At 43.4% G+C, this 102,934-nt stretch overlaps 5 protein-coding genes across 14 annotated transcripts; 3 read left to right on the forward strand and 2 right to left on the reverse strand.

Moving 5' to 3' along the window:
- Nucleotides 1-3,671: 3,671 nt before the first annotated feature.
- On the forward strand, nucleotides 3,672-36,498 carry LOC115203866 (G protein-coupled receptor kinase 5). Of its 3 annotated transcripts, XM_029768923.1 has the most exons (15): nucleotides 3,672-4,049; nucleotides 19,085-19,174; nucleotides 21,650-21,762; nucleotides 22,215-22,292; nucleotides 22,383-22,480; nucleotides 22,648-22,740; nucleotides 22,836-22,899; nucleotides 23,088-23,228; nucleotides 23,349-23,539; nucleotides 23,808-23,845; nucleotides 25,920-26,009; nucleotides 34,299-34,507; nucleotides 35,079-35,216; nucleotides 35,331-35,468; nucleotides 35,638-36,498. In XM_029768923.1, the coding sequence occupies exons 1-15, from the start codon at nucleotides 3,998-4,000 to the stop codon at nucleotides 35,785-35,787; spliced, it is 1,683 nt and encodes a 560-aa protein (XP_029624783.1). In that variant the 5' UTR covers nucleotides 3,672-3,997; the 3' UTR covers nucleotides 35,788-36,498. The 3 variants fall into 3 exon arrangements, with proteins under 3 accessions (XP_029624783.1, XP_029624784.1, XP_029624785.1); XM_029768924.1 differs by lacking the exon at nucleotides 22,215-22,292; XM_029768925.1 differs by lacking the exon at nucleotides 35,638-36,498 and having other exon boundaries at nucleotides 34,299-34,481; nucleotides 35,331-35,387.
- A 1,037-nt stretch (nucleotides 36,499-37,535) lies between these two features.
- LOC115203867 (set1/Ash2 histone methyltransferase complex subunit ASH2) lies at nucleotides 37,536-51,835 on the reverse strand. Of its 4 annotated transcripts, XM_029768926.1 has the most exons (18): nucleotides 51,761-51,835; nucleotides 50,304-50,370; nucleotides 50,069-50,214; nucleotides 49,792-49,880; nucleotides 49,586-49,680; nucleotides 49,330-49,425; nucleotides 49,093-49,188; nucleotides 48,919-48,994; nucleotides 48,711-48,728; nucleotides 48,009-48,111; nucleotides 47,552-47,769; nucleotides 42,684-42,692; nucleotides 42,435-42,602; nucleotides 42,103-42,296; nucleotides 41,855-41,947; nucleotides 40,775-40,873; nucleotides 38,562-38,621; nucleotides 37,536-38,433 (listed from the first exon to the last, which is right to left on the reverse strand). In XM_029768926.1, exons 1-18 carry the CDS (start codon nucleotides 51,817-51,819, stop codon nucleotides 38,326-38,328), a joined length of 1,794 nt encoding a protein of 597 aa, XP_029624786.1. In that variant the 5' UTR covers nucleotides 51,820-51,835; the 3' UTR covers nucleotides 37,536-38,325. The 4 variants fall into 4 exon arrangements, with proteins under 4 accessions (XP_029624786.1, XP_029624788.1, XP_029624787.1 ...); XM_029768928.1 differs by lacking the exon at nucleotides 48,711-48,728; XM_029768927.1 differs by lacking the exon at nucleotides 42,684-42,692.
- Nucleotides 51,836-55,045: 3,210 nt separating this feature from the next.
- On the forward strand, nucleotides 55,046-56,717 carry pnx (posterior neuron-specific homeobox). Its single transcript, XM_029766788.1, has 2 exons — nucleotides 55,046-55,440; nucleotides 55,826-56,717. Exons 1-2 carry the CDS (start codon nucleotides 55,107-55,109, stop codon nucleotides 56,341-56,343), a joined length of 852 nt encoding a protein of 283 aa, XP_029622648.1. The 5' UTR covers nucleotides 55,046-55,106; the 3' UTR covers nucleotides 56,344-56,717.
- A 3,042-nt stretch (nucleotides 56,718-59,759) lies between these two features.
- On the forward strand, nucleotides 59,760-82,135 carry aebp1a (AE binding protein 1a). 4 transcript variants are annotated; one of them, XM_029768932.1, is made up of 22 exons: nucleotides 59,760-60,670; nucleotides 64,039-64,160; nucleotides 64,206-64,347; nucleotides 65,592-65,636; nucleotides 65,861-65,947; nucleotides 66,189-66,233; nucleotides 66,335-66,388; nucleotides 66,486-66,545; nucleotides 67,192-67,269; nucleotides 67,912-68,021; nucleotides 71,474-71,613; nucleotides 71,963-72,047; nucleotides 72,150-72,294; nucleotides 73,260-73,339; nucleotides 73,635-73,758; nucleotides 73,959-74,155; nucleotides 74,364-74,537; nucleotides 74,768-74,899; nucleotides 75,092-75,347; nucleotides 77,386-77,525; nucleotides 80,641-80,740; nucleotides 80,921-82,135. In XM_029768932.1, the coding sequence occupies exons 1-22, from the start codon at nucleotides 60,427-60,429 to the stop codon at nucleotides 81,514-81,516; spliced, it is 3,156 nt and encodes a 1,051-aa protein (XP_029624792.1). In that variant the 5' UTR covers nucleotides 59,760-60,426; the 3' UTR covers nucleotides 81,517-82,135. The 4 variants fall into 4 exon arrangements, with proteins under 4 accessions (XP_029624792.1, XP_029624790.1, XP_029624791.1 ...); XM_029768930.1 differs by having other exon boundaries at nucleotides 64,039-64,347; XM_029768931.1 differs by having other exon boundaries at nucleotides 64,039-64,347; nucleotides 65,864-65,947.
- Nucleotides 82,136-87,171: 5,036 nt separating this feature from the next.
- On the reverse strand, nucleotides 87,172-94,764 carry LOC115203870 (DEAD (Asp-Glu-Ala-Asp) box helicase 56). 2 transcript variants are annotated; one of them, XM_029768936.1, is made up of 14 exons: nucleotides 94,659-94,764; nucleotides 94,051-94,212; nucleotides 92,887-93,041; nucleotides 92,598-92,768; nucleotides 91,564-91,654; nucleotides 91,173-91,414; nucleotides 90,932-91,066; nucleotides 90,497-90,610; nucleotides 90,161-90,255; nucleotides 89,963-90,036; nucleotides 88,621-88,710; nucleotides 88,427-88,532; nucleotides 88,215-88,318; nucleotides 87,172-87,960 (listed from the first exon to the last, which is right to left on the reverse strand). In XM_029768936.1, the coding sequence occupies exons 1-14, from the start codon at nucleotides 94,713-94,715 to the stop codon at nucleotides 87,880-87,882; spliced, it is 1,677 nt and encodes a 558-aa protein (XP_029624796.1). In that variant the 5' UTR covers nucleotides 94,716-94,764; the 3' UTR covers nucleotides 87,172-87,879. The 2 variants fall into 2 exon arrangements, with proteins under 2 accessions (XP_029624796.1, XP_029624795.1); XM_029768935.1 differs by having other exon boundaries at nucleotides 87,172-87,963.
- Between the last annotated feature and the right edge of the window lie 8,170 nt (nucleotides 94,765-102,934).

Raw genomic sequence — 102,934 nt, forward strand, 5'->3', positions numbered from 1 at the left:
ACCCTACTGAGTATTTCCAACCTCACTTTTACTTTTTACACATAGAATTGTTTTTTTCTCTATGAGCCAATTTGAGTCAATTATGTAAATGATATACAGTGTAATGCATTGCAGTGAATGGAGTGGGTGGAGTACGTGGTCACCAGCACTCTATATTAAACTCATTGATCAGCACAAGAGACCAACTGAAGTTTTGCAGACTCTATTGAGTAATTCCAATTACATATACAGTACATGACCAAAAGCATGGGGACACCTGCTCGTCAAACATCTTATTCCAAAATCATGGGAATTAATATGGAGTTGGTCCCCCCTTTGCTGCCATAATGGCTGCGGGGACTTGCTTCCATTCAGCCACAAGAGCATTAGTGAAGTCAGGCACTGATGTTGGGCGATTAGGCCTGGCTCGCAGTTGGCCCTCCAATTCATCCCAAAGGTGTTGGATGGGGCAGAGGTCAGGGCTCTGCGCAGGCCAGTCAAGTTCTACCACACCGATCTTGACGAGCCATTGCTGCATGGAACTCGCTTTGTGCACAGGGGCATTGTCATGCTGAAACAGGGAAGGGCCTTCCCCAAACTGTTGCCACAAAGCTGGAAGCGCATAATCATTTATAATGGCATTGCATGCTGTAGCGTTAAGGTTTACCTTCACTGGAAGTAAGCGGCCTAGCCCCAACCATGAAAAACATCCCCATACCATTATTCCTCCTCCACCAAACTTTGCATTTGGCACTATGCATCCGGGCAGGTAGCATTCTCCTGGCTTCTGCCAAACCCAGATTTGTCCGTCAGATTACTGTTTCCACTGCTCCAGAGTCCAATGGCAGCGAGCTTTACCCCACTCCAGCCTACGCTTGGCATTGCGCATGGTGATCTTAGGTTTGTGTGCGGCTGCTCAGCCATGGAAACCCATTTCATGAAGCTCCAGATGAACAGTTATTGTGCTGATATTGCTTCCAGATAAAGTTTGGAACTCGGTAGTGAGTGTTGCAACCGAGAACAGATGATTTTTACGCGTTACCCGTTTCAGCACACTGCGGTCCCGTTCTGTGAGCTTGTGTGGCCTATTACTTCGTGGATGAGCCTTCATTGCTCCTAGATGTAATAACAGCATTTACAGTTGACCGGGGCAGCTCTAGAAGGGAAAGGTGGCATCCTATGACTGTGCCACATTGAAAGACAAGGAGCTCTTCAGTAAGGCCGTTCTACTGACAATGTTTGTCAGTGGAGATTTCATGGCTGTGTGCTCGATTTTATACACCTGTCAGCAACAGGTGTGGCTGAAATAGCCGAATCCACTCATTTGAATGGGTGTCCACATACTTTTGTACCTAATGTGTATTAGTGTTTTATTTAAATTGTATTTCTTTAAATATAGCCTACACAATAGCTTTTAACATACCAGTATTGGTGTGTAAACCTTCTAAAGAAATGCTGGTATAAATAATACAATATCCATTTATTTTTCCAAAGGTGGTTCCAAAGGTGACTCTTATTTTGAAAAGAAATGCACCATCGTGCTGCCAGCATGATATCCCGCTTCCAGGAGGAGAACAGTCATCTCATTTTGTTGTACGGTGGACAGCGCCTGTTTTTTGATCCCCTTGACAACGCAACTGACGGAAAAGTTTGAGGGACAAAACAGTTGACAAGCTGGCAGTGCTGTAGTTCTATTACCAACAGAGGACGTGCTTTCACTATTTTAGGTACATTTATGTACTGTTTCTCCGATATGCTGCCAATATGTTATTTCTAATAACACGCGGATTAGTGACGCGGAGGGTGTGGTGAAGTATTAGTGGTTATGAAGGTTGCACAAGTACCTGTATTGTGCCCACCCTTAAGAAAAAATATTGCAGTCAGACTACTGTGGTATTACTGTAGAAAACACCGTGTCCAAAATACGTTTTTTTTACTACAGTAATTTTGCAGTGTAACTTTTTTCAATTTTTGCCTAAAATGACATACCAAAATATAACTGCCTGTAGCTCTGGCCCTGAAGCAAGGATATGCATATTACTGATACCATTTGAAAGGAAACACTTTAAAGTTTGCGGAAATGAGAAATTAATGTAGGAGAATATAACACATTAGATGTGGTGGAAGATAATACAAAGAAAAAAAACATGCATTTGCTTTTTGTTGTTCCATCATCTTTGAAATGCAAGAGAAAGATCACAATGCATTATTCCAGGTTAGGCGCAATTTCGATTTTGGCCACTAGATGGCAGCAGTGTATTTGCAAAGTTTTAGACTGATCCAATGAACCATTACATATCTGTTCAAAATGTTGTATCAAGTCTGCCCAAATGTGCCTAATTGGTTTATTGATACATTTTCAAGTTCATAACTGTGCACACTCCTCAAACAATAGCATGGTATTCTTTCACTGTAATAGCTATTGTAAATTGGACAGTGCAGTTAGATTACCAATAACTTAAGCTTTCTGCACCTAACAGATATGTCTATGTACTGGGACATGTTCTTGTTACCTACAACCTCATGCATCCTGTAGAGGATAACTGCAGTTCAACTGCAGTACACTTTTATCATTTTTTCATGGCTTGCCTTTGGCAGCAACTTAGGGTACTAGGGGCTAACTAGCCCCCCTAAGAACAATGTCTAATTGCTGACAAAAAAAAAAAACATTTTGGAGAAAAAAATGTGGATGTTAATGAAGATCATGCTTAGGTGAATAAACTATAAAGGGAAATAAATGTTTTTCTTATTTCATGGGGGGTGCCAGTTACCTCGGTACAACGACAGAAGATTATGGCATGGGGTTTCACACAAGTGTGTTAACATCCATTCAGTCAGTTTTATTTAGAAAATATTTAGTAAGTAATACTTAAAAGCTAAATCTAGTTGTCTTATTTAAAATTATTTAAATAAAATATGGGGTATAAATGGTGTTGCACATGTCACCATTAAAATCCACACTATGAGGAGATTTGATGTAAAGTCCCTCTTTAACTCACATGCACATTCATTGTCTTTGTTCTTTCTTTGTTGTTCCTTTTCCATACAATCCATTATGTACAATTGCACTAAATCTCAGCCGTCTTAAAAAGGACATTCAGGAGCACAAGGTTTTCAATTGTTGTTTTCATGAATTAATGAAAAAATATTAATTGGAATATAATATTGGAATGGAATATAACTAATAACATTAAATAACATTGGAATATAACATTTAATAACAATAACTCATTAATTCAGTGTAACATTGATGTGGCAACTCTCTTATGCTCTGCTATTGCACGGTTCTAGGTGACAAATAAAGCTATCCCCAGTAAAATTGGAGCACAATTTATGAGCCCACCTGTCTGCACTGCTCACGCCTAATCCAGCCCCCACCTGTGACTGAAAACAGGGGGAGAGATGCCAATTGAAAAGTTCTCTCTTAAAAACATAGCTAGCTAATTTATATAACATAAAATGCTGTGTAAATTAGCTAAAAGTGGATTACTTATCTTAAGGCTTTAAAAAAAATAATGATATAAATATCTCCAAAAGTTGTGATGAAACAGAGGAAATGTTTTATTGAGCAAGAGCAGTGGCAACCAGGGAAATTGTTGGGGAAATAATTGGTGACATCTTGTGGTCTTAATGTGATTTACGGGGGGGCACTTACCTCACCCCTTGTACACTACCTGTGATGCCGTTGCCGATGCACCTGGGCGCACCTGTATTCGTGTGGTCGGTTACTGTAGGCCTAAACTCTGACAGATCGAACGCTTTAGCCTAGTCTACTTTATCCCACTTTTTAAACAAGTTTATGTTAGGGTAGGGTAGGCTACTGCGTTTTTAGATCGGTATTTGGTTAAGAAACACTTTCACAATTTATGGAATCTATCTCCGCATGAGAACGAGAACCAGGCTATGCGCGTCATCTGTAGAATGGATGGTGGTTAAATCTGTCACTGCAGACGGATTGTTTGAATAAGGAAAAGGAGAGAAAAACGAAAGTTGTTCCAGTCCGCATCCCTCTGCAACAATGGAAATAGATGGTATGGCTGCAAACAGCGCACTCCTCCGTGCCAGGGAAGGTAAGAAAGATATAGGAAAAACTACTTCTACCATTACCATACAGAAGCAAGAAAACATTTTCTTCAGGAAATTACATTTTTCTAGCTGTCACTTGTCGACATGTCTGTCTTTATGTATTCGTTTTATTTAACCATGGAAGTCAGTAATGATGCGTCTACAGTTAGTTGTACAGTATATTAGTTTAAGAAGTTTAGAAAAACATAGCCTATTTACACCTAACTCAAGCAGTACTGTTTTCAGAGCGCAACATTATTCCAGTTTGTGTTGCCCTCTGTTACAATGCTGTGTTGCCACATATGAGTAGGGGGGTTACAGTAGGCTACAGGCAGTGGCGATTTTAGCATGTACATCTTGGTGGGGCAAACTAAAAACATTTTTTTTATGCATGCCAGCAAAGCCACTACACAACACTAAACAATACATTAATTGCACTATAAAGGTGACCACAAACTGTTAGGGCCTGCATAAAGCTGTCCCAATAGCAGAGCTTTCTTTTCAACATGATGAAGTGAAGGAGCCTTGTCTGGCAGCGAAACAGTTCATTCAGACTCATTTACTGCCTTTTTAAAAAATATAGTTGATAAGGCTGACTTGTTTAAACAAATGTGGTTTCTACTGACAATTCAGATGTACAAACTATGGTATAAGGGAACGACGAGTGGAAAAGAGGCAATCCATAATTTCGAATTAAGCCATTATAATGAGCGAGCTAGGACGGATTTAGTCAATATACCTATTTGACCAGCACTTTTGAAATGTACAGTGACAGGACTCGGAATATACGCAGTCCTTACATTATTCTCCCTGTACACCAGGTCAAGACCGAAGGATAAATCAAATCAAACTTTGTCACATGCCCAAATACAAAAGGTGTAGACCTTACCGTGAAATTCTTACTTACAAGCCCTTAATCAACAATGCAGTTCAAGAAAGAGTTAAGAAAATGTTTACCAAATAAACTAAAGTAAAAAATTAGAAAAAGTAACACAATAAAATAACAATAATGAGGCTATATACAGGGGGTACCGGTACCGAGCCAGTGTGCGGGGGTACAGGTTAGTCAAGGTAATTTGTATATGTAGGTAGGGGTAAAGTGACCAGTGGCGACCCGTCATTCAGGGCAGGTGGGGCTTTTTGACCCACATTTTTAGCAAGCAATTTTAAAAAATACAATTAATATATATGGTCTCTTTTTTGTTTTCTTGACTAAGGCAGCTTCAAAATGCAAGTGTTTCAGCCTAGCTCAGTGCTTTCTGTGGTGGTGGGGCGGACCTAGCAGAAAATAAGAGCATTGCGCCGTGATTGGCTCAGTGTTCTGTCACTCATGGTGACCTTACACAATCGCCAAGCTTAAGTCCTGTGGGTACTGTCATAGAGTTATATTACAAGTGCCCTTTCAAGAATGCTCAAGGTCATTGACCACAGAAATGACATCAAATCACATTATATCTACAGTAGCTTTGATTGGACTGATCATGTCAACATCTTACTTTCACAATCTTAGCTAGCAGTCATCATGAATCAAGTCTACTAGCAAATCCTGTTTAATCCTTGTCATATGAAGAGAAATAATGAAGAGAAAATACAGATAAAATGTATCGGTGCTCATTTTTTTTTTTTTTTTTTTTTTTTTTTTTTAGTCATTTAGCAGACACTCTTATCCAGAGTGACTTACAGTAGTGAATGCATACATTTCATACATTTTATTTTTTTCTGTGCTGGCCCCCCGTGGGAATCGAACCCACAGCCCTGGTGTTGCAAACACCATGCTCTACCAACTGAGCTACAGGGAAGGCTCATAAACATACACAACAATTTAGAGATCGCAAATTCAACAATGAATGGTTTGTAAGGAATCGGGGACAGTGGCTAACTGCAAGCATTGCAACTGGGAAGTCGGGAATAAACAAGCTCAAACTGGGAAAATACGCTTTGAACAGTCATTCAACTCAGAATTGTAAATCTGGCATCTTTCTCTTTGGTGAGAAAATTTGCCCACAAAGGACCACCACTTTCCTGTTCAGGCACATCACAACAACGTGAGTCCAAAAATGTATTTTGCTTCGTCATTAAGATGCCAGGGAGATATGTACACTGTAGCTAAGAAAGTAATACTAAGTGTATGTTGTGTAGTAAGCTGTTAGTAGCCCATGTGCCTCACCCTAATAATTTGGTCTGTTTTCACCAACGCGGTATTGTAAAGACATCGTTCGTGGCTGGTGTGCTGCTTTGACAGTGCTACTGATAGTAGTGGTGTCGTTTGGCTTGCACGTGCAATTTCAGCACACACAACCTTCCATAATAGAATTGTGTTATTTGACCTGTCAAATTAAAAGCTTATTTAACGCGTCAAATTGTGTTATACGACGTGTATCCTTTTTGACACACAAAGGCCCAAACGGTGTTCAATGTGCCTCACCCAAATAATTTAGTCTATTTTCACCTCTTAATTTCACCTACTGTTCTAACTTGATGGTGCACATGTAGCCTATAATATGTTTTAGAGAAATGTAATCATTGAATATTGTAAGAGCTTTCATTGTCTGTTTATAGGCCCCCTTTATTTATCGTACGGTTCTGACCTGTTGTACAGGGAGTACACTGTAAGAATGGCCCATGTTCTGAATTCTCTCGCTGTACATTTCAAAAGTGCTGAACAAATAGTTATATTGACTACGTCAGTCGTCGCTCGCTCATTAATGTCTATATCGAAACTACGGATTGCCTCTTATCTGCTTGTCGTTCCCTTATGCCATAGTTTGTACATCTCAATTGTCAGTAGAAACCACATTTGTTTAAGCAAGTCAGCCATATCAGCTATGTTTTTTTAAAAGGCAGTAAATGAGGCTGAATGAACTGTTTCGCTGCCAGACAAGGCTCCGCTGATAGCCAGGTGTAGCAGTGGTAAGGTGCTGGGACTCTGCTGGGACAGCTTTATGTAGGCCCGAACAGTTTGTGGTCACCGTTTGTCATCGTTATAGTGCAATTAATGTATTGTTTAGTGTTGTGTAGTGGCTTTGTTGGCATGCATCCCACATTTTAGTTTGTTTTCCCCACCAAGCATAGATAATAAACAGCAAGTAGCAGCGGTGTAAAAACTAATGGGGGGGTGGGTCAATGTAAATACTCCAGGTGGTCATTTGATTAATTGTTCAGCAGTCTTATGGCTTGGGGGCATATACGCAGACAATGAAAGCTCTTACAATATTCAATGATTACATTTCTCTAAAACAGTCTATAGGCTACATGGGCACCAATCAAGTCAAATTAAATCAAACTTTATTTGCCACATGCGCCGAATACAACAAGTGTAGACTTTACTGTGAAATTCTTACTTACAAGCCCTTAACCAACAGTGCAGTTCAAGATGAAAATATTTACCAAGTAGGCTAAAATAAAATGTTATAATAAAAAGTAACACAATAAGAATAACAATAACGAGGCTACATACAGGGGTTACCGGTACCGAGTCAGTATGTAGGTGGGGGCGAAGTGACTATGCATAGATAACAAACAAACAGCGAGTAGCAGCAGTCTACAAAAGGGGGTGGATGGGGTCAATGTAAATTGTCCGGTGGCGATTTTTGTGATTTGTTCAGCAGTCTAATGGCTTGGGAGTAGAAGATGTTGAGGAGCCTTTTGGTCCTAGACTTGGTGCTCTGGTACCATTTGCAGTGCGGTAGCAGAGAAAACAGTCTATAACTTGGGTGATTGGAGTCTCTGACAATTTTATGGGCTTTCCTCTGGCCTATTATATAGGTCCTGGATGGCAGGATGCTTGGCCCCAGTGGTGTACTGGCCATTCACACTACCCTCTGTAGCGCCATACGGTCAGATGCCGAGCAGTTGCCATACCAGGTGGTGATGCAACCAGTCAGGATGCTCTCGATGGTGCAGCTGAAGAACCTTTTGAGGATCTGGGGACCCATGCCAAATCTTTTCAGTCTCCTGAGGGGGAAAAGGTTTTGTCGTGCCCTCTTCACGACTGTCTTGGTATATTTGGACCATGATAGTTCGTTGGTGATGTGGACATTCAGCCCGCCTTTTCCTGTAGTCCACGATCAGCTCCTTAGTCTTGCTCACATTGAGGGAGAGGTTGTTGTCCTGGCACCACACTGCCAGTTCTCTGACCTCCTCCCTATAGGCCATCTCATTGTTGTCGGTGATCAGGCCTATCATGCGACTGTTGTGTCGTCAGCAAACTTAATGATGGTGTTGGAGTCGTGTTTGGACACACAGTCGTGGGTGAACAGGGAATACAGGCGGGGACTAAGTACACACCCATGAGTGGCCCCAGTGTTAAGGATCAGTGTGGCAGACGTGTTATTGCCTACTCTTACCACCTGGGGGCAGCCCGTCAGGAAGTCCAGGATCCAGTTGCAGAAGGAGGTGTTTAGTCCCAGAGTCCTTAGCTTAGTGATGAGCTTCGTGGGCACTATGGTGTTGAACGCTGAGCTGTAGTCAATGAACAGCATTCTCACATAGGTGTTCCTTTTGTCCAGGTGAGAAAGGGCAGTGTGGAGTGCGATTGAGATTGTGTCATCTGTGGATCTGTTGGGGTGGTATGCAAATAGGAGTGGGTCTAGGGTGTCCGGGAGGATGCTGTTGTTGTGAGCCATGACCAGCCTTTCAAAGCACTTCATGGCTACCGACGTGAGTGCAACGGGGCAGTAATCATTTAGGCAGGTTACCTTCACTTCCTTGGGCACAGGGACTATGGTGGTCTGCTTGAAACATGTAGGTATTAGAAATCGGTCAGGGAGAGGTTGAAAATGTCAGTGAAGACACTTGACAGTTGGTCTGCGCATGCTTTGAGTACACGTCCTGATAATTCATCTGGCCCAGCAGCTTTGTGAATGTTGACCTGTTTAAAGGTTTTGTTCACATCGGCTACCGAGAGCATTATCACACAGTCATCCAGAACAGCTGGTGCTCTCATGCATGCTTCAGTGTTGCTTGCCTCGAAGCGAGCATAAAAGGCATTTAGCTCGTCTGGTAGGCTCGCATCACTGGGGAGCTCGCTTCTGGGTTTCCCTTTGTAGTCCGTAATAGTTTTCAAGCCTTGCCACATCCGACGAGAGTCAGAGCCGGTGTAGTAGGATTCAATCTTGATCCTGTATTGACGCTTTGCTTGTTTGATGGTTCATCTGAGGGCATAGCGGGATTTCTTATAAGCGTCCGGATTAGTCTCCCTGTCCCTTGAAAGTGGCAGCTCTAGCCTTTAGCTCGATGCGGATGTTGCCTGTAATCCATGGCTTCTGGTTGGGATATGTACGTACAGTCACTGTGGGGACAACGTCATCAATGCACATATTGATGAAGCCGATGACTGAGGTGGTGTATTCCTCAATGCCATTGGATGAATCCCGGAACATATTCCAGTCTGTGCTAGCAAAACTGTCCTGTAGTGTAGCATCCGCGTCATCTGACCACTTCCATATTGAGCGAGTCACTGGTACTTACTGCTTTAGTTTTTGCTTGTAAGCAAGAATCAGGAGGACAGAAAGAGGCCCGAAATCCCGACTTGGAATTCCGAGTTGGATGACTGTTCAAAATTATTTTCCGTATTTTCCCAGTCTGAGCTAGTTTTATCCGAGTTTCCAGTTGTTTTGAACGTGGCAGAAGTCATGCTGGATTGACAGCATGGCCAATATATTACAACTTTTCTGGCCCATGGCATTACCCCCCTTTTTTAAATATCCAATTGGTAGTTATGATCTTGTCTTATTGCTGCAACTCCCCTACGGATTTCTTCTTGACACACTGCTCACTTAACCCGGAAGCCAGCCGCACCAATGTGTCAGAGGAAACACTGTCGAATTGACGACCTAATTCAGCTTGCAGGCCCCTGGCCCGCCACAAGCAGTCGCTAGAGCATGATGAGACAAAGAAATCCCGGCCGGCCAAACCCTCTCCTAACCCGGACAATGCTGGGCCAATTGTGCGCCGCCTCATGGGTCTCCCGGTCACAGCCGGCTGAGACACACCCTGGGATCAAACCCGGGGCTGCGTTTGAACAAACTGGCATTGTTGAATTTGCGATTTCCAACTTTGTTTATGTCCAATGACCGATAGGCACCGATATGTTTTATCTATCATTTATTTTCATATGACAAGGATTGAAAAAGATTTGCCAGTAGATTGCCTACTTGATGCATGACTGCTTGTCAAGCTAGCTCGCTAAGATTTTGAAAGTATGATGGTCATGGTCATGGTCATGGTCAGTCCAATCAAAGCCACAGTAGATATAACGTGATTTGACATCATTTTATCTGTGGCCAATGACCTTGAGCCTTCTTGGATGGGCACTTCTAATGTAGGTTTATGGCAGCACCCAAGTGGCTTGAATTTTCTAGCTCTACCTGTAGATTTTGCGGTGAGGTGTCCCCATGAGTGACAGAACACTGAGCCAATTACGGCGCAACTAGAGAACATTACCAACCTCTACACACCATATTTTCCGCTGGCTGCCCCACCACCACAGAAGCACTGAGCTAGGCTGAAACACATGTATTTTGGAGCTGCCTTACTCAAGAAAGCTAAAAGAGACAAATGTTTGTATGCAGCTTTTGTAAACTGATATGTGACACATATTAATACCAAAATAACATGCAAAACAGGCAAAAACATCTATATATTTGTAGTTTTTAGTTAAATATGATCCTGAATAATACATCGCCACTGGCTACAGGCCATGCCCTGCTTTGTGGGAGATTGCGGTGCACCCTTGGTATTCTTAACCTGATATACAGTACTAGTCAAGTTTGGACACACCTGCTTATTCAAGGGTTTTCTTTTATTTTGACTATTATCTACATTGTAGAATAATAGTGAAGACATTAAAACTATGAAATAACACATATGGAGTCATGTAGTAATCAAAAAAATTGTTAAACATATCATGTTTAAGGGAAGATCCAGATGCAGACAGTGTCAAAGTAACAAAAGTTTATTACTAGAGCAGGGGGCAGGCAAAACAACAGGTCAAGGTATAGAACGGCAGGCAGTCTCAGGGTCAGGGCAGGCAGAGGTCAATAATCCAGTGTGGTGTGACAAGGTACAGAATGGCAGGAAGGCTCAGGGTCAGGGCAGGCAGAATGGTCAAACCGGGAAAACAGGAACTAGAAACAGACAAGAGCAAGGGTAAACATGCTGGTAGGCTAGACGAACAAAACAAACTGGCAACACACAAACAGAGAACACAGGTATAAATACACTGAGGATAATGGGGAAGATGGGCGACACCTGGAGGGGGGTGGAGACAAGTACAAAGACAGGTGTAACAGATCAGGGTGTGACAGTAACCCCCCTCTAGGGGCGCCACCTGGCGTTCTACCTGGGCACATGAGTGGTTGACCAGGGTGCCGGCGTTGGAAATCAGTGATGAGGCCTGGGTCCAGGATGTCCCTAGCGGGGACCCAGCACCTCTCCTCCGGCCATAACCCTCCCAGTCAACCAGGTTCTGGAAACCCCTGTCCCGAGGTCGAACCTTCAGGAGACGCCTCACTGTGTACACCGGTTGGCCGTCAATGAGACGGGGGAGAGGGGTGAGCCTGGAAACAGAAGACAAAGGGCTGTGAGACATGGGTTTGATTCTAGACACATGAAAAGGTGGATGTATAAGGAGGGTACGGGGCAACAGAAGACGAACAGCAGAGGGGCTAATGACCTTGGAGATGGGGAAAGGACCGATAAACCCGGGGGGAAAGTTTGCGGGACTCCACCCGCTCTTGCTCAGGGAAGAGCGGGGTTTGATAACCCAGGGAACACTCAAAGGGCGAGAGACCCGTTGCAGAGCAAGGAAAGGTGTTGCAGGCGTATTCGACCCACACTAGTTGCTGGCTCCAGGTGGTGGGGTTGGCGGAGACCAGGCAGTGAAGAGTCGTCTCCAAGTCTTGGTTGGCTCGCTCTGACTGGCCGTTGGACTAGGGGTGGAACCCGGAGGACATGCTGGCCGACGACCCAATGAGTGTGCCGAACGCCTTCCAGAACCGGGACGAGAATTATTATAATTTTTTTATTTAACCTTTATTTAACTAGGCAAGTCAGTTAAGAACAAATTCTTATTTACAATGATGGCCTACCCAGTCGGAGACCATGTCCAATGTGAGTCCATGGATCCGGAAGACGTGCTGCACCATGAGCTGGGCCGTCTCTTTGGCAGAGGGTAGCTTGGGGAGAGGAATGAAGTGGGCAGTTTTGGAAAACCGGTCCACCACTGTCAGAATGGCGATGTTGCCATCAGACGGGAGGAGACCCGTGACAAAGTCCAGGGATATGCGAGACCAGGGACGGTGAGGGACAGGCTAAGGTTGAAGGAAACCAGCCGGAGCTTGCCGAGGAGTCTTGTTCTGCGCACAGATCGTGCATGCGGCGACGAATGCAGAGACGTCAGGGCCACTAAAAGCATTGTCGCACAAAGGCCAGGGTTTGACGGGAGCCCGGGTGGCAGGCAAGCCTGGAGGAGTGGGCCCACTCCAGGACCGAGGAGCAGACCACGTCAGGAACAAACATTCGGTTATCTGGGCCTCCCCCAGGGTTCTGCTGGGAATGCTGAGCCTCACGAACCTGCTTCCCTATTCCCCAGCTGATTGCAATCGCCAGGCACGAGGTGGGAAGGATGTTCTCGGGTTCCGGGGTTGTAGCCGTGGGTCTATAGTGGCGTGACAGAGCATCCGGCTTGACATTCTTGGATCCCAGTCGGTATGAGAGGGAGAAGTTGAACCGGGAGAAAAGCAGGGCGCCACTAGCTTTCCTGGAATTGAGACGCTTGGCAGGGCGGAGATATTCAAGGTTCTTGTCCAGGTCCACACAATGAATGGATGTTCCATCCCCTTCCAGCCAGTGCCTCCACTCCTCCAACGCCATCTTCACCGTGAGGAGCTCACGATTCCCCACATCGTAGTTCCTCTCCATGGCGTAGAGGCGATGGGAGAAGGTGGTGCAGGGATGTAACTTGAGGTCCAGGGCAGAATACTGGGACAGGACAGCCCCCATTCCAACATCCGAAGCATTGTCTTCCACTATGAACTGGCGGGATGGGTCAGGATGAACCAAGATGGGAGCTGTGGTGAAACCGTGTTTGAGATCCCGAAACGCCCTGTTAGCAGCTGGGGACCACGTGAACGGAACCTTGGGAGCAGACCAGTCAATAAGGGGATTGTGTCGCTGGAGCCAAGAGAATCCTAACATCACGGGAACCTGAGGAGACTTAACTTCTCTAGGGTAGGGGGCAGTATTTTGATGTCCGGATGAAAGACGTGCCCGTAGTAAACTGCCTGCTACTCAGGCTCAGAAGGTAGGATATGCATATATTAGTAGATTTGGATAGAAAACACTCTGACGTTTCTAAAACTATTTGAATGATGTCTGCGTATAACAGAACTCATATGGCAGGCAAAAACCTGAGAAAAAATCCAACCAAGAAGTGTGGAAATCTGAGGTTTGTAGTTTTTCAAGTGACTGCCTATACAGTATACAGTGACTTAGGGTTCATTTTGCACTTCCTAAGGCTTCCACTAGATGTCAACAGTCTTTAGATCGTTGTTTCATGCTTCTACTGTGAATAGGGAGAGAATAAGAGCTCCTGGAAGTAGATGACAGAGAAAATGACATGAGCTCAGTGACGCGCACTCACATAAGACTTAGCTGTGTACCTTTCATTTCTGAAGACAAAGGAATCGTCGGGTTGGAATATTATGGAAGATTTATGATAAAAACATCCTAAAGATTGATTCTATACATCATTTGACATGTTTCTACGAACTGTAATATAACTTTTTAGACTTTTCGTCTGAACTTAATGCGCGAGCACAGCGCATTTGGAGTACTCGACCGAACGCGCAAACAAAAAGGAGGTATTTGGACATATATATGGACTTTATCTATAATTCTTTGAATAACAGTTTAATATTTTATCAAAGTTTATGATGAGTATTTCTGTAAATTGATGTGCTCATTCACCTGAAGTTTTGGGAGGCAAAACATTTCTGAACATAACACGCCAATGTAAAATGGGGGTTTTGGATATAAATATGAACTTTATTGAGCAAAACATACATGTATTGTGTAACATGAAGTCCTATGAGTGCCATCTGATGAAGATCATCAAAGGTTAGTGATTAATTTTAGCTGTACTTCTGGTTTTTGTGACGCCTCTCCTTGCTTGGAAAATGGCTGTGTGGTTTTTCTTGTATAGGTGCTGTCCTAACATAATCTAATGATTTGCTTTCGCCGTAAAGCCTTTTTGAAATCGGACAATGTGGTTGGATTAACGAGAAGTTTATCTTTAAAATGGTGTCAAATAGTTGTATGTTTGAGAAATTTGAATTATGAGATTTTTGTTGTTTTGAATTTGGCGCCCTGCTATTTCACTGGCTGTTGGCAGTGTGTCCCGCAGGTGGGACGGTAACGTCCCACATACCCCAGACAGGTTAATGAGCAGGAATTGGATTGTCTCACTGTTGTTCCCTGACACAGATAGGTTGATGGAGGTGGTATTGTGGGTGACCCGGCCTATAGAGCGTCTGTCCAGCACTCTAACGTCCATGGGAATGGAGAGGGGCTGAGTGGGGATGTTCAGCTCGGACGCCAGGGTAGTGTCCATAAAGCTCTCATCGGCCCCAGAGTCGGTAGTTCCCGAGTTGCAAGCTCATCCTTTGCTTCCTCCGATACTCCGTGCAGAAAAGTGTCGAAACAGTGCTTCCGGATTCCAGGCACTCTCAGCTGCCAACGTGCGGAAATCCACTGCATAGTTTGCCACACTGCGGGAGTAACTTCCAGGCAGCCTCCCTCCCGGACAATGGAGCATCGAAAACCGGTCCGAGGGGAAGCAGGAGGGCTGCAGCTCGATGATGAGGGAACACTGAGCGAGAAACACCGACAGGTGCCCGACCCTCCATCGAAGCGTTCCGGGGGAAGTAAGTAGGGTTCCCGGGAAACCGGGGTGGCGGCGCTGCTAACAGCAGGGTTACTGAGGGGCTGGGAGGTTACCGTCGTGGTAGGCTGTCTAACAGAAAACCCACGGAATTGCTCCAGCAATGTGTTCAACACTCGGTCATGGCGTTCAGTCCAATGTCTGGACCCTTCCATAAGACCACCAAGCAACACCTCGTGCCTTCCAATGGTGGCTCCTTGGGAGGAGAAGGTGTTGCGGAGCTGGTCCAAGTCTGCTTGGTCAGTCATGACCAGTTCGTACTATCAAGTTTGAGGGAAGACCCAGATGCAGACAGTGTCAAAGTAACCAAAGTTTATTACAAGCACAAAGACAGGTGAAATAGATCAGGGTGTGACAAAACAAATCAAAATATATTTTAGATTTGAGATTCTTCATAGTTGCCACCCTTGAATGAGTAGGTGTGTCCAAACTTTTGACTAGTACTACATTATTATGAATGTCCCGTACAGTGAGCTCCACAAGTATTGGGACAGTGACAGATTTGTTTTTTTTTTGGCTCTGTACTCCAGCACTTTGGATTTGAAAATATACAATGAATATGAGGTTAAAGTGCAGAATGTCGAATTTAATTCGAGGGGATTTTCATACATATCGGGTCAACCGTTTAGAAATTACAGCACTTTTTGTACATTTTAGGGGACCAAAAGTTAAGCATTTGGTCCCATATTCATAGCATGCAATGACTTCAAATTTGTTGGATACATTTGCTGTTTATTTTGGTTGTGTTTCAGATGATTTTGTGCCCAATAGAAATTCATAACCTGAGAGTACGGGTCCCAGAGAATGTTATTCCCTTCTGAGGAACAATGTATGTGGTGAAGGAATCTCTTAGAATTAACATGCAGGTATTTTCTACAGTACTACTTACTCGGCTTTCCTCAGCCCCCCCACACACACAGAAATAGGAATATAAAAGCCTGTTCTAATACTTAAGAAAAGCATCTCACCTTCCTCCATTCCTTGAAGGAGAAACGAGGAGGCACTTCAAAAAGCATTCATCAAATTCTTTAGAAACAGAATGTAATGAATGCACATTCTGTCATTGTTGTAAAAGCAGGTAGAAGACAGATGTTTCTATTAATAAATGACCTGTCTGTGGGTCATGGGTAAAACATATCTGTATACAGTGGTGTCCAGAATGATTGGATCCCTTGATAAAGATGAGGGGTGTGGTTCCTGGCCTTAAGGTCTATATGTTGGAGTTCAGGCTTTGAAAAAAGTTTTAGGCGTTTAAAAAAAGTTGAAGTTGGAAATTGCATCAATCAATTTCATGGCTTTGAGAAAGGGGTCACAAACCCTCCCACTTACAGCTATACCATAGTATTGGTAATGAAGATGAGAAGTACAGGCCAGAAGTAAAAGCCTCAACCAGTACAGGCCAAACTGAAGCGTCTTGAGTTTTGTTTGCGTGTTCTACAGCCGTGTAAAGATGGGGAGGGGGGGGACTGGGAGAGGCAATGGAACATCCATAACGTTTTTTAGGAAAGGCTTTTGTAAAACATGCATCTTACATCAGATCCTCTTGAAACTTTCTCTGTAAGCGAACTTTGATTCAGTTTTTATATGGTCTATCATTGGTTTCTCTCTCTTCTCATTGTCAGTATCCTTTTTCAGCGTGTTGATATCTGTAACATCCATAACGGTTCTGGATGTGATGGGTATTGTATGTATTATATCATAGTTTCAGAAGCATGTGAATTCACTACATGCTTTGTGCTTGTTCTGTGATATACGGTACATTCGGAAAGTATTCAGACCCCTTGACCTTTTCATGGCTTGGTTTTTCCTCTGACATGCACTGTTAACTGTGGGACCTTATATAGACAGGTGTGCGCCTTTCCAAATCATGTCCAATCAATTGAATTTACCACAGGTGGACTTCAATCACATTGTAGAAACATCTCAAGGATGATCAATGAAAACAGGATGCACCTGAGCTAAATTTTGAGTCTCATAGCAAAGGGTCTGAATACTTATGTAAATAAGGTATTTCTGTTTTTTACTGTTAATACATTTGCAAAAAAATCTAAAAACCTGTTTTTGCTTTGTCATTATTGGGTATTGTGTGTAGATTGATGAGGGAAAAAAAATATTTAATCAAATTTAGAATAATGTTGTGACGTAACAAAATTTGGAAAAAGTCAAGGGGTCTAAATACTTTCCGAATGCACTGTGTTCTTCAGACTTTTACTGAAGCAATTGTTGATATCTTGAAAATTATGGGTTCTAGCTAAGATTCTCTTGGAAAATATATGCTGAAATATATTTGTCATATATGGCAGTACTGTTTTTTAGATAGAAAGATAAGTGTCCTTTTCAAATGCAAGCCTCCCAAAATATACTGACTTCGTCCAGTGTCCAGAAAAGTGGATTGGCAGTATAGGCACGTCTATGGTCTTATTTGCATGCTTTGTGACAATATGTCCAGAAAAGTGGATTGGCAGTATAGGCACGTCTATGGTCTTATTTGCATGCTTTGTGACAATATTTCAGAAACATTTAAATATTTCAAAATGTTTTATTTAACTGGTAAAGGTACATTTATAAATACATCAAGAGAAAAAAATGACCTATTAGGGTGTGGTGCCTGGCCATATATTATCCAGGCTACATGTTAAGTATGCAATCCTAATATAATATGCCTTCTACAGGACTTTTTAAAAACAGCCTAAATGACAACAAATGTGTTGTGATAGATTTTGATCAAGACATTTTAAAGATTTGAATGTCTATTTCAGACTCTGTAACATCCAAAGCGGTTGTTTTTTTCCTCTATAAAGTACTAATGGAAATGACACATTTCTTTTAATTATTGTTTTTGTGTTTCACCAAGCCTTTCCTTCCAACTGACAATGCATATTTTGACCTAAGGTCTACAAACTCAGACTTTTGCTAATATGTTCAGTCTGCCCAAAAACATTTGCCCATTTCATGTAACATACATAACGCTTCTTATTGGCTTTTTTGGGTATACCCTCCCCAAGGGGTACTGTAGACACCAGTGGAGGCTGCTGAGGGGAGGATGGCTCATTACCACGAGCCTGTCCTCCCCAATTAAGGTGCCACCAACCTCCTGTGGTAGGCACACGCATCAAAAGTTGAATTTATATTTTGTTTGTCCATTCTGTGAGACGTTAATGTTGGGATTTTGCGTGAGTTCACAAAACAGGTTGGACTCCTCTCTAGATTCTATCTGTCATTGACATCATCAATAGGGGACAACTGTAGGGCAGGAAACAGCTATTTTTTTTGCACTGTGAGTGTGTGTGTGTTTTCTTTTGGTTTTACTATCCTTGTGGGGACCAGAAATTTCGGACAAGTTCAGACAAGTGGGGACATTTTGCTGGTCCCCACAAAGAAAAAGGCTATTTTAGGCTTAGGGGTTAAGTTTAGGGTTTGGTTTACAATTAGTGTTAGAATTAGGGTTAGGGGTTAAGGTTAGGGTTAGGAAAAATAGGATTTTGAATGGGAATCAATGATTTGGTCCCCACAAGAATTGTAAAACAAACGTGTGTGTGTGTGTGTGTGTGTGTGTGTGTGTGTGTGTGTGTGTGTGTGTGTGTGTGTGTGTGTGTGTGTGTGTGTGTGTGTGTAGGATGCAGTGCTACTGTATGTGGACCCATAGGCTTTGTTCCTGCTCCTAGACCTATTTATAGATCTCTCTTTCGGAGTGGATGGATGCCAGGGCTGGAACCTGATTGACAACGAACAACTATACACACACACACACTGGAACAAAGGCTGTTGTTGACAGACTGATAGTAATCTATTTCCAGTGTGTTGAGGTGAACGAAAAGGTAAACAGAGCAAAGACCTTCAGGTTAAGGTTGTAACTGCTCAACTAGAAGCCTGAATCCGTCCAGTTATCAAATGTGAGATGTTTTGGTCTTACTGCTGATATTGTTTATCTATTTATTTTATTTCTGAAGCCCCCTGCTAACATATCACACACAATACATAACCCAAAGAGTTGAATAAACACATGCTTTTGGGTAAGAAAAACAGTATACTATGACAGCTCAGCTGTAATATCAAATGTCTTCTCATTCTTCTCTACCCTATTGCATCTCTCTCCAGGTGGAGGAGGAAAAGGCAGGAGTCGGAAATGGAGAAAGATGCTGCGCTTCCCTCACATCAGCCAGTGTATGGAGCTGGGCAACACCATCGGTCAGTGTGTGTTTGTTTGTGTATATATATATATATATATATCAGGGCTGTGCTCCGTTCATCATTTTGGAATTGGCTCCCATTCAACTCATGAGTTGATATTTGAATTGAATTGACCACACCCAACAGGATGTAGAATTTGAATATGAATATCAGGAAGTAGAATTTAATTTGGTTCAATTCAAAGAAATTCCACTCAATCGTTGAACATGAGAGTTTCATTGAATCTGACAGGTCACACTTCCAGATAACAAAGAATATCTAACTTTTCTCTGGAAACAATGTTCATATGCTCTTTGAAACTTAATAATAGCCAATTATATTTCCACCAACCATTTCATTTGTTTGGAAAATAAATGTAAGGCCTCAGGGTCAACTTGAGGGTTAAACGAATGCATTCTGGGAAATGTATTATTTTTCCCATATTGAAGTGATTACTGAAAAAAAATAACTTAGAAAATTCACATACAGGTTTTGTTTTCCTTGATCATACATTTTAAGGTTTTGTCCTGAAAATCTACTGTTTCAACAATATTTCATACGCATGTACAGTTGAAGTCGGAAGTTTACATACACCTTAGCCAAATACATTTCAACTCAGTTTTTCACAATTACTGACATTTAATCCTATTAAAAAGTCCCTGTCTTAGGTCAGTTAGAATCACCACTTTATTTTAAGAATGTGAAATGTCAGAATAATAGTAGAGAGAATTATTTATTTCAGCTTTTATTTCTTTCATCACTTTCCCAGTGGGTCAGAAGTTTACTTAAACTCAATTAGTATTTGGTAGCATTGCCTTTAAATTGTTTAACTTGGGTCAAACGTTTTGAGTAGCCTTCCACAAGCTTCCCACAATAAGTTGGGTGAATTTTGGCCCATTCCTCCTGACAGAACTGGTGTAACAGAGTCAGGTTTGTAGGCCCCCTTGCTCGCACACGCTTTGTCAGTTCTGCCCACAAATTTTCTATGGGATTGAGGTCAGGGCTTTGTGATGGCCACTCCAATACCTTGACTTTGTTGTCCTTAAGCCATTTTGCCACAACTTTGGAAGTATTCTTGGGGTCATTGTCCATTTGGAAGACCCATTTGTGACCAAGCTTTAACTTCCTGACTGATGTCTTGAGATGTTGCTTCAATATATCCACATAATTGTCCTGCCTCATGATGCCGTCTATTTTGTGAAGTGTACCAGTCCCTCCTGCAGCAAAGCACCCCCACAACATGATGCTGCCACCCCCGTGCTTCACGGTGGGATGTTGTTCTTCGGCTTGCAAGCCTCCCCCTTTTTCCTCCAAACATAACGATTGTCATTATGGCCAAACAGTTCTATTTTTGTTTCATCAGACCAAAAAGTGTGATATTTGTCCCCATGTGCAGTTGCAAACCGTAGTCTGCCTTTTTTATGACGGTTTTGGAGCAGTGGCTTCTTCCTTGCTGAGCAGTCTTTCAGGTTATGTCGATATAGGACTCGTTTTAGTGTGGATATAGATACTTTTGTACCTGTTTCCTCCAGCATCTTCACAAGGTCCTTTGCTGTTGTTCTGGGATTGATTTGTACTTTTCACACCAAAGTAGATTCATCTCTAGGAGATAGAACGCATCTCCTTTCTGAGCGGTATGACGGCTCCATGGTCCCATGGTGTTTATACATGCGTACTATTGTTTGTACAGATGAACGTGGTACCTTCAGGCATTTGGAAATTGCTCCCAAGAATGAACCAGACTTGTGGAGGTCTACAATTTCTTTTCTGAGGTCTTGGCTGATTTCTTTTGATTTTCCCATGATGTAAAGCAAAGAGGCACTGAGTTTGAAGGTAGGCCTTGAAATACATCCACAGGTACACCTCCAATTGACTCAAATGATGTCAATTAGCCTTTCAGAAGCTTCTAAAGCCATAACATAATTTTCTGGAATTTTCCAAGCTGTTTAAAGGCACAGTCAACTTAGTGTATGTAAACTTCTGACCCACTGGAATTGTGATACAGTGATTTATAAGTGAAATAATCTGTCTGTAAAAATTGTTGGAAAAATTACTTGTGTCATGTACAAAGTAGATGTCCTAACCGACTTGCCAAAACTATAGTTTGTTAACAAGAAATTTGTGGATTGGTTGAAAAACGAGTTTTAATGACTCCAATCTAACTGTATGTAAACTTCCGACTTCAACTGTATATAACGACATGTTTGATGTTTTATGTACAATATGTATATTTGTACAGACTACACCTAATATACAATAGAAGAGGCATTTGAATTTCAATTAATTTCACTGAATTCAGTTCTATTGCCTTTAATACCAATTTCAATTGGAATTCTGTATCGTGTTCACTACTTCAATTCAAAATGATTTATGACGCATTCTCAATTCAATTCTGAATTGAGCACAACCCTGGTGTGTATGTGTGTCTATGTGCATGTGTGAGTGCAAGTTTTGTATTTGGAATACTGTATGTTTGTAATGTGTTTGTTTCAGCGAGAGACTACTCCAGTCTGTGTGTGAAGCAGCCTATTGGCAGACAACTATTCTGTCTCTTCTGTCAGAGCAAACCTGAGCTAATGCACTGCAACTCCCTACTGGACAAAATGGTATGATCCACTATATAGGCCTTATTCACTATGAAGGAGGTGGTATGGTCCATTTTGGGGGAGATGATCCGACTGTATGCTGCGAGCTGATGTTAAAGTACACTCTGCTGAAAGACCTGTGTCATAGCAAAGTGATGCCATAGTTCTGAAGGGTGTGTGTTTTGGGCGCACGGCCAGGAAAGAGTTCTAATATGATAACTTTGTTCGAAACGTAAAGTATGTTACAGTATGCAGATTACGAGTTAAGTCTACTGGGTTATAAATAACTCTGTTATTCATATCTCTAATGTATTTCCTTATTGGCCTGGACTCAATGGCATGCTGAGATTTAGTGACCTGGGTCGTTCATGAAGAACGATCAAGCGATCAGTGACAGATACTAGACAGGGATCTTCAAAATTCATGTTGACAAAACAGGAATCACAAGTGCAGATGTCTTTGAATTTTTCCAGGGGGAGTATGAGGTGCAGTCAGATGAAGATAGGAAGAGTTTTGGCATGCAAATCATTAACAGGTTCCTCAGTAGACAGGTACCGTCTTTACACACACACAAACATACTAAAGGTTGATTTCTCACTTTAGATTTGTGCTAAATAACTATGTGTATGTTCTCCTGCCAGTCGTCTGAGTGTGTACAGGTTGTGGAGAGCTATGGTAAGAGGTGCAGAGAGAGTCTGGAGGTGTGGCACGGTAGAGACATCTTCATTGACTGCACAGAGTGAGTCTGACCCTTATCCTAACCACAGATGTCTAAACCCTGACCTCCCTCTTACTCCAACCTTCCCCATGTTGCTCTCACCCTTCCCTCCACTATCTTACCCAACGCATGTGAGTAAATGTTTGTTCTGGGAATTAATTCACCCTTCTTTCACTGTGTGATTACAGTGACCTCCATGAGTACCTGAGCGGTGCCCCCTTCCTTCAGTACCTGCAGAGCATGTACTTTGAGCGTTTTCTGCAGTGGAAGATGGTAGAGAGGTCAGTGCATATGGACGGGTGTGTGTTTGACTGAGTAATCAAACTAAGTGAGATATGTCCCCCCAGCCACTAAATGTGTATTTCTCTCCCCCCAGACAGCCCGTTACCAAACACACCTTCAGACAGTACAGGATGCTGGGCAAGGGAGGCTTCGGGGAGGTTAGGCTTCTTTCACTACAAAACAAACATGTTTTCACAAAGTTTTGGAGCGAAATCAAAACTCTGAAAACATAGAGCCCAAATCCAACTTGAGATGCAAATTATTAACTACAATTTTGATAGTGAGGATTCAGCTCACACAATCTCCGCCTCCCCATCCTTTTCTCCCTTCCTCCCCTCTCCCCCAGGTGTGGGCATGCCAGGTGCGAGCCTCTGGGAAGATGTATGCGTGTAAGAAGCTGGAGAAGACTCACATGAAGAAGAGGAGAGGAGAGGCCATGGCCCTCAACGAGAAACAGATACTGGAAAAGCTCAACAGCAGATTTGTGGTAGGTGTCTCTCTCTCCATCCTCTTCTCTTTCTTTCCATCCTTTTCTCTCATCCCCTCTTTTCTTTTTGTCTCTCTATGTCCTCTCTTCCCCTCCATCCTCCTATAACTCTATCTCTAGGTGAGTCTGGCATATGCGTATGAGACCAAACGATCTCTTTGTCTGGTGCTAAGCATAATGAACGGAGGAGACCTGCGGTTCCACATCTATAACATTGGTCCTCCAGGCCTGGAGCCGGCCAGGGTCCAGTTCTACGCTGCTGAGGTCTGCTGTGGTCTCCACCACCTCCACCAGAGGAACATTGTCTACAGGTCAGTAGACACTGGCTCTGTCCTGATTCTACACTCTTTTCCAGAAGTGTGCACTTGGACACTCCCCTTCATGGATTTAAAAGCATAGGATTGGTGTAAGCATTGACTGGAAGGAGTTCCCCCGCTGTTAAATCTGTGCGAGAAATTGTTTGCACACTTCTTGCACACTTCTGGAAAAGGGTGGAGAATTGGAACACAACCAGATTAAAACAGATCGTGACATTGAAAAGGCACTGTACTGACTTCTGTCTTTTGTTTTTTGTTTCAGGGATCTAAAACCGGAGAACATACTTCTGGATGACAATGGTAGGCACACTTTAATAATATAATAATAATTCAGGAGCACAACTTTAGTTTTAGAAGTGGGGGGGGGGACATTATTATTATCCAGTCAGATAAACACCCCAAACAAAAGTTGAAAGTTGCGCCCCTGTCGCAACCTTATCTGTGCTTCACGCCCAGATCAGATCACTCTTCCATCAATGCAGAATCTAGTTTCTCCAAGCAGGATATCCTGGTGACGTCATTTCAGATTTTCTTTTCACACAAACGGTTGGTCTATCAGCAAGTAAGTTAAGTGTGTGATAAGCAGGTCTAGTATATATTTAGATCAACTTATTTGCACCTGTTCCAAGCTTGGCAGTGTGTTGGAGGCACCTGTAGATGATATCAACCATACCACTGTAATTAGTAACTACCTCACAGGATGCACACACACTGCCAGTGTCACCTGCCAGAAACATCCTACTCCTTTCCTCATATACAGTGCATTCGGAAAGTATTCAGACCCCTTCACTTTTTCCACATTTTGTTACGTTACAGCCTTATTCGACATTGGATTACATTGAATAGGGGGGAAAAAACTATATACACCCACTACCCCATAATGACAAAGCAAAAACTGGTTTAGTAACTTTTGCAATTTACTAAAAATAAAAACAGAAATCACATTTACATACCGTAAGTATTCAAACCCTTTACTTAGTACTTTGGCAGCGATAACAGCATTGAGTCTTCTTGGGTATGGTGCTATAAGCTTCGCACACCTGTATTTTGGGAGTTTCACCCATTCTTCTCTGCAGATCCTCTCAAGCTCTGTCAGGTTGGATGGGGAGCGTCGCTGCACAGCTATTTTCAGGTCTCTCCGGAGATGTTTGTTCGGGTTCAAGTCTGGGCTCTGGCTGGGCCACTCAAGGACATTCAGAGACTTTTCCCCAAAGCCACTCCTGCGTTGTCTTGGCTGTGTGCTTAGGGTTGTTGTCCTGTTGGAAGATGAACCTTTGCCCCAGTCTGAGGTCCTGAGCGATCTGGAGAAGATTTTCATCAAGGATCTCTCTGTACTTTGCTCCGTTCGTCTTTACCTCGATCCTGACTAGTCTCCCAGTCCCTGCCACTGAAAACATCTCCACAGATGTGACGCTTGGCATTCAGGCCAAAGACTTCAATCTTGGTTTCATCAGACCAGAGAATCTTGTTTCTCATAGTCAGAGTCCCATGGGTGTCTTTTAACTCCAAGAGGGCTGTCATGTGTCTTTTACTGAGGAGTGGCTTCCATCTGGCCACTACCATAAAGGGCTGATTGGTGGAGTCCTGCAGTGATGGTTTTCCTTCTGGAAGGTTCTTCCATCTCTATAGAGGAATTCTGGAGCTCTGTCAGAGTGAATAGCGGGTTCTTGTTCACCTCCCGGACCAAGGCCCTTCTCCCCCGATTGCTCAGTTTGGCCGGGTGGCCAGCTCTAGTAAGAGTCTTGGTGGTTCCAAACTTCTTCCATTTTAAGAATGATGGAGGCCACTGTGTTCTTGGGGACCTTCAATGCTGTAGAATTATTTTGGTATCCTTCACCAGATCTGTGCCTCGACACAATCCTGTCTCGGAGCTCTATGGACAGTTCCTTCGACCGCATGGTTTGATTTTTTGCTCCGACATACACCGTCAACTGTGGGACCTTACATAGACAGGTGTGTGCCTTTCCAAATCATGTACAATCAATTGAATCACGTTGCAGAAACATCTCAAGGATATTCAATGGAAACAGGATGCAACTAAGCTCAATTTCGAGTCTCATACCAAAAGGACTGAATACTTACGTAGATATGTTTTTTATTTTCAATACATTTGAAAAAAATCAAAAAACCTATTTTCGCTTTCTCATTATGGGGTATTGTGCGTAGATTGATGAGAAACATTTTTATTTAATCCATTTTAGAATAAGGCTGTAACGTAACAAAATGTGAAGGGCTTTGAACACTTCAAATGCACTGTACTTTGTGTTCCATGATTTTCCCTGCCAATGGGAAAACGATCTATTATGTGAAATCATCTGTGGCTACCATACTATATGAAATAATGCTCCACTTAACCCCTCCCCTCCTCTCTTAGGGCACATCCGTATCTCAGACCTGGGCCTGGCGGTGAAGCTATCTGAAGGGAATCTGGTACGAGGCAGGGTGGGGACCCTGGGGTACATGGGTACGTGGCTCTAACCTACTGTACACTTACAGGTTGTAGTGGTGATTCCCTGTGAAAAGCCGCTGGCACAGGAGAGAGCCGTCCATAACACGACCACAAGAATCAACTTTCCAAACGTTACTCTTGTTGGGTGAAGTTCCCATTTATTGCGCAAATAAAATATAAATAGCTCCAATACACATATTCCTATACAAAAGGTGCAGAGAGAAGCATTTTATGGCATATGGTTAAGAACTGTAAGCGCTCTCCTCTCAATTGTGATTACCCTTCCTGGTCACCTGTGCTACACACACACGACCAGTGACCCCATCATATAGTGTACAAAACAAGTTAAAATAGCCCTTGACAGACAACACATAAACAGGCCAAAATGGCTCCTACACACCGGCCCCTAATTGTTCTCTGACTTACGGAAGAAACAATTACACAAATTACACAATGTATGTGTGTGGATGAGTCTTCATGGAGGGATGATCTTTAGGACCAGAGGTTGCTAGCACTTTGCCCCTGTTCAGCATAACAAGTTAAGTTCTGTAGTAGCTTCTGAGTCTAAGACAATACATCTCAGTGCAAGAAGCATCACTGCAGTACCTGGTTTGAATCCAGGCCGCATCACATCCGGCCGTGATTGGGAGTCCCACAGGGTGGCGCACAATTGGCCCAGCATCGTCCGGGTTTGGCCGTCATTGTAAATAAGAATTTGTTCTTAACGGACTTGCCTAGTTACATTTTAAAAAAGTAGCTTCACCCCAGTGTGCCACTCCTGTGTGTAGATGGGCAGTAACAGCAGGGCAACCAATCTGTCCTGGGTTGCCGCCACCTTCTCCTAAGGTACCGCCAGAGACCCACACCAATCGGATCCATCTCCAACACGGTCGTCACCAGCAGGGTCAATGGCCTGTGGAGCATCGCTGCCAATCCACCATTTTGGAGTTTTTATCTGTCAATTTCTTCCATGTTATCAGAGCAGTGGTTCTCCACTTCTTCCTTTACAATCCATCTTCATCTCATGCAGTCCACTCACCAGAATGTTTGATTATTCAATGACATGACGCCACTCTTTGCCTTCTCACCAATGCGAAGATAATACAGAGCCCAATACTCTGTTCTAATGTTCATAAATGAAGCATCAACATACTGGATAGCATTTCCCTATGAAACACTGACTCCAATTCCTATTCCACAACGCTTCAATTTACAAAACAAAATGTTCAACTTGCATCGCGCAACACAAGAGTTTAGCACACATACCAATGTGCTTTGATGAGCAATGGCGCGGAAGATTTGGCTCCCGGATTCTTCTCGTTTCGCCGGGAAATGTTTGCCACAATCCTTGTTCGTTGTCACAGGCATAGCATGAGTGATTCCAATAACCAGACATTCTGCATGCAATGATCCATTAGTGCAATTTCCAATCAGAGTTAAATTCGTACTTTTTATTTTATTTTATTAACCCTGACAGGCACGATGACTAAGATGCAATCAGGATTCCCGGCCCGTGTGTGGCTCTCAGCATCTCCATCCAAATGTGGCTCTCCGTTTTCATTTATTTTGCAGCGGTTTACCTTTTTGTAGGTGATGTGCAACATGGTAGGATGTTTACGTGAACAAACTTTACGGGTAAGTCTGTGTGCATCCTTTGCTCATGTTTCCAGGGGTCAGACAACCGAAGCAGACTCCTATGGGTCTTCAACAAGTCCAACTTCTCTTGATGTGGCTTTTTGTTCAGTTCTGTGCATGTGCCTGGACTGTGTTCTCTTTGACAGAATGGACACTGCCAGAGTGCCGCACCAGAGGGATTGCCAACCCAGCTCTTCACTGTTTTCACAGCTGGTGTGACACTGATGGCAAAACCATCTTCCCTCTTTTTCAAAACACTTGGCCTATGTACAGGTCCTGAACCTCCCTTCACTGCTGAGGTGGGGGGTTTCCTTTAGGTTTCCAAACACAGGATGTTATGCTATCCTCGCTTGGCAATCAACAAAGGTAACCAGATCAGCAAACCTGGCTCTTCTTCCATTTCTCTTGTAGGTAGCCGACCCTCTTCAATTTTCTTTAAACTTTTATGGCAGCTTTGAGACTATAGCTCTCATTTGTTGGGCTGTCCATTTCCTCCCTATATTGAACATTATCCATAGTGTTGAGGCATCCAGTGAGAAAAACGTCGGAATCTTCAACCCTGATTGGCGACCAGCTTAGAACCTTCTCAATGTAAGCTGTGGCGATTCTATACTCATCTCCAGTGTTTTTTTTCAGAAGCCTTTTGGCATCTGCATAATCTCTGTCAGCCTCCACATGTTGGCAACTGCAGACTAGATGTCTGGGTTGGCCCATGGTGAATTGCTCCAAAAGGTACAGCCTGTCTTTGGTGTTCTCGGTACTGTCTTCAATAGCATGTTCAAAGGCACGAACAAATAACCTGTAGTCTAGTGGGTCACCCTTAAACACTGGTACACTAAGAGGTGATGAGGACAACCTTTGCTGCTTTACCAGTGTTTCCAATGCTCGTTTCCTTTTCGATGCTTCAACTTTAACTAGTAAGAAGGTTGTCTTTTCAGACAGGCGTTTGGGCCAGACCATTCAACCGGATCCTTTTCTGCCTCCTCGGCAGGTAACAAAGCCTTTATGGACTCATTGAGATCATGCAACTCAACCAACTTTGAGAAATCAGTGCACAACTTTGTCAACCAATTCAACATTTTCGTCACCCACCATAAGCTGTGTGATCTCATCTCTTTTTAGTAAGTGCACCGAACTTAGCACTTCCAGATCCTTTGAATTTTTGCAGTTTCCATTGTAACCATTTTAAAGGCACGTAACACTGAACATAAATCCCATTGATTTGCAACCATCAGCACAGCAGGAATACAGTTTAGCACGGCACAGCTTAATGAATGAGCCCAACACATAAGGTCATCACAACAGACAATCAGCAAAGAGTCCGCTTTTCTCTCCGCTGCACAGAGAGCTCTCAACTCAGAGTGCGTATCCAACAGAAGACACGCACCGCTAAAGTTCCACAATCTCAAAAGTTCCCGAATTCATCCAACACCTCGAGCAGATTGAATAATAGAAAGAGTAACCGCATTTCATAATCCTTCTCCACAGTGAGTAGCACGAAGCAAAAATCTAAATCAGTCAGAGCTATTACTAGCTTCAGTCAGTGTTGGATACATTTGTACTCGGCCTTGACTCGGTCTCGGACAGTGAGGACTCGTAATTTCTTCCCGAGACCAGCCGAGTAAAAAACTCAATTATCAGCATCTATTAAGTCAGCGCATAAAACCACTTCGCCAGATATATACACTCCTTTCTTGAAACATTAAGTGGTGTAGTGGAGGCTGGTATAACATGCTAACCACACCGCTCGCTCACGTAATGCGAGCGTTGCAAAATAAATGTACACAAGTTATTCAATCATTGCATCCAAACTGCTCACGAGCATCTGCGTAGCCAGGCCCTAAAATATAACTTGGTTCTATTTGTGACTCTTGACACGATACAAGTCCTGCCTCTCCCATCTCCTCGTTGGTTTATAGGAGCATATACCCAAGTGGGTGATTGAAGATGAACTGAGGTCCACACTCCAGTCCAGTTCGTGGTGGTAATGCACCTTAAAGTTGGTTGCCAATCGCCATATAAAGTCCAAAGAAGACAAAGACTGAAGGAGAGATTACTAGAAACTAACTCGGATTACTCTTTTATCTGTGGATTAATTGTCGGAGTAGAGGACCTTGTGCATTTCAGGTAAAATAACAACCCAATGTTTATATCCCAAGACAAATTAGATAGCTAAATCGCCATGAATGTTTATCCAGGCTGTATCACAACCGGCCGTGATTGGGAGTCCCATTGGGCGGCGCACAATTGGCCGAGCATCATCCAGTGTAGGCCGTCATTGTAAATAAGAATGTGTTCTTAACTGGCTTGCCTAGTTAAAGGTTAAATAAAATAAAAATATGCTCTGTGTGACTGCTGTCTTTCTATCGGCCCTATGCAGTGGAGGAGTGGGTATACTCACATTTTGCCAAAAAGTTCCCACACGGCCCACCCAGCAAAGGAAATGCACCCTGTGTGAAAAATCCTGTTTTGTTTGTTTTCCTATAGATTTTTCTGATTTTCACTGCCAGTAGTTTTATTTTTAAATATATATATTTTTTTACAATTTGATGGTCTAAGTCTACAACAACGCTTAAACCACATCAATCTGATTGGGTGGGCCAGTCAGGGCCTGGCTCACCAGTGTGTGGGCCTCTGTCCACCCAGGCCCCATCCATGTCTACGCCCCTGATGCAAATAGCACATGAAGACAATTGCACATCACAAATAACCTACTAACCAACACCTCAGACTAAACTAGTTCAATACCTGGTTTGCATACCCATTGTTGCCTTAGCATTTACTGGCAGATATAAGTTGAAACGTCTTTCCTACCCTACCGGCTACCGATGTCATTCTTCGGTGAGCTGCTCCATGCCAAAACCAGTTGAGCTGCACACACTTGCTGCCTGCAGATGATATTCCGTTGAAAGTAATCTATGTGTGCGGCGCATATGTGAATATATTTCATGTACCTTGCGATTGTGTAGGCAACTTTTTGCATGATTTCTCTATTGTACTACATAATAATAAGTCGTATACCTCCACTACACTACTTCGATACGCATCAGTAGGGAATAAGAAGCGAGTATACGTAATGCCCACTGAAATAAAAGTGGGTGTACGGCTTACATGCTGACTAGACCGGGCTCGAGCGCACGCCATTGCGAGCATATTGATTTTGTCCATCCACACCAGACGCGATCAGGACACGCAGGTTGAAATATCAAAACGAACCCTGAACCAACTATATTCATTTGGGGACAGGTCGAACATGACATTTATTTTACCTTTATTTAACTAGGAATCGAACCAGGGTCTGTAGTGACACCTCTAGCATTGAGATGTAGTGCCTTAGACTGCTGCGTCACACGGGAGCTCCCATGACGTTAAAGGATAAGCAGTCCATTCACTCAGACATAAGCCTGAAGGGGTCCCAATCATAAGAATACAAAAACACAGCTATTAAGCATTTCCCAAATCGAAATGTACAGCTATTACTTCCCAAAGAAACATCACATTTAGCACACAAAGTAACCAGTGACAAAGTTTAAAGTGGAACTGTCAGCATTTTAATATGAAACAGACAATCATATCAGTCAAAAATATAAAACTCCCAGTTAATGCTACAAAACCAACTTTATAAAGAGGTTTTAAAAATATGTTACAGTTGACTCAACTTTCCATGACGTACACTAAGGAATTGTTAGCAGAATAGATGGATGCAGTTCAATGCATGATTAATACAATTCACCAATACATTTATTGATAGTCCAAAAAATATTACTATCAGGTTGTAAATCACAGCTGTCCTGGTACATTGTTTGCTGCTTCCATTCGGGATGCACTGTTTCAGTTTCAATGTCTCAATATTCTGGACAAAAACAGACGAATGTAACTAAGTCTAGGAATGTCAATACAATATCAAACTAGCAAGAGCAATCATCACAAGTCAGTCATAACATGGCTAATAGGCTAGCATATCTATTTATGTAGCAAGATAAAAACACAGAGCTAACATTAGCTAGGTGCTAGGAGGATGTCATGTCATGGAAGGAGTGGGTGAGTGACTGACTTTTTCCCCTCATACTGTTTTTTTTTGGTGGATAAACACAGCTAGAGATAGAGGTTTCATTTGGTTAGCTAGCAATAACTTGAACAACTGTTATCCAGTTAGCATATCTCTTGCGTTCACACATTTACTCTGGCTATCTACTCCGATTTCAGAGCACTCTCATCTGAGTGTGCCAAAGCACAGAACAACTGATGAATTTACGAACTCTCAACACCCGCTGAATATGACCGGTGTCAGTAAACGTAGGCAAAAAAAGTAATAGTCAAGAACGCCCTAGATAACATGTAAACAGCCTAACCAGCCCTGCTACAGTGAGTAAAATGGTCAGCGTGAGGTGTTATCTCATTTGTGTCTGGAAGAAGCTAGCTACCCAACTTTAGCCAGTTAGCTTGGGTGCTTGGTTGGGACAAGCAAGAATTGGCAGGCGAGCTGCAGAAGGAGGAGGAGGCTACAATTCCCCATCGTTTTTCAGTGCAATTTTGATGGCCAAGTAGCTGAAAAAGTTTGAGAAGGTTTATCTAATGTTCCTTCGTTAGATTTTAGCTCATCTTGCTCTGGCTAGCGTTAGTTGTTGATTTCGTTGATGTGTGTGAGGGAGACTACCTTTTTCATAGTTTGATCAATAAGACGGTAAAGTTCCCAAATGTAAGAGGACTCCCGTGGTGTTTACATATTTACAGAAATCCATCCAGGTGTATTTGGTGGGTTTTGGTGAATGTGTTGTAATGATCTAAAGTCACGCTGTTGCAACTGACTGTAAAAACAGTTCATTTCAAAGTGAATGATGACAGGCCCGTGTGGCAAATACGGGGAATTTCCGGTGCATGTGTTGTGTGTCTCGGAGTGGTGAGCACAATCAGTGTGGGCTTGGGGGGAGGCCATTGTGTGTGTGTGTGTGTGTGTGTGTGTGTGTGTGTGTGTGTGTGTGTGTGTGTGTGTGTGTGTGTGTGTGTGTGTGTGTGTGTGTGTGTGTGTGTGTGTGTGTGACTGGGCCATTGTGGGCTTGGGGGAGGCCGTTGTCTAGTCCCGTGGGTGTCCTTGGACATGCACCTGCATTATGAATGCATGTCTGTATTATTTTCTGTATCATTGCTATGGTTACGCCATCAATATAATCTATGCCCTTAAAAGTATGTGTCAAGAAGGGGAGGAGAAACCAAGTAGATGGTCATAGACAGACTAGAAGTAAGATCAGGAAACAATAGTGGCAGAATACCAAAAGATGTGGATCATATACATAAAGAGGAGTGACTATGAATGTTGTGTCAAACTGAAACGGTATATAAAGTGATCTCAGTCTGGGACCGGCAGTTGCTCCGTGGACCAGTTCGGCTTGTTACTGTGTAATAAAATCAATATTGAATTCACAAGCTCCGGTGTCTAAGATATATTTTTAAGAAGTATTTCCGACACAAAGGGCTTGTTTGTAAAAAGGCCTACTGTAGCTCTGATTGGCTATAGTGCACCAGTCTGTGTAGACCGGTCCTGGACAACACAGATGTTTTTATTCAGGTTTATTTACTGCAGTGTATTAATTGTCCAAATGCACGGCCGCTTTCCCACTCTATATGGCTATAGAATTTTCAGAAATGCCTTAGTATATGTAATTCTCTAACATTCTAAGAATTTATGAAAACATTAAAATGACCATATCTAAGTAGTTGTCAGAAAATGTTTTTTTAAGTGTCATATTCTTCCTGGGGGTTTATATTAACTGATTTTAATAAGATTTCATGTTGCTAAAATGCTGTCAGTACCACTTTAAGTGCAACAATGATTACATTTAAGTCATTTAGCAGACGCTCTTATCCAGAGTGACTTACAGTAGTGAATGCATACATTTCATACATTTTTTCTCCGTACTGGTCCCCCGTGGGAATTTAACCCACAACCCTGGCGTTGCAAACACCATGCTCTACCAACTGAGCCACACACACAAGTTATTGGCTAACAGCAAACGAGATGGCTAACAGCAAACGAGCTGCAATAAAAAAAAATTAAAAAAACAGTTCCACTCACCAGATGGTGATCATTTGAAACTGAATTAATTGTTGAAAGTTATTCCTGAAAAGGGAGAAGCTAACAAATTAGGAACAACATCCTCTTTGATAACACCTGCTGCAGCCGCTGCAAACTAGCCAACAACAAAAGCTAGCTAGCCCGTCCATGGGAACACTACTGCTCGCTATTGCGTAGTAAGCTGTTGACCTTCAAGAAATTATTGTAAAAATGGTCACATCGATTAAGTCAATGTGATTAGTAGATTCCACTTCAACATTTTGCCCTAATACAGTTGAAATAGTGGACATTTTTAACTTTTGTGATGGCGATTTGACAAAATTACAATCATGGTCTTGAAGTTGGCTCCAAAACAGGCTGTGTATTCATATCTTGTGGACTTCAAAAGGTGCAAGGTATATGAAATATCATTACAATACTTGCACACTGTTTAGATGCCAAATACCCACAGTGGTCAAAATGAATATATATATATTTTTTACATTCACATTTTCCTTCCAGATGTTGTATTATCACTAAGTCTCATTAAAGATCTAATTTAGGCGCAACAACAAACAGGGAGTGGACATTTCCAAACCCATCCCTCTTTCCCTCAGCTCCAGAGGTGATTGGCCATGAGTACTACGGGATAAGCCCTGATTGGTGGGGCCTGGGCTGCCTTGTGTACGAGATGACGGCCGGACGATCCCCGTTCAAGAGACAAGGAGAGCAATTGACGGAAAAGGAGATGGAGAGAAGGATACAGGAGACGGAAGAGAAGTACAGGAAGACATTTAGCAGTGAGACAGAAGACTTCTGCCGCTCTGTGAGACTAGATTTTTGCTCAGCTTTGACCTGAAGCTTGTCAACTAAATGTAGTTCAAATGTAAATGTAACTGCCAACATAAAGGAAACGCCAACAATATGTCTTAATAGGGCATTGTGCCAGAACAGATTCAATGCACCTTGGCATAGATTCTACAAGTGTCTGAAACTCTGATGGAAGGATGCAACATCATTTTCCCCCTAAGAAATTCCCTAATTTGGTATTTTGTGGATGGTGGTGGAAAACACTGTCTTAGGCACCACTCCAGAATCTCCCATAAGTGTTATTGGGTTAAGATCTGGTGACAGAGACAACCTTTAAACACCCTATGTTCTTTTGACACCCCTCTTTGAAAGTCACTAAGATCTCTTATAATGGACAACTGTGCATTTTTATACATGACCCGAAGCCTGGGTCAGGAACCACGTGTGGAAGCACCTGCTTTCAATATACTCAAGTGTTTCCTTTATTTTAGCAGTTACCTATAGTTCTATATTATAACTGCATCGATGCTTTTCTCACTCTCTCGCTCGCACTAATCCTTCTCTTTCACTCCCCACCGCTCTCTCAGCTGTTGACCAAAGACCCGAGACAGAGGTTGGGGTGTCGAAGGTGTGGGGTGGAAGGGGTCAAGTCCCATCCCTTCTTCAGCACCGTCAACTTCAGGAGGCTGGAGGCCGGAGTCATTGAGCCACCCTTCAAACCAAATGTACATACCCTATCTGTAACCACTAACCTCTCTACTTGTTAACCCCCAACTATAGCCTTAACCCTAATGGAAGGCATGTCGTCATCATCCCCATCCTTCCCTCCCTCTGTCCAGCCCAGGGCGGTGTATTGCAAGGATGTTCAGGACATTGATGAGTTCTCCACAGTAAAAGGAGTCATTTTGGAGAGGACAGACGACGACTTCTACACTAAGTTTAACACAGGCTGCGTGGCCATACCCTGGCAGACAGAGGTAAAGTAAACTGCAGCAAATGACCTTTGATTTAGTTACGTTTTGTTCAATCCAATCACAAGGTTAGGTATGGTTAGGTATAGTTACACAAGGTTAGGTATGGTTATGTCATAGGCTAATAGAGATCACTCCCTTCTCTCTCCCCCCCGTCCCCCGTCTCTCTCTATAGATGATAGAGATGGGTTGTTTCAAGGAGCTGAATGTGTTTGGCCCTCAGGGTTCTAGACCCCCTGACCTGGACTGGGACCAGAATCCTGCCCCACAGAAACCTAAAAGTAGCCTGCTGGACCGCATCTTCCACAAGACACACACCCGTTGATGGATGGGCTTCCTCAAACCCTCTCACCACTGCAACTTTTGTTGTAAATGAGAATATTCCCTCAAATCAGCTTAGAGTAAAATGAATATATATGAATGATTTGTTGGTGTTGATGATCAACCAGTTAGTACTGTAGGCCTTTTTTTCTTTAACCTTTATTTAACTAGGCAAGTCAGTTAAGAACAAATTCTTATTTTCAATGATGGCCTAGAAACAGTGGGTTAACTGCCGTGTTCAGGGACAGAAAGACAGATTTGTAACTTATCACCTCGGGAATTTGAAATTGCAACCTTTCGGTTACTAGCCCAACGCTCTAACCACTAGGCTACCCTGCCGCCTTCTGCAAATCAACAACCCAAACACAGCCAAAGAACAAGAATCTGTGGCGATATTTTCTCACTTTCTCTCCGGCATTTACAGAACGGCATTCACAGAACGCACACTTTTAAGATGAAGGGATAAGACAGGGCTTTATTTAAGAGATGTCTTAAAGATGTCTCTGTCACACACTCGGGCCATACCGTCTATCATTCACCAGCACAGGCCAAAGGGACCATCCCCATACTATCATACTGAGGAGACGCGGTCTTATTCCTGTAAAACACTCATTTAGAATGAGAACAATCAAAGGGAACCCTAAGACACAGTGTTTTGATTTTGTACCTAACTGTGTTTTGTATGTAACCTCAGAATAAAGAGCCTGAAAACAAATCTTTCCAAAAATCTTCACTTTATTAAAACCAGTATGAATGTAAAACATAATAACATCCTAAAAAAAAGAACTGACCAAACTACTTGGTAAAACAATCATATTTTACATCTACGAGACCTGCTAGCAGCTACACTACATGAGCAAAAGTATGTGGACACCTGCTCGTCAAACATTTCATTCCAAAATCATGGACATTAATATGGAGTTGGTCCCCCCTTTGCTGCTATAACAGCCTCACACACTCTTCTGTGAAGGCTTTCCACTAGATGTTGGAACATTGCTGCGGAAACTTGCTTCCATTCAGCCACAATAGCATTAGTGAGGTCAGGCACTGATGTTGGGCGATTAGGCCTGGCTCGCAGTCGGCGTTCCAATTAATCCCAAAGGTGTTCAATGGGATTGAGGTCAGGGCTCTGTGCAGTCCAGTCAAGTTCTTCCACACCGATCTCAACAAACCATTTCTGTATGGACCTAGCTTTGTGCATGGGGGCATTGTCATGCTGAAACAGGAAAGGGACTTCCCCAAACTGTTGCCACAAAGTTGGAAGCACAGAATCGTCTAGAATGTCATTGTATGCTGTAGCGTTAAGGTTTTCCTTCACTGGAACTAAGGGGCCTAGTCCTAACCATGAAAAACATCCCCATACCATTATTCCATCACAATGCTACACATTGTGGCAGGTAGCGTTCTCCTGGCATTCGCCAAACCCAGATTCGTCAGTCGGATTGCCAAATACTGAAGCCTCAGACTTCGTTACTGCTCAACGCTCCTAGACATTTCGACCTTCCAATAGCAGCCCTTACAGTTGACCGGGGCAGCTCTAGCAGGGCAGAAATTTGATGAACTGACTTGTTGGAAAGGTGGCATCCTATGACGGTGCCACGTTGAAAGTCACTGATCTCTTCAGTAAGGCCATTCTACTGCCAATGTTTGTCTATGGAGATTGCATGGCTGTGTGCTCGATTTTATACACCTGTCAGCAACAGGTGTGGCTGAAACAGCCAAATCCACTAATTCGAAGGGGTGTCCACATACTTTTGTGTATATATAGTGTATTATGACAAATAACAAAACATAGGCAACTGAATCGGTTCATTTGAAGAGAGAATGTCTGTCAATAAGACTACCTGGGGTGCTGACAAACGTTAGATGTATTAAACTGGATAATGAGATTGAAAGTCAGTTTGGTCAAAACAATGCACAGATTTGTTCCTTCCTTTTGTGGGAAATTTCACAGTTTTTAACTTCATATTCATCATCTCCACTCCAACATATTTGAAAATGGCACGTTTCTATGTTTTGTAGTAAAAGAGGAAAATAAGTGTTTCCAATTAGTAGGCAATGCCTACTCGTAATTGGTTAAAATCACATGATGCACACCGATGATGTCATTGGAAACACTTAACGTTCTCTATCTTTTTTACTACAAAACATAGAAATGTGCCATTTTCACATATGTTGACATTGGGGTGATGCTGGAGATGATGAGCACTTCCCTTTAACTGTTTATGCATACTAGTACATGAATTTACAGTGCTGAAACACCTGGAAGTGCTTCATAAGCTAAGAGTGTTATGTTCAGACACATGTAAAAATCAATGTCAACTGACATCAAAGTCTCCCTATTTCAGATCACACACATCTTTTCCATTAGGATTTATTCAAAGTTACCAATGAAGGTAATGTTTAGGGGACGCCACAACGAGAGTACAGTGTGTCGGTGTTCAGGTCGACATCAAACCACCTATATCTGCTGGAATGGACTCCTCCGTGCCTTTGTCCGAGCACTCAACTGGCCGTCTGTGTGTTGAGCTCTGGTGTGCGCTTATCCTTCCCAGGGCGGGCTACGTCGTCCGTCCACGTCTGTCTCTACGTGGTACAGCATGTCAGCCAACGTGTGTTCGATCACCGCTCCCCAACCCATGTCACTCATCTGGGGGAGACACACAAACGGACACCAATTAATCCCATCTACAACCTCAAATGACGTTAAAACTCCCAAGTACTGTATCTCTATTGCTTGTCTAATCAAATAAAAAGCATGCATGCGTGTGTACTCACTGGCTGGTACTTGATGACCTTTGGAGGGTGTTTGAAATGTGGTCCAAAGTTAACGGACACCTGGGAGAAAGGAGGGACAATCAACATAATGTGATTCAAATGGAAATCCCTGAAGTAGATACTGGACTATATCAGAACACAAAACTTTGGGGCATTGAATTATTTACAGTGCTGTAGGGCAGGGGTTCTTAAACTTTTTCAGCCTGGGACACAAATGAGAAATTCTGTGTTTTTCCTGGGACCCAAGCTTAGGACAATATGCAACTATACATAAATATCGGTACATTTCATTGCCCTTATGCCTAAAACAAATGCAATACAGACAAAAACAAATAACAGTGAAATTAAAAATCCATATAAATATATATTCATGTTTATTTTCCCCCATTAAAAACACTCGTACATGTCTATCTAGGTAGGAACTGTTGCTGATAAAATACAATAAATCATTTAAATTCTGAAATGGAATAAACTGATTGATCACAGGCTTTTTGATAGTGCAACCCTAAGTAACAGTACAGATGAAAAATGATCAGGCCTACTGTACATCTTACTGTAAAAATTATTGTGGAAAGAAAGTCTATGTTGGAACTGTTGCTGTTAAAATTCAATACATATGTTTTATTCTGAACTGGAATAAACTTATTGATCACATCACACAAGCTTTTTGATAGTGCAACCCTAAGTAACAGTATAGATGAAAAATGATCAGGCCTACTGTACATCTTACTGTAAAAATTATTGTGGAAAGAAAGTCTATGTTCGAACTGTTGCTGTTAAAATACAATACATACGTTTTATTCTGAACTGGAATAAACTGATTGATCACATCACACAGATGTAGACCAGAAAAAACACACAGTCCTAATGAGAGCATGTCTATTCTGGGCTCCGATTTTGACAGTGTAACACCGAGGTCATGCTCAGCCTTGAAACTGTTTCTGTACTTGTTTTTTAAGTATGTCAGAGTTGAGAACCCTGACTCGCATAGGTATGTGGTACCAAACTGGACCAGAACATCTACCGCTTCCTGCTGTAGATGAGCAACCCAGAACTGTGTGAGTATGTTTGCCTCAAAAAGCATCTCGCTTCAATCAGTTTATTCCAGTTAAGAATAAAAAAATATGATTGTATTTTAGCAGCAACAGTTCCAACCTAGACTAGTTTTCAACAATCATTTCTACAGTAAGATGTACATTAGGCCTGATCATCTTCATCTGTACTGTTACTACGGTTGCACTACCAGTAGATAGCTTGCTTTGGCGAATGTTAGCTATTAGCTGTGTACAAGGCCAGGGGATTGTTTGAAAAAGAAACTCACATCTACTACGATGACAGTTAGTACTCCCTTATTTCTGCTTATAAAATGACAACAATTTATTTTACCTTTATTTAACTAGGCAGGTCAGTTAAGAAGAAATTCTTATTTTCAATGACAGCCTAGGAAGTGGGTTAACTGCCTTGTTCAGGGGCAGAACGACAGATCTGTACCTTGTCAGCTCGGGGATTTGAACTTGCAACCTTACGGTGACTAGTCCAACGCTCTAACCACTAGGCTACTCTGCCGCCCCAACAATGCCTTGCTAGCTGACTTACTTTCCCACGTTTGAAGCACTGTTTCCTGAAGCATTAAGCCCTGTTCTGAAAGATCTCCCATCATGCTGTGGATGTTTGGTCAGGACGTGTCGTTTTATTAATTTGTTTGTTATGAGAGACTCATTACTACGCACTTCCCCGCACAAAACACATTGTGGACGCTCCTCGTTATAAGTTTGTATGAATTGAGCTCAGTCAGAACTTGTGGCTAGCATGAGTCCATTTGATGACAGCGGTGAGTGATGGCGAGTGGGAATAACAAGTCAGTGACTTGAACGACAGCGCTGCATCGTGTGGGTCGCCGAGTGATCTTAAAGAAAACTGCAGAAAAAAGATCTGGTAAACCGCGAAGCACACGGGCATCTCCCTCTCACACTTCCGCAGCTGCCAAACTGAGCAGAGACCGTTGCTAAGCAGAGAGCGCACTGAACAGAGAGAGCAAATGCACTTTGCCAAATCAATTTCAGTAATTAATGAAATAATTCTAAATTTACTCTGACACGTCGCGACCCACCATTAACAGGTCCGTGGGTCACGACCCATACTTTAAGAAAGGCTGCTGCAGATGGAGATAGAGAAAATAGAACCCTTCAAACAGACACACACACAGCACTAACCGTGCAGCCCCTGTAGAGAGAGATGGCAGGGAAGTAAAGCCCCTCAAACAGGTTCTCATAGGCCTGACCCTGGTTCACCCCATTCTTATAGAACAGCATCTAGAAAGAGGGAAGAACAGAGATTTCAACAAATGGAAAAGCCGATTCCTATACCTACTGTCAACAGACGTTTGATATTGACAAAAATTGATTGAGATTATCCAAATTCATCAACATTCCAAATGGTACATCCAAAATGGCCTATGGTTGCCACTGCTTTGAATGATCTACTGGTTCTAGTTATGCGTTCCACTGCTTTGAATGATCTACTGGTTCTAATTATGCGTTCCACTGCTTTGAATGATCTACTGGTTCTAGTTATGTGTTCCACTGCTTTGAATGATCTACTGGTTGTAGTTATGCGTTCCACTGCTTTGAATGACCTACTGGTTCTAGTTATGTTCCACTGCTTTGAATGATCAACTGGTTCTAGTTATGTGTTCCACTGCTTTGAATGATCAACTGGTTCTAGTTATGTGTTCCACTGCTTTGAATGATCTACTGGTTCTAGTTATGCGTTCCACTGCTTTGAATGATCTACTGGTTCTAGTTATGCGTTCCACTGCTTTGAATGACCTACTGGTTCTAGTTATGCGTTCCACTGCTTTGAATGATCTACTGGTTCTAGTTATGTGTTCCACTGCTTTGAATGATCTACTGGTTCTAGTTATGCGTTCCACTGCTTTGAATGATCAACTGGTTCTAGTTATGTGTTCCACTGCTTTGAATGATCAACTGGTTCTAGTTATGTGTTCCACTGCTTTGAATGATCAACTGGTTCTAGTTATGTGTTCCACTGCTTTGAATGATCAACTGGTTCTAGTTATGTGTTCCACTGCTTTGAATGATCAACTGGTTCTAGTTATGTGTTCCACTGCTTTGAATGATCAACTGGTTCTAGTTATGTGTTCCACTGCTTTGAATGATCAACTGGTTCTAGTTATGTGTTCCACTGCTTTGAATGATCTACTGGTTCTAGTTATGGTTTCCATTGCTTTGAATGTCTGAGATATTGGTTTTAGTTCTATGCTGGAGCCTCACCCTGCTGGGGGTAACAGTCTTGAGGCTCTTCTCTGCCTTGTCCACATAGTCCTTCTCCTCAAAGTACAGGTAGCTCTTAAACTTAATCAGCGCCTGAGAGAACACAAAACACAAAGGAATGAGCGGTCAAGTCTCAGAAAAACAGAGAGTGGATGTTTGATATTTGCTAATCATAATTGGGATATTTTATTGATTCTCAGTTACTCATTAATCAACTATAGTATTTGAATTATTTATTTTTAAAGTACCTTGTCTTTGTACGTGTCAGGCAGTGCCTTGGCTGTCTCAGTGCCGCCCGGTAGTTCTACGAAGAAGCCCAGAGTGTCTCCTTGTCCGTAGCCTGAGGAGTAGTGTTTCCCCACAGACTGGTGGAAGCGTGTCCCTTTCTTACTACGCCATGAGTAGCTGAACTTATCATAGCCCAGAGGGGCCTGCAGGTTACCTACAACACACACACACACACACACACACAGGGAAACAGGACATGTTTTAACGTGTAGTATCGAGACCAACAAGATATAGCTGCGGTGTTTGTACCTGTCTCTCAGTGCGTGTGAGTGCGTGTCTCTGAAGTATCTACCTAGAGGCTGAGACCAGCCCATTCTGGCTGCGGTGTCGGCGGGCATCTCATCGATGGAGACCTCAAAGTACCAGGATCCTTTCCTGACACCGTGGGAGGCTCTGACCATGCTGTAACCCTTCTCCCCTGTCACTGTCAGACGGTCATCTGAGATTTTCAGCTGGGGGGCTGCATACACAGACAAATCAAATCAACGTTTGTCATGCGCACAGAATACAGCAGGTGTAAAAAGAACAGTGAAATGCTTACTTGCAAGCTCTTCCTCAATGCAGTATTCAATGGAAAGAAATGGAAAACTGTCAAATCCAGAAAACATTTAAAAAAACATGGAATCAATACTAAGTCCCCCAAAAAAATTTACACGCTATATATATAGATCTATATATAGATATTCAACAGAGTGCGATCGCTGTTGAAGTCGGAAGTTTACATACACCTTAGCCAAATACATTTAAACTCAGTTTTTCACAATTACTGACATTTAATCAGAGTTAAAATTCCCTGTTTAAGGTCAGTTAGGATCACCACTTTATTTTAAGAATGTGAAATGTCAGAATAATAGTAGAGAGAATGATTTCAGCTTTTATTTCTTTCATCACTTTCCCAGTGGGTCAGAAGTTTACATACACTCAATGGGTATTTGGTAGCATTGCCTGTAAATTGATTAACTTGGGTCAAACATTTTGGGTAGCCTTCCACAAGCTTCCCACTATAAGTTGGGTGAATTTTGTCCCATTCCTCCTGACAGAGCTGGTGTAACTGAGTCAGGTTTGTAGGCCTCCTTGTTCGCACATGCTTTTTCAGTTCAACGCACACATTTTCTATAGGATTGAGGTCAGGGCTTTGTGATGGCAACTCCAATACCTTGACTTTGTCCTTAAGCCATTTTGCCATGACTTTGGAAGTATGCTTGGGTCATTGTCCATTTGGAAGACCCATTTGCGACAAAGCTTTAACTTCCTGACTGATGTCTTGAGATGTAGCTTCAATATATCCACATAATTTTCCTTCTCATGATGCCATCTATTTTGTGAAGTGCACCAGTCCCTCCTGCAGCAAAGCACCCCCACAACATGATGCTGCCACCCCCGTGCTTCACGGTTGGGATGGTGTTCTTTGGCTTGCAAGCCTCCCCCTTTTTCCTCCAAACATAACGATGGTCATTATGGCCAAACAGTTCTATTTATTTTCATCAGACCAGAGGACATTTCTCCAAAATGTATGATCTTTGTCCCCATGTGCAGTTGCAAACCGTAGTCTGGCTTTTTTATGGCGGTTTTGGAGCAGTGGCTTCTTCGTTGCTGCGCGGCCTTTCAGGTTATGTTGATATAGGACTCCTTTTACTGTGGATATAGATACTTTTGTACCTGTTTCCTCCAGCATCTTCACAAGGTCCTTTGCTGTTCTGGGATTGATTTACACTTTTCGCACCAAAGTACGTTCATCTCTTGGAGACAGTGTCCTTCCTGAGCGGTATGATGGCTGCGTGGTCCCATGGTGTTTATACTTGCATACTATTGTTTGTACAGATGAACGTGGTATCTTCAGGCGTTTGGAAATTGCTCCCAAGGATGAACCAGACTTGTGGAGGTCTACAATATTTTTTCTGAGGTCTTGGCTGATTTCTTTAGATTTCTACATGATGGCAAGCAAAGAGGAACTGAGTTTGAAGGTAGGCCTTGAAATACATCCACAGGTACACCTCCAATTGACTCAAATGATGTCAATTAGCTTATCAGAAGCTTCTAAAGCCATGACAACATTTTCTGGAATTTTCCAAGCTGTTTAAAACCTGTTGGGGCTAGGGGGCAGTATTTGCACGGCCGGATAAAAAACGTACCCGATTTAAACTGGTTACTACTCTTTTCCAGAAACGGGAATATGCATATAATTAGTAAATTTGGATAGAAAACACTCTAAAGTTTCTAAAACTGTTTGAATGGTGTCTGTGAGTATAACAGAACTCATATGGCAGGCCAAAACCTGAGAAGATTCAATACAGGAAGTGCCCTGTGTCATGACTTTGGCCTCTTTGGGTACAGGGAGGACTGTTGGCCCCCTCCCCTTTGTACCATCCCCCAACATACCTTCCCCCCAACCCAGGCCCTGTGTGAAAGGGTTGTAAAAACTCTAAGAGGAGAATCTCCTACCACATGTTTCATAGAGAGACAAAGGAAATTCTTCCAACTCCTAGAATTGGAGAACCGAGTGACATGTGTGTTCTGGAGAAGGTATGGAAGATTGGTGAAGAATCCAGCTACGAACTGGTCCGCTTGGTACAATTTTGTGATACTCAGAAGAGACAATATAGCCATATTACCATAAAACTGTTTATATAATACCCTCAGCGATGAGACTTGCATCATAATGGTTGTATAAAATGTATTAATAAGGATAAAGCTATTTGTAATACATTGAGATGCTATGTACTGATGTTAATGTGATAGAATTGGATTTCTGTACCAAGCTTCACTCAGCCATCGGCACGCCCCCCAAGGAACACAGGCAGGACCAGGCGTCATTTGACAAGCCTGTTCAAGGGTCACTATAAAACTATAACCTGATTTACATTTCTCCAGACCAGGCCTCCACTCCATGGCCAATAGGTTTTACCATCCAATTCCTCTACTGAAAGTGAACTACACCACGTGGTTAACTTTTAGACTATCGAGACCGACAGAATAAGAACAAGTCTTTGATATTAATTATTAGTCTACAGCTAAGTAAATTATATCATCGAACGCGAAGACCAACGAAACATCCATTCTATGACAACATTAATGAATGTCGCTCTGAAAGATCCATTCTAACCGATTGAGAGAGTGAGAACGCGGACAAAACTCCCCAACAGAACAGAACTCTCCAACACGGATCCCGACGACACACTGAGCGTAAATATATATTGATTGCAATTGTTCCCGAATGAGTGAGCGTTCAATTGTCAATTGTAATATTAATGAACTCTGTAGGTGTGCATCCTCAGCTGACTTTTATGATCCGTTGTTCAACAGGCCGACCTGCCTGTTAGCCCATTAGGGCACATTACGCTACCAATCCTTTGTGAAGATAATTACTGTTTGTATGTTTTCTGTTAATTACTTAGTGTAGTAAATAAATGATTTTAAGACAATTGATGTATGGATGATTTCAGTAAAGACTGGGTTCGTGCAGATACAACAATTTACGACGTTTGGAATGACACTGAACGCGAGGTAAAATACACCATTTAAACCAGAAGATAATCGGCCTATATTATAATATAGGAAAGTTATATTAGGAAAATTATAACTTTGTAATCTGAATATTCTCCTTGGTGCCCCGATCTCCTAGTTAATTACAATTAAACGATTAATCAGTTTAATCGCGTGATAATAATTACAGGGAGTTAATTGATAAACATGTCTTCAGTTTAATGGTACCACAAAGACACAACACCTGTCTGACCATTGTTGTCCTTCTGTGGCATCTCTATCAAAAATACAGTATCTCTGCTGTAACGTGACAATTTCTAAGGCTTCCATTGGCTGTTTGAAGGCGCCAAAAAGTGGATTGGGGCGTCTGCTGTCTCTGGGCGAAGAACTGCAGCAGATTTTGTGAGTGGTCAGGCTGGGGACAGTGACACTGCATATGCGCGTTCATGAGAATTCTCCATCTTTTCTTTCAGCCTTTGAATGAAAACAACGTCGCCCGGTTGGAAAATTATCGCTATTTTACGAGAAAAATCGCATAAAAATTTATTTTAAACAGTGTTTGACATGCTTCTAAGTACGGTAATGGAATATTTTGAAAATGCTTGTCACGATATGCGCTCGCGCGTCACCCTTCGGATAGGGACCTGAACGCACGAACAAAACGGAGGATATTTGCACATAACTATGGATTATTTTGAACCAAAACAACATTTGTTGTTGAAGTAGAAGTCCTGGGAGTGCATTCTGATGAAGAATAGCAAAGGTAATCCAATTTTTCTTATAGTAATTCTGAGTTTAGTGAACGCCAAACTTGGTGGGTGTCAAATTAGCTAGCCTGTGATGGCCGAGCTATCTACTCAGAATATTGCAAAATGTGCTTTTGCCGAAAAGCTATTTTAAAATCTGACACCGCGATTGCATAAAGGAGTTCTGTATCTATAATTCTTAAAATAATTGTTATGTATTTTGTGAAGGTTAATCGTGAGTAATTTAGTAAATTCACCGGAAGTTTGCGGTGGGTATGCTAGTTCTGAACATCACATGATAATGTAAAAAGCTGGTTTTTGATATAAATATGAACTTGATTGAACAAAACATGCATGTATTGTATAACATAATGTCCTAGGAGTGTCATCTGATGAAGACCATCAAAGGTTAATGCTGCATTTAGCTGTGGTTTTGGTTTTTGTGACATATATGCTTGCTTTGTAAATGGCTGCGTGATTGTTTTTGGATGGGTACTCTCCTGACATAATCTAATGTTTTGCTTTCGCTGTAAAGCCTTTTTGAAATCGGACAATGTGGTTAGATTAACGAGAGTCTTGTCTTTCAAATGGTGTAAAATAGTCATATGTTTGAGAAATTGAAGTTATAGCATATTTAAGGTTTCTGTATTTCGCGCCACTCGATTCCACTGGCTGTTGACTAGGTGGGACGCTCACGTCCCACGTAGCCCAGGGAAGTTAAAGGCACAGTCAACTTAGTGTATGTAAACTTCTGACCCACTGGAATTGTGATTCAGTGAATTATAAATTAAATAATCTGTCTGTAAACAATTGTCGGAAAAATTACTTGTGTCATGCACAAAGTAGATGTCCTACCCGACTTGCCAAAACTATAGTTTGTTAACAAGAAATTTGTGCAGTGGTTGAAAAACAAGTTAATGACTCCAAACTAAGTATGTAAACTTCCAACTTCAACTGTATACACACACACACACGATATCAGTACCATAAAATTGAAATAAAAGACACACACACAATGACGCCCACACACACACACACACACACACACACACACACACACACACACACACACACACACACACACAGTATTCTCAGAGAAGGTGAAAGACATTACTGGGTAAGGCTAGTAAGAAGAAGCCATCTCCACTACATTACAGTAGGATTTCCTATGTGTGTGTACCTCTGTCGTGCAGGGCTAGCAGTACTCTCTCGTAGAGACAGGCTCTGTAGAGGTCTCCGGGGATGGGTTTCCCAGCCCAGCAGTCCAGCTCGAGTTTCTCTGGGTCGGGGGCGTGGGGGTCCGGCTCTGCTAGGATGTAGCGGTAGCCATCTTTGTTGAAGGGGTGCTCCAGGGGGTAACCATGGGGGGGTAGACGCTGGGCCGAAAACAGAGGGTCACTACAGAGGGGAAGGAGAGAGGAAAGAATGAGAGAGAGAACAGGATTGTGTGTATTTGGGATAGAAAGAGAAATTAGGTGGAGGGAAAGAGAAGGAGAATAACAGAGAGAGAGAGCGAGAGAGAGAGAGAGAGAGAGAGAGAGAGAGAGAGAGAGAGGAGAGTTGCATATTATAATACATCCTATATCTCTTCAGACCTATAAGAACACCAAGGACATATGTTTCAGTCTGTGTTGTACCTGCGTGTTCTCTTGGCTGCTCCGGCTGTGGCTCCCTCCTGTTGCTGCTGCTGCTGCTTACGCTTGGCTCCTCTACCCTTCCCTGGGCCGGGGGCCAGACCACCTTCACACGACAAATACACAAGTACAATATAGAACACACACACTTTCAGCAAAAAGTCACCGAAGAGGCACAAGCATGGATGGAGCAGGGAGGGACACCACATATTAGGGTGAAAGGAGAGTAGCAGCCACACAGAGGAAGCCAGGGAATTATTTCACACCATTTCGCAGCGGCATCCCAACAATAACAGCCTCCTTTGGTCTGTCCTTTACCACTCATCACTGGGTACGGAAAGGAAGACGAGGCTGTTCCAGAGCATTGGGATGAAGCCCGGGAACTCAGGAGCAGAAAGCCAGAGGAAATGAAATCATTCAATCAGTCCACTAATCAAAAGCCAGATCAGAAGGGTAAAAGCTTCAGGGCACCAAGCATAAGCGCAGAGCAGGTGAGGGATGGGGTTTCCATTGGAGCAGGGTGAAGTTGCCCATTGACGCTGATCTAAGGTCAGATTGCATTTTGCCCCTTAATTGTTTAGCTAAGGAATGTGGGAGGGTAAGCTGATCCTAGATCTGTGCCTATGGCAACCTCTAACCGGAAAGTTGTGATTGCACAAAACACAGAGCTCAGAGGTAGATACCAAACCACCACATCATATTCACCTGAGAAACAAGGTCCACCTGGAACGCAACACAGCATGCACAGAGCATTTATAACAGGAGAACTCCTTAGGGCTTTAGCGTGGAATTACGCTCTGTGACACTTGGATAACTAATTCCATGAAAAACTCTGTGTGTGACATGTGTTGTGTGTTTGGTGCGAATGTGTGTTGATGTGTTTAGCGAGTGTGTTGGTATGTTTTGAGCTTACCGTTGAGCCCTCCAGGAGTGGGAGCAGCGGTAGTCTGTTTCTGGTTGTCGTAAGATGGTCCAATGTTGCCCAGATCCTGAGATGAAAAATCAACCAACAGTCAGCCTCACAGTGAGTGAGTGAGTGAGTGAGTGAGTGAGTGAGTGAGTGAGTGAGTGAGTTGTGTTTTCCTACCTGGTCCAGCAGGCCAAACTTGGGGTATTCCTCCTCTGGGTCCTTACTGCCTGGGTCTGGATGCTCCTTCACCAGGAACACATCCCGCTCTTTACTCTGAAACACAGTAAAATCAAGTAAAGACGTGATTCTAAAGAGAAAGCCCGGCTACTTTTTCAATGGTGCAACAGTGAACATTTGGTGTGTCGTTTGCAGTTTGGTGCATGTGTGTAAGCCGGTGGTCGCTCATAGAATCACCATGGTTTTGACTATGTTGTTGGGCCAGGTGAGCTTTCCAGGTCTCTGTCGGGTGGTCATACACTCCCAGTATTTATCAATGAACGGGATGATGTCCTGCAAGGTGAGAGGGGGAGTCTTTAAGCAGGTGCAGAGAACAGAAAAACATACGCAAACGACTGTGTCATATCTTGGCGTGACATGTATTGCCAAGCATTTTCAAAAGATCACATTGGCTTTCAAAGTGGATTATGTAGGGACTGTTGAGAGGACTGACCTTGTCTTTGGAGAACATAGTCTTGGGGTGCTCCTCCTGAGTCCTGGACCTCCATGTGAGGTTAGCCAGGGCAGTCAGACACATCTCCTTCAGGTCTGGAACACACAGCGACACTCAGTCAGTACAAGCAATCGATAACAGACCATCGATAATCCCCAAGCTCACACATGCACACGGAAGTGTGTCAGCTGAATGAGAACACCTACTGGCTTGTTTCCTGAGGAAGTAGGTGTTGCCGCTGTGATGACACACGTTACAATGGAACACATAGTTGGTCATGAAAGGCAAACAAGTCCTGGAGAGAGAGGGGGAGAAAGACTCATCAAAAAACCTTGACCCTGATATGTTAATCTCAGCCAGTACCTGGTTAGTCGAGCTACAGGGAGCAATTTAAAAAGGTCTAACAAGCTTAGTCTTAAAATCAGTTGGCCAAAGGCCTCCATGATAAGAGAGAGATTGAGTTGCTCAGTGAGTCAGACGTACGCGGTGTCGATGCTGAAGGTGTCGGCGGTGAACCACTTCATACAGAGAGCACACTGCAGCTCCACCTCTCCCTGGTGCCTGCCGCTTTCCTCGTCCCCAGAACCTGTCTGGGTGTCAGCCGCCTCCATACCCTCACCACCCGTGTCCTGAGGAGAACGCAGGGAAAGGGTTAGCTACTGTCTGTCTGTTTGAGAACAGGGATGCCCAGATAACTGCTGTATAAGAGGTGTAATACCATGGCCTCTTTGCCATTTGATGACTCAGTGTCCATGTTGCCTGTCAGGTCCCCAAATCCAGCATCACTGAAAGTAAACAAACATATCAACATGAACATTAGCTTAGCTTCCGCTATGTATTTGTTACAAATAATTCCCTAAGCTCTAGACCTTAGCTGAATCTGGTAATGAATGATGTGGCTGTTGAACAAGTTGAGACTAAATTACTTGGTGTTACCTTAGATTGTAAACTGTCAAGGTCAAAACATAGATTGAACGGTTGTAAATATGGGGAGAGGTCTGTCTGTAATAAAGAGATGTTCTGCTTCTTTGACACCACACTCCACAAAGCAAGTCCTGCAGGCTCTAGTTTTGTCTTCTCTTGATTATTGCCTAGCCATGTGGTCAAGTGGTGCTAAGAAAGACCTAGTTAAGTTGCAGCTGGCCCAGAACAGAGTGGAGCATCATTGTAATCAGAGGGCTAATATAAATACTATACATGACAGTCTCTTGGCTAAGAGTTGAGAAACTGACTGCATCACTTTTTATAAGAAACAACATGAAAATTCCAAATTATTTGCATAGTCAACTTATGCACAGCTGACACAGACACATACCCCACCAGACATGCCACCTGGGGTCTTTTCATAGTCCCCAAATCCAAAACAAATACAAGCTTACAGTATTATATAGTGCCATTGTTGCATGGCACTCCCATCTAATATTGCTCATATTTAGAGCAAACCTGTTTTTGTTTTTTTAAACAGATAAAGCAACACCTCACAGCACAAGAACTGTCCCATATTTGCCCTAGATATTTTGTGTATGTATGTAGTTATGTCCTTGAACTGTTGTTGTCTATTAATGTTCTGTATTATGTCATGTTCTGTGTGGACCACAGTACGAGTAGCTGCGGCTTTCGCAACGACTAGTATTATGGATCCTAATAGAATACCAATGCTGACAGCTAGGATAAAGCGCTCAAAACTCATTTATTTCGTATTTTGGATAAATTACAGCTTGTGCACACAGACAAACGTTATTCAGCACTATAAGTAACATCTTTACTTTTGTGAGTAACGAAAGTAATAGAGACAGATGCAGAGCCCCGCTGAAGAACGTTCAGCCTTGGCTCAGCATACGCAAGCCGCACGTAACTCCCCAGACCTGAGCTAGCTATTTTCACTTGGTTTGCTAGGTTCTGCGGGATTCATGCTAGAAATGTATTTAGTAGCAAATATTCGACAAGGAAATCAACCTGTTCTTTCATGCTTTAGTTAGTTTATTGCAAGTTAGCTTACAAGTTGGGCATTTGAATGAGACATCTAACGTTGTTAGCTTGCTAGCCAGCTAGCTTCAGTTCAGTTAGCTAACGTCAGCGGGATAGCTTGTTGAGCAATATTTATCTGGTTGTCTAGCATCAAACTTATACAACAAACAAAGCGACTGCCCTTTCCCTGTTTTAACGGAGACTTACCAGTCTCCAGTATCTGGTTCAACAACAGAAGCAGTGCCCGCTTCTCCTTCCGACGCCATGTTTCAAATCTATGAAAATGACATCTCGCGAGACGTTTTGGTGTAAACTGACGCTAGACGCCAAGCGCTGATCTGGAGTCAGTTTCAGCTTTTCGCATGTAAACATTATACATGCATTGGGGTAGGGGAAATATGATCCTATATCAGTGACAATTAAGTAGAAACTTCTGTGAGTGTGCCATGAAAATGTGTCGCACTGCTCGGATGGTAGTTTCTAATTGGAATCCTTGGGACGTCCCTACCCTAAACCCAAACCCTTGCATAACCATAACCTTAACCCTTATATCAATCATACCATACCATAACCCGTTTTACATTTCAACTTAAATTGGGTCAGAGGTGAACGTCCCAAGGTTCCCACTTAGACTTTTCTCTGCTAGGATGGTCAGTATAAAAAAAAAACACTGATTAATCAAATTGCATTCTAAACTGAAGATTATGATTAGGTGATTATTGGAGTCGGGTGTGTTAGCTGGGGCTGGGTCAAAACTGTAACATCAATCAGGCCTTCGGGGACTGGAATTGCCCATGCCTGTTGTAGAACATGTTTTTTAGTCAAAACCCACATTTATAAATGAAATAGCAGTTTCTTGTTTGAACACATAAGCTTACATTTATGACCACAGACAAACCCCTTCCTAATGTGTGGTTAAACATGTCTAAAACACCTTTATTACCCCCATCAATGTTATAATGCCATTCTGATATTTATTGGCAGTTTCCTCCGGCTTTACCATGAGGACAGAAGGGCACCATTATACCCCATAGGCGTGTGGCCAAAAGTGTGGCAGACAGATAGACCATAAAGGAATCCTACTGCTGTGGAATGCTAAAAGCACCCCTGAGTGTGGTTAGAAGTGCTTTTAACTGTTGTTAAGGAGATTACATATTGTAGGTTCTCCTCCTTTTCGCTCTCTTATTGTAGTGGAGCCCATCTGTGAGGTAGAGTGGAGAGAGGCAGGTCGAAGGGGGGGGGGGGGGGGGGGGTAAGGAGGAGAGGGCTGAGGGGTAGTTATGAATGGGGTACCCCCTGTATGCCCATTCAATTCTCAATTACACCATGACTGTCAGGATACATACATTTCACCCACTGTAGCCTAGGCCCTACCATCGGTATAGCTAATGATATCTAACCACAATGCATGATGTCTATCATGAAACAATGTTGATGGGTAAATTCAACCTTTATTTAGGCTTTACTAATAGACACAAAGGATAGACCTGGGCCTGGTTAAAGTTAAAAAGTATGCTGTATAATCTAGAAAATCTCTGCCACTTCCGGTCTTCTTCTTGCCCTCCCCCCTCCTTATCCTCACCTCATTCTCACCCCTCTCCGTCAGATTTAGATCAGATACCAGTTTTATTAGATTTTTAGCAATATGGAAGGTCATGTAAAATGTAAGGTAAATACACTCACTTTTTAAGTCAAGATTATGTCAAGAATATAGAATAAAGTTGATGCAATAGTACTTAGGACTCTTTCTTCGACTCTGGGTAAGCCAGTGCATGGTGTGGGTTGGCAAGTTTGATGCTCTTCACCACACATATCAGAAATGGTCCCCCCTGGTCCTGCTGGACAAAGGCATAGGTCAGGGAGGGTCAGGCCCACTGGTGACATCTGCTAATTGTCCCGGTGGGCCGGCCTCTCTTCTCCCCTCAATACCAGCCGCTCTGTAGGGGTCACTGCTGGGAGGACGCTGGCAGATGCCATCCTGCTACCCCACCTTTACGATCTGGCCTGCTCCAAGGGGTCAGGTCATTTAACCCCCTCATATACCCCTCCGGACCACTCTTCGGTTGGAGCCTCTCACCCCCCCTTCCCCTTTACTCATTCTCTGGAGACTACAGATCAGTAGAAGTCATATTACTACTGTACAGCTAAGGACAGTACTATTACTAAGGCTTAAAAGTGCTTGGTGCAATAATAGACCATTCCTGATAGAGGATGCAGATATACAACATGTAGGCTGCAAATAATGTATATGTAACCGATGTGAAATGGCTAGTTAGTTAGCGGTGGTGCGCGCTAATAGCGTTTCAATTGGGTGACGTCACTCGCTCTGAGACCTGAAGTAGTTGTTCCCCTTGCTCTGCAAGGGCCGTGGCTTTTGTGGTGCGATGGGTAACGATGCTTCGAGGGTGACTGTTGTCAATGTGTGCAGAGGGTCCCTGGTTCGAGCCCAGGTAGGGGCGAGGAGAGGGACGGAAGCTAAACTGTTACATATAGTAGGCCCTACAGTTATTTGGAAGACTAGTAGACTGCACTGAGCTGCACCACCACTTATCAGTGGGCTTGATTATTATACAGTACAAACTTCCCGGTGGATCTCTCTGTGGTCATATTATGCTCTGTGGCTGATGTTGCTTTCATCTCGGTTTGGTTGATATGAAAGAGACTAAGAGATTTTGTATAGACGTTTGTTGACTGGTTTGAACTGTAACCTACAACAGTCCACAATCGGATCGCAATAGGTTCCCACTTCGACCCCAGCAGGTGTATTTGGAAACGTTGGAGAAACTGTACACCAATGAATAGCATTTGGAGAACCAATATCAAGGGATTTTTAAACTAACTTTCTAACAGTAGGCTACAACAGCACTTGGAAATAAAGTGGAAATAAATGAACAAAAAGGCACAACATGTTTCCCAATGATAAAAATCAATCTAGTTTCCTCCTGTTGAACAGGCAGATGGGCACTCATAATCTTGTTAGTTCTAATTGTGTGGCCCTCTAATTATAGCTAAGTACTTTGTGTGATTAGACTGACTACAAAGCTATACACTAACCACATTCAATAAAAAACCCAAATGCCTCTATTGATATTCGTGCACAAGTGAAGCAGCAGAATTTAGCCTTATAAATCCCGCTGAGTAGAGTCGATTAATTAGCATTACAACACGCGTTTACGTGTCCTACCAGCGTAAAATCACACAATTGCAAATAACGACAACTCAAACGACAAACAGGAACACGGTTGTAAAGAAAGGGGCACATTTGAACCAGATGCCCTGCAATAAGTAACCCAGCTAGCTGAGCGCGAGGGGCACATTTTAACCAGATGCCCTGCAATAAGTAACCCAGCTAGCATTAGCATTTAAAAGTACCCGCGCGGGGGTTCCTTCTTCCGCGCACGAAGTCGATTTCGGGTGTGTGTGTGTGTGTGTGTGTGTGTGTGTGTGGCGCGTGCCAAATGTAGGCACGCAGGAAGAAGGAGCGCGTGTTTTGTCTTGCATTGCGCAGTGACTTGTCATTGTGGACCTTTACTGTTTTGGAAATGTAAATGTTATGCTTGTGATGGGCGTGTTCTTGACCTGTATAAATAGATGTGGCGAAAGGGCCACATGCATCAGATCACAGGGAAGCAAGGTGGATATAAGACACGCGCGCAGTGGTAGCCTACTCGAGTTCTCTGCCACCTTATTCAGCGAACAACGTGCCTTTTCGTCCAATTTTACAGAAGACAAAAAAATAGAAATGCAGCCAGACAAGTTGCTGCAGGTCAGCAGAACCTCTTTCTCTGTAGCAGACATCCTGGATCCGTCTAAATTCACTGGGAGACCAAGCATTACTCATCCAAACCATGGTTCAATTGAGATTGACGCAGCGAGAGGGACCACAGGTGAGATATCTGTTATTCTATCTAATTTATTTTGAAAGCTTAAGGGCTTTAAAACTTTACAAATACATTAATGACTTCGAAGTTATTTACTTACTCGTGAGCTGTTGCGTTTTATAAATATGATCCTTGGACTGAGGTATAGGTTTTATACAGAAGTTGAGTTTAATACGAGTATCCTCCTACGTTAGATGCAGTAGTATTAGTTTTATCCCAGTAGAGGTCAGTGTTGGTTTATTTATTATTGGCCCAGCCTCAAACTAGTATCATAATGACAAACTTTCATGAAAAGGTTATTTCTTCGTCAGCATTCAACTAATATCATCATCAACTGCTGATTTTTAAGAATGGATGAGTTCCTGCTCTAAACTCACTATTTTCTATTCAGATGGGGCAGCCATTCCTGAACGCCAATCCAGAGTAGAATTCCCAAGTGGTCCAGCAGCCAGCGAATGCTCCACCACAGTGGAATCAGCTATGTCGTCGGTAGCGAGCGAGGCCCATCCTGCATCTGCGTTCCACTGCCTGGAGAGGTCAAAGGGCAAGTTGCGGCGGGTCCGGACGGCGTTCACCCTGGACCAACTACGCATTCTAGAACATAGTTTCCATAGCAGCCACTACCTGTCTGTATTTGAGCGTTATGCTATTGCTTCGACACTCTGTCTCACAGAGAACCAGGTGAAGATCTGGTTCCAGAACCGACGCACCAAGTGGAAGAAAGAGTGTGAGGGGAAAGGGGTGCCTGAAGAGCAGCTCCAGTGTGGAGTCGGATACCCCTCACCACCTCCTGTCTATCCGACAACCCTGCCACTATACAACACTATGCATTGTCACCAGGGACCACAGATTCAACTATTCACGCCCCCAAGCTTCCTCGTTCCACAATACCACCGTCATCCGTATTAAATGAGAAAGGATGTAGCCTGTTTGTAAGAGCTAACATTGGTGTTTGTAAGGAGATTGACGTCAGAGTTCACAGTTTAGATACTATAACCTGCTCTATCATAAATGTATTTGTGCAATATACTATAGTCCACTGTAAATGAATGTAAGTATTTATAATGAGTTACTATTTATGTGCTGTTTGAAAGCCAGTGGGAAAACTATGCCAAGCTATCCTGTAATGTGCCAAAGGATTATTGCTGTGACATGTTGACTGATAGGCTTATCTTTCTTACTGTTGAAAGCTTTGAACTTATTTTGATACATTGCCATGCATGAAGATGACATATTTTTGTACTGTACAATGAGTGTTCTTCCAAATAAAATAAGTAAATCAATCCTGCATTTTATTATGCAAGAAAGACACAGGCACAGATGGAGTGGATATGCTCGTAATAGCCGCCAGTCCTTCTAGTGGTTTCCTGGTCTCAGACGAGAGACGGCACCACTCGGATGAGGAATGCATCCCATCAGGCCAGCAGGAGCACACACATATATACACACACTGGATCCAAACAGCCAGAGCACATCGGTGTGTGACCAAACACGTGCTCTGTGTTATCGGGTCATCAGATATTAGATCCCCCCTCCACCACCTCCCTCACTATCACCAACCCCCAGCAGAATAATCACTAAGGAGATGCAGCTATTAAATAATCCTTGTTATGCTTCTTAGGTTTTCTTAATGTGGATCGGTAGGTTATGGCTCCTCACAGATAAGCAGATCTAAATGTTCAGGGTATTTTAGGGCAGCCCGAATATGACAATTCAGAGCACTGCAATCTGTAACTTTCAAGTGTCACTCAAAAACCAAAGAGGAACAGTAAAATAATAGATTTACCCATTGGTGTAAATTGCTCTTTGGCTTTGGTTGTTTCACAGCAATTTCCTTGTACTTTGTCATGTAGCCAAAGGGGACAGACAGTCCGAGACAGAAGTTAGAGAGCACTTCAAGTTATAAGGGAACTCGTTGACGGTGCTCTGTAGCCACTGAGATAGAGAGATCTCTCTAACAGAATATTAACACTTATGCTCTTTACATGGAAGATCTTTCCATGTAATAATCTCTGTCCATTGCATCCATCTGAACTATAGCAGATTGTTTTGTTCAAGAGATCTTAGAGGAGCAGAACTCCTCCTTGACCACCAGGCACCCCCTCCAGCACCACTATTACAACCAGATGGATCCACCGCAAAAGAATGCACAACAGGGAGAACATTATGTTAACTCAAACAGATAGAAAATGGCAACTTGAAATTCTATTACATTTAAGAAACAAACCATTTTTTCTTCCAGAATTAAAGAACAACATCCACATGGATTGTGATAGGATATTTGATCTCTGGAATGATTTCCGTGGGTATATACTTTATTGGTTCTGTTGATATACTGTATGTGGTAGCTGGTACCAGGCTGTTTGTGTTATCATTCATGTTTCACATGACAAAGAGTGGCAAGGAGTGGAATGATAGCACAAACAGACTGGTACCCAGGCTAATATATGGGTCATTGGATGGTCTTCTTCATTGGGTAAAATGTAGCTCGTTGTCCTTGCTTTGATAATTGGACACAGCCGTTGGGCAGAGTGTCAACACTGACTCTGTCTTTAACAATGGAGGGTGGGTTCTCTGGTTCTCTCCATGAAATGATCTCAGTCACTGTGGGACTAATATAAGACTTAGTCCAATAGTTCACACACACACACACACACACACACACACACACACACACACACACACACACACACACACACACACACACACACACACACACACACACACACACACACAGTTGTAGGCCTATCACAGTCACTAACAGCAAGGCCAAATGTGTGTAAGTGAACAGGAGAGAGAGACGAGATCTTATGGAAATAAATTGCCAATTTTCCATGAGACACACAGATACAGATGATACAATAGAGACATCAGTATGACTGATTGGGTGACTGGTTACATGCTACAGTAATAATGAAGAAGGTATTTTTCCGTCCTTGAGGCTTCAACATAGACGTATCTACCAAATCATAAACTGTACAGGAATTCACAACCCATTAATTTATAACTTTTATACATGATCAAATGTACGACATGTGATAACCAGGTATGTAGAGCTAAGTACATATACTGCTGGATTACCTCCCAGAGTTCATAGCATTTTAATTCATGTTCACCGACTTCTGACGATCTGTGAATAGCAGACTTCTATCGTTTCTTTGTACATCAGATCAGATGTGTTCTTTGATGCATGGCAATACAAAGGAATGTCCTCCTGCTGACATTCTGCAGTCTGACTCACTGCTCCAGTGTAGAAATGGAGAACGTAGATATCCCAGCACATCTGGCCTAGAAATAGAGCACTTAGACATCACAGCACATCTAACTGCCATTACTCTCACAGGAGAAATAACTCTCTGTAACTCAGTGGCCCCTAGACTCAGTAGTCCCAGCATGAGTTGGAGTCATACTAAATGTATTAACTGTAAGTCACTTTCGGTAAAAGTCTATGACGAATGAATAGTAACAAACATATTTCTTTGTTATTAGAGTATATCGACCAAAGCAAAGCTGTAGGTTCTTTCTCATTCAATGTTTCTAGCCAGAACCCAGAGAGCTCTGAAGGAATGAACTGCAAGTCACCGCTATGTCCCGACCCACCTTTGGGAACCAGTGTAGCTTCATGTATTTTTTTGGGAGAAATTCACTTTCAGCTCACACTCTCCTTTCCACAATTTCTCTCTCTTTTTTTCTCTCTCTCTCTCTCTCCTCTTCTGCTTGAGAGCAGAGTAGGCGAGAGGGATAGGTCCTGACATCTCCTGTATGACCTGGAGGCATGTGAAGCTGAGCTGTGTTGTTTTGGTGTGTGTGTGTGTGTGTGTGTGTGTGTGTGTGTGTGTGTGTGTGTGTGTGTGTGTGTGTGTGTGTGTGTGTGTGTGTGTGTGTGTGTGTGTGTGTGTGTGTGTGTGTGTGTGTGTGTGTTTGTGTGTGCAGTCTTCTAGCAAGTCTGCTGAAGCACTTATATCTAACCACACGGAATGGGTACATTCTTAAAGATGGAATGAGTTTTCCTCTCCAACAAATCATTTCATGTGTAAATACTGTTGGTTTTCCGGAACACATTGAACATGTTGACCTAGCTGGATAAAATGGATTCACTATTTTGTCTTTCTGTGCAAATGCCTTGTCAATTGTCAACTTTTGTCCACTTTTGAGTCTAAACGTTGTTTAAAAGTTTTTTCTCATTACTATTCTTCTCTTTTCTCTTTTCTTTCTCCCTCTCTATCTCTCCTCCTCTGGAATGTGAAGTGTGGAAGGCTCCTCCCCTGTGTTTAGTGAAGAGAGGGAGAGGGGGATGGAGGGAGAGGAGGAGAGAGGGGATAAGAGAAGAATGCCTACGGAGGAGTGAGAGGGAGAGGAACAGACGGGAGCCAGGAGGTGTGCTGTGTAACTGCTTCTGAGACTCCAGACTCCTGCATGCATCTGCGGTTCCTTTCCTTGGTCTCTGCCAGGAGGCTGCTTAAAAAGCCCACAGCACAGCTGAGCCCACAGCACAGCTATATCCTCCTCCTCTCCTCTCTCTGACACACCACCAAACAGGACTAAGTTCTATACACATCTGCACACCAAAGTGTTCACCACAGATTTCTACAAAGCAAAACTTTCTACACACCAAAGATTTCTTTCGACAATCTTTTCTTCAGTCTCCTGGCTCTTAGAGACTCTTCAAGCTCTTAGAGACTCTTCAAGACAGACTGACTCCGGCGGAGACTTCTTCTAAACCTGAGGACTGTTGGATGCTCATCTAGCACATGCAGGTCATCTGTTAGCTGACTACTCTGACTGGTCTGTGTGAGAGACTGTGGGTGGCCTGAGGATTTTGTGCAACACGGAAACATTAGGTGGCCTATTTGGTCTGCAACCTTGCCTTTGTTTTGTTGGTGCAACCAGAGTGACTGAGGAATCTTCTCTTGCACGGCAGATAAGGCCTTTGTAGAGCTGGGGTCAGGTTGCACTGCAAGTTCTGGTCCTGGTTCTGAGTGTAGTAAGAAGATGAGGGGTGCAGTGTTGGGTTTGTGGGTGTCTCTGGCCCTGTGCTGCTGGGTTCTATGCTGGGCTGGAGGTGTAGAGGGGCAGGACACTGCACGTGTCCAGACACAGGTGAGACAGGCTGGACCTGTGGCACATGGGAGAGAGGTGGAGGAAGACAGGGAGGAGGTTATGATGGACGACCCTGGCGTGGAGGTGGAGGAGAGCAAACCAAAGAAGAAGAAATCTCCAGAGGAGGTAGAGGCAGGTAAGAGGTGGCTCCTTCAGTTCTTCTTCTTCTTCTTTTTTTGTCCTCTTTTTCTCCTTGACTGTATCTTCATGGTGGTCCATCAACCAGCAATCCCTGTAACAACCTCTTGGGAACAAACTTACCAAAGGCTTGGCCCAGTTTTCCCCTTGTTGCGTCTTGCTCACAAACATGTGTGGAGACCTTGACAGAGGCATTGACAGAGACGATCCTGGTCCAGTAGAGCTCCCAGATGAATGCATCCCACACACTCCTCTCTGAAACGTGTGCATAGAGCCAACCAATGTAGTGTGTCTCATCCAAACCCAACATGCCTGATGCTATCGGATCTGAGAGAGGAGGGTAACTGAGCTGCAGCACTTTTCTATCATGTTGTTTCTCTATAGTTTAGATATGTAATAATAGTACTGAGTCATTCCTTGAGCATCTTACTGTCAGAAATTACAATTTCTCACTCACAATGGGAAACATCCCAGTTCAGCAGTGTGCATGTGTGTGTGTGCTTGTGTGTGTGTGTGTGCGTGCTTGCATGTGTAGATGGCAAACACATCTGGTCTGGCTCATGGTAGAAGCGGGGTGGTAAGGGGTAGAAGCAGGGTGGTAAGGGGTAGAAGCGGGGTGGTAAGGGGTAGAAGCGGGGTGGTAAGGGGTAGAAGCAGGGTGGTAAGGGGTAGAAGCAGGGTGGTAAGGGGTAGAAGCGGGGTGGTAAGGGGTAGAAGCGGGGTGGTAAGGGGTAGAAGCAGGGTGGTAAGGGGTAGAAGCGGGGTGGTAAGGGGTAGAAGCGGGGTGGTAAGGGGTAGAAGCGGGGTGGTAAGGGGTAGAAGCGGGGTGGTAAGGGGTAGAAGCGGGGTGGTAAGGGGTAGAAGCAGGGTGGTAAGGGGTAGAAGCAGGGTGGTAAGGGGTGGTTCAGTGGGTTTCCTTTCCATCCCTTCATCATCCTTCTTTTTATAACCCTTCTCTCTTTACCCTCCTCTTACGTCCCTCTTCCCCATCCCCCCTCTCTCTCCATCCTCTCTACACCCTCCATTGCGTGGGGAAAACACACAGTTATCTGTCAACAATATGTTTTCAGTGAGACTGTTGACGTCTAGACTCTGTGATGCAGTAGTCTTTATTATCCACCAATTATCTCCGAAGACCAATTTTCTAAGAGGCATGTATACATATACATACAGTTCACTTAAAAAGTTTTACAACTTTGTGTTGTAGTGGAAAAGTGGGGAAGATTCCCTACTGTGGATTTAACCAGTTAGTAACCATGTGGTGTTTAGCTGATGCAGAGTTGTGTTCACTCTCAGCGGGAAGAAAGTGTATGTTTCCGGTTTTCAAGGATACAGTATTTTCAACCTAACTTCCTGTTTCCCCTGAGAAACGGATCCGGGGGGACTCCGCTCAGGTGTCTTTTCACGCTTTCTACATTAGGTTAGGTTGTGAGTAAGTGTGTGGTGCGTGTGTGTGTGTGTGTTGTTGCGTGTGTGTCTGCATGCATGCCTGTGTGTGCGTATGTGTGGCAAACACTACAGTAATTCAGGGATGAGGGAGAGGGTTACTGTGATATACACTTACTTAGCAGTCTGACAGCATTTTCGTGGCAGAACCAACACATCTTGGGTTTCACACTTTATATCATTTATCTGAGAGAAAATATTGCATTGTTTGGCTATCTGATTGAATACATTAAAACATCTTTCTGCATACCCAGGCCGTCAATTTCCAGAAGATTTGTGTAAAATCAAAAACATTTTCACAGTAAGCAGAGAGAATTTATGACTGGGCCCAATTGTAACAATGGAATTGATGTTTAATGTCTGCACTATTACATTTTCCACTGCAAGCCACAACTCTGCTAGTTCTTTCCAAATCCGTTCCAGGCTGTTAGAATGAGGCTACGTAAAAAAGGCTGAGTTTGCAGAACCAGGAACCACTGAGTGATCTTTCATTATGGTTGTGCTGCAGGGAGATACAATTGTGAACAAAAATTGCTTGATTTATGTATTTAACTTGTGATAAAATGGCATGATTCACAGTGCCAAAGATGTCTCACAGGGATCCAGGAGTGCTTCCTTGTTTATACCTTCAGATATCCACGTATCTTCATGGACAAAACAGCCTTCTTCAGGCTTGAGTTCTCACTTATTCATTGGTTAACAGCACTTGAGGAAAATCCTTACCTACCAATAGAATGTTAGTGGAAAAGGTGAGTAGACAGAGAAAGAGCAGACAGTTTCCTGGGCAGTGTGTTTAGCTGGCCTGGCTGTGTGTGTGAGGATGTTGACATTTATATTTTAGACAGCTAGGTAATGCTGTGATCATGGAACCATACATAGCAGGGCTGCAGGAGTAGGTCTACTGAAGTCTACTGGGAGAAAACAAGCACTTCTTTGTCTGTTACAGTCCTGTGTCTGTCTGCTAGTCTGGGGATAGTTATGTTGCTACTCTGTCTGTTACAGTCCTGTGTCTGTCTGCTAGTCTGGGGATAGTTATGTTGCTGCTCTGTCTGTTACAGTCCTGTGTCTGTCTGCTAGTCTGGGGATAGTTATGTTGCTACTCTGTCTGTTACAGCCCTGTGTCTGTCTGCTAGTCTGAGGGCAATTACATGGATGGCAATGGTTGACTAGTCTCTTTCCACAGCTGCAGTGTCTCTGAGTATGGCAAGTCTCTGAACACTTTTGATTACAAACTAGTTAAAACAATGTTTGTTAACCATAAGTAAACTGCTTTTAAATCATTATATGAAATAGTAGAATTCCACAATACTTTCCTGGGTGAGCACTGTAGCTCTACAACTCAACTTTTTGCTTGGTTGTACGGGGACTGAAGTGTAAATTATTATACCATTAATGAAGCATTATCCACAAGCCACAACGAACCAACCAGGAACAGTTGGACAGCTGTCGACACTCAGAGAGTTGAAGGACCGTCAACACAGTTTGTTTGAGCTTGGCCAGCTGGCTGCCTGGCCTGCAAACCAAAACAAATCAGTGACCTGGCTGACCCTGTCTGTCCGTACAAGGGTTCAGCTTCATTACTGAACCATTGAGCCCTGTGGGAGAGGGGGAATGTGTTCAGACCTGTCCTTCAGGAAATAGGAAAGAGAAGAGAGGGAAAGATAGGGCAAAGGGATACCTGTGGAGAGATTTCTCTCTCTCTCTCGCTGTAGCTAGTGGTCCCGTTTTCTGTTCCAACCATTTATTCTCTTTCTCTAATTTGCTGGATGGAGTTAGGGTGTAGTAATGGTGGTTGTCATTTTTAATTGAACGCTTTTTCTCACACTATCGCTCTCTCTCTCTCTCTCTCTCTCTCTCTCTCTCTCTCTCTCTCTCTCTCTCTCTCTCTCTCTCTCTCTCTCTCTCTCTCTCTCTCTCCAGCCAGGGCAAAGAAAGCTGCAGAGAGGGAGGCCAAAGCCAAGAAGCAGAAAGCCCCCAAGTCACCGAAAGCCACCAAGGCACCCAAGAAGCCCAAGGCTACCAAGGCACCTAAAGCCACCAAGGCACCCAAGAAGCCCAAGGCTACCAAGGCACCTAAAGCCACCAAGGCACCCAAGGTCACCAAGCCCAAAGCTACAAAGGCCTCCAAGACGACTGGAAGGAAGGACGAAGGGGTGAATCCGGTGGCCAGAAAACCCACTTTGGAGGAAGAGGAGGAGAAACTGCTGATTGAGCTGGGCTGGGACAGATGTACTTATAGAGGCTTTAATAATAATGTTACAGATGTACTCATACAGAGGCTTTAATAACAATGTTATAGATGTACTCATACAGAGGCTTTAATAATAATGTTACAGATGTACTCATACAGCGGCTTTAATAATAATGTTACAGATGTACTCATACAGAGGCTTTAATAATAATGTTACAGATGTACTTATACAGAGGCTTTAATAATAATGTTACAGATGTACTCATACAGAGGCTTTAATAATAATGTTACAGATATACTCATACAGAGGCTTTAATAATAATGTTACAGATGTACTTATACAGAGGCTTTAATAATAATGTTACAGATGTACTTATACAGAGGCTTTAATAATAATGTTACAGATGTACTTATACAGAGGCTATAATAATAATGTTACAGATGTACTTATACAGAGGCTTTAATAATAATGTTACAGATGTACTCATACAGAGGCTTTAATAATAATGTTACAGATGTACTTATACAGAGGCTTTAATAATAATGTTACAGATGTACTCATACAGAGGCTTTAATAATAATGTTACAGATGTACTTATACAGAGGCTTTAATAATAATGTTACAGATGTACTTATACAGAGGCTTTAATAACAATGTTACAGATGTACTCATACAGAGGCTTTAATAATAATGTTACAGATGTACTTATACAGAGGCTTTAATAATAATGGTACAGATGTACTCATACAGAGGCTTTAATAATAATGTTACAGATGTACTCATACAGAGGCTTTAATAATAATGTTACAGATGTACTCATACAGAGGCTTTAATAATAATGTTACAGATGTACTCATACAGAGGCTTTAATAATAATGTTACAGATGTACTTATACAGAGGCTTTAATAATAATGTTACAGATGTACTCATACAGAGGCTTTAATAATAATGTTACAGATGTACTCATACAGAGGCTTTAATAATAATGTTACAGATGTACTTATACAGAGGCTTTAATAATAATGTTACAGATGTACTCATACAGAGGCTTTAATAATAATGTTACAGATGTACTTATACAGAGGCTTTAATAATAATGTTACAGATGTATATTTGATTTATACAGCGCTTTTCTAGGACCCAAAGATGCTTTGCAATATCACGTTAGTCTTTCAGTGCAGCTGGGCTGTAGATTGAGTAGACAATATAGTCTTTTAATGCAGTGTGTTGGTTTGTGACTGAATGGAACGGTTGGTGACTTAACAGAACTCTCTCTGCAGTGATTCCACCTGTGACTCCCAAGGCGCCCCAAGAGCCCGGCCAGGGTAAGAGATGGTTTGATATAAGACAATGGGATCACATATGAGAAATCAGCTTATCTCTGTGCTATGAGCTGGTTCTTTTCACGTTAGACCTTTGAAAACAAGCAGGTCACGTCAATGTAACGTTTCAGTGTAATCTCATTCATTCGCAATGCGCAGGTATTGTAGCCAATAGTTCTCTGTTGACTCTGCGTTGGGGTTTGTGTGTGTGTGTTGTTTCTGTCCAGTAGACAGGAGACCCTCAGGGCCCACACCTCCCTCTACTGGCTCCGAGACTCTGACAGAGCCTGACCAAGATTACTGGGATGCCAAGCGTGCGTCTGACATGACTCAACAGTCACTTTCAATCCAATCTTCTCTGTTTTGATGCATGAGTTCAGCTTGGCAGAGATTATAATCATACGTCATCTATAAGAAATGACAAAAAAAGCAAGACACTAATATTGTCAAAGCCTAATGTTCGTGACAGTTGAGAGGAAACACGTTCGTGTAGAGTACAGAAACAGAAAACTGTTGTTGTTCAGCCCTTTAAGACATCTAAACGTCTGTTTACAGCTGACAGTGAGAGGACCACCACTGAGGTCATTATGTATGTACCAGGTAACAGCCAATCCCGTCACGTAACAAATTACAGAACTAGTTTCAATCGTTTATTTTGCATTTATTTAACATGCACACAAATAAATGCATTTTTCTTTCAGAGGAAACCACCGTGCCGCCCATGCCCTGGTACGAAGAGTATGATTATGCAGATTGTAGGTACACCACCTGTCTGTCTGGTTATTTATCATGCTGTGTAAGAGCACTCCCCTCTGTAACGTCTAACCTCTTGCTCTCTCTCTCTCTCCACAGTGGCAGCTAAGAAGCTAGAGGAGGAGGCAGAGAATGCTCGCAAGGAGAAGGAGGAAAAAGGTCTGAATCCCTTTGATCTTTCTGTCAGGAAGAACCCTGTAGCTCTGTCCCTTTAGGACACCCTTACGTGTTAATTCATCACTTAGACGACTGGGTTGTTTATGGGACAAGGTATGTTATATCCTGTGGATTGCGACATTGTCAATATCGGGGAGTGGAAGGACAGAAGTCAATCTCCATGTGGCTGTTGGGGAGAGAATGGGGTGGATTGAGAAAGAGAGAAAGGGGGAGAGGGAGGGAGAGCGATAAGGAAAAGAATAGGGTTTATCAAAACAGCTGCTGTCACGTGTTGGAGCCCTGGGCCTCAGTATCAGTGAGACAGACAAGGGGGGACGGATGAAGAGAGGGAAGAAGGGAGGGAGGGTAGGAGGGGGGTTGGGGTTAATTTTGAGTGTGTGCAGAGCAGGCTGAGCAATTTCAAGTGTACATTTGATGATGTAAAGTGGAGTTAAATTCACCACTCAGTGTAGGCCTATCAGTATAGTTTCATAGAGTAAACTGAGCCGTCTGTTTATGAGAATATGCAGACTTATTGGAGGGTAATGGAATGGCAGTAACTGTGCAGTGCTATACCGGCAGCACATATGAAAGTACAGTATTAGATGCTTGCTGAGCTGGAGAGTAATGGCGGTGTCTTGCACCACAGTGGAGCGGCTGAGGAAGATGTGGGAAGAGGAAGAGGAGGAGAGGCTGAGGAAGATCCCGTTACACGCCGAGTCCAAGAGTAAGAAAATCACCTCAATACCGGTTTTCATAATCATATTCATCAATGATCAGCTTCAACTTTACTTGAACCCGTAACCCTATACTCCCAACCCTTCCCTACAGTAAATGTCTCGGGCACAGTCTTTGATATGTGAGTGTTTATCTGTCGCAGTTAGATACTGTTGGAATGCTGGCCTGTTTTCTTCTGTTTCCTGTAGTAACCTTGTTTTCTCCCCAATCAGCCTTCTGATCCGGCCAGAAATAGATGTTTACTGTACAGTCAGACTGGGAGACGACTAGCCTGTTCTCTCTCTTTCTCACTCTCTCTTTCTCTTCCAAGTACCAGATCTGAGACTCGTGTTATGGCCTCAGAGACCTCATAAAAAGGAAAAAGAATGCTATGAGAAAGCAAAAACCTTTTGCCGCACTTGAAAACAACCATTCCCTTATAGCCCTTTCAGAATTCAAAAAAGCATTGTGTGTGTTTGTGGGTAAATGTGCGTGCGTGTGTTTGTTTGTGTAAGATGTGGTCAGTATTGGACTGTGTTTTTAGCCTGTTGCTCTTGACGACTACAGACCAAAACATTTAGCATGGCTGACTGAACTGTTTGTTTTGGAGTGTGTCCCATTAGTTTTCAGTTGTCTTGTTTGGTTTTCTCAGAATGCCCTCCTCTAGGCCTGGAGTCCCATCGTGTTGATGATGACCAGCTGCTGGCCTCGTCTCAGTCTCACCACGGCTTCTCAGCTCAGAGAGGCAGGCTCAACATGCAGGTACACAGAGTACACTACACTACACTATAGTATAGAGATACACAGTACTACACCATAGTATTGCCTTGTCTCAGTCTCACCACGGTTTCTCTGCTTAGAGGGGCAGGCTCCACATGCAGGTACACACTGTATTCTATAATATATACTACATAACATACACACCATAGTACTTCAGATATACTTAGAATACTACATACTGGACACCAAATAAAATAAAATGTTATTGGTCACATACACGTGTTTAGCAGATGTTATTGTGGGTGTAGCAAAATGTTTGTGTTCCTAGCAGTGCAGTAGTATCTAACAATTCACAGAAATCTAAAAGTAAAAGAATGCAATCAAGAAATATATAAATATTAGGACGAGCAATGTCGGAGTGGCATTGACTAAAATGCAGTTGAATAGAATACAGTATACACATATTAGATGAATAAAGCAGTATGTAAACATTATTAAAGTGGCCAGTGATCCCAAGTCTATGTATATAGGGCAGCAGCCTCTAAGGGACAGGGTTGTATAACCGGGTAGAAGCCGGATATTTAACAGTCTGATGACCTTGAGATAGAAGCTGTTTTTCAGTCTCTAGGTCCCAGCTTTGATGCAACTGTACTGGCCTTGCCTTCTGGATGATAGCGGGGTGAACAGGCCGTGGCTCGGTTGGTTGATGTCCATGATGATCTTTTTGGCCTTCCTGTGACATTGGGTGCTGTAGGTGTCCTGGGGGTCAGGCAGTGTGCCCCCGGTGATGCGCCGCACCACCCTCTGGAGAGCCCTGCGGCTGTGGGTGGTGCAGTTGCCGTACCAGGCGGTGACACAGCCTGACAGGATGTTCACAATTGTGCATCAGTAAAAGTTTGTGGAGGTCTTACAGGCCAAGCCAAATTTCTTTAGCCTCCTGCCGTTGAAGATGCGCTTTTGCGCCTTCTTCACCACACTGTCTGTGTGGGTAGTCCATTTCAGATTGTCAGTGATGTGTACGCGGAGGAACTTGAAGCTTTCCACCTTCTCCACTGCGGTCCCATCGATGTGGATAGGGGCTTGCTCCCTCTGCTGTTTCCATTGTTGGTAATCAGGCCTACTACGGTTGTGTATTCTACAAACTTGATAATTGAGTTGGAGGCGTGTGTGGCCAAGCAGTCATGGGTGAACAGGGAGTACAGGAGGGGGCTGAGCATGCACCCTTGTGGGGTCCCTGTGTTGAGGATCAGCGAAGTGGAGGTGTTGTTTCCTACCTTCACCACCTGGGAGCGGCCCGTCAGGAAGTCAAGGACCCAGTTGCACAAGGCGTGGTGCAGACCCAGGGCCCCGAGCTTAATGATGAGCTTGGAGGGTACTATGGTGTTGAAGGCTGTGCTATAGTCAATGAACAGCATTCTTACGTAGGTATTCCTGTTGTCCAAATGGGATAGAAGAGTGTGCAGTGCGATGGCGATTGCTTTGTCTGTGGATCTATTGGGTCGAATTGAAGTGGGTCTAGGGTGTCATGTAAGGTAGAAATGATATGATCATTAACTAGCCTCTCAAAGCACTTCATGATGACAGAAGTGAGTGTAATGGGGCATTTAGTTCAGTTACATTTGCTTTCTTGGGTACAGGAACAATGGTAGACATCTTGAAGTACGTGGGGACAGCAGACTGGTATAGGGGGAGATTGAATATGTCCGTAAACACTCCAGCCAGCTGGTCTGCGAATGCTCTGAGGACGCGACTAGGGATGCCGTCTGGGCCGGCAGCCTTGCGAGGGTTAACACGCTTAAATGTTGTACTCACATCGGCCACGGAGAATGAGAGCACACGGTCCTTGGGTGCAGGCTGCGTTGGTGGCACTGTGTTATCCTCAAAGCGGGTGAAAAGGGTGTTTAGCTTGTCTGAGAGTAAAACGTTGGTGTCCGCGACGTGGCTGGTTTTCCCTTTGTAATCTGTGATTGTCTCTTGTCTGAGCCGTTGAATTGCGACTCCACTTTGTCTCTGTGTTGACGTTTTGCCTGTTTGATTGCCTTATGGAGGGAATAACTACACTGTTTGTATTCGACCATATTCCCAGTCACCTTGCCATTGTTAATGCGATGGTTCACGCTTTTGCGTGAAGTTTTGCGCGAATGCTGCCATCTATCCATGTTTTATGCTTTGGGTAGGTTTTAATAGTCACAGTGGGAACAACATCCCCTATACTCTTCCTGATGAACTCAGTCACTGTCAATGTTATTCTCAGAGGCTACCCGGAACATATCCCAGTCTGCGTGATCAAAACAATCTTGAAGCATGGATTCCGATTGGTCAGACTAGCGCTGAATAGACCTTAGCATGGGTACATCCTGTTTGAGTTTCTGCCTATAGGAAGGAAGGAGTAAAATGGAGTTCGGATCTGATTTGCTGAAGGGAGGGCAGGGGAGGGCCTTGTAGGCATTTCGAAAGGGTGAGTGTTTTACCAGAGTGAGTACTACAGCAAATGTGTTGATAGAACTTTGGTAGTGTTTTTCTAAAATGTTCTTTGTTAAAATCTCCAGCTACAATAAATGTGGCCTCAGGATATGTGGTTCCAGTTTGCATTATGTCCAGTGTAGGTCCTTGAGGGCCGTTGTGGTATCGGCTTAAGGGGGAATATACACTGCTGTGACTATAACCAAAGAGAATTCTCTTGGGAGGTAATACGGTCTGCATTTGATTGTGAGGTATTCTAGGTCGGGTGAACAAAAGGACTTGAGTTTCTTTATGTTATCACAATCACACCATAAGTAGTTATTAATCATGAAACATACATCACCGCCCTTGTTCTTCTCGAAGAGTTCTTTATTCCTGTCTGCACGATGTACTGAGAACCCAGCTGTATGAACAGGGACAGTATATTCTGAGAGAGCCATGATTCCGTGGAAGAGAGTATGTTACAGTCCGTGATGTCTCTCTGGAAGGAGATCCTCACCCTGAGCTCGTTTACTTTATTGTCCAGGGACTGAACATTAGCTAGTAATATATTCAGAAGCGGTGGATAGTGTACACGCCTCCTGAGTCAGACTAGCAGCCCACTCTGAATACTTACTCTCCTCCGGCGGCGTCTTGGAGCAGCCTCTGGGATAAGTTCAATTGCCCTGGGGGGTACGAACAAAGGATCCAATTTGGTAAAGTCATATGCCTGGTCGTAATGCTGGTGAGTTACCGTCGCTCTGATATCCAAAAGTTATTTTCGGCTGTATGCAATAACACAAAACATTTTCTGGGCTAATAATGTAAGAAATAACACAAAATACTAAATATTGCAAAGTTGCTTAGGAGCTAGAAGCAGAGCTGCCATGTCTGTCGGCGCCATCTTGCCACCATAGTACTGGAAAATGGGCACAGGTTCCTCTCAAGGTTCATTCCTACCTAGGGAGCTTTTCCTTCCAGCTATCTCCTCAGTTATATCTTTAGGGGATGCTGCATGATTGACCAGTGAGGGGATTATTTTGTCTCCCCAGAGTTCCGGTGATGACGACGGTGTGTACGGGGGTGCGTGGTGCGCAGAGCCAGAGGAGAATAACCACTGGTTTGAAGTGGACGCTCGCAGAGAGGTGGAGTTCACTGGAGTCATTGTACAGGGCAGGAATTCAGACACAGCGTAAGTCCTGCTGTCCGGGATCACTGCCCTGGGGTCACTGCACCGTTCACACAGCCAGGGCCAGTTTGAATCATCATTAGCCTGCACAATTGATTTGAAATGAACAACACATGAAATGAATCCAAACCAAACAACATACACATCAATAGATTTTCTTTATCCATTAGATAAGCAGAATGCTGCAAAATGATTATAGGGAAAAAGTAATAGAAAATTGAATATTTCCTGTGGAATCAACTGGCACTATGAATGTTAAAGATTACACAATTTGGATATTCGTATGACTTGTAAAGTCTCTTTCTCTCTCTCTCTCTCTCTCTCTCTCTCTCTCTCTCTTTCTGTATTTCAGGGAAGATTTTGTGTCCACGTTCCACGTGTCCTTCAGTAACGACAGTCGTGATTGGACTGTGCTCCACGATGGCTATGCTGAGTGGGTGAGTAACCTCTTACAATAGGTCAGTGCAGCTGCCAATTTATTATCCAATTTATCTCTCAACTTTCCTCCTCTCTAATCTTTCCCCTCTCCATCCCTCCAGTTGTTCTATGGCAATGTGGATAGGGACACTCCAGTGATGGTGCAGTTTGATTGGCCAATCGTGGCACGTTACATCCGTATCCTTCCCCAGAGCTGGAACGGTAGCCTGTGTCTCAGAGCTGAGGTCATGGCCTGCCAACTGCCAAGTGAGTACAATACAATACATAACCCCATCACATCAGTGAAAACATCCCCTCCAAAAACACCAGAACCTCATCACATCCCTAACTCCATCACCTCCAGAACCTTGTGGTGGTTAATTTCTGCATTACCAAATGAGGAGAGTTAAAAACTTCACACACCAGTCAGAGTTATACTTAAACTACATATTTAATAATAAGAGCTTTGCAAAAGCCCTTGACTTTCAATGATGCGCTATCTCTAATGAACCATTGATAAGTGTCTACACAAAAGTACAAAGATCTTTTATAGCCAAGATACACCCCTCTCAACATACATGACAAACCACAGATACATAGAATGGGTCACAAGGTTAAGTTTTGTATGAAAGATATCTATAAAACATAGCAGACAGCAACTGCTGTGTCAACAGTTTTCATTGTAAAGACCAGTGTCTGGTCCTCCTACTCCAAACTGGAACCGTCTCTCCCTGGTACAGTATAGAACAGAACCATGTTATCTGGAATGCTCTTTAGGCTTTATTACCCAAAGACATCGTAAATCTCCTCTGTCAGTGCTATCTCATAGAGGCCCATCCTCAGTAAGACACACACACATATGTAGACAATGTTCCATTCTGTCCTCCTCCCTTCCTGATATTCTGCATAGCACCAGGGATATGTGAAAGACAAGCCTGACCTCTCCCCTCTCTGGGCCCCAAGTGACTGAGCCCCAGCTGAGGGAAAAGTGCAACTGCCAAAATTCATTATCCAAATGGATACATTCTAATGACAAGTATCTCACATAAGCATATTATGCAAATAGAACATCTTAATTATCTATGTTACCCAACTAATTCTGATTCATCCGCCACAACTAAAATGATCATAATCCCGCCAACAACCATCCCCGTTACTCTCCCATGAATGATATCGCCCATATGAATTCCACCACATGCTTCCAATGTTTGTCCTCCCTTCACTCCCCGCAGGCAGCTTCCGTAGTGAGAATGAGGTCCACCCCACAGACGACCTGGACTACAGACACCACAACTATAAGGACATGAGACAGGTGAGTCTGAAATGAGAGTGGGGCACAGGTGTGTATGTCAGGTGAGATAGCCACTGTCCCTCTTTCATCTCTCCCTCATTCCTCTCCTCTCTCTCTCCTCCTCTCCCACTCTTTCTTCCTGCTCCCTCTCCTCCTCCGTCACGCCCACCTAACACATCACTCTCCTCGCTCCCTCCATCTTTCCATCTTTCCCTCGATCTCTCCCATCTTCCTCCCTCCATCACTCCCACATCTCTCTCCTCCCTTCCTCTCTCCCACCTCCCTTCTCTCTCCTCCCTCCCTCTCTCCTTCCCAGATGATGAAGGTGATAAATGAGGAGTGTCCTAACATCACAAGGATCTATAACATTGGGAAGAGTTCTGCTGGCCTGAAGATGTACGCCATGGAGATCTCTGACAACCCCGGGGAACACCAGTCAGGTGTGTGTGTGTGTGTGTGTGTGTGTGTGTGTGTGTGTGTGTGTGTGTGTGTGTGTGTGTGTGTGTGTGTGTGTGTGTGTGTGTGTGTGTGTGTGTGTGTGTGTTGTGTCTGTGTGTGTGAGCCATACAGCAACGGAACTCGCACACATACTAAGTGATCACAAAACACTGTCACATAAAGACATCATCTTACTCAACAGGTGAGCCGGAGTTCCGCTACACGGCGGGTCTCCATGGCAACGAGGCACTGGGGCGGGAGCTGCTCCTCCTGCTGATGCAGTTCATGTGTAAGGAGTACAATGACGACAACCCCCGAGTGCGCCGCCTGGTGGAGGGTGTGAGAATACACCTGGTTCCCTCACTCAACCCAGACGCCTACGAACTGGCTTACGAGATGGTGAGGGACCTGGGCTCATTCCAGAAAGATGCTCCAACAAGGGATATATATTAATTGATGAAACTGGAACCAATGTAACATTACATAATGTCCTTTCCATATCCAATTTCTCTCCCCCCTAGTCCCAAACTGCCTGCTCTAAAAGTGTATTTGCAATAATCTCTCCAACAGAGATCGCATTTTCTCACCTCTCCTCTCTCGTCTCCAGGGCTCTGAGATGGGGAACTGGGGTCTGGGCCACTGGACGGAGGAGGGATACGATATCTTCCAGAACTTCCCGGACCTCAACAGTGTTCTGTGGGGGGCAGAGGACAGGGGCTGGGTCCCACGCATTGTACCCAATCACCACATCCCACTCCCAGAGAACTTCCTCAATGGCTCTGTGGGTGTTTGGGCTCGAGACGTTGTTGTTGTTTCTGTTATTGATTTTGTACTGTTCAATTTCCAATTACACTACAGTCTCTATTTTCTCTCTCACTTTGTCTCACTCTTTCTCTCTCTCTCTCTCTCTCTCTCTCTCTCTCTCTCTCTCTCTCTCTCGCAACTTCCAATTATACTACAGTTTCAATTTCTGGGGTTACATCTCTATTTTCTCTCTCTCTCTCTTTGTAGGTTGCCCTGGAGACCAAAGCTGTCATTAACTGGATGGAGCGGACCCCATTTGTGTTGGGAGCCAATTTGCAGGGGGGAGAAAAAGTGGTGGCATACCCGTTTGATATGCAGCGGCCTCCAAAGGCTGCAGGGGTGGGTTCGGTTGTGACTGAAGTAAGATAAAGCAGGAAAAATAATATCCTATATTGGGAATCTTTATCTAGGGAATTTCAGACGTACCCATAGATTTATATCTGCACAGGGACCCAAGAGAATAGGATCCCATTTCCAGCCCTGCTATCTTCTATTACATTAACATAATCTGATTCCTGTGTCTTTCAACAGACGTTGGGGTCTCGGCGTGGGTCTCGACCCGGTATGGACCATGAGATGAATGAGGAAACGTGGGCCCGGATGCAGCGTCAGAACGGGGACGCGCTACGGGAGACGGCAGACGACACCATGTTCCGCTGGCTGGCCATGTCGTACGCCCACAGCCACTTGACCATGACGGAGACCCAGCGGGGCTCCTGCCACACCGACGACATCTCTGGGGGACAGGGCATCATCAACAGGGCCAGCTGGAAACCTGTGGTGGGGAGTGAGTATCAATGGGGACGGGGACAGACGTGAAGAGTGGAGGAGAGGCGAGAGAAGAGAGGAATCTGAAGGAGGGCACGGCAGAGAGAGAGATAGGGAGAAAAAAGGAGAGAGAGTATTGAGATAACAAAAGTTTATTACAAAAACAGTGGGGCAGGCAAATGACAGGTCAAGGGCAGGCAGAGGTCAGTAATCCAGAGCAGAGTCCAAAAGGTACAAGAACAGCAAGTAGGCTCAGGACAGGCAGAGGTCAGTAATCCAGGGTGGTGTGACAAGGTACAGAACATCAGGCAGGCTCAGGGCAGGCAGAATGGTCAAAACCGGGAAAACAGGAACTAGAGCAAGACAGGAACACGGGGAAAACGCTGGTATGCTTGATGAAACAAAATTAACTGGCAACAGACAAACAGAGAACAAAGGTATAAATACACTGGGGATAATGGGGGAGATGTGCGACACCTGGAGGTGGGTGGAGACAACCACAAAGATGGGTGAAACAGATCAGGGTGTGACAGAGAGAGGAAGAAAGAAGTATGAAGAATCAGGTTAAAGAGAGAGAGAGAGAAGCAGAAAGCGTTAAGAAACTCCTAATTAACCTCTCTAGGGGAGGTGGGACGAAATCGTCCGACACTATTCAACAGCCAGTGACAAATCAGAGCGCCAAATTTAAAACCACAATATGTCATAATTCAAAGTTCTCAAACATAGGACTATTTTACACCATTTTATAGATACCCTTCTCCTGAATCGAACCACGTTGTCCGATTTCCAAAAGGCTTTACAGCGAAAGCAAAACATTAGATTATGTTAGGAGAGTACATAGACACAAAAAATCACACAGCCATTTCCAAGCAACTAGCATGCATCACAAATACCCAAAACACAGCTAAATGCAGCACTAACCTTTGATGATCTTCATCAGATGACACTCCTAGGACATTATGTTATACAATACATGCATGGTTTGTTCAATCAAGTTCATATTTATATCAAAAACCAGCTTTTTACATTAGCATGTGATGTTCAGAACTAGCATACCCACCGAAAACTTCCGGTGACTTTACTAAATTACTCACGATAAACGTTGACAAAATACATAACAATTATTTTAAGAATTAGAACTCCTTTATGCAATCGCTATGTCCGATTTTAAAATAGCTTTTCGGCGAAAGCACATTTTGCAATATTCTGAGTACATAGCTCGGCCATCACGGCTAGCTAATTTGACACCCACCAAGTTTGGGACAACCTAAACTCAGAATTACTATTAGAAAAATTGGATTACCTTTGCTGTTCTTCGTCAGAATGCCCTCCCAGGACTTCTACTTCAACAACAAATGTTGTTTTGGTTCCAAATAATCCATAGTTATATCCAAATACCGCCGTTTTGTTCGTGCGTTCAGGTCACTATCCGAAGGGTAACGCGCGAGCGCATTTCGTGACAAAATAATTCAAAATATTCCATTAGCGTACTTAGAAGCATGTCAAACGCTGTTTAAAATCAATTTTTATGCTACTTTCTCGTAAAATAGCAATAATATTCCAACCGGGCAACGTATTATTCATTCAAAGGCTGAAATAAAAAAATGGAGAAGTCTCGTGACCACGCATCTCCAGTCTCACTGTCCCCAGGCTGACCACTCACAAACAGAGCTGCTGTACTTTTCCCAGAGACAGCAGACACCCCATTCTACTTTCTGGCAGCTTTAGAGAGCCAATGGAAGCCTTAGAAAGTGCCACGTTACAGCACAGACAACAAATTGTCAGACAGGGCACTTCCTGCATGGAATCTTCTCAGGTCTTGGCCTGCCATATGAGTTCTGTTATACTCACAGACACCATTCAAACAGTTTTAGAAACTTTAGAGTGTTTTCCATCCAAATCTACTAATTATATGCATATTCTTGTTTCTGGGCAGGAGTAGTAACCAGATTAAATCGGGTACGTTTTTTATCCGGCCGTGAAAATACTGCCCCCTATACCACAACAGGTTAACACTATCTCATGTTTTATACTTCCCTCATGATTTAAACCCCCAGGTATGAATGACTTCAGCTACCTGCACACTAACTGCTTTGAGTTGTCCGTCTTCCTGGGCTGTGACAAGTTTCCGCACGAGAGTGAGCTACCTCTGGAGTGGGAGAACAACCGAGAGGCACTACTGTCCTTCATAGAACAGGTCAGAATACACACTACAAAGACAACATAAATTTATGTTTAATATTATCTTGTTTTTAATGTATTTTACTGTGCCTTTTGTTACTTTATGTTATTTTATGAACGTTTGGTATTTGGTATTTTGGCATTTTATTAGGTGCCCCATTAGCTGTTGCAAAAGCAGCATCTACTCTTCCTGGGGTCCACACAAAACATGAAACATAATACAGAATGACATAATACAGAACATCATTAGACAAGAACAGCTCAAGGCCAGAACTACATACATTTTTAAAAAGGCACACGTAGCCTACATATCAAGGTATACACAAACTATCTAGGTCAAATAGGGGAGAGGCATTGTGCTTCGAGGTGTTGCTTTATCTGTTTTTTGAAACCAGGTTTGCGGTTTATTTGAGCAATATGAGATGGAAGGAAGTTCCATGCAATAAAGGCTCTATATAATACTGTATGTTTTCTTGAATTCGTTCTGGATTTGGGGACTATGAAAAGACCCCTGGTGGCATGTCTGGTGGGATAAGTGTGTGTGTCAGAGCTGTGTGTAAGTTGACTATGCAAACAATGTGGGATTTTCAACACATGAATGTTTCTTATAAAAAGAAGAAGTGATGCAGTCAGTCTCTCCTCAACTCTTAGCCAAGAGAGACTGGCATGCATAGTATTTATATCAGCCCTCTGATTACAATTAAGAGCCGCTCTGTTTTGGGCCAGCTGCAGCTTAACTAGGTATTTTCTTGAAGCACTGGACCACACGACTGGACAATAATCAAGATTAGACAAAACTAGAGCCTGCAGAACTTGCTTTTTGGAGTGTGGTGTCAACAAAGCAGAGCATCTCTTTATTATGACTAGACCTCTCCCCATCTTTGCAACCACTGAATCTATATGTTTTGACCATGACAGTTTACAATCTAAGGTAACTTAGTCATTTAGTCTCTTCAACTTGTTCAACAGCCACACCATTCATTACCAGATTCAGCTGAGGTCTAGCACTTAAGGAATGATTTTGTACCAAATACAATGCTCTTAGTTTTAGAGATGTTCAGGACCAGTTTATTACTGGCCACCCATTCTAAAACAGACTGCAACTCTTTGTTAAGGGTTTCAGTGACTTCATTAGCTGTGCGTATATGGTTGAATCATCAGCATACATGGACACACATGCTTTGTTTAGTGCCAGTGGCAGGTCATTGGCAAAAATAGAAAAGAGTAGAGGGCCTAGAGAGCTGCCCTGCGGTACACCACACTTTACATATTTGACATTAGAGACGCTTCCATTAAAGAAACCCTTTGAGTTCTATTAGATAGATAGCTCTGAATCCACGATATGGCAGAGGTTGAAAAGCCATAGCACTTAAGTTTTTTCAACAGTAGGTTATGGTCAATAATATCAAAGGCTGCACTGAGATCTAACAGAACAGCTCCCACAATCTTCTTAATATCAATTTCTTTCAACCAATCATCATTCATTTGTGTCAGTGCAGCACATGTTGATTGCCCTTCTCTATAAGCATGCTGAAAGTCTATTATTAATTTGTTTACAGAGAAATAGCATTGTATTTGGTCAAACACAATTTTTTCCCAACAGTTTGCTAAGAGCTGGCAGCAAGCTTATAGGTCTGCTGTTAGAACCAGTAAAGGCCGCTTTACCACTCTTGGCTAGCGGAATTACTTTGGCTTCCCTCCAGGCCTGAGGACAAAGACTTTCCTCTAGGTTCAGATTAAAAATATGACAGATAGGAGTGGCTATAGAGTCAGGTACCATCCTCAGTAGCTTTCCATCTAAGTTGTCAATGCCAGGAGGTTTGTCATTATTGATCATTAACAATAATTTTTCCGCCTCTCCCACACTAACTTTACAAAATTCAAAGGTGCACTGCTTTACTTTCATTATTTGTGTTTTTATGCATGAATATAATTGCTCACTGTTTGTCGTGGGCATTTCCTGCCTAAGTTTGCCCACTTTGCCAATGAAATAATCATTAAAATAATTGGCAACATCAAATGGTTTTGTGATGAATAAGCCATCTGATTTGATGAAAGATGGAGTTGAATTTGACTTTCTGCCCATAATTTCATTTAAAGAACTCCAAAGTTTTTTTCCATCATTCTTTATATCATTGATCTTGGCTTCATAATACAGTTTCTTCTTTTTGTTGAGTTTAGTCACATAATTTCTCAATTTGCAGTAAGTAAGCCAGTCAGATGTACAGCCAGACTTATTAGCCACTCCTTTTGCCCATCTCTTTCAACCATACAGTTTTTCAATTCCTGATCAATCCATGGAGCCTTAACAGTTCTAACAGTCAGTTTCTTAACAGGTGCATGTTTGTCAATAATTGGAAGAAGCAATTTCATAAATTCATCAAGTGCAGTGTCTGGATGCTCCTCATTAATCACATCAGACCAACAAATATTTTTAACATCATCCACATGAGTCACAGAAAAATATTTTGTATGATCTCTTATAAACTATTTTAGGCCCAGCTGTTGGAACTTTGGCGTTCCTGGATATAGCCACTATATTGTGATCACTGCATCCAATGGGTATGGATATAGCTTTAGAACAAAGTTCTACAGCATTAGTAAAAATGTGATCTATACATGTGGATGATCTTGTTCCTGTAGTGTTTGTAAACACCCTGGTAGGTCGATTAATAACCTGAACCAGGTTACAGACACTGGTTACAGTAAGAAGCTTCCTCTTGAGCGGACAGCTTGGTGAAAACCAGTCAATATTCAGGTCCCCAAGAAAGTAAGGGTGGCAGGTAGCCTAGTGGTTAGAGTGTTGGGCCAGTAACCGAAAGGTTGCTGGATTGAATCCCTGAGCTGACAAGGTAAAAATATGTTGTTCTGCCCCTGAGCAAGGCAGCAACCCACTGTTCCCCATGTGCCGAAGACGTGGATGTTGATTATGGCAGACCCCGCACCTCTGATTCAGAGGGGTTGGGTTAAATGCGGAAGATACATTTCAGTTGAAGTCATTTAGTTATACAACTGACTAGGAATCCCCCTTTCCCTATATGTCACTGAGTAAATGCTGTACTTGATTGAATTGCGCCCAGTGATGTCATCTGAGCGTTGAGCCCTGATAGAGGTTCTGTTTCCTGTGCCAGGTGCATCGTGGGATAAAGGGTATAGTGAGGGACATGGAGGGCAAACCTCTGGCCAATGCCACCATCTCTGTGGAAGGTATCAAGCACGACGTCAAGACTGGTAAACCTGCATTTAACCACACACACACAGCACATCGCAGAGGAAGACCAAAGACAAATGTACATGGTAGTTCCTTCCAAAATGATTATATAACATGACATTTCTGATCCTCTCGCTCTCTCTTTCTGCTCCCTCCCTTTCTCACCCCCTCTTCCTCCCTCTTCATCTGTCTCTATCTAGCTGCAGCCGGAGACTACTGGCGGTTGTTGAACCCTGGGGAGTACCGTGTGATGGCCCGCGCCGACGGCTACACTCCCCAGATCCGGCTGTGCATGGTGGGCTACGACTCCGGAGCCACCCCCTGCAGCTTCACCCTGGCCAAGTCCAACTGGGATCGCATCAAGCAGATCATGGACCTCCACGGCAAGAGGCCAATACGGCTTGTCACCAAGGCACCGCCCCAGGCAGGAATTGACATCAGTGGTGGAGCCGTTGGCAGCATGAACACCACAAAGACGGACACCGGTGGCAGGGCGGCCGACTCCCAGAATGCTAAGAATCTCCGCCGCTTACGGCTGATGCGCCTGCGCCAGCTGCGCCTGCGGAGACTCAGGGCCAACCTCTCCACCACCACGACCGTTGCCACCACGACCACCACACCGGCCCCCACGACGACGGCGGAGCTGGTGACCGAGAGCACTACTTCCTGGTATGACTCGTGGTTCCCTGTGGAGAGTTCGTACACAGAGCCCACGCAGGCCGAGATCCTCACAGAAATCCAGGATTCAGAGCCCACACAGGACTACACCTTTGATTACAAGTTTGATGATTACTAAATTGAATTGAATTGCTAAAGTAACAAATTACAGTTTGTAAATACACAATCATAGCTAAAAGGCATTATTCAAATTGTGGGAAATAAAAAACAACTTTAATTCTGTCCTGTGTTGAAAGACAATATTGTAACTGCATTTTTGTAGCACTTTTTATATTAAAAGAAAAATACTTTCTTTGTGCTCTTCTATTAATATCTCATGATGGTTTTACATTTATTCTGATATATTTTTGTGACGCACACACATTGATCAGAGAATAGGTCACATTCTTTCTGTGCTGATCAGGGAGTCAAAGGCATGTTATTGGTATTATTTACTCAAGCAAGCCTACTCTGAGATATCTAGCCTTGCTATTATGTTGCGGGTCAATTTGATTCATTTCCACTTTTGAGTTGTCTAAAATACTAGTTAACCTCTCTTTTTCTCCATGAAATTAAATTACTTTTCCTCATTTAGGGTCATGAACCTCATGAAGTCATGAAACTTCAAAATGTGGACACACTGATGTGTTGTGGGATGTCTGTCTAGACTGTGTATAAAAACATGATGTTGGAGGTCATTTTGACCCAGAGGCTTTCATGTGTATAGACAAATCCAAAATAAACAAGTGTCTGATGTATTTTGTTTTGACTGGTTCTGATTGCACTTTTATAATTATGTTTGGGTGAAAAGGAGCTTTCCAAAGCTTCTCCTTCTCAGTGCGAGAGCAGCTGATCTCTGACACAGACACTCAAAAATGAGCTCCGGAGGATGTTCAGTCAATGAAGCCTTATCCCAAACTCTGGACTGTGATAGTGAAATAGAAGAAGAGGTTTCAGAGACAGAGGACATTTCAGAGATGGAGGACGATGCTGTTGGTGATCCAGATTGTGAATTTTTCTTTGGTGAAGAGGATTCAGAGGAGGAGTCTGCCATACCATCCCCTCCATCAGATGAGAGAGAGAGAGCATGCAACAACCATCATCCAGAGAAGAGAGGACAAGGAAGTCTAAAGATGGTAAAATAGAATGGTCACCATCACCACAACGAAGTCAAGGTAGACTGTCAGCTTCCAATGTAATCAGAGTTGATCCAGGGCCTACACGATTTGCTGCCACTCGAGTCCATGATTTACAATCAGCTTTTGAGCTCTTTTTACCCCAAGCAATAGAGAAGATTGTACTGGACATGACCAACTTGGAGGAGAGCCGTGTGTTTCAAGAGAACTGAAAGCCACTAGATCGGATTGACTTGCATGCGTACATTGGATTGCTGATATTAGCTGGAGTGTACAAGTCAAACAGAGAAGAAAAGGCCAGCCTGTGGAATGAAGAAAATGGAAGGCCAATATTTCGGGCAACAATTTCTCTTCAAGAATTCCACATAATTTCTCCGGTGATTCGCTTTGATAACCGTGATACTAGACCCGGTCAACGTGAAAGAAAAACTAGCTGCAATCAGAGATGTATGGTATAAATGGGTGGAAATTCTACCGTTACTGTACAATCCTGGTACTCATGTTACAGTGGAAGAACGCTTTGTTCCATTCTCCCATGCGCCACAGGTCCAGCCTGTCTCACCTGTGTCTGGACACATGCAGTGTTCTGTCCCTCTACACCTCCAGCCCAGCCCAGAACCCAGCAGCTCAGGGCCAGAGACACCCACAAACTCAACACTGCACCCCTCATCTTCTTACTACACTCAGAACCAGGACCAGAACTCGCAGTGCAACCTGACCCCAGCTCTACAAAGGCCTTATCTGCCGTGCAAGAGAAGATTCCTCAGTCACTCTGGTTGCACCAACAAAACAAAGGCAAGGTTGCAGACCAAATAGGCCACCTAATGTTTCCGTGATGCACAAAATCCTCAGGCCACCCACAGTCTCTCACACAGACCAGTCAGAGTAGTCAGCTAACAGATGACCTGCATGTGCTAGATGAGCATCCAACAGTCCTCAGGTTTAGAAGAAGTCTCCGCCGGAGTCAGTCTGTCTTGAAGAGTCTCTAAGAGCTTGAAGAGTCTCTAAGAGCCAGGAGACTGAAGAAAAGATTGTCGAAAGAAATCTTTGGTGTGTAGAAAGTTTTGCTTTGTAGAAATCTGTGGTGAACACTTTGGTGTGCAGATGTGTATAGAACTAAGTCCTGTTTGGTGGTGTGTCAGAGAGAAGAGAGGAGGAGGATATAGCTGTGGGCTCAGCGTTTTTAAGCAGCCTCCTGGCAGAGACCAAGGAAACTTAGATGCATGGAGGAGTCTGGAGTCTTATCAGCAGTTACACAGCACACCTCCACCTCCTGGCTCCCGTCTGTTCCTCTTCCTCTCACTCCTCCATAGGAGGTTTGGAAAGGAAATTGGGATTTTTGGGGGGATACCTTAATGGTTATATATAGCAACATATCTGCTTAAAGTTAATTACATTGTTTACATAGACTAGCCACGCAGTGAAGCTAACTATATTCCCAATTTTTTGTTCAGATTTAGACTAACATTAGCTAGCCAGAAGTTTCTGGTGTCGAGAGGAAAGAGCAAGGTAAAACTACTTTATCTGCCTAGCTAGCTATGTTTCAGTTACGTCAACCAGCTGTCACTTGTCACGGTCTTTAACCGGACAAACTGTCATTAGCAGTAATCTGTTGCTGTGTTGAAAAACTGAAAGTTGATCCGAGAGTGACACTTCTCCCTGTAGCTTTTAGGCACTAGCTAGCTGGCAAGGTTATTAGCTGCTACCGCTAATTTTGTTTTGTTATTAAACGTTGTACAACAGGAAAAACTGCTGCCTATATGTCCTGTTGTGTAGTTAGTTATTCACCATGTCGGTAACAAGTTTGTAACAACAGCTGTCTAGCTAACTAACTAACATTAGCTACAAACCCTGTGCTGTTGAGTGTGATAATGTCACATGTGTGCATGCACATCCATGTGGATGGAAATTAGCATGACAGTAAATCTGCATGACAGCAGCGGCATGTAGCTGAAAGTGAAACATGCCTTGGTCATTGCAGGCTACGTTAGAAGACAAAGTCTATCTATCTATCCATCTATCTATCTATCTATGGGCCAGTTTCCCGGACACAATTAATCCTAGTCATGGACTAAAAAGCACTTTAAATTGATCATTTCAATTGAACATGGAGGAGTACGCATAATCAGTGTCCAGGAAACCAGCCCTATATGGTTTATGACAGGGGTGGCTGGCTAACCATCCTTGTGTAGAGTAGGGCTGCCCTACACTTCCGCAGGACATTGTTCCAGCCCCAGTATGAATACACACATTCTACTAATCAGCTGCTCCTTGATCAGCTGAATCAACAAGTGTTCCCGCAGGATTGGCACATTGGTCTGCACACCCAGTAGCTCACTTGGCTTTTTGGAGTAGGGCTGTTTAAATTATGTTTAGTCACCTGTCTCTTTTAAAAAGTCAATCAGGAGATTCGATTAAGCTGGACCGGGTGCCCAGGTGGGTGGAGTTTGCACCAGGTGAAAAGTGAATTCGTTTTGGATCCAGGCTGCCACCCCGCTCTGGCCGACGGCGAAGTTGGCTCAAAACAAAAGTGACGTAGGTTAAGCACGTGGAGTAATGAGTAGGAATCTGTTTCTATTTGCAAAAGTGATTGCTTTCGATTAAAACGCTTTATCTGCCTATCCAATGAAAACTAGTTTGAAAATTCAAACATATACAGTATATACTGTATATAAAAGGATCACGTCTGGAGGAAACCTGGCACCATCCCTACGGTGAAGCATGGTGGTGGGAGCATCATGCTGTGGGGATTTCTTTCAGTGGCAGGGACTGGGGGACCAGTCAGGATCGAGGGAAAGATTAACGGAGCACAGTACATAGATCCTTGATGAAAATCTGCTCCAGAGCTTTCTGGACATCAGGTTCCCCTTCCAACAGGAAAAAGTCAAGGTGTCTGAATACTTTCCGAATGCACTGTATATGCATAGTATGTCTACCTCAATTATGTTGTACCGCTGCACACTGACTCGGTACTGGCACTCCCTGTACATAGTCGTGTTATTTTCTACTCCCTATGTATGTGTGTGTATATATATATATATATATCCATATTATTTTAAATCATTATTTAACTGTGCATTTATTCCTCGTGTCAGTTTCTATTTAAAAATATTTTTATCTAATCTTTAACTCTGCATTGTTGGAAAAGGACCTGTAAGTAAGCATTTTACTGTTAGTCTACACCTGTGGCTACAAAACATGTGACAAATACAATTTGATTTGATGCCATGTTGTCCTCTTCATCAGGTTCTGTTTTTATCTGTCCAGTTGAGGGGCTGGGTAGTCTCCCTCTGTTTTCTTCACTTTGGGTTAGGCTTCTCACACAAGCAATAGTGAATATGGGGTCTTTAGCGTCAAACTCCATAGCTTGAAACTGCTCTTCCTTCTGACCGGTCCTGAGTTCGTCCTGTTTCTCTTTTAATATGTGTGGGCTCTGGGTCCTCTTGCGCTAGACTGGGGCTCCACTCCTATTCAGTGCAGCTTCCCAGAGGAAACCACTTCACAGACTGGGGGAGTGAGTTGCTGGGCCAGGGGGTCTGAAAAATGAAATATAGCCACCTATAAATCAAGGAATAATTAGTGATATTTCAATCGGACATGGTTTCCATAGTTACCTTTATGTACCCTGAGGTTCAACCAGAATACTGCTAGCTGGAACATACAGAGCCAACAGTCCAACAAAAGACTCTAATGACTACTAGCTTATGTTAGTGCAGCTAGCTAACATTGGTGAATCTGCTGCTGATACACTTGATCTGATTTGATTATTCTTTTAACAAAACATTGTTTGATTTATGTTATATTTAGCTAGTTGATACAAACCTGTCCTCTTTTTGTGGTTGATTGTGCTGTTTTCTGGTTATGGTGACTTAATTGCACACACGACTGGAAGTAAGAACTGATCAAGTTGTTTGACTTGGGTCAGTACAATCCAGAATCCATGGGACGTCCCTACCCACTAAACTTAACCCTTTTAAATTAATGGGTAGTGACGTCCCAAGGATCCCAGATAGCACGGACCATTTGACTTTTGGGGTGATTGTGTTCTAATTCTCTACCTAAATCCCCGGACTTGCAACGTGCCTTCTCTCTACATGTAGGCCTGGACTGTGAACTGATTCTATGCCTGTCTCCGGAAACTGGATGGCTCAAAAAAATGAGTCATGCCCTTGGACTACTAAAATAATCCATGGTATAACTCCCTCCAGGCCATGGCACGCCCATGTCTCCGAGTACACGCCCATGTCTCCGAGTACATGCTTCATGGAGAAGGGAAGTGAATCAGACCACAGCACAGCCCCACTATGTGCCAAATGTTCTATACCATCATTCAGGTTAAGCTGCCTACCAACCGTGTGCAGCATGCCTTTGACACTTGGAACATTCTATCCAATATCCTTGTTTCATGGTTAAAACATCACTTACCGTTCTCAAATGTAACCATACATTGTTTGAAATGTGAAACAAGATATGGCCTTGCGATTATGATCTATTCAATTCTTTTAAACCATGTCATGACTTTTGGAAATTCCTCTAGCTTTTCTACACTGTGTCCACTCGTATAGCACCACTTCGTGAATACATCCAAAGCATGTCCCCAAACAACCTTTCTTTAGAGGGAGAGACCTCTGGGACTGACATGACTAACAGCAAACTGCTTAAAGAGCACAAACCATTTAATAAATGTTACACTTTAATGAATTCTTATGTTACAAAGAAACAATACCCACACGTAACCATCTGAAATCACACAGACATTTCAAGGTACATCATGTGTGTAGTAAAACAGGTGTTGCATTTCAGTTACGGAAGTAAATTGAGATTCCAATTCAATAATAGAAAATGACTTATTGAAACGAAGTGGCAATTTTCATTCTTCAAATTAGGATTTGGAACACTAGTGAAGGTAATTTGCATCAGTGGAAGTTCAGAGTAATGCAGTCATTATTACATTACTGTGATAAACACCTGTTGTGTTGAGGGAAGGCACATTCCGTTGAGTTCACAGAACGTTTTCTAACCAGACAACTCGTATGTCGGGTCACTGACGGAGGAGTAATGGTGCTGCTGGTAGGTTCCTCAAACCTGGGTGGTATTCATTAGTGCACACCGGTTCAAGACGCAGCAAAACTCAAATAAGCGTTTCTTATTGGAAAAGTTCAGGCAGTCCCGCCCTGTTCGAGTCAGTTTTCTTCCGTTTGGGGTCTAGTGAATACCACCCTGATGTTGGACACTCCGGCTGCATCTCAGTAGTCTACAATGGCTTCCTCAGCTCGTCTCCTCTCCATCCGAACTGATCTGGAAACTGGTGACGTCCTAGGCTAGCTGTGCACAGCAGTCGGATTGGTGCACGTTGACACGGAGGCCTAGGATTTGCCAGCCTTGCCCCCTCGGCTCCTCCCCCCAGTGTAGCGGAAACTCTTCAAGGGGTTCTTGCCTCGGAAGTCCTTCTAGGAAGAAAAAGGGATGAGGCGGGGTTAGACGGATCAGAGTATCCATTACAGTTTTGAAAGTAAATGCTTGCTTATCGTTTGTTGCTCCCAGTGTGAAGGAAATAATGGGAAAAAAGCTCATGGAATGTCTGCAACTTCCCCAGCGTGGTCTTTGTTGAGCTAGGTTAGGGTTAAGGCTAGGGGTATAGGGTTAGGGATTGTGCTAGGGTTAGAGTTATGTCTGGGCTAGAGTTAGTTCGGAACCTTACCTTAAAGGTTGTCTTGACGACCCCGTCAGGTTTGGGCTTCTCTCTCCTCTTCCTCCTCTTCCTGCCGGACATTGGGTTGGCCACTCCCCTCAGCATCGGAGGGACTGAATCGGGCCAATGAGAATATTGTTTACATATCACCATAAGCTGAGTGTAAGGTTGAAAACCATTATTGATAGGAGAGAGGTCCCTAAGCAATGTGTGTGTCTTACTGAGGTATTCTGGTACGTTCTTCAGGTGTGGCTTGATGACAGCAGGGTGCAGGTCTTTGTCGTGCCTCAGCAGCTGCAGGTCTCGGGGGTTGTCCTCAAAGTATGTCTGAGTGACAGAACAACTGACCAATCAGTGCCATGGAAAAGGAAGAGAAACAGAAAGGGGAGAAGGAGAGAGAGAGAAGCCCACTCACCTTGAGTTTCTCTGAGTTGAGCAGCTCCTGTTTGATCTCTTTCAGTCTGGCCTCCCTCACCGCCTGCTTAGTCACTGACCGCATGGCATCCTAGACACACACATGTATTCATACCAAATCCAAACTCTTATACTACCGGGTGTATAGCCCACAGCTTTTCATACCGCACCTGCCCACACCCACTGGTTCTGTCCAACTCCCAACCGCAAGAACTGGTCCCGAACCCAACCGCAGTCCCACAATGTTATTTTAGGCGTATGTGGCTCACTTGCCAGCCATATCAAAACACGCAAAAATAACCTAAGTAGTAGGTTAAATTACCAGACATTCTCACATGGCCCATTATATTAGGCTAATCAGTATTACTGGGCTATATCAGCCAATAGGCTAGACGTAGTTTGAAGAGAGCAGAGTTGGAGAGACTTGCACTTTCTCTTGAGCTACGTTTTATAGCCTAACTTTTAGGAGCAGGACGATTTTCAGATGGAGACAAATGTGGGTGATCAATATTTATTTATAGGCAATGTAGTAAACTATAGCCTAATCATATTTAAGAAGTACATTTCCTTGGAAAGTTGCCCCATGCTTCTCTGCCCATGCATAGGCTGTATCCTACTCTAATTGAGACCACACACACACACAAACCTGATCTCGAAGGTATGGCTACTGAGCTGGAAGCAGCGAGAATGACGACAGCGACACTTTCTACGTTTTGCATTGTCGTATAGGATATAGCCGACCTCTTAAGAGGACGATTTGCAGGCAGAGACAAAATGGGTCATTTGTATGAAAATGAAAACCGCTTGCGTCGCTCACCATGCTAGCCTACACGCGCGCGTTGCGCCTTTATCCCATCATGCCATTTTTGGATTGCTCACTCACGTTGGTTGAGCGCCCTCCACATCTTTCCGTGATCCATATTTATTAGTGAAACTCAGTCCTATTTAAAACTACATTTCCTTGGAGAGATAACTGCCACGTGATTCTCCGACCCACGCAAAGGCAGCCTACTCTCTTTCATTGAGACCACACATATACTAAGCGCACTTGATCTCGCACGCCCGACCAGGGTTACTTAACTTCAGCAGCGATTTGTACAAAAACATTTTTTTTGCTTTTAACACAATAGGTAGGCCAACTCATGCAAAGCAGAAATACGACCGTTCCCAAATGATCTGCGGAGCAAAAATAGTTGGAATCCCAAAGTTGTCCGTCTAACCGCCCGTTCCCGACCCCAGCATGAAAAATCCAGACCGTTCCGCAATGATCTCTGTTGGGACCCGCAGCCCTCTAGTGTGAGGTGGACAGGTGTGATATAACATCCCAGGTGTACTGTACGTACCCGGCAGCGGTATCTGAAGCCCTCAATCTCCTCCATTTTAAACCCGTACGGCTTCAGGGCACACTCGGCGTTATCTGAAAAACGCACAACACAGAGACGCTAGGTCAGACACACACAGACTACCGTTACATCCGCACGGAGAAAAGGTCCGTCACAAACACAGACTACCTCAGATAGAAACACAGTGCCTGAGCGTACCTCCCATGAGTGCGTCCTCCACATCTGCCAGTAGGGGGAGCTCTGTGTGTGAGATGAAGGTGAGAGCGGTGCCTGGGTTGTCTGCTCGTGCCGTTCTACAGAAGGAAAAGGTTGAATTGTTGAGCTTTACCCAATACCTTCATCCTTTGAGCGGAGAGCTCAGGGGTAAATTTTGAATGACACCCTCTTCTAGAGCTCTGCTCAAAAGTAGTGCACTACAGGAGCAATAGGGTGTGATTTGAGATGTAGCCTTTGTGGGTTATTTCAGAGGTGAAGGCTTGTTTCTTCAAAATTGGGCAATACAATTGTATTCTGTTGTATTATGTTGACACTGACCGTCCAACACGGTGGATATAGGACTCCACGGTGGTGGGGAAGTCAAAGTTGATGACGTTGGAGACATTCTGGAAGTCGATTCCTCTGGAGACGCCGTATTCCTTGTCCTTGGCTCTGTGGGAGTCAGGTGTGAGAGGTCAAAGGTCATTGTACCATCACCTGGGGTTTATTACCTATGAACCTAACGAAGCGGGGAGCTATGTGAATTTGTCCAATAGAAACTCGTTTCCGTTGCGAAACGTTTTGCTACAGTGTACACTAATGATTACCTACCCCCCCCCCCGCATTAGCGCAGAGTTGAAGAACAGCTCCTTCTCTGCTACAACAAATAGCTTCAGTCCAACTGGGCACAAACAGTATCATTTCAACTCTGGATAAGGCGTTAAGAATGACCGACTGCTAAATGACTAAATTGTACGTTGCGGTATCCCATACCTCCCTGCATTCTTCTTCTTCTTCCCTTTCCCCTCGGCGGCCTGCACTGTGGTGGTGGGATCAGCCAATGCCTGCTCGTCCGTGGCGATGATGTAATCATAGAACCCCTGGTTAAACTGGGTGATGATGTGACACCTGGGGAGAGGGGCGAGAGAGCACAGGAAAGTGTTCAGATTTTGATGGATAAACGGATGGATGTCAATCAACACCCGCATGGTTCCTTCCCACCCTCCCTCCTCACCTGGAGTGGACAGGCAGCTCAGAATTCAGTACACAGGTGGGGATGCTGAACTGTTCCAGGAACAGTTTGAGTCTGTAGCACCTTTCCACTGCCCCAACAAACACCAGGGTCTTGCCCTGAACCAGGTGCAGTTTCAACAGGGTGTAGATGAGCAGGAACTTATCCTCTTCCTCACACTGAACACTGTACTGCTGCAGCTGGGAGCTGTCTGGCAGCTGGGAGCCCTGCAGTTTTAGAATCACCTAGGACACACACACACACACCGTATGAGAGGAATTCCGACAGAGAATATGCTATTAAAGCAGGGCCGTGTTCAGTTGGGCACACCGTCGAAAAACGTTTTGAAAAGGAAAACTAAAATGAGCACTACTCTTGTTTGTGTTTGTCTTACAGGATTGTGCAGCAGCAGTTCCTTCAGGGCCTGGACATCCTCACTGAGAGTAGCGGACATAAGGAACGACTGGTAGATCTTCGGCAGGTGGCTGATGGAACGACACATACAAATTTACAAAAAAAGGTACATGGGAAAGGGAGATTTCCCTTTAAACAGGTTTCCATCCAACCTTTCTACGTGAGTAAAGTAAATGTCACGACAGGCCTGATGGAAACAGGAAACGTGTCAACTAAAGAAAATTACCCTAGACTAGGTGGGATCTTTTTTGTGTCTGCAAAGATAGTTCTGCGAGAAATGGCGGCGGAAACACCTTTATTGCAAAAAGATTGATATAATAACCATCGTATCGAAGCCAACGGAGTCAAGGAACGATATGTCGTGTGGTCCTCCCACCGCGATTCGAGTAAGCACGCACTTTATTAGGCTACAGATGAAATAAGTTGTAACGAACTTCACAGGGTGGTGGAAGTGCACGATGACGAGGTTTGATGCTGCTTTTCAAATGAATATCGAGGGTCTTACTCTGGTGGCATGATTGACTGCCATGTGACAAATATTTTTTTTTATCTTGCTCTTATCCATAATAATCTCATCATATAGGTAGTCTTCCCGCACTATCTGCAAGCTATTGGCTAGAGAACACCTGCTAAGACCAGAGTGGGTACACTCGCTATAGAACGCAACATTTATTGTCACATAATTATCAGCGGAGTTGAAAAAGCCATGGAAACCCACGTAGCTTGTATTTTTGGGGGGGGTCGGTACAAGGGAATTTAACCGCAAAAGTTATTTGTATGTGCACTGTTATTGTGCACTGTCAACGCGCACAGACCTTTATGCAAAACAAGTCAATTTGATGGAAACATCTCGTTGGGGAAATGAGCATATTGATTTTAGAATATTCACATACATCTTTTGCCAATTGGATGGAAATCGAGCACATTTCAACATAACCACTCACAAACAGTACTCCATCATAGATTACTGACACTATCAGAGTGTGTGTACGTCTCTCCGTCTTGGTGTCTTACCACAGCAGGCTCTTGAGGTCGGCCTCGAAGCCGAAGGAGAAGAGCAGGTCAGCCTCATCTATGACTAGGGTCTCCAGCGAGGCCTGCAGGTCCAGGCTCTGGGCACTGAGGTGGGCCAGCACCCTAGAGGGGGTCCCCACTACCACATCTGGCTTCTCCATCAGGATGGGCCTGTCATGAAAACACACACACGCATAAAGACTACACATCCTTCTTCCCAGGCATTGATACGGAGACCAGAACAATGTATCCTGTAACAATATGTCAGGTGACAGTTGAGCAAACTGACCTCTGGGCAGACAGGTCAGCCTTGCCGGAGATGTCTGCCACCCTCACGTCTCTGGCACAGTAGGCAGTCAGCTGGCGGATCATGGCCTGTACCTGCTGCCCCAGCTCCTTGGTAGGAACCAGGATCAACGCTCTCACTGCCTGCTCACGGACATTCTGGAGAGAACACACACACACGCGCGCACAAGGTTCAAGCTGCTCCCCCTCGCTACATCGCCTACCACTATGATAACTACGGATTACTCTTAGCCCAATCGAAGGGCTATGCCACTACTACCAGATGGTCTAACGCACAGGTGTCAAACTCATTCAACGGAGGGAAGACTCAAGTCTCTTTGGGTTTCCACTCCTCCCTTGTACTTGATGGACCAAAGAATAATCAATTAAGATCACTGGTTAGTTAGGAACTGCACTCACCTGGTTGAGGTCTTACTTGGCCACGCTCTAGCCTCTAGGAATCAGAGAGAAAGACTCCTCTCTCTCTCGTCTAACATTTTGTGAACAGTCCCATGAATGTACTCTACCTGTTGTTCTGATTTTGTCATGTAGGAGGTAATCGGAGACAAAATACCCAGAGAGTAGTGTTATTAACCTGACTTTCAGTATGCTGGTCTGTACATCTGCTTGTATTTTCAATGCGAACGCATGCAACTTGCACAGTATGTCAACAATGGCCGAGTTTAACCCGAAGCACAGACCAAATGTTATCCCACGCAATCAGCTGACAAATTTCACAAGCACTTCCCGGTGACTGCAAAGGAACACGCTTCGGTCGACAACGATTGGTTACATGCAGCTATTGTTCACAAATTGTGCATCACATGAAACTCATCAGAACCTACCGGTGCTGCAAAACGTTGGGTAAACAACATTTTTCCTGTGGATACCCCAACCACACTTCCTACAGCCAAACGTACCAACAGCACAGACAACCAGTAAAGTACGCTTAAATATCATTTTATTCAACATTCTGGCTTGTTGAAACTATTGAAGATTTTTTAAAGCGAATTATTTTGGACTGACAGCCATGGAGTACCCATGGTAACAGTGATGTTAAGACCACAGCCATACCACCCTTCATCCGTGGAATAAGTTTGACACCCATGGTCTAATGTTATAAACCCCTTGATACAGTATGGCCTTTGCTGCTACTACTACTTCTCACTTGTTTGGATGTCAAGATACGCTGGATGACGGGCACAGCGTAAGCAGCTGTTTTTCCTGAGCCAGTCCTGGCCCGGGCTAGAATGTCCTTGCCCTCCAGAGCCAGTGGAATGGCTTTCTCCTGGATCAAAGTGGGCTGAGCCCAGCCCAAGTCCGCCAGCGCCTAGGTGGGGGGAAAAATAAGTGTCTTAGTTACTAGCGAGGAAATCATATCAGAACAAAATGCTGTGGGACGTTATATGACCTCATTCGTTTATTTCTGCTTGACAACTTCTTGAATTTCCTATATTTAAGGTGATTGTTTAAATAACTAGCTAACTAGTTACATAGCTATGTAATAATGTAACTACGTTATTTCGATAACTAGGTTAATTCTACGTCCCGTTTAAAATCGAATACGTTGATATCCAGACAGATTGACAGGCAAAGTAAACACTTTTACATGGTAGCTAGCTAACAGTTAGCTATCGTTAGCGGGGTATGTTAGCTATCACAGCAGCGTCCAGTGTCTACTGGCGTATAGTTCTCAGATTTATATCACAATTGAGGTCAGGCAATTTAACAATTAATTTATCCTCATATAGTCTCACAGGAGAGAAGAACATCTACCTTTAAAATGCGATCATCTATGCCCATTTCATGGAACTGCAGCCTGTCGGTAGCCATTTCTTGTCTCTACTGCTTCCACCAGGCTTCGACACGTGTGTACGTCGCTTGACTTCTACGTCATCCACCAGTTGAGCAGGGACGCGTAGACATTTTCTATTTGTTTTTACGAAAGGCAACATTATTCCCGTCAATTAATACATTTTCGAATCTATATTTTGGCCGTTCTTAATTAGTTAAAATATTTACAAATCACGTATGCAATCATAAATAAAATAGATGATTATACCACAACTCAAATGTGTAAAGACCAGTAAACTCTGGATGGCAATATTAGACTACTTTTCCTTAAAAGCACACGTTTTTAATCTCAAAACATGATATATATTCCTTTCTCCAAGCAGCAGGATACTATGCTGATCGCAGGAGCCACGGGGCACGAACGCAGATATTTTTCTCTCTCAAAATATGTCTCCTGCATAGTGCAGTGCAACTGTTTTTCACAGCATTGCAACCATCTATGAAAAAATAAATGAATAATTTTGACGTATTTAAGCAAAACTTAGCAATGCAATACACTGTATATGGGATTCTTATTGGGTTGTAGCGAGAAAAAAAAGTACTGTCATAAACTGGGGTGTGAAATACTCAGTAGGGTCTCTACTAACCAAATATTGTTTTGGGGGACTGGCTTTTCACTCCGCCCCTCCATAGCCCCCAATAAAACACGTTATATTTGGTTTAAAAAATATTGGCTTGTAGAGAGTACTGTTCTACCGGTCTCGATTAAAGTGGGGGTGGAAAATAGAAAGTAGGGTCTCTACTAACCAAATATGGTTCGTTTTGGAGGTAAACTGTATCGAACATATCCAGCAGCACTTCGTTCTCCACCTCCTCCATAGCCTCAAATGCAATAAACTGTAATACACTGTACATGGGATACATAGGTTATTGGGTTGTAGAGAGAACTACTCTACCTGGCTCAGCTAAAGTGGGTGGGTCTCTATTCTCTACTAACCAAATATGGTTCGTTTTTGAGGAGGACTGTGTCTTACATATCCAGAATCGCAGCTTTAAATTACCTGGTAATATCCACGGTTCTGAAATCAATACACACTCAACAAAAAATAAAAGAAACCAAAACGAAAATCTCATTTATTTACAAGTGAAATGTAATGAATATTAACAAGGCTATTAGGACACAGTATAATCACACTTTCTGAACAGGAATGGAGAAAAGGATTTACAAGTTGTAGGCTGATATGTGCTGCTCATCTGTCAAGGTTTGTAGGAAGGATCACACAATTCCATCCATGTCAGCAGGAAGGCTCAGATAATGAATTATACTCATGAGGAAACATTCTATAACTGCAGGTGGCAGTAAATCACCAACCTTGACTTTATACCTTGTCAAACAACACACTCCAGATGGCAGTATGTACCCTTTCAGTTTGTTTACCAACTCATTTTTATTTTTTACTAGGCAAGTCAGTTAAGAACAAATTCTTATTTACAATGACCAGCTCCAAAGACCTGTAGAGAGAGAGCATGAGGGAAAGGGGGATAACTAGTCACAACAATGCATTCAACTGAAATATGTCTTCCGCATTTAACACAACCCCTCTGTCAACATCCACATCTTCAGGGCCCATTTAACTGCCTTGTTCAGGGGCAGAGCGACAGATTTATACCTTGACAGCACGGGGATTTGATCTAACAACCTTTCAGTTACTGGCCCAACGCTCTAACCACTAGGTTACCTGCCGCCCCTCGTAGAAGTATTAGTAGAAAATGGACTACTTCAAAATGGAGATGGGTTAGGGTTTGGCCGGGGCAGGCTGTCATTTTTTTAAAGCACGCGGCCATCCCGTTCTGTGAGCTTGTGTGGCCTACCACTTCGTGGCTGAGATGCTGTTGCTCCTAGATGTTTCCACTTCACAATAACAGCACTTACAGTTGACTGGAGAAGCTCTAGCAGGGCAGAAAGTTGACGAACTGACTTGTTGGAAAGGTGGCATCCTATGACGGTGCCACGGTGAAAGTCACTGAGCTCTTCAGTACGGGCCATTCTACTGCCATTGTTTGTCTATGGGGATTGCTAGTTTTAATCACTCATCATTATTAACGATTAACGACTAAAACTGCTGTAATTTCTAAATGTAATCTACAAAACAAACTAAAATAAAATAAAACCATCATGAATTATGTTTAGTTTGAGTTTTTTGGGGGGCAAAAATCTAATGGGGTTTTCAATTTTTTTTGGGTGAGAGAGATATATTTGTATATATCCAGCGTACACTTAAATCCTGGGAAAATTGGTTCCTGTTTCAGTCATGTCTTTTGTCGTGTTCGTGTGAGTAAAACAGGAACACCCTAATGATTGGTTGACAATAGAGCCTCCCGCGATGCAGGTGATGGCTGCATGGGGCAGTTGGTGAGAAGCAACTGCAGCAACTTGCAGTTGACTGCAGTCAAAATGACCTTGGATCACGTAATTTTTGTAAAGTTCATGTACAGTGCCTTCAAAAAGTATTCAAAACCCTTGATGTTTAACTGCCTGAATTTAAAATTTATGAAATGTAGATTTTTTTGTCACTGTCATACACACAATACCCCATAATGTCAAAGTGGAATTATGTTTTTCAAAATTTGTACAAATTAATTGAAAATGAAAAGCTGACATTTCTTGAGTCAATAAGAATTCGACCCCTTTGTTATGGGAAGCCTAAAAAAGTTATAATGTGCTTAACAAGTCACAATAAGTTGCATGGACTTACTCTGTCTGCAATATTAGTGTTTAACATGATTTTTTAATTACTACCTCATCTCTGCATCCCACACATACAATTATCTGTAAGGTCCCACAGTCAAGCAGTGAATTTTAAACACAGATTCAACCACAAAGACCAGGGAGGTTTTCCAATGCCTCGCAAAGAAGGGAACCTATTGGCACATGGGTAAAAATATAAAAAAGCAGACATTGCATATCCCTTGAGGATGGTGAATTTATTAATTATACTTTGGATGGTGTATCAATACACCCAGTCACTACAGGCGTCCTTCCTAGCTCAGTTGCCGGAGAGGAAGGAAACCGTTTAATGGCAGTGATAGGAGAAAACTGAAGATGGGTCAACAACATTTTAGTTACTCCACAATGCTAACCTAATTGACAGAGTGAAAAGAAGGAAGCTTCTACAGAATACAAAATATTCCAAAACATGCATCCTGTTCGCAACAAGGCACTTAAAGAATGTGGCAAAGCATTTCACTTTTTGTCCCGAATACAGTGTTATGTTTGGGGAAAATCCAATAACACAATAACACATTACTGAGTAGCACTCTTCATATTTTCAAGCATAGTGGTGGCTGCATCATGCTATGGGTATGCTAGTAAGAACTGGGGAGTTTGTTAGGATAAAAAAAATGAATGGAGCTAAAAACAGGCAAAATCCTAGAGAAAAACCTTGTTCAGTCTGCTTTCCATCAGACACTGGGAGATGAATTCACCTTTCAGCAGGACAATAACCTAAATCTACACTGGAGTTGCTTACCAAGAAGACAGTGAATGTTTCTGAGTGGCCGAGTTACGGTTTTGACTTAAATCTGCTTGAAAATCTATGGCAAGATCTGAAAATGGTTGTAGGCACTGTAGGTGTAAAGGACATCACACTGCTTGCTTAGCGAGTATCCCTTCCTCCTGATTATGCTCGCACCGAGGCTCGGACCCAGTACCTATGCCTTGCTAGCACACGTAACCACCCTCCCGAAGTATCTTACCAGTCAGCACCACACTTACAGCTAGCTATTTGCTGGCATAAGTGGGGACACTTCAGGCTGAGGAGTACATTTTACATATCCCCATGTGCTACACTTGCACCTGTCTGACAATTTTTCTCCCCAGAATGCAACACACTTTGAAAGGACTTGACAAAAGTGATCTGCTTGAACGTGGCCATTGAGATGAGCATGCTGCAAGGCTTTGCTCTCACAAAGTCACACAGAGTATCTGTGCATATGCAGAGGTCCGCTTCACACTGCTACAACGTGGTAACCAAAACGGCGGAGATGTTGAGCCTCGTGCTTCCATGCTCCTGGTTGTTGTGGAAAATTACCCACTGCTACAGTTTACTTTGTGCGTCTGCATCATCTTGTGTCATCTCGCTAAGTCAACCTTTAACCTCTCTAGGGAAGGTGGGACGAAATCGTCCCACCTATGCAACAGCCAGTGTAATCCCGTGGCGCGATATTCAAATACCTTAGAAATGCTATTACTTCAATTTCTCAAACATATGACTATTTTACACCATTTTAAAGACAAGACTCTCGTTAATCTAACCACACTGTCCGATTTCAAAAAGGCTTTACAACGAAAGCAAAACATTAGATTATGTCAGCAGAGTACCCAGCCAGAAATAATCAGACACCCATTTTTCAAGCTAGCATATAATGTCACATAAACCCAAACCACAGCTAAATGCAGCACTAACCTTTGATGATCTTCATCAGATGACAATCCTAGGACATTATGTTATACAATACATGCATGTTTTGTTCAATCAAGTTCATATTTATATCAAAAACCAGCTTTTTACATTAGCATGTGACGTTCAGAACTAGCATACCCCCCGCAAACTTCCGGTGAATTTACTAAATTACTCACGATAAACGTTCACAAAAAAAAAACAATTATTTTAAGAATTATAGATACAGAACTCCTTTATGCACTCGCTATGTCCGATTTTAAAATAGCTTTTCGGTGAAAGCACATTTTGCAATATTCTGAGTAGATAGCCCGGCATCACAGGGCTAGCTATTTAGACACCCACCAAGTTTAGCCCTCACCAAAGTCAGATTTACTATGAGAAAAATGTTATTACCTTTGCTGTTCTTCGTCAGAATGCACTCCCAGGACTTCTACTTCAATAACAAATGTTGGTTTGGTTCAAAATAATCCATAGTTATGTTCAAATATCCTCTGTTTTGTTCGTGCGTTCAAGACACTATCCGAAGTGTAAAGAAGGGTGACGCGCCCGACGCGTTTCGTGACAAAAAAATTCTAAATATTCCATTACCGTACTTCGAAGCATGTCAACCGCTGTTTAAAATCAATTTTTATGCCATTTTTCTCGTAAAAAAGCGATAATATTCCGACCGGGAAACCCTGTTTTGGTACAAAGAGAGAGAAAAGAAAAACATGGGGTCGCCTCGTGCACGCGCCTCAGTCTCATTGTCCTCTGATAGACCACTTACCAAAGGCGCAAATGTTTTTCCGCCAGGGGCTGCAAAGACGTCATTCAGCTTTTTCCCGGGTTCTGAGAGCCTATGGTAGCCGTAGGAAGTGTCACGTCCTAAGTTTTCAATAAAAAGAGTCAAGAAGCCCAAGAAATGGTCAGAGAGGGCACTTCCTGTACAGAATCTTCTCAGGTTTTTGCCTGCCATATGAGTTCTGTTATACTCACAGACACCATTCAAACAGTTTTAGAAACTTTGGGGTGTTTTCTATCCAAAGCCAATTATATGCATATTCTAGTTCCTGGGCAGTAGTAATAACCAGATTAAATCGGGTACGTTTTTTATCCGGCCGTGCAAATACTGCCCCCTACCCTCAACAGGTTAAACTTAACCTAACCTATGACCTGACTAATCACCTTATGCAAACAAAAGGCAGACAAGAGGGTTGAATAGAGAGACAAAGATAAAAAATAAAAAAAAGGTCAACTCGGCCAGGTAAACTACTCCTCATCCTCTCTTTCTTCCTCTTCCTCCATCTCTCCTCAGACGTCAAAGTGTCCTCCTCCTCTTCTGCCCTCCATGATGCCAGCACACTGACAGAAACCAGGCATGCTGGGTAGCAAGCCGCAGCCTCTGCTCAAATCTCCCAAGATCCCCCCTCTCATCCCAGCATATGCCACTCTGAGGCCAAGCGTGAGTAGACCAAAATCGCACCCTATTCTCCATATAGTGCACTAATTTGGCCAAGATCCACCTAGGGTCACAGAAAGGCCATAGAAGTCGTGAACTATATTGGGAATAGGGTTCCATTTAATATCTCTTACTCTCTCTTCGCAATGTCAATCTCTCACTCTCACTCTCACATTTTCACTCACTCACTCACTCTCTCTCTCAGAGGGATTGCTGCAGACTCCATTTTGTGTGTGTGTGTGTGGGGGGGGATTGACGTTTGATGGCTGGGGCAGAGGCACCAGAAAGAGACCCGCTGAGGTGTGTGATTTGTCTCTTTGTTCACCTCAAAGGAAAATGTATGTTCTGTGAGATTGGGCCATGTGTACGTGTATGTGTGTTTCAGGGTGGACAGCAGAGTGAGGGGTTGTGACCAGAAGAGGAGGAGGTGGAAGGAGGAGGAGAATTGAGCTCATCCCCCAAAAAACTCCACTACCACACCTCAAAGTCCTGCCCTCTTCCCCTGCTTCCCCAGAGATTGGTGAGTCCACCTGTCATTCATTAATTTATCCAATCAGTCATTCAACAAATTTGTACATCTGGTAATTGATCCTCCCCTCCCTTCTCCCTGTCTCCCTCAGTGTGTCCTGTGACAGTCTAGAGCTACAGCGTCGCTACCCCCACCTCCCTCTTCTGCCACCTGACAATCAACTGGATTGACAGCTTTCCTGCTTGTTTTGTTTTGCCCTTTTCTGCTCTATGTGGTACTCCATCTACAAACCAGTTACAGTGAATTGGAATGAACAACCCTCCCTCTCTCTCCAGCAGGTATAAGTGTTTCTGTTACCTGATGTCTGGCGGATGGATTCTACAGAGGAGGACTACAACACTTTCAGAACTCAACATCAGATGTGTGTGACCTTGTGTTTGTGAGTGAGTTCCATCCGTATCATCTAGTAGTCACAGCTCGCTGCTGTTTTAAAGCTTTGAGAATGTCTGTGTATCAGGAGGGGGCCCGTCTCCCTGCCAACCTGTGCCTGGTTACGAAGCATAGTCCTGGGCTAGCCCTCTGCCCCGTCCCCCTCTCCTCTCTCCTGAAGCAGCACACCTCCACAACCAAGGAGGCCTTCGAGGTAAAGTAGTACCCTAGACCACACTGAGTTACACTGATATGTAATGTACTACTGTAATCTGCTTTGGAGTAAGTTAATCCTCATGATACAAAATAAATTATTATAATGACCTCTCTTTATCCCCCCCACGCACACACACACACACACACACACACACACACACACACACACACACACACACACACACACGCACACACACACGCACACACACACGCACACACACACGCACACACACACGCACACACACACGCACAATAAACAACATGATAGATGTATTGTTTTCTAAACCTGCTTTAGTCCTGCTCACTTTATCCTCTTTCTCTCTTTTTCAGGAGGATGAGTGGATAGAGAAAGAGAGCAGCGGAGGATAGGGAGGAGGAGACTGATGACGACAGAGAAGAGAAACAGAGGAAGAGAGAGAGCGAGAAAGAAGTCGGTATGAAGATACAAAAAGACTGGTTTGGGGAAAGTTATATGCCAGAGGCTGTGTGTACTAAAATTGCATTATATTGTTCTTAATTCTTTTCAGAGAAGTTGGGAGAGGGGATAACATATGAGAGATCAGACTGCCTCTTAAAGCACAATGTAAGTCCCACATACACTATGTGAAGACTAGAGTCGCTCAAGAGAGAAAGCTACTATACTTCATGGTTTCTCATCTCTCTCCCCCTTTCTCACTCATCTCTCTCCCTCTCTGTAGGTGCTGTCGCGTGGGGTGTTGTTGGCCTGTGTGTTCTTTGACCGACAGCTCACCGGCAGCGTCAGGCGAGCTGACCTTCACAACATCTAACTGTCACTAGGGCTGTGGCTCACACCTACCCAGGTGCAGGAGTTGTTGAATAAGGTGTGTGTGGAGGGACAATGTCCATACAAGATAGCCTCTTGCTGGGAGGAGCCAGAACCTAATATCAGCATGGAAGGCTATGCATTCTCTTATCTAAAATTAGATGAGAATTCTAAGGAATTCCTATGGCCAAGCCTTCTCTGTGTCTATGTGTCAGGCGATTGCCTCAAGGCCAGGATGTAAAGTGAATATTCCAACGGCCCTAGAGCTATGAGATCAGAGGTGTTTACACAATCAATTTAAATAACGAGAAATGGCCTCACTTTTACTCTCCTGTTGGATGATAACATTGTGAATGATCCTCACACCATTATAAATACGCACACACACACACACACACTGAGCGAAATAGTGGTGGCCAATAAAGATAAGGATCTGTACTTTACTCTGTTTCTACAAGA

Source organism: Salmo trutta, chromosome 12 (assembly GCF_901001165.1).
Source record: "Salmo trutta chromosome 12, fSalTru1.1, whole genome shotgun sequence".
NCBI lineage: Eukaryota > Metazoa > Chordata > Actinopteri > Salmoniformes > Salmonidae > Salmo > Salmo trutta.

Coding starts and splice junctions, on each gene's coding strand:
- LOC115203866 (XM_029768923.1), top strand. CDS start 3,998: ATGGAAATAGATGGTATGGCTGCAAACAGCGCACTCCTCCGTGCCAGG. Junction 19,175..21,649: donor GGAGCTGGGCAACACCATCG/GTCAGTGTGTGT, acceptor TGTTTGTTTCAG/CGAGAGACTACTCCAGTCTG. Junction 26,010..34,298: donor GGGGACCCTGGGGTACATGG/GTACGTGGCTCT, acceptor TCTTTCCCTCAG/CTCCAGAGGTGATTGGCCAT.
- LOC115203867 (XM_029768926.1), bottom strand. CDS start 51,819: ATGGCGTCGGAAGGAGAAGCGGGCACTGCTTCTGTTGTTGAACCAGAT. Junction 48,995..49,092: donor AGTTTGGCCTGCTGGACCAG/GTAGGAAAACAC, acceptor TTTTCATCTCAG/GATCTGGGCAACATTGGACC. Junction 41,948..42,102: donor CTGACACGTACAAAGACAAG/GTACTTTAAAAA, acceptor GTGTTCTCTCAG/GCGCTGATTAAGTTTAAGAG.
- pnx (XM_029766788.1), top strand. CDS start 55,107: ATGCTTGTGATGGGCGTGTTCTTGACCTGTATAAATAGATGTGGCGAA. Junction 55,441..55,825: donor CGCAGCGAGAGGGACCACAG/GTGAGATATCTG, acceptor TTTTCTATTCAG/ATGGGGCAGCCATTCCTGAA.
- aebp1a (XM_029768930.1), top strand. CDS start 60,427: ATGAGGGGTGCAGTGTTGGGTTTGTGGGTGTCTCTGGCCCTGTGCTGC. Junction 68,022..71,473: donor GAGGCAGGCTCAACATGCAG/GTACACAGAGTA, acceptor TTGTCTCCCCAG/AGTTCCGGTGATGACGACGG. Junction 72,295..73,259: donor CATGGCCTGCCAACTGCCAA/GTGAGTACAATA, acceptor CACTCCCCGCAG/GCAGCTTCCGTAGTGAGAAT.
- LOC115203870 (XM_029768935.1), bottom strand. CDS start 94,715: ATGGCTACCGACAGGCTGCAGTTCCATGAAATGGGCATAGATGATCGC. Junction 94,213..94,658: donor TAGATGATCGCATTTTAAAG/GTAGATGTTCTT, acceptor CCCCCCACCTAG/GCGCTGGCGGACTTGGGCTG. Junction 92,769..92,886: donor GCTGACCTGTCTGCCCAGAG/GTCAGTTTGCTC, acceptor TTTTCATGACAG/GCCCATCCTGATGGAGAAGC.